General features: G+C 45.5%; 16 protein-coding genes and 4 non-coding genes across 43 annotated transcripts; 8 read left to right on the top strand and 12 right to left on the bottom strand.

Moving 5' to 3' along the window:
* Positions 1–3,655: 3,655 nt before the first annotated feature.
* Positions 3,656–11,671, bottom strand: trim8b (tripartite motif containing 8b). The gene is made up of 5 exons (XM_068305350.1): positions 10,540–11,671; positions 6,175–6,270; positions 5,807–6,072; positions 5,596–5,711; positions 3,656–5,501 (listed from the first exon to the last, which is right to left on the bottom strand). The coding sequence occupies exons 1-5, from the start codon at positions 11,143–11,145 to the stop codon at positions 4,801–4,803; spliced, it is 1,785 nt and encodes a 594-aa protein (XP_068161451.1). The 5' UTR covers positions 11,146–11,671; the 3' UTR covers positions 3,656–4,800.
* Positions 11,672–17,409: 5,738 nt separating this feature from the next.
* Positions 17,410–17,523, bottom strand: LOC137588967 (U5 spliceosomal RNA). Its single transcript, XR_011034117.1, has one exon. It is a non-coding gene; the product is annotated as a U5 spliceosomal RNA (small nuclear RNA).
* Positions 17,524–20,038: 2,515 nt separating this feature from the next.
* Positions 20,039–20,152, bottom strand: LOC137588965 (U5 spliceosomal RNA). The gene has a single exon (XR_011034115.1). It is a non-coding gene; the product is annotated as a U5 spliceosomal RNA (small nuclear RNA).
* A 6,488-nt stretch (positions 20,153–26,640) lies between these two features.
* LOC137588960 (U5 spliceosomal RNA) lies at positions 26,641–26,755 on the bottom strand. Its single transcript, XR_011034112.1, has one exon. It is a non-coding gene; the product is annotated as a U5 spliceosomal RNA (small nuclear RNA).
* Positions 26,756–27,201: 446 nt separating this feature from the next.
* LOC137588966 (U5 spliceosomal RNA) lies at positions 27,202–27,315 on the bottom strand. Its single transcript, XR_011034116.1, has one exon. It is a non-coding gene; the product is annotated as a U5 spliceosomal RNA (small nuclear RNA).
* A 1,181-nt stretch (positions 27,316–28,496) lies between these two features.
* st6galnac1.1 (ST6 (alpha-N-acetyl-neuraminyl-2,3-beta-galactosyl-1,3)-N-acetylgalactosaminide alpha-2,6-sialyltransferase 1, tandem duplicate 1) lies at positions 28,497–30,752 on the bottom strand. Its single transcript, XM_068306279.1, has 9 exons — positions 30,626–30,752; positions 30,328–30,541; positions 30,017–30,179; positions 29,746–29,908; positions 29,495–29,633; positions 29,314–29,417; positions 29,120–29,203; positions 28,938–29,037; positions 28,497–28,862 (listed from the first exon to the last, which is right to left on the bottom strand). Exons 1-9 carry the CDS (start codon positions 30,721–30,723, stop codon positions 28,680–28,682), a joined length of 1,248 nt encoding a protein of 415 aa, XP_068162380.1. The 5' UTR covers positions 30,724–30,752; the 3' UTR covers positions 28,497–28,679.
* A 101-nt stretch (positions 30,753–30,853) lies between these two features.
* Positions 30,854–33,822, bottom strand: mxra7 (matrix-remodelling associated 7). 4 transcript variants are annotated; one of them, XM_068306282.1, is made up of 5 exons: positions 33,250–33,815; positions 32,776–32,853; positions 32,655–32,688; positions 32,460–32,568; positions 30,854–31,258 (listed from the first exon to the last, which is right to left on the bottom strand). In XM_068306282.1, exons 1-5 carry the CDS (start codon positions 33,535–33,537, stop codon positions 31,144–31,146), a joined length of 624 nt encoding a protein of 207 aa, XP_068162383.1. In that variant the 5' UTR covers positions 33,538–33,815; the 3' UTR covers positions 30,854–31,143. The 4 variants fall into 4 exon arrangements, with proteins under 4 accessions (XP_068162383.1, XP_068162384.1, XP_068162381.1 ...); XM_068306283.1 differs by having other exon boundaries at positions 33,283–33,792; XM_068306280.1 differs by having other exon boundaries at positions 32,655–32,853; positions 33,250–33,822.
* Positions 33,823–34,093: 271 nt separating this feature from the next.
* srsf2a (serine and arginine rich splicing factor 2a) lies at positions 34,094–37,120 on the bottom strand. 13 transcript variants are annotated; one of them, XR_011034079.1, is made up of 5 exons: positions 36,565–37,119; positions 35,924–36,258; positions 35,330–35,597; positions 35,038–35,147; positions 34,094–34,552 (listed from the first exon to the last, which is right to left on the bottom strand). XR_011034079.1 is itself a non-coding variant. In XM_068305882.1 (3 exons), the coding sequence occupies exons 1-2, from the start codon at positions 36,924–36,926 to the stop codon at positions 35,946–35,948; spliced, it is 675 nt and encodes a 224-aa protein (XP_068161983.1). In that variant the 5' UTR covers positions 36,927–37,120; the 3' UTR covers positions 34,094–35,147; positions 35,924–35,945. The 13 variants fall into 13 exon arrangements, 3 of the variants coding, with proteins under 3 accessions (XP_068161983.1, XP_068161981.1, XP_068161982.1); XR_011034078.1 differs by having other exon boundaries at positions 35,061–35,147; XR_011034081.1 differs by having other exon boundaries at positions 35,418–35,597.
* A 468-nt stretch (positions 37,121–37,588) lies between these two features.
* Positions 37,589–49,832, top strand: rnf157 (ring finger protein 157). Its single transcript, XM_068305857.1, has 19 exons — positions 37,589–38,167; positions 40,245–40,363; positions 41,510–41,598; positions 42,002–42,160; positions 42,290–42,407; positions 42,504–42,570; positions 42,637–42,680; positions 42,793–42,840; positions 42,974–43,045; positions 43,156–43,315; positions 43,469–43,581; positions 43,672–43,904; positions 43,981–44,083; positions 44,185–44,293; positions 44,573–44,790; positions 44,886–44,939; positions 45,012–45,060; positions 47,068–47,178; positions 48,276–49,832. The coding sequence occupies exons 1-19, from the start codon at positions 38,080–38,082 to the stop codon at positions 48,422–48,424; spliced, it is 2,103 nt and encodes a 700-aa protein (XP_068161958.1). The 5' UTR covers positions 37,589–38,079; the 3' UTR covers positions 48,425–49,832.
* Positions 49,833–51,069: 1,237 nt separating this feature from the next.
* LOC137588875 (5-hydroxytryptamine receptor 3A-like) lies at positions 51,070–54,234 on the top strand. The gene is made up of 9 exons (XM_068306187.1): positions 51,070–51,106; positions 51,547–51,710; positions 51,796–51,840; positions 51,922–52,031; positions 52,828–52,997; positions 53,086–53,246; positions 53,430–53,640; positions 53,711–53,848; positions 53,933–54,234. The coding sequence occupies exons 1-9, from the start codon at positions 51,070–51,072 to the stop codon at positions 54,232–54,234; spliced, it is 1,338 nt and encodes a 445-aa protein (XP_068162288.1).
* Positions 54,235–55,142: 908 nt separating this feature from the next.
* Positions 55,143–58,937, top strand: LOC137588874 (5-hydroxytryptamine receptor 3A-like). The gene is made up of 10 exons (XM_068306186.1): positions 55,143–55,182; positions 55,802–55,962; positions 56,133–56,177; positions 56,597–56,706; positions 56,949–57,118; positions 57,716–57,873; positions 57,963–58,173; positions 58,248–58,412; positions 58,499–58,584; positions 58,680–58,937. Exons 1-10 carry the CDS (start codon positions 55,143–55,145, stop codon positions 58,908–58,910), a joined length of 1,377 nt encoding a protein of 458 aa, XP_068162287.1. The 3' UTR covers positions 58,911–58,937.
* Positions 58,938–60,909: 1,972 nt separating this feature from the next.
* On the top strand, positions 60,910–63,401 carry LOC137588873 (5-hydroxytryptamine receptor 3A-like). Its single transcript, XM_068306185.1, has 9 exons — positions 60,910–61,155; positions 61,229–61,273; positions 61,355–61,464; positions 61,829–61,998; positions 62,084–62,235; positions 62,374–62,584; positions 62,740–62,907; positions 63,012–63,079; positions 63,165–63,401. Exons 1-9 carry the CDS (start codon positions 60,910–60,912, stop codon positions 63,399–63,401), a joined length of 1,407 nt encoding a protein of 468 aa, XP_068162286.1.
* Positions 63,402–64,688: 1,287 nt separating this feature from the next.
* Positions 64,689–68,606, top strand: LOC137588872 (5-hydroxytryptamine receptor 3A-like). Its single transcript, XM_068306184.1, has 11 exons — positions 64,689–64,725; positions 65,336–65,499; positions 65,601–65,645; positions 65,733–65,842; positions 65,911–66,080; positions 66,188–66,348; positions 66,434–66,644; positions 66,736–66,873; positions 67,049–67,086; positions 67,261–67,386; positions 68,559–68,606. Exons 1-11 carry the CDS (start codon positions 64,689–64,691, stop codon positions 68,604–68,606), a joined length of 1,248 nt encoding a protein of 415 aa, XP_068162285.1.
* On the top strand, positions 68,600–71,458 carry lrrc59 (leucine rich repeat containing 59). Of its 3 annotated transcripts, none has more exons than XM_068305456.1 (8): positions 68,600–68,762; positions 68,857–68,966; positions 69,072–69,131; positions 69,330–69,488; positions 69,580–69,684; positions 69,759–69,831; positions 69,970–70,167; positions 70,262–71,458. In XM_068305456.1, exons 2-8 carry the CDS (start codon positions 68,865–68,867, stop codon positions 70,543–70,545), a joined length of 981 nt encoding a protein of 326 aa, XP_068161557.1. In that variant the 5' UTR covers positions 68,600–68,762; positions 68,857–68,864; the 3' UTR covers positions 70,546–71,458. The 3 variants fall into 3 exon arrangements, with proteins under 3 accessions (XP_068161557.1, XP_068161556.1, XP_068161558.1); XM_068305455.1 differs by having other exon boundaries at positions 68,841–68,966; XM_068305457.1 differs by having other exon boundaries at positions 68,600–68,966; positions 70,265–71,458.
* Positions 71,459–71,848: 390 nt separating this feature from the next.
* Positions 71,849–73,878, bottom strand: nat9 (N-acetyltransferase 9). Of its 3 annotated transcripts, XM_068305524.1 has the most exons (6): positions 73,701–73,876; positions 73,149–73,258; positions 72,884–73,024; positions 72,746–72,805; positions 72,431–72,525; positions 71,849–72,352 (listed from the first exon to the last, which is right to left on the bottom strand). In XM_068305524.1, the coding sequence occupies exons 1-6, from the start codon at positions 73,775–73,777 to the stop codon at positions 72,209–72,211; spliced, it is 627 nt and encodes a 208-aa protein (XP_068161625.1). In that variant the 5' UTR covers positions 73,778–73,876; the 3' UTR covers positions 71,849–72,208. The 3 variants fall into 3 exon arrangements, with proteins under 3 accessions (XP_068161625.1, XP_068161624.1, XP_068161626.1); XM_068305523.1 differs by having other exon boundaries at positions 72,746–73,024; positions 73,701–73,878; XM_068305525.1 differs by having other exon boundaries at positions 72,746–73,024; positions 73,149–73,290; positions 73,701–73,842.
* Positions 73,879–74,083: 205 nt separating this feature from the next.
* syt15 (synaptotagmin XV) lies at positions 74,084–76,478 on the bottom strand. The gene is made up of 8 exons (XM_068305521.1): positions 76,157–76,478; positions 75,888–76,077; positions 75,648–75,793; positions 75,005–75,297; positions 74,739–74,906; positions 74,561–74,669; positions 74,305–74,487; positions 74,084–74,223 (listed from the first exon to the last, which is right to left on the bottom strand). The coding sequence occupies exons 1-8, from the start codon at positions 76,362–76,364 to the stop codon at positions 74,084–74,086; spliced, it is 1,437 nt and encodes a 478-aa protein (XP_068161622.1). The 5' UTR covers positions 76,365–76,478.
* A 171-nt stretch (positions 76,479–76,649) lies between these two features.
* On the top strand, positions 76,650–79,771 carry LOC137588732 (nascent polypeptide-associated complex subunit alpha, muscle-specific form). The gene is made up of 3 exons (XM_068305971.1): positions 76,650–76,745; positions 76,831–77,124; positions 77,698–79,771. The coding sequence occupies exon 3, from the start codon at positions 77,712–77,714 to the stop codon at positions 79,623–79,625; it is 1,914 nt and encodes a 637-aa protein (XP_068162072.1). The 5' UTR covers positions 76,650–76,745; positions 76,831–77,124; positions 77,698–77,711; the 3' UTR covers positions 79,626–79,771.
* A 177-nt stretch (positions 79,772–79,948) lies between these two features.
* On the top strand, positions 79,949–82,813 carry zgc:112285 (uncharacterized protein LOC561476 homolog). Its single transcript, XM_068305319.1, has 6 exons — positions 79,949–80,661; positions 80,785–80,894; positions 81,244–81,338; positions 81,429–81,709; positions 82,203–82,366; positions 82,445–82,813. The coding sequence occupies exons 1-6, from the start codon at positions 80,526–80,528 to the stop codon at positions 82,622–82,624; spliced, it is 966 nt and encodes a 321-aa protein (XP_068161420.1). The 5' UTR covers positions 79,949–80,525; the 3' UTR covers positions 82,625–82,813.
* A 61-nt stretch (positions 82,814–82,874) lies between these two features.
* timm23a (translocase of inner mitochondrial membrane 23 homolog a (yeast)) lies at positions 82,875–84,980 on the bottom strand. The gene is made up of 7 exons (XM_068305320.1): positions 84,583–84,980; positions 84,367–84,425; positions 84,203–84,296; positions 84,023–84,107; positions 83,864–83,922; positions 83,641–83,751; positions 82,875–83,562 (listed from the first exon to the last, which is right to left on the bottom strand). The coding sequence occupies exons 1-7, from the start codon at positions 84,686–84,688 to the stop codon at positions 83,444–83,446; spliced, it is 633 nt and encodes a 210-aa protein (XP_068161421.1). The 5' UTR covers positions 84,689–84,980; the 3' UTR covers positions 82,875–83,443.
* A 3,494-nt stretch (positions 84,981–88,474) lies between these two features.
* Positions 88,475–99,701, bottom strand: qki2 (QKI, KH domain containing, RNA binding 2). Of its 5 annotated transcripts, none has more exons than XM_068305219.1 (9): positions 99,114–99,701; positions 97,242–97,390; positions 96,167–96,283; positions 94,771–94,914; positions 93,580–93,667; positions 93,087–93,371; positions 92,650–92,673; positions 91,834–91,911; positions 88,475–89,837 (listed from the first exon to the last, which is right to left on the bottom strand). In XM_068305219.1, the coding sequence occupies exons 1-9, from the start codon at positions 99,253–99,255 to the stop codon at positions 89,815–89,817; spliced, it is 1,050 nt and encodes a 349-aa protein (XP_068161320.1). In that variant the 5' UTR covers positions 99,256–99,701; the 3' UTR covers positions 88,475–89,814. The 5 variants fall into 5 exon arrangements, with proteins under 5 accessions (XP_068161320.1, XP_068161321.1, XP_068161323.1 ...); XM_068305220.1 differs by having other exon boundaries at positions 91,834–91,908; XM_068305222.1 differs by lacking the exon at positions 92,650–92,673 and having other exon boundaries at positions 99,114–99,700.
* Between the last annotated feature and the right edge of the window lie 2,652 nt (positions 99,702–102,353).

The following is a 102,353-nucleotide window of genomic DNA, read 5'->3' as shown; positions in this document are numbered from 1 at the left end:
AGGCACAAAAAAACATCTCGAAAAGAAGTGAGGAGATATTAAATTGAATGTGTTCTAACATGCGGCAGCTTCAGGCAGGTGGTGCTGCATCCACCTGGTTGAGTGAACGCCTCACCGCCCTGCAGCTGAGGAGGAGAAGCTGCACAGTTTGGATCTGATCTCCTACTGGGCTGACTTTCTTAGCTGGAGGGCTGCAGGTACGTGAGCTCACCTGCGTACCTGTGCTGCCGACGTGTGTGAGGGATGAAGCTGAGTTATGTGTTTTAAAGTGTGTGAGCCACCTGTGCTTCTCTAAAATATCCTCATGCTTCCACACATGTCCACATGTTTGTGTTAAGGATGTGCCGGTGATGTGCTGTGGAGTCCTGAGGCTAATTCTGTCGTTATTTGAGCTCCTTCCAGCTCAAACTGGATTTAAATTATTTCATTTTTTGGTATTTTCACACAGGTTTGTGTGTTTGTACACAAACTGCTCCTCATCAGTAGAATGATAACCGTCCTGTCCATTCGGGAGGTGGCCTGGATATATTTATTGCTTATCGGACATGACATCATCATCAGCCCTCGCCTTGTTTTCTGTTGGGAGGTGAAACAGGAAATATTTCTAGATTAACTCTTGTCCATTTTTCTGTTTCCAGAGACTAACAGGAAAAAAATTCCATCAGCCGTGCTCGTTATAAAGTAGGAATATGTTCCCATAATGCAACGGTGCATCACGTTCATGTGACTGTGTCCTTATTTAGCAAAGCCAGCATGGTTTTAAGGCATAATGGAAAACTAAATATAATTTAATCCCTAGAGGATAAAACTTTTCCTTGTCTGTTCGATAGATTGAAATGAAATTTCATCCAATCAATAAAAAAAAAGTCCCTTCCAGTCTCAGTTAAATGATATACGCATGACAAATACATGAAGCACGGTGAAGGAACAGGCTATCAGTTTTTCCCAGAAGGAGACATTTGGAGGTGTTAAGTGTCTTAACAGTGCATTCTGGCTGCAGGAACAGTATGTTGTGTGTTTTACTTGTACAGGATTGATTCAGAGAGCCTCAGAGACTCACTAACAGCCTCCTCTTCTTCGCTCACAATGACTCTCATTGTCCGGCTTCCTCTCCTCGCAGAGACAGAATGTACCGGTCCTCTTTTCTCTAAACACAAATGCTTTCAATGCAGAATATACAGAATTATGACTTATTTCAGGTCCATAATTTCTGATCAGGACACAGTCCAGCGTTCCACATTATAATTAAACCTTCTGCAGAACGCAGCAGCTTTGTTTAGCATAGCATGGCGTAGCATCAAACTGTATATAACAGGAAATCTTCCTTCTAAAGATGATTAATGAGCTGCTTCCAGTGCCTCTAAAGCTCATTAATGGACACGTTGCAGCATTTTAGTTTCAAACTGTGAATTTAAACAACCTTTGCTGTAACTCAGACCTGACAGGCCCCAGCAGGAGGCCCCCCCAGTTTGCTTGACAACTGGTTTAACCATAAAATTAACAATTTAAACAACATCTCCAGTTTTTTTGAGTCTTAGCTATGCTAAGCTAAGCTACCTGGCTGCTATAATCACATTAGCATATTTTCCACACTGTTGTTTGTGTGTGTGTGTGTGTGTGTGTGTGTGTTTGTGTGTGTGTGTGCGTGCGTGCATGCATGTGTGTGTGTGCATGTGTTGAGACATATCAGGGATGCAGGCGACCAAATTAGTGCCTTTCCCCTCGTGGTGGATCAGACAGCTGTGCAGCAGCTGTGTGTGAGTGTGAGAAAATGTATATCAGGAGAGGGTGTGTGTGTGTGTGTGTGTGTGTGTGTGTGTGTGTGTGTGTGTGTGTGTGTGTGTGTGTGTGTGTGTGTGTGTGTGTGTGTGTGTGTGTGTGTGTGTGTGTGTGTTAGGAGTGAAGGCTGGGAAAGCAGCGTTGTGATTTACGCTGCACCTCCGACCTCACAGATCTTGGCTGGATGTGTCTCTGCTGATGTGAGAAAAGAAGCATCAGCCCTCAGCTTCTAGCAGGGAGAAAGGAGAGAGGAGAGGAGAGAGGTGGGAGCATGCAGAAACCAATCTGAAACGCTCGACGCATGAAACACAGACAATGTGCCTTCAGCTCCTCCAACAGCTGCTGCAACGCTTCCCCTTCCATCACATGACCTCCAGCAGATAATTAACAAGAGATGATCGATTTCTCCCGAGCATTTTCAGGATATTGCATTAATTCTGGCACTATAGTTAATTACTGACCCTGGTGAGCTGCCCCGGGTGAACAGAGTGTCCTTCTATCCAGATCTACAGACACAGTAAACAGGGGTATATTCTGGCTTCAGTCCAGCTCTCCATCGTGTCATGGAATCCATTCGGTGGGTTCTGTGCAGACAAACAAACCCTTATAACCTCCCCTCCTACTAAATCCATCCTGTTATCTATTCCTGCTCATCTTCCACTCAGCTTAGCATTAAATATTGAGAGCTAGCCCAGCTGTCTTTATGGTTGTTTCACTCATACCAGGGTTTCAATAATAACTGCACTGGTTTTATGGAAGTGCGTCTTTTGTAAACCTTGATCCAAGTCTGTGCTAAGCTAAGCTAGCTTCCTACAGCTTTAAATTCATCAAAAAGCCACAAGAGTGGAATCAATCATTCTCCTCCGACTCACAGCAACAGAATGATTCCCCGAGAGTCAAACTATTCTTTAAGTTGCTGTTTTGGAGGCTGAATTAAATAACTTCAGCGCGTCAGCAGATTCCATCCTCATCGGTTAACGGTGGAGCTTTCACTCTCCTGAAGTATTTTTTTTATTTCTATTCCCTGTTCTCTCACTCAAACACATGCACACAAGTGCATCATCCCTGCTGGTGGGAGTAGGATTGAGGCTTTTAAAGTGCTGGGTTGGGTGAAGCATTAACACAAATCAGGCCGAGAGGAACGGACACTGACATCTCGTCTCCATCCTGTTTGGTCTCCTCAGACCTTCACCCACGCATGGAGATGTTAAAGGTTCCTCTGGAAGGATCCTTCTTTGTGTTAATGCATCTTTTGAGATGATGCATGAACTGTGAGAGGAGAAGGATGGAAGAGGAATGTAATATCCTAGCTCCAACAAGTCTGGATCGCTTTTTTCTTCCATAATATATCAGTTTAAAATCTGCCTCTGGTTAGCAGGACGCATCCCAACCTGTTGGGATGCACACACACACACACACACACACACACACACACACACACACACACACACACACACACACACACACACACACACACACACATTCCTTGGATAAAGGTTAGAACACAGATGTTTTAGCTGAAGATTATCAAACACAACCACATTTTGTCACCAACTTCATCCCACAAACAAGGAAACAGGATTTTCAGTTAACAGGTTTAAAGACGTTTATTTATTTGGAACCCTTCTCCAAATCACGTGTTATTTTTCCATTTCACAAAATATTTACAAAAAGAAGATACTTTTGTTTTTTTCATCTTTATGACTGATGTAAGAGCTCCGTTTGAGGGTGACTACTGCTTACATCATTGCAGTACAGTTTTGTTCTTTTAGAAAACGTTCATGAAAAAAATGTATCCTACTTTTTTCTTTCGTCCACTCATTTTAAAACTGCATAGCCCCCGCCCTGCCCCGCCCCCCGCCCGCCCACACCCCCTGCCATTGTTCTTCTTTTGAGTGCTTTAAAAAAAACCTCTTCCTTGCATGCTTTCAGCTGCAAACAGGAAGCCAAGAGCTTGTGTGCTTATTGAGAGGAAGTGACATCTTTGCCCTGCAGGAAGTACAATTACAGCATCGTCAGGTCCTCCAGATGCTTGATTGGTTTGGTCTGTCCAGTCTCGCCCGTCCAGTCAAAGAGCGTCTTGGAGACGAGCAGGAAAGGGATGCGTGTACCAGATGACAGAATAAGTACTAAAACAGTCTTTGTCAGAAGGGTTTCTGTCCAATGGGAAGCCTGGTAGCAGGACAGGAGCACCAGGGATTGGGTTCAAGCTCCCGAAACTCCAAAGCCTATCATATGCAGCTCTAGTGTCTGTGGCTCAGCATCTGTAGTCCGGGCATAACAAGGCATCCACAAGTGCATTGTGGGTGTTCCATGGAAGAGCATTTTGTTTTTAAGCCGTACGATCCATCCCTGAACTCGGCAAAGAATGGAAGAGGTGCCATGAAAATAAAAACCAAGAGTCACCGAGGGACTGCGGTCGTCCTTTAAGCGATCTATCGAACAAAGTGAGCTGGGAAGAGAAAACATGATGCTAATAACATAAGGCAATTGACCTCAGTACAACTGGGCGGGTGATTACATCTGAGAAACATGAGGTGCTAGACTGGAAAGGTCAACACTGCTATGCGTGATCACTTTTCCCTTTAGGGTTCACTGAGAATCCGTGAAGAGGCATGAGAGGATTTTCCTGACTGAAGTCTATGGATTCAACTCCTGCCCTATAAATAAAAAAGACGCGTCGTTCGTTTTCCTCTCGTTGTTGTTTTACGTGTAAAACGCTGAGCTAAGTCGTGCCAGAGTGAACGGCTAGACACTACGTGACACGCTGAACACAAACAAAATGAGCAAATAAAAACACGGAGAGATCGACCCTGCCCCCGAATGTGTATACATGTTCTAGATCTGTGTGTGTGTGTCTGCATATACATTAATATTTAAATGTATAGTATAGTATAACTGCAGTGTTTTTATCCAGTTAATAAATCATTAAAGGTGTGCTATTTTGATGCCTGTCTTTATATCCAAGTAAGTCTGCATGTGTGTGTGTGTGTGTGTGTGTGTGTGTGTGTGTGTACTCTGTTAACTGGTAACATAGTGCTTTGTAGAGGGCTGCCCGTACAGCCCATAGAAATCTGCATGTCTGTGTGTCTGTGAGGCGTCAATCCAGTCCCTCACCGCCAAGCCCTGCATGGACGGACCCCCAGAGGCCAGGCCGGGAGGTGGGGGGTAGTCCTGGGCGCTGACCCAGGGGAAGGAGCCAGAGCGCGGGTACGGCGGGTGGCTGCGGTGGCCAGACACCGAGGGCACCCCGGAGCAGTAGCAGTTATCCATGGTGCACACCAGGATCTTGCGGCCGCCGTACTGCGGCAGCACGGCCTGCTGGGAGGAGTGGGAGGAGCCGCTGCTTCCGGGAGGAAAGTGTGACGAGCCGAACACGGAACCTGAATGGTGATTGGTCAGAGAGCCGCTTCCGCTTCCCGTCCCGCCGCTCTCGCTGATGTGAGACGGGCCACAAGGGCCGAGGGGCGGCTGATTGGTGGACTGGCCTTCCCCGGAGGCGGAGCCAGAGCCCAGGTACGGCTGCTTGGCTAAAGACGAAGAGGAAGAGGACGAAGAGGAGGAGGAGTCCTTGAAACCAGGAGCTGTGTTTTTTCCGACGTTCCCGTTTCCCTCTGGGAAGGCAGTGGAATGTTTCCGTTTCTCCGCTCCGGAGGCGGAGCTCTGACCGCTGGGATACGCAGGAGCGGACTGCAGGAAGGTGGAGGGGGGGGTGATGGGAGCTGGGAGGGGGTAAGAAAGAAGAGCAAACGATGGTTACTTCCAGTGACGACATCCCTGGATTCTAAAAAGGAGAAAACGTTGGGGGGGTCCTACCTTCCAGTGTTCTCTTCAAGCTCTTCTCTCTTTTAGATATTTCAGAGAGGAACAGTTTGGAGTTCAGATTCCCCACTTTATAGGGGGGGAGGCTGCTGCCCACGCACGCCTGAGACCTGCAACGGCAGCCGGGATGCAAACACAGTTCAGCATAAAAGCGACACAAACACAATGAGACATTTTAAACATCTCGACACGTGCATCCCCCCACCTGTCTGTGAGGATTTTGACTGGTTTGGTGTTCTTCATGAAGCTCAGCTCCTCCGCCTTGCTGAAGGCGGTGTGCAGGGAGCTCAGGAGCTTCTGGGCATCGTGGCGTTGCTCCCCCAGTGCCAAAACCTGTGCAGCGTTCTCCTGGCAGAAGCGAGCCTGAGCCCGGTCCAGCGCCTCCAAAGTCCGACCCAGATCCTCCTCCAGGAGCTGGTGCATCCGCTGATACTGCAGGCGCACCTCCTCCTTCAGCTCGCAGACCCGGTCCTGGGGGGAGAAACAACCACAAACGCCATCAGACGTCTGCTCAATGTTTATCGGTTTGAAAAAAAAAATGCGCGGCCATGCCTGGCGAGCGTCAAAGCGTACCTCCACCACGCACTTGTCGGAGTCAAGTTTGCAGAGCTGCTCTTCGATCTCCTGCACTCGCTCCTCCACGCGCTCCTGCTGCCTCAATAGGGTTTGCTGCCAAGTGAGGAAAAAAAAAGCCACAGAGAAAGGAGCCATTAATCTTTGAGGAGTTGCAACCTGGGCTAGCAGCTAGCATCCCCCCCCCCACACACACACACACACACACACACCCACCCCCACCTCCATGTCTGAGATATTAGAATTCGTGGGCAGGCTAATTTAGTCTCCATCGAACACACAATCCCTGTGGGGGAGGAGGAGGGGCGCGCTGCCATAGTAACCCACAGCTATTTTGTGTTTGCATTAGTGAGAGAGGACTAGTGCTGGAAAGAAGGGATGCTGGGGAGGGGGCAAGCCGGCACAGATAAATAAATGGGCAAACGGAGACATAGCAGCTCCGGCAGCTTTGTGCCTCCTCTCTGGGCTCCTTCAGGATGAACACGCTTCACACAACGGAGGCCGATCGGACGCCGCTGAGGCTGAAAGCTGGTGTGATTGGTCGGATAGCGTGCGGACAGGATGGACGCTCATCGAAGAATAAACACAGACTGAAGGCTCCATGTTGGAGCAGCGATCCTGTGTGAGGCCGCCTGCGTTAGAGCGCAGCAGGAATGTCAGTGACACAGATTTACAATCCGTCAACTTATTAATATTTAATGTGAGATATGAATTATTCTCAATCAACATATAATGAAGGAGAGGCACAAGGATGAGATGCTGAGTTGATGACAATGTGTTCCAGCAGCTGCTTTCAGTCTAAATTAATTAACGATTAATCTCTCAATTATGAAATTCTTTTAGATTCTAAACCATAAAATAACAACAACATAAAAAAGGATTAATGTTATTTCCCAGATCAAAGATAAACTCTATAAAAAGGCATCTTTTTTTATTGTCGATGATTTGATTCTGTTGTTTTCATTTCATTTTCTCGACCACAATGGTCAAAAAACAGGATTAAATCTGTAATTAATCCCACAACTCAATAATCTGTTGTCTGTCTGTTTACCGGCTACCATCATTGGAACCGGGGGGCTCGTCCAGAACAAACAAGATGGGGGGGGGAATTATTTTTTACATTTGAGTTTTATCCTGATTCTGCTTTCAGCACCATCTTTATCAGCTGTGTGTTGGCAGATCAAGATAATCTGCCCTGGATGGTTGTTGGCGTTCTTCTGCTCTGCGCCAAAGGTGGAAGGTCACTTGTAGCTGAACCTCGATCTAACTACGCAATCCTGTATGTTAGCTTTATGACACATAGACCAAAAACAAGATGGATCCGCAGACACGGGAACAGAAGGACGTGGATCTTTGTCTGACTTTTCATACTGTTTGTCAATAATGGTTATCATGTATGTTTACTGGGATTATTTACGTGTTTTTACATCAAAAGACTTCATATTGTCTCACAGCATCACGCATGAGAGCCCAGAGCCACAATTATCCTGTTAAGATGAAGCCTGGTCATCATCATCATCATCAGCACATCACTCCAACCAAACATCAGCTGATGATCCTCAGTGATCAGCTGATTCTCATCAATGATCAGCTGATTCTCATCAATGAACAACTGCAGAAGAGCTTATAATGAAAACCTGTACAATCCCAGGCCTCTGTGGCACATGGTAGGGAACCATTGCCCTAGATATCTCTCTTTTTCTCTCTGTCACACACACACACACACACACACACACACACACACGCACGCACGCACGCACGCACGCACACACACACAGATCCAGGACTGTGACCTGGTTGTGCTGATTGATTGAGTTAGGCTCAGAGCAGGAGCCAGGGGAAAAACACGATGGAAGGAACCGAATCTTCCCAGAGGGGGATGGCGCCCGAGTGTATGGGATACCTCTGGGGGGGGGGGGCTGTAAAGAGGGGAAGGGGCTTTTTAGCTGTCATTTCACTACAGCGTCTCCTCCATCAGAGGAGAGCCAGAGGGAAGGTCGGATCTCGCCTGGAGAGGGGTGGAGGGTGTGTGCGAGAGGTGGATTTGATGGTGGTGGTGGGGGTGCCGGACGTGAAAGAGCAGGGTGTGTGTGTGTGTGTGTGTGTGTGTGTGTGTGTGTGTGTCTGTCTGCATTCCTTGATTGCATTCAACAGGGAGGATATTTCTGTCGTCTCGATCATGAGGACTAAACATGACTTTTGGGTTCTGTTGGCTCCTCAAACAATTCCTGTTTGCTTTTTTTTACTTTTATCGATTAAATATGTGCAAACATTTTGGTTAATGTGTTTAAACATTTGCGATTTAATTTTTCATTGCCTAGAAACAAAAACAACATCCATCTAAGACACTAACAAATCCTTCTTATGAGCTCTTATGATTAGTTAGTAAATTACTGGACAAAAAACTTAAATATTTTGCTCTTTAATTCAGTTCCTGCACACAAGTCCAGAATCTGTAAAGTTATAAAGAAACAAATATGTTTAAATCAATGAAGAAAATAAAGTTAAACTGCAGGCGTATCCAATTTCAGATGAATTCCCAGCAGCAGTTAGCTAACATTACCAAGCTAACTTCCGACACTATGGGCGTTATAATAAATGTAACACCTGTTAGATATTAGCATGCTAGCTACTCATGGTGAGCATGTGACAGCATGCAGCGCTAGGTGGTTATGATGTTGTTTGTGAGTGAGCTCATCTTTGGCCTCATGCGTTGCATTTCTTTTGCCAAGGAGGAAATATTTTCAACACGTCTGCCTATCTGTTCAGGATCAGGCAAAAAACAATGTGACAGATACTCATGAAACTATGGAAGGGAGGGTTGGCGCGTGGCGGGGGAAAAACCCGTCAAATTGGATGAAGAAAAAGGGGGCAGATCCAGTTTTTCATTTTCCTCATTCTTAAACGTGGAGAGCCATGAAATTTGGAAGGGTTGGGCCTGAAGGAAGACACTGGATTCGGGATTGATCGGTTATCTTCCATTTTCTCCTGCATCTGTCTGTCATTTTGCTCGGCTGAAAGTCCACTACAGATCCAATACGTGCTCCCTATGATCGGATGGATAGCTTTATTGATTAGGTCAATAACTGGAATCTGGATGGAGCTTAATCTTAATAGAAAGAGACAGACACTGTTCTGATCCGCATACATTTATCTGTGATAAGCTAATATCAGATGATGATTGATCATTGTAGTTTGGCAATCAGATTTTTCATCAGCTCTAAAATATCCACATTCACATTTATTTCCTACCTATAAGCGATAAATTTAATTTAAAATATGTTAAAAAAGGGAATATCTATAGATATGCATCACATATTTGAAGATAAACCCTGATTTCTGCGTCTGGGTCGAGCAGACGCTTCACTGAAAGCAGAGTGGGTGATACAGAATGTAGAAAAGCTGAAACTGTTAAGGATTTCGGTTTTAAATTCAGACCAGGTCCCACCCAGCAGTCCTTCCTGTGCCCCAAGAGGCCTATTAACTATACATAAAGCTGACTCACAGCATTACTAACAGGAAATACACCCAAGCATGACACATTTAGTTGGGTCTGGGGTGAACTACATGACTCAGTCAGCAGTAAAGTCTTCACCGTCCTTCCTCCCTCAGCAACGTCACTCCACAGGAAAAAAAGGGGGTGAGGAAAGCCGATCCGACTGCTCCTGGAACCGAAAGCGATGGCCAAACACCCAGGAAGGGAAGAGGTTAATAAAAAGCCAGAGTAGACCGCAGAATCAAGTGACAAATCACTTTAATCCCCCTTCCCCTTGTCTCCACTCCCACCCGCTCTCACAACTGGCGATCCCTGAGCGAGGATGCACCTGTGCTGGGGAGATAAGGTCCTCTGAGGGCCCCCTCATTGTTCCACCCTCCATTGCATTGTTTGTCATTCCAACAGATGACAACGAAGGCTGGAGTGGATCACAACTGAAAAAATGCTCAGGACTCGTTCACAGGAACTAGAATCACTCAGAAAGGCTGGTTTATAAAATAAGAGCTTCTGTTTTTGACTGAAAAACGTTTTTCTGCACAGGGGGACCCAAAAAAAATCCAAATAAGGTTTGCCTGACCAATAGAACATGAAAATATAGGCTGAGATGTTTACTATAAAGTGGATGAACTGTTATATTTTATAGGTACCTCAGTGGTCACACATTCAGACCTCACAGATTACTTTCTTTAGATATTTAACTCATCAGATTAGAACCCACAACCTTGTTTCTTCAACCGACAATTCCATATCTGGAAACTGAGAATTTGTGCTCAAATAAAGACCTGAAGCTGGTTCTGTTGGTGCGATGAGCCAGCAAGGAAGTCAAATGACCGGTGATTAATCATGCATGTGCGTGTAACTGTCCTCACCCTGATGTCGTTGCGGCGCAGCTCCACGTCGGTGACGGCGTGGCCGTGGCTGGGGTGGCAGCGGGCGAAGCAGCAGTACTGACACACGGCCGTCTGCTCGGCCTCGCAGTGGTACAGCCGGTACTCGTCGTGCTGTAGGCAGGTCCAGGCTTTCACCGCCTCGGCCTCCACCAGCAGGTGCCCGAGGGCCGAGCACGGCTGCTGCAGGTGCGTCTGGACGTGGGACTGGCAGCACGGGGCATTGCAACGCAGGCACACCTTAACAGCCGGCAGCGGCGGACCTCGGCGGCACAGGATGCACTGCAGCGCCGGCGTGGTGGCTTTCTCCACGCTCAGGGCGTTGTACTTCTCCACGATGTTGGACAGTTTGTGGTTCTTCTCCAGGCTGGGTTTCTGCGTGTAAGCGTGGTTGCACTCGGGGCAGCGGGCGAGCGAGGACTCCTTGGCCCAGGCCTCGCTGATGCAGCCCCGGCAGAAGTTGTGCTTACAGGGCAGCTGGATGGGGTCCGAGAACACGTGCAGGCAGATGGGGCAGATGAGCTCCTCCTCAAAACAGTTCCTCCACGTCTCAGCCATGTCAGAGGCCATCATGGTGCGGGCCGGCATACAATGATCCACCCCCCCTTTCAACTGAACCCGTGGGCCTCTCTGCCCTCCAGAAGAAACCTGACACTTTCAAAAAAAAAAAAGAGAATCAGACCAAACCGGGGCCCGACCCGGAGGATCCAACCCTTGTGAGCAAATAAAACGGACCTCCCTGACAGACGTATTGCTTATTGCTGCAGCATGACGGCAAAATTCCAGAAAATGACTGGCGAAGGCTTCAGGCGAGGATGACAACACCGAGCTGACGTTACACAGATTACAGTCAACGGTGCTCCTTCCCCTAAATCACACACAGACAGCAGGCCTGCAGGCCTGCTTGTGTTTATAGGCCTACAGGAAGCCGAAGGCCTGCCAGCTACAGGTAAACCACCAAAAAAGGCACGGAACTAAATATCCACACAATTAGACAGATAATCCTGGAGCGGATCAATCGAGAACAGATCTGATCAGGCCCTGACCTGGAGGGCTTCCTTCACTTCAGTCGGATTATGATTGACTGTGGACCGATTCATACCAGCAAAATTAAAAAAAGAAAAAAAAAATTAGAAGCAAGCATGAAAACCACGAGAAGGACGGGTTTAAGTCCCCACCCTGCAAGTGTTCAGCTTTTTTTTTTTTTTTTTTAAAACCCTTGATCTGTTTGATCACAAAACCTCAAGGACGCCCAGAAATCACGCACGGAAAAAAAGAAGAAAAAAAAAAGAAAAAGATAAAATAATTATCATAAATATCCAACAACCTGCAGTTTAATCCACATAAAACGTTCACCAAACGTTCCACATCTCACACGGACACCCCCAACATTTGATGAATTACGCCTGCTGTGTGGCTCATCTGTACACAAGGCCTCGGATTTTCTCTCTTTTTTTTTTTTTAAAATATATTATAATCCAGCTCTCTTTCGATACCAAAAAAAAAAAAAGAAAAAAGAAAAAAAAAGCCTCTTAATCTGAGGGAATAAAAACCCGTACCATCCTCTTTTGGAGCCTGTTTACTGCATAGTTAATAGTTTTCCAGTCCGGCTCCTGCGCACAAAACAAAGGCTTTTAGGATCCGCAGGAATGTTGGCTGCTGTCGAGGAGCCTTTCTGTCCCCCTCCTCCTCCGACACATCGATCAAATCTCTCCTGACATAAAGATCATTCCGATCCGCGGCTAGCTTCTTTTTCCACCTTAGCTTTCCACCTTTTAGCCTTTAGCTAACAACATATTTTTTTTCTACTTCCTTATCTCGGGTTAAATTAGCTCAGACGTCACCTCTCCATTTTCTAGCCCGACACAGGTAACACTATTTTCTGCTAGCTAAACCATCTCAAAAAGCAGCCATTTTTGTTTAATTAGCCCGTAGAAATATAAAAATATACCCCGCTAATCTTAAAGGGGACGTCGCCTTTCTGTCCTTGTTAGGGGGAGCTGTCATCAGCCATCTTGTAAATCCTCATTTTGAAAAAGAAGAAGAAAAAAAAAAAGAAAGAGAAAGAAAGAAATAAAGAAAGAAGGGAGATATCCGCTGCTGTTCGATAGCTGACCTACAGACACATCAACGCCAAGCTCCGTCTTTACAAAAGACAAAACACGCCTTTTGTCGTCATTGTAGGTCCACAAGGAGACGGCTTCTCGACGGGTTCGTCGTTCCTTCCTGTCGCGGAGTGTCCGGTACGAGTCGCGTTTTATTATTTTTTTTTAAAAAAAAGGGAAAAAGAAAAATCCAACACGGTTGTGAATAATAATTGGTGTCTTCCCCCCCCCTTCCTCCTCTTTCTTTCTCTGTCTGTCGGTCAGGCTTTAGAGAGAGGAGGAATGCAGGCGAGCTGGACTGGTCTCAGACCAGCGCCGACAAAAAAAACAGGAGATCCGCACATTTCCGGTGAGGGCTTTCAAAATAAAAGTCGGCTTTTCCGGATTTTGTTTTGCGATCAAATCTCAATCAGATGGGATGAAAAGCCCGGTTTACACTGGTTAAAATCTGATTTGGTCCAGTTTAGTTTTGGCTTTCGAATCCACATTCACATTATTATTGTACATATCTGTTAATTCCGTATTTTAATGTTAGTGTTGACTTTCTGTGTATTAAGTCCTGTTAAAATAAGATAAGATAAGATTAGATAAACCTTTAATAGTCCCACAATGGGGAAATTTGCAAGACTGCGGCAGCAGAGGGGAGGGGGGTTCATACATACATAAATAAATAAATATTAACATATGTAACAAATGAAATATACATATTAACATTTGGTACATGTTTTTACTCTTTACACTCTGATTTTTTTTGCTTTATGTGCCTTCAGTTGCCCCTTGGGAACAAATAATATTTTTTTAATTGAATTAGAATTACACACAAGTCACTTATCATGAATAAAAATCATCAACATGACCAAATCCGGTGAAAGCAAAAAGCCCCACAGCTGAAGCTGGAGATTGGAACACAGCCCAAATTACAAATGTGCTTCCAATAAATGGTCTGACTGTGCAATTCTGATTATTTTTTTATTCAGATTGGATCTGGTTATCTTGTTGGTTCACTATCATAATTACTGGCTCCAATTCAAAATACACATTTGTCTACATTTTTGAGTCAGCTGCATCAATAACAAACAAACAAACAAACATATTTGTATGAATCTGATCTAGAAGCCCATATGTAAATGAGTTAAATCTGTTTTGAGTCTGTCTCTGATTTGTGTCACATTTGTGTTTATATAAAGCAGATGATTTAATCTTAAATGTATTATTGAGCTCATAAGTCACTTTTGACAGTGAGCCATCAGGAAAACCAAATCTAATCTGAGCAAACAAATTGGAATGGGAGTCTTATGTGACTGCTATTTAGTTCAGTGTAACTAGTAGTCTTCAGAGCTAAATGTGGAGCAATCAGTGATCTTCTTTAGCTATGACTCACATTTTATTCACACAATGAGCAAGCAGGATATTTCTGAGGCATTACACACTAACAATGTCATTCTAGCTCTGATTATAGCCTCCAGAAAACACTAAAATGTTTTACCACAGTTCCTAAACATTACATTTCTTTCTCCTGCTGCCAACTTTGTGTGTTTGGTCTGAGTTGGTACCTCTGTCACAGAGGGGCTGTTTTTGTTCCACTGTAAGCAGGACATTTTAGTTACAATTCGACCGTGGAGCAGTTTATTAGACTTTGTGGTGATTTGATCATCATCTGGAGCTCGAGCTTTTAAAATAGTTTCTTTAATGCTATGGGATCATATATTGAAAAGCAGCTTGGATGCTATCAAGTGTGACTATATTCAAGATCTCTTGATCTAGATAACTTAAATCCATAGGGTTCACATAAATTACAGGACTGATCTGAGATGTTTATAGGAGACACTGCTGATGTAGTTTGACTTCAAGATCCTAGAAGAAATATAAATGTAAATGTGTTATTTCTTGTTCTGAAAGTTTAAATGCCTTAAATGTTAATATGTAAAAAAAAATCCTCTTAATTTCTTGGAGCTTTTCAAACATAAAAGGTTCATACTGCCATTGTTACCTTCAGGTGTCTTTTTATTTCTATTTGTTTAACTGCGTGTGCATTTCATGCTTTTATTTTAACAAGTCAAAATGATGTAATATTATCTGTATGAATGATACCAATAGGGTTGCAGTGGTCTATGAAGTCATGGCATCCTTGCTATTGGGTGTAATGGGATGGGGAAATTGAGCCTCCTTGGCGAGGCTCTCTGGTTCTCAGTGGGTGTGTCACCAGTGACCTCACGCATCACTCAGACATCTGATTCAGGTTTATAGTGGGTGATGTGGGAGGAGGATGTAAAACAACCTTATCATTGAGGGATGGGGGTTGGGTGCTTAGGGGAATTATGTTCTAGACCTGAAATGGACACGAGCAGGGAGACGAAAACCTCGTGTATTATTTTGAAGCTGGTCTCTGGGCTTCCTGTATGATTCAGGCCATCTCTGGCTGACCTGATGCAGCTTCTCGGCAATGTACGCCACTCCTCCTCCTCCTCCTCACCCTCCTTCCGGATCAATGCTACAGCGGTCACGTGACATGTCACACAACTGATGGGTGTCACGTTTTAACCAGGAGGAGCTGGGGTGCAAATGTGGAGGAAGGGCAGGGAATCATCCTCTAAGGCTCCCTGGACGGCCCTGCTGCTCCCCATGTGCAGGTCTGCATGTTTGCATGAGATTCATGCAAAGAAATATGAATGCAATATTTCTGATTGTATAGTCTATAAAAGACTAAATTAAAATTAACTGATCAAAGGTTGTTCTAAGTAACAGAATCAGTGAATAAAGCATCGAAATGAAACATTAAATTACTTTTAATGGTTGATGAATCATCAGGTCATTTCTAAAACATCTGAAGAAATCTATCCTTCTATCATCTGCACTGTTTGTTGATTTTGTGTGGCATTTCATTCAAAACCGAATTTCATACGATTGGAAAACAACAAGATGCTTCATAGATAAAAAGATTACTTTATAAATCTAGAATATAAACACAGAAAAACAGTCAGTGAAAATAAACACATGCATTTCCTCTGTGGATATTAGATCCTTTACAATTTTTAAAAATAATTTATTGCAGTTGGTCCAGGTGGCGCTATTGTTAAAACTCTTTATACCTGTTTACAAATAAGCGGGTGAACTATCACTTTTTATGAAATCACCCCGTCAATATGAAGAAGCTATATCTATCAATTTCCCACTGTAATTATGACAAATTCAATAATGTGTATAGAAAATTATCTTAGATGTTGAAACAGGAGTCAGAAGTAATTAAGATATTTAATATAAATTCTGAAGGAATAATGGCTGTATAAAAAAGACAAACAAAAACAGGCACAAACATCCTGATGCTGACGTAATATGGTTTAAATTTAAAAGCACTGTTTCACTTCATGAATAATAAGTTTGAATAATAATATTATTGTTTAACACACTATTTATTGTTACATGTGTGCCATTAGTTGGATGGAACACACTTCCATATTTAATGAGTTCTGACAGATCAATGCCACAAATATGCTAAGCCAAAGACGGTCTGCGTAACAAAACTCACATTGTTTTAAACAACATACACTCACCGGCCACTTTATTAGGTACACCATGCTAGTAACGGGTTGGACTCCCTTTTGCCGTCAGTACTGCCTCAATTCTTCATGGCATAGATTCAACAAGGTGCTGGAAGCATTCCTCAGAGAGTTTGGTCCATATTGACATGATGACATCACACAGTTGGCGCAGATTTGTCGGCTGCACATCCATGATGTGAATCTCCTGTTCCACCACATCCCAAAGATGCTCTATTGGATTGAGATCTGGTGACTGTGGAGGCCATTTGACTATAGTGAACTCACTGGCATGTTCAAGAAACCAGTCTGAGATGATTCCAGCTTTATGACATGGCGCATTATCCTGATGAAAGTAGCCATCAGAAGTTGGGTACATTGTGGTCATAAAGGGATGGACATGGTCAGCAACAATACTCAGGTAGGCTGTGGCGTTGCAACGATGCTCAATTGGTACCAAGGGGCCCAAAGAGTGCCAAGAAAATATTCCCCACACCATTACACCACCACCACCATCCTGAACCGTTGATACAAGGCAGGATGGATCCATGCTTTCATGTTGTTGACGCCAAATTCCGACCCTACCATCCCAATGTCGTAGCACAAATCGAGACCCATCAGACCAGGCAACGTTTTTCCAATCTTCTATTGTCCAATTTCAATGAGCTTTGTGCAGATGGTAGCCTCAGTTTCCTGTCCTTACCTGAAAGGAGTGGCCCCCGGCGTGGTCTTCTGCTGCTGTAGCCCATCTGCCTCAAAGTTCGACATACCGTGCGTTCAGAGACGCTCTTCTGCCTACCTTGGTTGTAACGGGTGGTTATTTGAGTCACTGTTGCCTTCCTATCAGCTCGAACTAGTCTGGCCATTCTCCTCTGACCTCTGACATCAAACAAGGCATTTCCGCCCACAGAACTGCCGCTCACTGGATATTTTTCCTTTTTCGGACCACTCTCTGTAAACCCTAGAGATGGTTGTGCGTGAAGATCCCAGTAGATCAGCAGTTTGTGAAATACTCAGACCAGCCCTTCTGGCACCAACAACCACGCCACGTTCAAAGTCACTCAAATCACCTTTGTTCCTCACACCGATGCTCGGTTTGAACTGCAGGAGATTGTGTTCACCATGTCTACATGCACTGAGTTGCCCACATGGAGTAGTGGCTGCTAAATGCACCATCTTTATGTTGTATTTAATTTTGAACAGGTATAGGAAGCCCCACTTTCGCAGGGCATCAAAAAATTGAGTAAAACTCTTGTTGTTCCACTCCACGGAAATCTTTAGTAAAAGGCGAAAGATTTATACGATCTGAAGTGAAACAAGAGTGATCTGACTCTGACACGTTAGACCGCTGGTATTAAACAGCAGCGATATGATTTTAAGTCCCGGTTTATGTTAAAGCTTTTACACAAATGACTATAACGGAACATTATTATCAAATATACACATAACAAATGTTTAATTTACCGTAAACCAACCTTTTTATGCGTATATAACATTAGTTGGAGCAAAGATTTAGCGCAAAGCACGACGGGATTGCAATTTCACTTCCGGATTTCCGGGCATTCGTAAATCGCTATCCGTGTTAATTCAAGCAATACGAAATGAAAACCGCGATCGAATCTGTATTATGTCTTGATAATGTTTAAATGCATGTGAGATGTGATGTTTCAGACGCTTTCTCCTCGTAACATAACCATTAAGAGGTGCAACACGTCCCCTCCCCCACGGCCACGTTTCATTTGCCCGTTTATTAAAAGGCGCACATTACAATTTTGCGAGTGCCACCAAGCAGGGGCCAGCACACCGTGTGTGTGGATCTGTCGTGGACCATCAAGGTCCAGGTTCATAAAACCACTTCAACTGGGCTTTTCTTAAGGTCGATAGAAGACGTTTCAGCTCAATAAGAGCTGTTACCATTCATAAGAGGGTAGTTATCACAACCATCCTCAGGTGAGCTGTCATGGTGAGCTGTGAATGGTTGTTGGGTTTTCTAGGGATGGTCAACCCTGTATTGTAGGTGGATGATACATGGTGTCTTCATCCTCCCCCTCTATTCAGATGATTTCTACAGTTTTCTCCAAACAAAAATGGCTTCTTGATCTCAAACTGTGTTTTCCCTTATAAAACCTGGACGTGACTGTCCTCAAAGCAGTGGCCTGTGTCTTTCAGATGCAGGTGGACAGGTGAGACCAGTCCTGGGGAGTTGACTCTCCTGTGTTGAACCTTAGACTTGTGTCACTGCATCCCTCGCTGCCCTGGACAGCAGACACCGTTTGTGTTGTGGTGTTTGGTCCTGAGGGTGAGCCAGCTTCTCTCAGAGTGTTATGATGTTTGAAACATATGACAATCTTACTGAAAATAACCTTGACTTTTTCATGCGGCAGGTTTCCATCTATATTTCCTGTCTTTTTCAGTGTTGTGCTTATTGTTGGACTACACGAAGGCCAGTTGGGAAAGCCACAAGTCTTAAGAGCTCTCGAGATGTGTTTCTGGTCCTTGTCTTGTCTTCTTGATTTACCTCGACAGTTCTAAACACAGCATTAGTATATTATAATAAAGCTTGATTAATTTTTTTAAATGAAGTGCATTGTCTTAAGTGTTTTGTTCATAAATTGCATGAATGTAATAAACATATATACATCTTTAATATATTCACTGAGACAATAATATCTCAAAAGCAATGACCAAGACATTCATCAAAAATAAGTAATGAAGATTATAGAACTGTCATGTTTTTATAAATTACTGTAGACTATATAAACTACTGTAGACATAAACTGTGTGCTGGAGATCACAAAGCCTCCATGTCTGTGGCAGCATCTGACCTGTGGGAAAGAAACAGTTAGACAGTCTGTAAATGAATACATCTTCAGGTAAATAGGACTGTCATAATTATCCCAGTTAAAAAGAGTTTGCTTTACAGATGTGGTATAATTTATGTTTTCAGTTATTATTAAGTCTTTAACAGCTTTCAGCAATAATTAGGAAGTAGTTAGATGTGATACTCTGATCATAACCAAACAGTCCAAAAGTACAGTGATAATCTTCATCAAAGATGAAGATATAATTAACACTTTAGTTAATTATATAATTATAAGTTTTAACCTTGATTCCTTTTGACTTGTGTCTCCAATAGTTCTGCTGGCATGATGCAGCCCACATCCCAAGGACAACTGTTTCCGTTTTATTGACCTATGAAGGTTTAAAATGTGACATTGTCCTCCTTCATACCATACTCCACTTCCTTAACTTCTTGTTGCGCCGTTTACGATATCTGAGTGGACAAAAAATACGAAAACCAAAAATAATTATCTTATTTGCGATTATTATTTTGTTAAAGCTGCAAATTTCAGAAAATGCTCTGGTTGCATCACACTATATTTTTATAGAGAATACAGAGAATATTCAAAATCAATATTTATCATATTTTAATCTAACACACTGCTGAGAGCTAAAGAAGTTGTCGGTAAATTAAATTAAAAAATTTAAATAAAATTTAAATTTTAAATGAAAACTTTGTCATTGCTGGTGGTATTTTTTTCGGCCATTGCTCCAAGAGAGAAGCTTCTTCTTCGTCTGTTTTTTTCCGCCCCGTCTTCTTCGCTTCTTATTGGCGGTTGCTCAAACCGTCGAGGCGATACAGCGACCCCAGCTGGACAAGTATGGGACAACTCTCCCTTCTTGCTGTCCAACCTCGCATACAAGCCATCATAAACCACTTGTTCATATTTTAAACGTAATTAAAAATTACAACAAACGTTCTGCTACATTAAATACCGAAAAATGCATTTGAAATGCATTTATGGGACGTCATTATATTGATTTTCAACAGATACAGACAGCCCCGCTTGCGCAGGGCATCAAAAAATTGAGTATAACTCTTGTTGTTCCACTCCACGGAAATCTTTAGTAAAAGGCGAAAGATTTATACGATCTGAAGTGAAACAAGAGTGATCTGAGGTGTCAATGAGACCTCAGACCGTCCGATCAGCGACACCAACAGTCTACCTGATGGTTCATTAACTTGAACTTCGCTCTAACAAACACAATGTCTAGAAACTCCAAATAAATAATCGATTTTATGTGATAAAGCCCGAAAATTTTGTTTAATCGGTAAAAAAAACCGGTACACTACTTCACAAAATGGCGAAGAGCATGCTGGGATTGCTCATTCACTTCCGGATTCCACCGGGTTCCAAATCGCCCATGAGTTTTAGACGAATTCATAATAGTAAAAGACAATACAATAAATCATGCTTTTATCTTAGTGTAAATATTAAAAGTTTTAAAAGTAACACAAAAACTATAATAGAAACAAATTATCTAGTTCACAATCTTTTGAACGTTTCCTTTCATTTCATTGTGCTATTACGATAAAAATCTGAGATTTTGACTGAAATTTTTTATCTCCCTTGCCTGCGTTCTTACCTTTAATTTGGCACGGTTTTAATAGTAGACAGTTAAATTGAATCAAATATTTTACTCTTTTTTGGAAACTAAAATGACTAAAAAGCTGAATTAGAAGTGTAAATACACACATCCATTGTTGTTTTAGTGAGAACATGGATCTTTTTTCAACATAAACGCGTTACTGTCGTAGTTTTAGAGTTTAAATGAACAACAGAAGTAAAACTTTCGATCTGAGACTCAAATGTCATTCACACAAAAAACGGTAGCAATTGGCTCATATAAATAGTATTTATACTTTAGGTATTTATACTTGATTTTAGTTTTGGAATCTGAATGAAGCTGATTTTTTAACTTTAACAACAATCATCTGACACAAATTTTATTGTAGATGTAAGATATAGATGTAGAATTAAATTGACTAACTGAAATAGGTAGAATTGATTGATATAATTTGAGTTCTATCAATTAAAGGCAAAAAACAAGGCATTCAGAGACTGCAACATCCCGTGACCAAGCCTGACCTACTTTCAGTGTAGGTCAGGGTACCCTGAAAGTAGTACCGAATGAACGGATGAACGGAAGGACGAACATATGAACACTGACAGTTACAATACATCACTGCTTTGAAGCGGGATGTAACAATGTTTAAAGAAAATAAAAAATAAAAAATGAATATTTTGGCCATGGAATGCCCAACATCAATGTGTTCTCCACTGTCCTTTGATGTTTTGATGTTGAAAGCTCACAATCTCTGATAAAACGACGTATTCTAAAATATCAAACCACAAATTTATGAAATTCCAGCAAGTCCAATCAAAATCTCCAGTCCAAACAGTCTATGCAAATCTTCCAGTCCGCCTAGTGAAGCTGGTACAGACAAAACAGTATCTGCCACCCTGCAGAATCCCACAACTCTGCTGGAAAAAAGTGTTACGTCCCATTGTCACTGGGAAGATCCGAACCACCTCCACCACACAAAGATCAGCACAAGGAGGCTCACTCAGTGTTGCATCCACCACCAAATCCACCACATTGATCAATGTGCGACTTGTCCACCAACCACCTACTGAGCAGCCTAGGAAACATGACATGAAGATGACGTCAAAATCTTCAGTCCAGGCAAAATATCGATTTCAACCAATGCCGCCAATCCAGGAAGAGCAACCAGTCCATGCAAATCCTCCAGTTCAGCCAATGAAACAGCAGCTGCCATCAAGTAGAATTCCACAACTCTGCATGAAAAAAGTGCTATGTTCCATAGTGATTGGGAAGAGTCTATCTATCTCCACAGAACAAAGATCAACACAAACAGACTCTGTCAGTGTTGTGTCCACCACCAAATACATCTCAACCACCAATGTGCGACCTGTCCACCAACCACCTGCTGAGCAGCCCAAGAAACATATGAAAACGATGGTACCAAAAGAGGTAGAGAAACCCTCACCGGCCAACTCAGTCCAGGAAAAATATCGATGTGAGCCAATGCTGCCAACGCAGGATGAGCAACCAGTCCATGCAAATCTTCCAGTCCAGCCAGTGAAGCTGGTACAGACAAAACAACTGATGCGACCAAGCAGAATCCCACAACTTTGCTGGAAAAAATTGGCACGCGTCATAGTCACTGGGAAGATCCGAACCTCCTTGACAACACAAAGATCAGCACAAAGGGACTCTGTCAGTGTTGCGACCACCACAAAATCCACCACATCTACCAATGCGCAACCTGTCCACCAACCACCTACTGAGCAGCAGCCCAAGAAACATGATATGAAGATGATGGTACCAAAAGAGGTAGAGAAACCTTCACCGGCCAACTACCCGAAGAAGCAGCCACCACCGTCAAAATCTTCAGTCCAGGCAGTCCAGGCAAAATGTCGATTTCAGCCAATGCCGCCAATCCAGGAAGAACAAGCAGTCCATGCAAATCCTCCGGTCCATCCAGTGAAGCCGGTATGGGCAAAACAGCAGCTGCCATCAAGCAGGATCCCACAACTCTGTACGAAAAGAAGTTTCACGTCCCATGGTGACTGGGAAGGGCCTCTCTGTCTCCATGGAACAAAGATCTGCACAAGGGGACTCTGTCAGTGTTGCGTCCACCACCAAATCTATTGCATCCACCAATGTGCGACCTGTCCGCTGACCACCTACTGAGCAGCCCAAGAAACATGATATGAGGACGATGGTAGAGAAGCCGTACATCACACCTGTGACGTTTCACAAGAACATTGCGAAGGAAATCCGAGAACAGGCGTTGGTTGCCCTAAAGAGGATGTATGCAATACGGACAATCACAGGAATAAAAAGGGTTATGGTGAAGTCCCTCAGTACCTCGTGAAGCACAGGGAGAAGCATCCTAAAGAGACGAAGAAGCACAAGGAACTGGAAGGAGCACTTCCTGTCACAAGAAAAAGACTGCAATCTTCAAGAAATTGAAGAGAGAAGAGTTTCGACAGATGAAATTCTCCAGACGGAACGCCAAATAAAATCAGTGAATTTTTGGCATACCCGGAAACTGACAAAAGTATTTCAGACAGGCAAACAACTGAGAATATCACGTCTGTTTGTCACCACTCACTTGCCTTCATTGTAAAGACACCAAAGTAACCGATTCAGCTAAACACATGTACAGTGAATTTAGACATAGCCAAAAGTCTAAAACATATTAATTATAAACTCCTTTCTATGATAATGACAATGATCGTGTGTGTCTGTTTTTCTGTGTTTGTATGTTGTCTTCGTCAAAATGGAATGAATGGTAGTGAGCTGTCTCCAGAGGGTCTAATCAGTCACTCTTGTTTCGCTTCAGATCAAATAAATCTTTTGTCTTTTACAAACAACTTCTGTCAAAGCAGAGCTTCCCTTACCTGTGGAAAGAGGTGTTTGTTGGGAGTATCTTAATGGTTTAGACACAGGAAACAGAGTAGTAGGAGGCCGAGAAGAATTTAGAACCATATTTATTTTTAACTAGCAGGATCCGTGTAAAATGCACGGGTAGATATAAGCCGGACCCTGTATCTTCACATTCTGACACGTGCAGCCTCTCTACTTCTTTCATTTTCCGTGATATATTATCATCCTTTCTTCGGCCCTGTGGGTTGCATGTCTGCCAGACCATATCCCAGCTTGCTAAGTGTGAAATACTAGGTGTACCCAGGTAAGACTCCATTGATGAAATTTTTTCCCCATAAGTATTCAGATACATCCAATTTATAATAAGTTCAGGCCTTTAATTCAGGGCGTTTTAAAACAATGTGTGACCATTTCACACATACACACACACATACACACATGCACACTTAAGCACGCACACACCTATGCTCACACCCATGCAGCAGGTTCACAGTTGCAGATAAACATGACTTACAATATAGTTTAATTATTGAAGCATTTTTAATAGTTTATTATTCGTTAGAACACAGATGATGTCATGCACAGTATCAGTGTTCACTTTTGAAATTCCCATGTAAAACTCATGTGAGACTTGTGATTGCCCCCTGCTGGAGAAGAACAAGAAGAAGAAATACACTTTAATAATCCCCTTGGGGAAATTATCTTTTCACTCTGAACTATATATTCCAAACATACGTACACATGTGTGTGTACAGGCTCCTGAAACAACACACACACACACACCAGGCACTTGTAAGCATGCAATTAAATACAATCGATGGTAGCAGCTTGTAGGGGAGATGGTGCCTTTCGCAAATGATCAGATGTGTGATCAAATGTGTGTTCTGTAATTTACATTAGAGGGGGGGGTTGCTATTTTGGTGTATTGTAGAGTTTGAATAAGTCATGTTAAATCCTAGATCTAACATACGTAAACCTAAGATAAAGGCTGCTGGCAAAGTTGTGATCAATAGGAATCTAGAAGCTCTCAGGACACCTCCAGCGATGTAACGCTGGAAAATACCCGGCTGGTTTCCTGCGGGTGTCTTCAAAGCACTGCAGCTCTCCTCGACCTGTTGCACCTCTTTTCTAATATCTAAAAGTTTATGGATTCTCTTTTCCTCTTGATGTTTTTTCTGAACGAACTGGTTGGCCTCTTTCAGTTGGCGCTGAAGATCTTTCACAGTGATCTTCAAGCTTTTGTTTTCATCACTTTCGTTCTTCTGGGCCTCCTGACGATCACGCATCGCTGCCCCGAGGCTTTCAATCTCTTCCTGTTTTTTCTGGTTGAAACTTTTAAGTTTGTTCACCTCAGCAATGAGTGCACCAATATGGTAATTTTGACTCTTGCCTTGCTCCTCATGCCTCAAGAATTCTGCCCAAAGATCTTGAACCGTTTGGTTTTGCTGTTTGAGGGACTGTAGACGGTTGTCCTTTTCACTGTTCACTTGTTTGGCCTCTAACAGCTGGTACTGAAGATCTTGGATATCTTTCTTCAGATTTTGGTTCACATCAGCTTGTTTCTTTATCATGGCTGCAGATTGGTTCAGTTCATTGTCCATGGTTTTCTTGACTTCCTTCAGCTGTTCCCTGAGATTCTCTTCTGATTTAATTAGTCTGTTCTCATCCCTCAGCTCCTGTATTATAGATCTGTAGTGTTCCAGATCATCAAGCAGTCTGCACTTCTGCGCGGTCAAAGATCTCTCTCTTTCTTGAGTCTTTTCCAATTCTGCCACCAGATCTTCCTTTTCAGATGTTTGTTCCTGAATAATAACTCGAAGCTGGAGATTGTGATTGGTAAGCTTTTTGTGCATCTCTTTCATTCTCTGCATTTCGGTACATAATTGTATTTCATATTGCTCTTTTGTCATTGGTTTCTTGGTTAATTCTGGTACAGTATTGTTGGTGTCTCGAGTAGGGGTAAAATCTAACCTGGACCATTGTCTTTCTGCTACATCCTTGTAACCTGTTTCCTTTGAATCAGCGTTAGGAGCTCGGTTTGCCATATTTGTTTTGCAAAACATATTTTCAATGCCGTCACAAAAAGTAACCTTACCCTTCTTGTATATAACTAGCTCTGACTTTGAACTTGACATCCTAACATGTCAAGATAAAAGCTATTCATGTTATCAAAGGTATTAAACAATCAAAGCTGGATCAGCCAGTTATGAACAGTTAACTTTCTAATATCCTGGTTCTCTCTGCAGAAGGCATGATAGGAAAATCACAGGATTGTTAGAAATTTGACCTTTGATTAGCTACATGAGTCAATTTACAATAGCACGAATAACTCACAAGTGATGTCAACAAAAGCAGCGATAGGTCAGAATACTTAAAATGTTTTACAATTCATAATTGTATAAAAGCTGGATGTAAAGCTCCGTAAATAGACTCATCCTGTATGTGAACTATTTTATTGAGATCAGGGGTTGGTTAAATGGAGGCAATTGATTCACTGTGGCGACCCCTGAAGGGAAAAGCCGAAAGGAAAAAAAGAATGAGTTTATAGCAGTCTGTCCTTATTCAACAAAAAACATTTTCTTGTATTTTTAGAGTTAAAATGAAGTTGACTTTTGAGATTTATCAAAAGAAATCTGACACACTTTTACAATTTTTTTATTTCAATAGAATCAAGAGTTAGCATTCAAATTGACAGTCACTGGGAAAAAAAGTCATGATATGACAGATATAATATATCAAAGATATTTATCATTAGACAATTCAATGTAGTTCTGTTTTCACAAAACATTTGACTGGCTTCATCACTTCAGATAATTTACAATGAACCGAACACCTGATGAGTGATGCAAATAAATCAGATATTTTACTGTAGTTGCTTTAGAAAACAAAACTGTATTAAAGCTGTAAATGTGAGCGTCTGTGACAGAGTTAAAAAGGGAGTCTGGTGTTTTTTGTGATCGTCCCCATAATGAATAACTTTTGCTTAAAACCTGTGATTTGGAGCCCCTGGTGGACATTCTGGGTACTGCAGACTTGCTGCATTTTGTACCTGAACAGCTGAAACTAACACACCTGACTGTAATTAATCAATGAATTTAGTATTTTATCTCAGACTCACCTGCTATGTCCAGAGCTGACCAAATTTTCTCTATTCGACAGTTTATTTTTTCACAGGTAAAAGAAGCCCCACTTTCGCAGGGCATCAAAAAATTGAGTAAAAACTCTTGTTGTTCCACTCCACGGAAATCTTTAGTAAAAGGCGAAAGATTTATACGATCTGAAGTGAAACAAGAGTGATCTGATTACCGAGTGGAAGTCTGACCTATAGGATCACCGACAACAACAATTTCAGTCCCGGTTTATCTTAAAAACATTTTTTTTTAAAAACCCCAACAAATCTCTTTAATTTAGATTGACAGAAAAAATAAGCTGCCGAACTGGAAGAAAAACAAAAATAAGACCAGAGCACTTTCCACTTTTGACGTTAACAAACTCCTAAAATTCGTAGCTTTTGGTGACGTAATGAACATGGTGGCGCAAGGAATGATGGGAGAACGAGTTCTGGATTGTCAGACATGTGATTTAAACTCGAATATGCTCCGTTACTAGTTTGTGACTTCAAAACTATATTTACCATTAGAGTAATTCCGACGATAAATACACATAAGGCAGAAATATATTGCAGTGATACTACTTCATCATGACGTCACGTTTAAATACATTTATTTTTGACATGTAAAGGAAGCCCCACTTTCGCAGGGCATCAAAAAATTGAGTAAAACTCTTGTTGTTCCACTCCACGGAAATCTTTAGTAAAAGGCGAAAGATTTATACGATCTGAAGTGAAACAAGAGTGATCTGACTCACCTCTGACTGCCAGACGGAAGTGATCACCGACAACAAGACTTTAAGTCGCGGTTCAATTTATAAACTCAAAATAATAAACAGATGTTTTTAGATTCAATTGACAGAATAAACTACATTTTCGTGTTGTTTTGATGAAAATAACGCGAAAAGTTGTTGTGTAATTGTTTCGCTTTACAGATTTTGGCGCAATGCATGATGGGAGAGAAACCTCGTTTCTGGGTTCGGGAAGTAAACCTTCACTTCTCCGTAAATGCGTCGGGTTTCATATAATTCACTGACCCCAGCCGTCAAACATGTGCATGTGTGTGTGTGTGTGTATGTGTGTGTATATATATATATATATATATATATATATATATATATATATATATATATATATATATATATATATATATATATATATATATATATATATATATATATATATATATATATATATATATATATATATATATATATACACACATACACACACACACACACACACATATATATATATATATATATATATATATATATATATATATAATTTATTTATATATTTATTTTTTATACTGTTTTATATTTTAATTCAATTTTATACTGTTTAGATTTTATTTTATACTGTTTATATTTTAATACTGTAATATTTTTAAATTTTATCCTGTTTATATTTTAGTTATAGTTTAGTATATAAGTCCTGTTAGTGCTGCATGTGCCTGTCTGTTAGTGTAATGTATGTCTTGTGGTATGTCCTGTGATGTCAGTGTTTCCTTTTCTCCTGGTGTTTATCCAGTATTATTTGTTATGTAATGCCTGAGCAGTGGATATATGCAATTTCCTCTGGGATTAATAAAGTATCTATCTATCTATCTATCTATCTATCTATCTATCTATCTATCTATCTATCTATCTATCTATCTATCTATCTATCTATCTATCTATCTATCTATCTATCTATCTATCTATCTAACATAAAGAAAATAAAAAATTTAAAAAAACATCAGCGGTGTCAAGGCCCGTCGATTTGATTTTTAAAAAATTATTATTTCTTTACTTTTGGAATGGAACCCCCCCATCTCTCTTTCTCTCTCATTTACGTTCGTTTACTTTGGATATCTACAGAAAAACAGGAAAATAACACAACATATGGATATTTGAATTCATGTTTTCATATTTATCATTGTCCTCATTGAAATTACTATTTGAGATATTTTTTGTCATACCAGTGTCACATAAAAATTTAAATAAGATATTTTTTGCTAATTGATGAGTAGGATACTGTCAGTATTAACCTCTGCAGCTGTGGAATACATTCTATAGTTCATCTCCTACGTTCTCTGAGAAAATTCCGCAAATTTCCAGTGGAGCTGATTCACTCCTTTGTCTCTTTTCTTTGATAAAGTCTAATAATGTTGCTGTGGTGCAGTTTTTTCCACATGTTCTTCTCCAGCAGTAAGTCGTGGCTGATGTAGAAAACCACCTCAGTTTTATTCTTCTCAAAATAGTAGTTGGGGTATTTCTTGTAGTCGTCGGTCATGAATCCATACGTGCTCACCTGAGAACAAGGATGAAGAATAAATCACACCAATAAAAAGTTCCTGAAAGGTTCATGACTTCAACGTGAGTTTACCGTATCACACGTGTGCAGAGCGAGGAAGACAGTGAACGCCCCGTTTGTGGGCCTGAAATACGACCAGTACGTCGAGTTAAGTAGAGCGGATGTTAAGAACCTGTAGGCAGGAAATAGCATCACATAAAGCCATGAGGAATAACTGTAATCGGAAATAACCGGGATGCCTTGTGGGAGCTGACCTGTTCCTCACGTATCTGAGGAAGTCCTGGTGCAGGACATAGAAGCGACTCTTTTTGAACTGCCCTCCGTAGTATAACCTGGGCCTGGGGTCAGGGGTCAAACCCAGACATCAGTGGAGATAATGGGAGACGACGAGCTAAACGTTGGCCCGTGTCGTCTTGTCGGTGTGACATCATCATGTGAGTGCATTCACCATTCCTTGTGATGAGGACCAGCAGAAACTTGTTCTCCCTTCAGAAGAGCCTGGATCCAGTTGAAGTCCCTCCTCCCCTCGGGGATCAACACGTACCTGATGCCCTGCCGGAGGGAGGGGGGTAAGGATGACGTCGTGTGAACCGTTATGACGTCACGATTGTGGGGTTCTGTTGGGGTACCTCGTCGTTTGGGACCGTTTTGTGTCCGTACGTCTGGAGCAAACGCTGTGACGTGACGATGGAGTGGGCGGTGTGGACGTACACCGACGTTCTGCTTCCCACATCCTCCTCGTAACCGTTGGTAACCGCTCCGTTCATCCTGCCACAAAAACAGTGGGCAGTTGGGTCAAATCACTTCCACAACTTGCCTGTCAGATTGTTTGGAAAGCTGCTCCCTATACGATAAAAAAAGCTTGTTCTCTTCTTCTTACCGGAAAACGTGATCATGAGCATCGATTTCTTTCCCCATCTTAGACCCGTTGAGAATCCCGGCGGTGCCGACGACGGCACACCGGACGCACTGCTCCCCGCCGGGCTTTGGAGGAAGGAGTGGATCATCGGGCTTTGGAATCAACATCACAGATGCCATCACATCTGAAACAAACAAATAATGAGCAGAACAATATTTTCTAGACATTTTGTGAAATTTGGCCATCCTGGCTTTCCGTGGAGAAAAATGGCCGACTTCCCAGCGACACCTACCGTCGTACCTGTAGCCCATGAATCCAAAAGGATTGTTGAAATGTGACAGTCGGTTCCACTCGCTCATGTTGATGTTGTCCCTGTGCAGGAACAGACGTATGCTGGGGAGGAACGCCTCCCTGAATCCTTCAGCGTCAGACGTCTGCAGGGATTGGATGCATGTCTGCAAACATGAATTAAATTAACACTTCATTTAAAGCAGAGAATCAGTTGATTAAAGGATGATAATCTGAAATAATCCAGCAAACAGAACCCATGTGTGCAGACTGGGTGTGTCTCCATCATGTCTTGTCCTGTCCTAACTTGCTTACAGTGTGTCTGGGTGGGGCATCCAGGTTATAGACGTCCTCAAAATCCCACACAGGAAGCCTGGCGAAGGATTCCGGAGAGAGGACAGGCATGGGAGTCTCATTCTGGTTCGTTTCGGAAGATTCTGTTCTGGATTTCTGAGCAGGTCGTCGAATCCAGGTTCCTTTTTTCTCACTACCTTCAAATTTGTGTCTGATTTTTCCTGAGATAATCCAGCTGGAAATTTAACCAACAAGCAAAACAAGATGAACCAATGCGACACTTGAGAAGCTGTTACTAAAGCTTCGACTCACAGCTCACCTGATGCTTGATAAATATTCCCAACATAACAATAGAGAAACCGTGGAAACGGAGATCACAACCAGAACAGAGAAAATCCTGGAGGTTTTCAGCTGCATCCCTGCGGAACGGAATGAAATAACATACGTGTCGCTTCTACGAGTTTCTAAAAACCCACAGCAGAAATATTTTGGGCAGGGCTTCGCGAATGCAAACACACAACTAATCAGGACACACACACACACCTCGTCTGTGGAACACAATGTGGTTTTTATTGCACAACAGAGAAGTTATGGAAAATAATTCACTGGATTTGTACCTGCTGAAGATTCATTGAAGAGACCATTGAAATTAAAAAAAAAAAAAGTCAGACGATAAAGTCGAAACACATTTCCTTCTTTAATGACAGTAAAAAACTAAAATCTCCTCCCTTTGGCTTCTGATTTGCTAGAAGGGCTGCAGAGTGTCCTCGTGTGGGTTAGCCTCCACTGTGGACCACAATCCTTCAGAACAACACAACAAAGTATGGCTGGTCCGTCTCAGATGGAATAGAGTCTGAGCTGCTCCTCCATGTCTCCCTCCGACAGATCCCCAAACGTCTCCTTGTTGTCCTGCAGCAGCTGGAAGATGGCGGCCAGCTGCTCCCGTTGCACCCTGGGAGGAAACGCACAACATGTGAAGATAGAAAAATTCAAGGAGTTAAAAGTAAAACGTTTACAAGATCTAAAAATTGTGTTTTTATTAAACGATAGCCTGTGATCAATACGAAAACTGGAGGTTTGCGTTGTGCTGATTGGGTCTAAACCTATTACAGAAAAGAAATTATTAATTATTGATTGTGTTAAATGTCCGGCGCTTTCATTTCATTTTTTCAAAATGCCAATCTATAAAGATCATTGTGTGTTCACATAAATAAATATATATATAGTGACAGTGGATAGGTGATCTGACATTCATCTCAATTTCTGAGCTGTTGCTAGGCAACCATGGGAGACACCTGGAAGACGCCGGTCCGAGCCAACAATCAGTCATCGAGTAAAGCCTCGTAAAATACGTTTGCTTCTACAACATGGATGGAACAAACAAAATAAATGGCGTTAATGATTACCAGGCTAGGCTAGCTCTCTCCCCACTTTTCCGAGTTTAATGTTGAGCTAAGCTAACTGGCTTGTTGCTGTTAGCTTCGTATTAAAGTGACAGATCAGGACAAGCAATCAGAAGACGAAAACACACATGGGTCAAAACAGTAAAATAATCCTTTAAAAGCAGACGGACAAACTCAAGGGTTTTCATGTGACGAGGAAATAATGAGACACAAATAAAGTGGAGAAGGTTTTGAGTGTCCCACCAAGGATTAACTAACACCCTTTTAAAGAGGTGATGACAATCAACACCTTCACCTTCGGTCGCCTTAGAATCACACGTCTGATGAGAAACCGCCGGAGGATAAAGCGCTGAGGATGTTAAAAGCTCACCTGTGCTCAAGCACACCTTTACCCCACCCCCCACCCCCACAATCCACTCCCACCTCCCTCCACCCAGAAGGCGACCGACGTTTAAGGTGTTTATGTCTGTCTGGTGTCATTCATCCTTTATCTAACCCCTGGCAGAGCCTCAATCTGGCCCGAACAGGACGGCCGGCGGCGGCTAAATGTGGCCGACGGCGGCGAACAAACACGTGAGGAAGATTAGGAGGAGGAAGAAGAGGAGGGAGCTTCATCTAAGAGTGAATAGAAGAACACATTTTCACCTTTTAAATCCTGTTTTTGTTAATAAGTTTGTTTGATTTTGGGGGTTTTGGGTTGCCAGACTGTAGAAAAACCCTCCTGTGTGGTTTCACTTCGTTTTCACTGACCTCTGCTCTTCCTCCAGCTCCTCTGTGGACATCATCATCTCCAGGTGATGGGATCGCGCCTTTCCGGGGACGTACTTCAAGGAGTTTGTTTCGTTTGATTCCACTTTGTCTGAGGTTACACAAATAAATCTGATCAGAACCAAAACTTAAAAGCAACAAACACTAACGGGGTCTTGGGTGGGTTGAGGGGCTCACCCTGGATCTCTGGGCTCTCTGCTGCTCCTTCAGTCTGGGGGTGACAGAAAGCAAACTTTAGGAGCTCCTTGTCAGAGAGCCCGATGTACGACCTACGACCCCTCGTCGACGACGAGTCTACCTCTAAACTCTTGGAGGCGGAAGAGGAGAGCTCTAACGGGGGGGCCGGTTCTCCTGATGTAGGGTGGGGGTGTTCTTCCTGTCAGAGAGTCAGGTTCAGGTGAGGAGCATCAGTTTGAGCAGATTTAAATCATTAATGTGTGATGATGAAGACGATCCGTCGCTTCTGCTTCTCCAGGACAAACACTGTTTCTGTTCAGAGACGCTTTAATTTAGATTAGAACCAACAACCACCTGCTAGACGAGATTTATTTTATTAATCTTTGTCTTGTCTTCATGTTTGTGCTGTAAATATAAATTCTAAAGCCCATAACCACCTGGAAGTTCCTTAATTTTAATTCTTAATTCCATCACATCCCACTCAGATTTAATCCCACCACCGTACTTCTCGGTTCTGTGTTCTTCCTGCTGCTGTGGACGTGAAGTGTCTCCGTGTAAAACAGATTAAGAGATAATGACGTCACACCAAACTCACAAACACCTCGACCTCCGTGACGGACAATTTTACCGACTGCACGGATTTCACCACATCCCAGTGGTCGTGGGAGCTCCCGCTGATCTCACACCAGTCGTCCTCGGCCTTCTCCTCCTTCTGCTCCGGGAAACATCCGTTCAGCTTCGGCGTGGATTCGTCTCCACCCGGCGTGGACCCGGAATTTGCAGCCCCGTCCTGCGTGGACGAATAGCCGTTGAGCAGCGAGGTGGCGACCACCAGGGCGAGCAGCGTGAAGATGGCGGCGGACAGGACGAACGTGAGATCCATGGCCGACAACCGGGATCGAGTGGCTCCTGTCGGTCCGGCAGTCCGTCCTCACATGCTGGGAGTAATCCGCACCGAACATCAACGCTAACGAGCGCCGGGCAGCGGGATAGCCACGCGTGTGACGTCACATACCGTGGCCCCGCCCCCTCCCGCTGCGCTAGGGAGATGAGGTGAAGCCGTCACGTGACCGACTGTCCCGTTAATCCCCTCAGCGGTGAGATGCCGGTGCAGACCGAGAGGGAGGAGCCTGGCGTTAAGGGGGCGGGGCTAGAACTAGGAGGAACTGGACCCACCTGAAGATGCCCCGCCTCCCTACAGACACGGAAGTGGTCTGTTGAGCTAAAATGCGCCGTTATGAAGGGACTTCATGTATTTTAATCGGTTTTAAAGGCATTTTTACACATTTATAGTTCCACTTTCTGCTGGATCAGAACCAGAAGAGGTCTCACCTGGTTCCTTACCTGCTGCTGGAGCTCATTATATATGTTTAATACCAAATAAAAGATGACAAATGAAGTGATGGTTTCACATCAAGCAGACACACGACGCATTTCTTTTATTTACGACAAAGATCTTTATTGGCATTCACCTGAAGAAATTAAATGACAGCTGAGTTTGACAGAGGAATGGAACACATGTATTCATGGAGCAGCCTGGACTGCCCTTTGAACCCTTCACTAGGGAGTCACACTGGACCCAATTTCAGAAAGCCAGCAGAACTATAATGAACAGTGGATAAGCCACAGAGAAAGGGAAGGAAAGCAGAAGAAGTCAAGAGAATAAAGCAGGGAGAGAATTTTTTTTTATAGCACATGAAAGGAAGGAGGTCACTAGACAGGAGAGGATGGTTGATCTGCCACACCTGTGAGCTTACAAACCGGCAAACGGCAGCGGAGGGTCGAGCCCCGGAACAGCGCCGGGCACTCAGCACCGCAACACGCCACACCATGTCACCACCGCACTGCACCGCACCTTAACAGCTAACCAGCATTACTCAACTGCTACACAACTGCGCCTAGTGCACAAAAGATACACAAGAAAGAGGGTTAGAGTCATGGGAAACAACTCAAAGCTAGACAGGAAACAAAAAAAAAGAAAGAAAAAGATTTGACATACAATGCTACTGCTGGACTAGTAGGTCACAAATTAAGTGGCACAGCGATACTTAAATGTACAGGAAGCCTTTGCTCCAGTAAGAAAGGTATGTCAATTATCAAGTCAACATCACTCAAGACACACTTTTACCAACAACTCTACAAATTAAACTTCCATATCCATCTAGAAATAGTTTTCAAACAAGGGATTTATATGAGAATAAATTTACGTTTGTTCAGAAAAAAGAATTTATAAACAAGGACAGCTTTAATCGAAAGAACAAAAATCATTAAGAAAACAAAAAAGGCCCAAAAACTGTTGAATCCCTTTCAATATGCTCAAACTTTATAAATGATCACGTTACATGAATGATTTAGGCAAATTACGTGAAATAAAACACTTAACATTTTAGACCAAACTCCAATAACCTTTCAGTCTGCATTCAGTGGTAACTGATTTCCAGCCGCTCAGTTTGACTCTTCCTGACGTCCTCAGCAAAGAATCAATCCTCATATCTGCAAAGAAAGACAAGGTCGAGTTACCCAGAGCCAAACAGGAAGCACGGTTAAACTCCTGACACTATTTTAAATGTGATCTGATCTTGGCTGACACTATGTATAATTACAATTCTAACAACCCCCCCTGAAAACATACTAACTAACATTCTCTTACACTCGGGCATATGAGAAAAACAAACCTTGGGGTCCGTTCCCTTTGTGAGAGGCAGGGGACACCACAGGTGGAACAGAGCTCAGCGCATCTGCCCGTGACCCCCGTCAACGTACCTCACCACACCACCTCATACACCAACTGACAGCCCGAACCACCGCCATGACGACCTGCTCCTTAGCAACTGCCATCACTCTCAGCAACAGGCAGGTCACATGGGCGGGTCACACACTAACTGCTATCACACTGCCACACCCCCATCTCCTTCTCCTCCCTTTGCAAACAGGACTCCGCAGCTTGGAGGAAAGAATTCCACATTTAGGTGAACGTTTTTTTTGGTGAAGCATCCCATGTCCCTCCCCATATGATTGATGCCTCCATTTTGGAATATGATACAGGTCCATCAACCCAGGTCTACTGTTGCCTGTTGTGCTTTAGATTAGCTGAAGATACAGCTAAGGCTAAAGCACAGAGGACTAGGGCTGTAGGTTCAGTCCCACTGTTATTTCAATTTCTAACAATATTCCAGATTCTACAAAATTTGTTGCTTCTGTTCAAAATGATTGTAAGTTAACACAACGACAGCAGAATAATTGTGTGATCCACTCCCCCCCTTGAATACCATTATCTCGTGTTGATTTGGGTTAACACTCGGCTCCGTTGTCCTCCGGTGATTTCGGCCTACTCTTGGATTTGGATCTGGACCTGGATTTGGACCCCCTGTGGGATGGAGGGGTACGGCTCCTAGACTTGGACTTGGATCGGGACCGAGACCTGGAGCGAGACTTGGACTTGCTCCGCCTGGGTGTTCTGGACTTGGATTTGGACTTAGACCTCGACCTGGAGTAGGAACGGGACCTGGAACGGCTGTAGCGATGGCGGCTCCTGGATCGGGACCGGCTCCTGCTCCTGGAGCGGCTGCGGCTTCGTCTGCGGCGGCGAGGACTGGCGGATCGGCTGCAATGACGGAAACAGGAAACGCATTGAACCGGAAACTGACAAATGCAACCGATTAAAACAGTTAAGAACTACCATCGAAACCCGCTCATAAATGCCCTGTAATAATAACTGCAACTGGGGTTCAAAATCATAAAATATTAAAATTAGGTTTATTTTCGTGCAGTAACTGATAAAAACAGCCAGGTTCCGGTTAGCCTCGGCTAGCTGGTGTTGCTACATGGTAGCTAACATGCTAATTCCGTAGAGCTAGCTAACACACGTCCAGATATCAAAGCGTCACCCCCCCCCCATCCTGAGTCCTACCTCCTGCTTTTGCGTCCATATCCCCCGTATCTGCGTTGCGGTGCTCCTCCCCTACGGCTGTACATGGAGTCTGGGGGTCGTCCGTAGCGGGCCATCTGCACTCGCAGCTCCCGCCCGTCGAGCAGGGCGCCGTCCATAGCGTCCATGGCGTCCTCCGCGTCGCGCTTGTCGATGAACCGCACGAACGCGAACCCACGGCTCTCTTTTGAGTACCTATCCCGTGGAATATAGACATCACCCACATGACCGTACTTATCGAAGACTCGACGTAAAGTCTCCGGCGAAGTTCGGTAAGTGAGGTTGTCCACTTTCAGGGAGGTCATCCCCTCCACGTCTGGCGGCGGCCTTCCGTAGCAGCTCATTGTCGTCTAGCAACAAAGCCGGACAGTTAAGACGTAAACCAGCAGGTTCTGTCGTGAAATTAAATTATTACCGTTAATTAAAGAGTCTCCAAGTGAAGATTTAATTACTTTTAGTACTTGCTTCCAACAAAAACAGACAAGTTCACTCCGCGCTGCTTCCACGTAAAATGGCGGCAACACCGTTTCCCTTTCGCCTTTAGCTGCGCACCCGCTGGCCTCACAGGATTGGTTGATCCATTAGCCACACCTGATTGGCTACCCTCCTATACCCTCTTTTGATTGGCTGTCTGTCTCTTTCTCTTCCTTGTCAATAATCATACTGCCGCCTGTCGGCGGGGAGTTGTTATAGGCGCAACCCTGAACCGCTATTCGTCTTTTGTTCTTTTAAACATCTTAAAATCAAAGGATTTAAGCATTACATGAAACTCCTCATCTTTTTTTTAAACTGTGAAATTTCTGATCTGCATTGTGAGTCGTTTGTAAAACTCACCATTTATTTCAATAAACCTACTTGTTGCGCAAAAAAGGATTCATCTTATTTTTTTAATAATTATTATACATACTGTATATAGTTTTCCTCATTTTACGCTAAATTCCTGAGCATTTCCTGAGGGTAATGCTGTAAAACCGTACTGTCTGCACTGCAGTCAACGCCACTCGCCCATTTGGCGTAGGAAGGTCACTCTGCTGGAGAGAGGAGGACTGCGCAAAAACCAGCCCGGATTTGTGTCTGAGTGACGTCATGTGGAGCCACAGACCTCTTTGACAGTATCCAGCAACGAACAGCACCGGGATACACGATCAACACCCAGCGGGCCGGGGATGTCGACGTCCTGAGTTCGACACGGAGATTTCGGCTTGGCTCGGTTGCGCGTTTGAGGCGCACCGGGAGAGCGCATATCTGTGATTTGAACGGCTGTTTCTGACTCAAAAACGGGCTGCACTGTTTGACCACGGAGGGATAAGCGGCCAGAAAACAACTACTAATCCACCCCCCCCCCCCACGACGGTGCGTTCACGGTTGGGGATTGGATCCCGACGGGAATGGACAGGCCGGCCGGATTAAATGATATGGAATAAAGGGAGACGCGGCGCATAAAGCGAACCCGGAGTGTTATGTCCGTTTACCCGTGTGGTCTTTATGTGACTGGAAATGGGAGCTTTAACCAGCAGACAAAACATAGGCGTGGAAGAAGTGGACATTCCGTCCAATTCGGTGTATCGTTATCCACCGAAATCTGGTAAGTCTCCACACAGGCTGGGGGTTATCGATACTGATTTCTGATCATCTATAAAGTGATTTATGGTGGAGGAATACAAATTAATGACAACCATCATCATAGTGTGTGTGTGTGTGTGTGTGTGTGTGTGTGTGTGTGTGTGTGTGTGTGTGTGTGTGTGTGTGTGTGTGTGTGTGTGTGTGTGTGTGTGTGTGTGTGTGTGTGTGTGTGTGTGTGTGTGTGTGTGTGTGTGTGTGTGTGTGTGTGTGTGTGTGTGTGACAGGCCCACAGGGGTTCTCGTGGGGATACCTGTGGGGACGGGAGGGAGGACCAATGAACCCTCTCTGTCCACATCACCCCCTTATAATTAAGAGTTAATTTATCATCTCTTGAAACAGCACGTCTGGCACCATCAACAACACATATTTTTCATTTTCTGCTTGCATTTGTCTCTTATTTTGGCGCATATTTTAGCAGATTGGGGGGGGATTTGCGCCACCAGACTGCCTCAATCTGTCTACTAAATAAATAAATCACTATAGATCCCGAGAGGATGGGAATAAAGCCCATTATGACCACGAGCAGCAGAGATCATTCATTTTTTATGTTGTATTCAGCACATAACAGAAGCTGGGTCCTATTAGTGATGATGAAAATGTGCAAAAAAAGCACTGCTTTAATAAAGATTTCATTGAATTTGGAACCAGAACATTTTCATTTACACTTTCTGGAGCATGAGAATCATTTCTGTCCAGTCATTGTTGGTATTATCCATGAATGGAGCCATACACCTACTTTAAACTTTGCTTGGGCCATAAACTACCTCTCCAAGAAATTTCACCACAATCCATCCATAAATTTTTGAATAATCCCACTTGCAGAAATTAAAAACAACAAAAATGTGGCGTTGCCCCTTGGAAGAAATATAGTAAAATAGAAAATATAGGAATATGGCCCTTCTATCTTCTTGAGCGTCCAACCTGACTGTCCTTTGGACTTCACGCTAAACCGGGTTATAGTTTGAACTTTATTATTGTTCCTCAGTGGGACATTTTATGACTGCAGCGCTGCGTTCATCTTCCTGCCAAGGATGAGCTGTAATCCAAACAGCTCCTTCAAAAACACCTCATTGTGCAGAAACAATCATATTGTTTTTAAAAAAAAAAAATTTTATTGCTAGCAAAGACAAAGCAAATTAAAATCCCTCAAATAAAACTGGAGTTCATTAAACCCATATTCATTAAAGCCATATTTTGCTGTATCTACAAAGGAACAGATGAAAGCTGTTGATTTCTGACTCTTCTCGTCATCATTCATTTCAATTAGTTACAGGCTGTCTGTGGATTTATGATTTTAAATCCCCGAGTGACGCCTGGCTCTGGTTTCTGGTGGTGAAGCCGATCTGTTCGCCTCAGATCTGTCATCTGGGCTTTTTAAACTCCTGATTTGTCGTGTGGAATATTTTTCTGAATGGCTCCATCCAGCCTCCTTCCTCTTCTCCAACTTTAATAATCTTGTAAGGAGATGAAGCCGACCAGCCTGTCAATGGCTGGTCTGTCCAACATGTATTTAAGGACTCCAATCCACCATTATGGTCTTATGATATTAGCACAGCCTGTGATTTAGAGGCAGAAAGTCTGATTAGTCTCCATGTCATCCGACCAAAACAAGATTCTGACCAGCAACACAACAACCCGAACGGAATGCTCTCACCGGTCCGGTTCAACAACAACTCGGGTTAATGATTCAGCTTTAATCTATTACTGATAGCAAATAATTAATCATTGAAATAATCATTGGTTTTGTGGATTAGCGGTTGTAGATTATTTGTCTGTTGTAGTGATTCAATTTTATCTTTGGATGAATTTAAGGGAAACGTAGTTGTTTGATGTCATATAGTTAGAAACTAAAAAAAAAATCTCTTTTTGAGCTCAAAATCTCTCAAAACAAAATAAAAACTTCAGTTTCTTTTTATTCAAGCCACTAAAAGAAAAGGTTTGGTGCAGTTATGTGGAATAAAAATGAGTTTTAAGCGAACAGGGAAGTGTCATTCCTTCTCTGATTGGTGCATAAATGTTAAAGCTGAGTGTCTCTGCAGGGAGTTACTTCGCCAGTCACTTCATCATGGGGGGGGAGAAGTTTGACTCCACCCATCCAGAGGGTTACCTGTTCGGGGAGAACACAGACCTCAACTTCCTGGGGACCAGACCTGTGGCGGTGCGTATCCCACACATCACAACCGTTGTTGTTTCTTCCTCTTGTTCTTAATAACACACGAGCAGAGGAGAACTTTGACCTCAGAATGACCTTCAAGGTCATTGCAGAGGAGCTGCAATCTGGAGGTCAAGAGGTCATTAAAGACGGCGATTCCCGGCCGACGTGGAGCTGATGTGACTCTGCGATAATCTACCAAACTGCTGCTTCTGTCTAGACGGAGGCTAAAATTAGGACGGCCGTTTTTCCCTGATTATGTGGGCGTTTATAATCCTGCTGAAAGCTTTTGTTTTACGTGCGACTGAAGCTCCAACATTATTATTAATATTATGATTATGATTATTATTATTATTATATAATATTTGATGGTTTCCATTAGCAACGCTGGCATCTGGCGTGAATATTAAATGGAACCCTTTTGAATACGTGAGCGTTTTTATTTCCTCGGATTCTTCTTGAAAGTGTGATTTAGCAACTCAAACCCACCTGTGTCTGACAGGTAAAGGACGGGTTTCGTCAGTCTAAGTGTGTGTGATTTTTTTTTTTCTGAGTCCAACATGAATGCTTCTTTTCAGCATCTGTGTGTTTGCTTTGCTGTCGTTTACAGGCGTCGTCCCGCTGAGCCCAGATGTGTGTATTACCCTGAATATGATTCTGTTCACCACCACGCAAACACACAGATCGGTGTGTGTGTGTGTGTGTGTATGTATGGGGGGGGGGTATCTGACCACATCCTGCATGTTTCTCCTCCAGTGATCCTCTCTTTACGCCCCGTCAGCAGCATCACGGTTTTACAGCAGGGGCTTAAAGTTGTTTTTATTGCTAAACGGAACAGGAAGTGAATTCTTATCACATGAAAATGAAGCTTTTTTTTACCTGCTGATCCCGAACGCTTTTATTCCCTCCCCAGGAAAGTTTCTACCTTCGTCCCTGGAAACCCAATCCGAGCGGACTTTTATTTTCTCTGGGTCTCAGCAGAGATCTGATTGGTGCTGACCCACCAGAACATAACATCTTCTGTTCAGGGTTACCCAGAATCCTCTGTGGTGTGGGGAGGAATGTCAGGGCGGTTGGAGGGAACACGAACACCGCTACCCCCTTCAGTCTCATAAGATATATTTTACATCTATAAATTCCTTCTGTTTTCAGTTCCCATACGCAGCCCCTCCACCTCAGGAACCAGTAAAGACCTTACGAAGCCTTATAAACATCCGTAAGGACACGCTGCGGCTCGTACGGTATGCACCTTCATCCACCTAAACAAATATGTAACCCCTCATCATCACTGCTGTGTAATTGTGTGTCCAAAGGGGGGGAGTTATTTTTAGGCGAGCGGCCACAACAGATCATTTCAGGGACGCAGTCAAATCAGGCGTGTTCTTTTTTTGTGTTTTTTTTCCGAACGTCGGGCTGCTTCAAACACATGAAAATAACACGATCATGTAGAACAAACGTAGAACAACATGTAATTTAACTGTCAGGAAAATTCAATCACACAATATCCCTGTTTGTTAAAGAGGGAAAGAAACGTTTAAAATATAGAAATCCACTTGGTAATTAAATAAAATCTGATTCTGTGTGATTATTGCTGACCGGAGCTCCTCTCCTTCCTCTCCTCTTCCTCCTCTTCGTCACCCGTAGGTGCAGCGAGGACCTGAAGCTGCCGGGCGACGAGGCGGCGGCGGCGGCGGCGAAGAACAGATCGTGCTACAACATCGAGTTCACCTTCGACGCCGACACGCAGGTGGCTGTAACCATCTACTACCAGGCTGTGGAGGAGTTTCACAATGGAGTTCCGGTGTAAGTTGGCTTCTGGTGCATTATGGGTAATGTAGGCAACAGGATTTGAAGGTGGAAATTAAAGTAAAAAGTTTAGTTTACTCATCAGAAATGAGCTAAAAAAGGAACTCTCCCTCCCACCGTCTGCAGCTACCTCCCCCAGGACAGCTCTCTGCAGTCCGAGACGGTCCACTTCAAGAGGGGGGTGTGCCAGCAGTTCTGTCTGCCCTCCCACACCGTCAACCTCAGCGAGTGGGCCGATGAGGAGGTAAGAAGGACGTCCTTCAGCTGATCTCTGGTGATGCATCTTCATCTCTGATCTTCTTCACCTCCTCATTTCCTCCCCCCCCCCCACCACCACCAGCTGCTGTTCGATATGGACAAAGAGGTTTTCCCCATGGTGGTGCAGGCGGTGGTGGACGAGGGCGAAGGTGAGTTGCGGCAGGGCTTTAATTTTTTTGCACGAGAACGTGTTTGACCGTCCGGTGTCGTTGCAGAACACCTGGGTCATTCTCACATTCTGCTGGCCACGTTTGAAAAGGTAAGAAACACCCCCGACGTGGGATCCGCCTCCACTTCCTCCTCCCCGAACACGGATATTTAAGTTTATTTATTTTCCGTGATGGATGACGAGCCGTGTCTTCCTTTTCCAGCACATGGACGGGAGCTACTGCGTGAAGCCTCTGAAGCAGAAACAAGTGGTGAATACTTGTCTTTACCTCACGCTTTCTAGTGAAACAGATGATTTACGTCCCGTTTGATCGTCACGCCTAACAAACCCCCTCCCCCATGAGACGCACCGCCTTTATCCTCCGCTCTGTTCCTCCTCCCCAGGTGGATGGCGTCAGTTATCTGCTGCAGGAGATCTACGGCATCGAGAACAAATACAACAGTCAAGAATCAAAGGTAAAGATCAGACGTCTGCTCCTCTTTGAGCGCCTCAAACGTCTTTTGATTTTAGAAGTTCTGACTTTAAAGTGTGTGGCTTTTTTTTTTTTTTTTGGTTTCGTCTCCAGGTTGTGGATGACGAGATCAGCGACAACAGCGCCGAGTGTGTGGTGTGTTTGTCGGACGTGCGAGACACGCTCATCCTGCCGTGCAGACACCTGTGTCTGTGCAACGCCTGCGCAGACACGCTGCGTTACCAGGCCAACTGCTGCCCCATCTGCCGACTGCGTGAGTTTCTGCGTGAGCAACATGTTTTAAAAAAAAAAAACATCTTACGTTTAGTCTACAACAAACGGACCCCGTTTTTTCCCGTGTCGTGACCTCTAAACGTGATTTGATTGGTTTACCGGAGCGTTTAAATTCTGCTCACGTCTTCCTCAGCTTTCAGAGCTCTTCTTCAAATCCGAGCCATGAGGAAGAAGCTCAGCCCTCTCTCTCCTAGCAGCTTCAACCCCGTCATCACGTCGCAGACGTCGGACTCGGAGGAGCACTCGGTGAGACCCAAAACCACACAAAGTCCAAACTCCCATCATTCCCAGTCGACTCACCGCCGCTTTCCCCCACCACCCACGTCTCGCTTCCAGGCGTCGGAGCACATCCCCCCGGGCTACGAGGCCGTGTCTCTGCTGGAGGCGCTGAACGGGCCCTTGAACGCCTCCTCCGTGGCCCCTCCTCCGCTCACCTCGGGCCCCAGTCACGTCTCCGGCGCCCTGCCCCCCTACAGCAGCGAGCCTCACCCGGCGCCGGCCCGCTCCCTCTCCCCGCTAGACCACTCCAACTCCAGTCAGGGACTCAAACTGAAGAAGAGCGGCTCGAAGTGAGTTCAGAACGACGGATCCAGGCAGAAACTAAACCATTAAAAAAATGTTTTAATTTTACTTTTTCTATTTCAGGTCACTTTCCCAGAATTCCTCTGTGCTTCCTGAGGAGGAGGACGAGAAGTCCTGCAGCGAGTCGGAGGCGTGTCGCCACAAACTCGCAGCGGGGCAGCAGGAGGTGCGTTTGAATTGGCGTGAGGCGTGTCCCCCCACCACCCCGGGGGGGTGGATCTTGTGATGTCGTGAGCTCGTCTCTCACTGTTTCCGGTGTTTTTCCAGAACGGAGCCACTCCAGACAGCGAGAACCTGACCCTGTCCTCGTCCGGAGCCATCGACCAGTCGTCCTGCACCGGAACCCCGCTCTCTTCCACCATCACCTCCCCCGAAGGTACGCAGACACATCCTCTCAACCTTGGGGGGATAAATGGGAGGTGTCCGATTGAGCGGTGGTGTCGGTTCAGGACCAGTTTGTTTATGTCGGAGGTCACGCGCCTCCCATCCGCGGCGCTCCTTGATGTTTCCTCACGTGGATTCTCACCCCAGGAGCCTGAAAGCGATCGATCCACGGATGTCCTGCTTCCAAAAAAAAAAAATGTCGCCGCGTGTTGTAAAATGTCTTGAAACGGCGAGCAGGAAGCGTGACGTGTGTCTCCCGTCTGTCTGTCAGACCCAGTGAGCAGCAGCCTGGCCCAGTCAGTGATGTCCATGGCCTCGTCCCAATCCCAGCACTCCCACATCAGCACTGACACCATGTCCTCCATGTCAGGGTCCTACCTGGCCGGGGCCGAAGGCGAGCCCGGGGGGGGCGACGACAGGGGAGACGTGGAGCGTGAGGAGAACCGGGACGCCCCCATGGAGAGCAGAGGACCGTCGCAACAGGATGGGGTGAGGAGGGGATGGGAGGAAGGAGGCGCAGCTGGGTTTAAAACATCACGGATATGCCGTCTCCTCATTGGTTCGTCTTCTGTGTCTTCACTCAGGAGTTCTCCCTGGAGCCGAAGGACCAAAACTACATGGAGGAGCAGGACTCAGAGGTGACTCACCTTTTGGGGTTATTATCTAACGTCTAGAAACCTCTACAAAGGTTTTTTTTCTGTTATTTCTAGGGAAATGATGTCACGGAAGAGGACTGCTCCTCGCCATCTAATGGGAAAGGTAACTATGACGATCATCCTTCACCTTTCACCCCTGACCTCTCAGCTTCCTTTACGTTTGTTGCTCTCAGCCATGATATAGACTATTCATATTAAATATATATTATGGACCGTGTGGTTCATCTAATATATTGTCTCTGACCATAAATCCTTTTTAATCATGGCCGGGTAACAACCACATAAAAGAGATGCATGTTGGATATTGTCCTCTAGGTGGCGCTGGTCTTTTCACAATGCACGGCTGAAATTACAAAAATGCAGGTTCTGAACTGGAGAAAATGACATGTCATATGATGTGTGTGTGTGTGTGTGTGTGTAATTTTTTAAAAATTAGTCTTTTTTTGAGGGTTCAAAGGTCATCTGATTGTAGCCCATGTCTGAATACCGATCACACACAATGTGTTAAAGTCTATTTCTAGGCTGGAAGGTTAGATGGCTTCAGCTCACTGGTGGGGAGCTCTCTGACGTCAGCGCTGACTGTTTGTACTGCCATCTAGTGGCCAAAAAGAATTCTGCAAGTTTAACGGATATAGTTTTATTTATATACAGTATTTATTATCTATTATTTTCGTTCAAAAGCGACTTAAAAAAATTATAAAACAGGAGAATGAGATTTAGGTTAATATTCAGACAGAATCATCGATCAAATGTTGAATCGGGCAGTTTGAGCTCCTTGTATTTCAGTATCTCTTGTTTTCACAGTAACTGTTTCATTATTGGTGACTTTTATGGCCACTAGTCAAGAAATTAGCATTTAATATCAGCTGATTCCAACTGATCGGATCATCCTGTCAGTCACAACAGGAATTGTGCGGTTCTGAAACGGCTGCCTGCTTGCATTTGCATGATTTGCACCTCTATGTAAATACGTGTGTGTGAACACTTGCATGCTCGTGTGTGTCAACAGGACCAGGTTTCTCATCTACATTTTCTATGCATGGTGCATTTTATGAATTATTGTATCTGCTGCATCACAAAGTGGTAACTTCTTTATGTTGGTGTTTGTGTGTGAGTGTGTGTGAGACAAGGGCGATGGTGTGTTAAAGAAAGCGTGACGTGTGTCGGTGAACAGAAGGGTTTGAGGCCAAAGGTCGTATCTGCATATGTGTGCCTGTCTGTGTGCTGGGATCTTTCCTGAATGACCTTCCAGTTCTCCAGGAGCCAGGCCGACCCGCCTGACAGGCTGTGAATGTGCACACGCACCGCAAGATGTATGTTTGCACGCACACGTGTGTGCAGCTGCACCACCACATGGCTTCTGAGCGTCCTGTGTGTGTGTGTTTCTCTGTGGCGAGCTTCTGTTATGTCGCCATCTCTGCAGGCTCCTCCCCATCAGCTCACACACACTTTCTGCACGCGTGAAGCACACATTCAACATGTCTGTGGTTTGATCTGGCCATGCTGGAAAAGGCAGGATTGTGATCGGATGACGTTAAATCTCATCGAAGTCTGCAAATAGTTCAATGCACCTGGTGCCAAAGTAGATTAAATGAGACATGCATGATATATTATCTCAATAAATGTTGAAATTAAATGTCAAAATGATGATAAATGATGTTAAAATTACAGAACTATTTGAGATTTTACTTTTAAATTCAGGGTAACTATAAGAACAAATCCAACAGATGCTCATCTACATCTTTTTTTTTTTTTTACTGGAGTGATGATATTTGAGGATGACAATGATGATGAAAATAATAATAATAATAATAATAATAATAATAATAATTATTATTATTATTATTATTATAACAATAAACTAGAACTATGCTGTAAAAACTTAATTTAGATTTTTCCTCAAATTATTTTCAGTCATTGTGTTTTTTCCCATCAGTTTCTTTTTAATTTAAAATGAAAAAAAATAATTTTATTAATTCCTTTCCAGCATGGCTGACCCCCCCCCCCATCCCCCTCCACTCTGCCACCCCCACCCTCACCCCGCCTGTTCCGCTCCCCCCTCCCATGCTGTGCCTGGCTTCTCTTGTTTGACCTTTGCCCTCGCTTGCAGGTGGGCGGAGCAGGTGTCCAGAGTTGGCCAATAACAATCAGGGCGTCGCCCTCTGTGACACGCCCTCATTGGGGCTGGATAATGAGCAAGCTCCCGACAGCCGATTCGCTGGTGAGTGGCACCCTCCGGATCGTGGACCAATGGGAGACGAGTACTGGACGTGAGCTTGAGGGGGGTGGGGGAGTAGGATAGGAGCATTAGCACATTAGCCTGCTATGCTAACATGCAAATGCAAATGCAAAGGAAACAAGAATTAGGTTTAATTAATCCGTCAGGTTAGATTTTTTTTCCAGTAGGTTTGTCGCATCATTTCCCAGCATGCAGCTCTTCTCTTCATTCCCCTGTGGTGTGGTTGTGCTTCATCGCTTCTCTCTTCGCTTTGCTTTCCCTCCTCTTCCTCGTACTGCTGAAGCCCTGGTGTGTGTTTTCGTGTGGGGGGGTGTTCTGCATGCTGTGTCCCCCCCCCCTATCCTCCCCCTAAACCCCCCCCTGTGTCCAAATGCTGGATGGGTCAACTTTGATTTACCTTTAAGTTTTGGATGTTTAATTTAGTCATTTCTTACCCTTTAGCTCTGCATCCTTCCCCCCTCCCATCTTAACCCCCCCCCCGCCCCCATTCCTTCCAGTCACCCCTTTGGTCTAACTGTGGATGGTGTGACACGTTTTCTCTTTCCGTGTCGTAAAAGTGTTCTGTTATCTCTCTGTTTCTCCCCCCCCCCCTCCCACCCCCGTCATTCTTCACACCTGTCTTTTCCTGGACGTTTTTCCTCCCACCTCTCTCCTCCTCTCTCCCCCCTCTCTTCCTTCTCTCGCCTTCTTTGGGATGGACAGATGAGGAGTCGTGCCCAGTGCACATTGAGGACTAGGTATGGAGTAGACGCTTTAGATCCGACGGCCGTTTGCTTTCAGCGCTGCTTTTTTATAAAATCACTTTTAATCACCATCTATCATCAGATCCCGCTTTTCTTTTTTCAGTTCCGGTAAAATATTAAAAATAAAAAAGCATGACTCATAAGAGAACCTCCAGAATCTGATCCATAAACACTGGAAAAAAGGTGGAAATTTAATGCTGGACAGGAAGTCATAACATGGAAATTTCTGTACAAATTGAATATTTTTTCAGATATTCGTGAAATAAATAATGAAATAATTGCATCTTAAGCCCCGGTTCTTCATCACATCCATCCTCCTCTTCTGCTCTCCTTCAGGGCTGATGTACCTGGGGGGCTACAGGTCTGCTTTGGAGCCCCTCCCACACCACACCTCCACCAGCAATATCAACCTGGAGGAGCAAGGGGCGGAGCATAGGGACGGCCAGAGTCCCAAACACCCTCGCCACGGACCGCTCATTGTGTAACACGGCCACGAAGACACACACACACACACACACACACACACACACACACACACACACACACACACACACACACACACATAATCCAGCTTTCACCCTGCCACAGTGCCGCATGGCTGGATCCTCTCCTTACTGACAGGGACCCCCCCCCATCACCACTATCACCATCATCACCACCACAGCCGTTTCTTCTTCTTCTGTTGTTTCACACCTGGCAGGAAAGACCCGCCCACTCCTGCGTCATTATTTATTACCTGTGGGGTCGTGGTGGCGTCTGTAGGAAATGCTGCTGCCCCCCCCCCCCCCCTCCTACCAGCCTAACAGTCAGGGGCTTCTGTGATCGGCAATCGGATTTATTACTGACGTTAAAACTTCTTCTTCTGTTATAAACTTGAGCGGTCGGACACTCTTTCCGGTGCTGACCCCTCCACTCGGATCAGGGAGCTCCCGCATGCAGCTTCTGCTTCCTCCTCTCACCCCCCCCCCCCCATCGGACCAGGTGGCAGCGGGTAACCCCCCCTCCCCAAGGGGAAAAGGATCCGGTCCACAAGAGGAATGTAGGACGACGGGATGTGGATCTCTTCAGAAGGGAATATAAAGTGTCACCTGAACTGGAATTAACCCCCCCACTTCACCCTCTATCCGCCACCACACACAAAGACACCAAGCAATAAAAGATGCTGGAGCTCCTCTGCCCCACCCACCACCACCACCACCACCACCCCCCAGGAGGACGCCACCAGCAGAAACTGTTCGCTGCGTTCAAAACTTCTCAATGTTTGCATTTTTAATTTTCATTTGTTGTAGTTTGTGGTGAGAAAAAAAACAAAAACGTCACAAAGTGAACCTGGGACCCTCGACTGGACATGAAGGCCACCCCCTCCCCATCTCATCTTTAACCCCCCATCCCCATCCCCCTCTCTGTTTGTGAAGCTTTTTAGCCGTTTCTGTTTTGTTTGATTTGAATGTGTAGCTCACCATGTTATCGATGTTCTCCGTTTTGTCGCAAAAAGAACACCGTGTGTTTAACAGAATGTGGATGAAAATATGTGAAACATTTGTAAAGGTTTACACCGGCGCGGGCACACAGGCGCGGGCACACAGGCGCGTCCCCCCCCACCCCCACCCCCCTGCCGGTACATCTTACTGAAAAGGGACACGTGGTGGTGCATGAGGCGATGCTAGCGTTAGCATGTTAGTCTAGGTCAGCCTGCACCCCCCCCCCCTGTGCAACACCTGAGGATGGATCTGAACTCGCCCCACCCAGACATGGGGGGGGTCCGGAACCCTGCACTAGTATATAACCCAGCTGCAAACAGTCACGTGATCAGATCCATGAAGCTGCTTTCAGGCACCAGTTATGGTATAAAATCAGAGGAATGGGCCCCCAACCCCCAACCCCAACCCCCCAACCCCCAGTTTTCTAGAATTATGAGTGAAAATGTTGAAAACATCAAATGAATAATAAAGTTTTGAACTCCGAGTGGACTGCTGTTGATTTTCACACAAACACACACCCACACACCTCTATCACCAGGAGTGATAATTTAAAATTATTTTTAGTCACTATTTTTACGAAAGTAAAAAAATGAGTTGCTCTTAATTTTTATAATTTATATAACAAGGCAACACACCGGAATTCAACATTTTACCCTGACCGACACATTTTTGTGCCTCTGGCTCTTTGTTTTGTGATTATATTTCATCAGGGTTCAGAGATGTGAACCTAAAAAGGTCTACAGCGCGCCCTCATTCTTTGCGGTTAACGCGTTCCAGGAACCACACGCAATTAACGAATTCCGTGAGCGAGCGACAGACTATCTTATTATTTACGTTAATTTAAACGTCTATGACCCTCCCCATACTGATATTAAACCACCTCTTGTGTGTATTACCTTTCCCCACACTCTTATCGACTGTTTTTAAAGCCCTTCTGCGTCTCACGGAAGTCCGAGACTCACGGAACGTAGCGCACTTCCGGATGCTGTCAGCCAATAGAACTGCCTACCAAAAATCTGCAGTGAGTACAAAAGTTGAAATTTAACCTTGACCTAGTTTTCTCAAGGTCATCATCTCATTTTCATCCCCTTTGCTGCCCGAGTAGTGTGCTTTGTGTTTCATCTTTCTATCTGCAATGGTTGTGAAGATATTTGGTGGACGGATGGACAGACGGACACACAAAAACCAACAATTACGATGTAATTGTGCATATATTTAAAAATAACCCGATTTTCTTCAGGTGTTTTTCGCACCTTTCAGCTATTGCAGGTTTTAATTAATTTGTCAACTATGAAAAACTGAAGTAGTTGAATGTTTATTTGTGTGGTGGGGGCACACAGGGTGGGGTGCGTCATTAACCTTCCCGTGCCCCCTCTAATTGTAGTTTGCCTTCTCGCGTCCTGTGATTCACACAAAGCTCTTTTTGTCACCAGTGTCAATAATCAGTCGCGTTGGGCATCGTCTCTTCTTTCAGTCTTCTCCTCCCCTCCCTTTGTCTCACTTCCATTCCTTTCTCATCCATTTATGTCATCCATCCTTTCTCACATTTCTCTTGGCCGTCCACTGCAGTGGTTTCTCCTTTCAGCTGGTGGACAGACGTCATTCGCTCAGCTCACAGCAGGGAGTCGCCTCGCCGATCTGCAGACACGATGCGCGTCGCCTTTCTGCTGGTGGTCGTCTCCACAGGTGAGTTTCCTCCAGAATTATGAGTTTCAACTTCAGTGTAGCCATGGTAACGGATGGGGAATCCTGATTCTCAGAATGAGATCATTTGATTATTTGAGTGACAGATTTTTAAATATACTCTGATGCCGGCAGATTTTAAGTTCTGTTCCCTTATTAAAGGGAAAAAGGAACAAATAGTTTACACAAAACCCCCACTTGAGAGAAATCCCAACGATGGAGCATAAATTCAATTTGTAACCATGGTGACGAAAAACATAAGCAAGCAAAGTCCCCAAATAGCAAACGACATCGAATCAAATGAGTTTGTGGGATGAAGTCTTTAACATCGCTTGTCCTTCCTGGAGGGGAAGTAAAGGAAATCTTTTTATTGCAATTTAAAGCTTAAAATACATTAAATAATTTAATGCAAATAAAAAAACAAACAAACTTTTAATGCACAGTAAGTGGGACGCCTTCGGAAAAAGTGTGCACCTACTGGGACGTTGTGGATTACCTGAACCTGACCACTGACGCCGACTTCTTTAAAGTGACCCGACCCACCCTGGACTACAGGAACCCCACCGTACTGGAACTGGACCTCCTCCTCTTTGCCATCCTTGGTGTGGTAGGTGTTGCGTCGCGGCGTCAACACATGAACGCTGTCCTAAATGCAACCATTCAGTTGATCAGATCTTCTGTTTTGTCCCTAGATTGAGAAAACGCAAACGTTCATCCCCTTCGTATGGACATCAATGGTGAGAACTTTCTTGTTTAAAGCTCTGGTTCATCTCTCAAACTTACCTTCTTGTTCTTCTGGCATCATGTCCTCACTGCAGATCTGGGTGGACGAACGCATCTCCTGGGACCCCAATCAGTTCTGTGGAATCTCTAACATCACCATCCCCAAGGAAATGATATGGAAACCAGACATTTTAATCTATGAGATGTGAGCTGGCGACACACAAAGAGGCTTAATGATGCAGAGACAAGCAACTTAATGGGATGGAAAGAGAGACACGCAACACTGATAGCACTTGCTTGTCTGCATGACTAATCTGAAGCGATATTCAGTGTGTTTGTGTGAAATAAAGGCTAAAGATAGACGAGGGAACCAGAAATAGATAAAGATAGACGGGGATCAACAACACCCAATCAGAAGCACAGGAAGTAATAAGAACATAGCAAAACATCCAGTGATGTGTATGTGTGTGTGAGTGTGTGTGTGTGTGTGTGTGTATGTGTGTGTGTGTGTGTGTGTGTGTGTGTGTGTGTGTGTGTGTGTGTGTGTGTGTGTGTGTGTGTGTGTGTGTGTGTGTGTGTCCATCACTGCTGGTGAACACACAGTTTTAGCTGTTGGATATTCGTGGATGAGCCACATCCTGTGTGTGTTTAGAGGGTGTGTGACTCCACCGTGAACTCATTTCATCATCCATACATTCAACTAATGATTAATGTGTTGAAGTGTGTGTGTGTGTGTGTGTGTGTGTGTGTGTGTGTGTGTGTGTGTGTGTGTGTGTGTGTGTGTGTGTGTTTAGAAGGTATATGACTCTGCATTGTATTCATTTCATAATCCATACATTTAGTTAATGATTAATGTGATGAATTGTGTGGTTTATACGATCTGCAAACACTCCCTGAAAGGATTGTGCGCGCGCGTGTGTGTGTGTGTGTGTGTGTGTGTGTGTGTGTGTGTGTGTGTGTGTGTGTGTGTGTGTGCTTGTGTGTGCTTGTGTGTGTCTCAGGATAAAAAAAGACGACTCCCCTTCCAATCCCTACGTGTTCGTGTCCCACGATGGGCGGGTCACCTTCGATGACGACATTAAGCTGGTCAGCACCTGCAGGCTGGACGTCCACAAGTTCCCCTTCGACACGCAGAGATGCAACATCACCATCGGATCTGCGATACACAGCGGTGAGGCGGGGTGTGTGTGTGTATGTGTGTGTGTGTGTTCGACACGCGACGGTCTGAGCCTCCTTTAACTCTAGTTTCCTCTTCACAGTGGAAGAAATACGGATCCTTCCTCTCTCCAACGCCTCCCGCATCACCCAGTTTTCCCAGGAGCTGATCAGGTCGCAGGGCGAGTGGGAGTTCCTCCATCTGTCCATCGCCAACCTCAACCTCACCATCTACGGCCGGGTGTGGGAACAGCTGGTTTTCACCGTAAGCAAAACAGATGCAGAACCAGTAAAGCACAGGCCCAATCCCAGTCTGGCCTTTCAGCCCCGCCCCTTTCACCTGTGTCTTCTACGGGACGCCCTAACGGAGGGAGCGGTGCTGAATCCGGACTGAAACTGTCACGAGATCAACAATTGAACCGATTGGTAAGCTTTTCCGTATTTCTAGTTTGTCATGAAGAGGAGGCCCCACCTCCACGTCATCAACTTCCTCTTGCCCATCCTGTTCTTCCTGTGTCTGGATCTCGCCTCCTTCTTCATCTCAGACGACCGTGGAGAGAAGCTGGGCTTCAAAGTCACCGTGCTGCTCGCCATCTCCGTGCTGCTGCTCATCCTGAACGACATCCTGCCCGCCATGTCCAACCAGACGCCGCTCATAGGTAAAGAACGTTTAATTCGGACTCAACAGAACCAAGACTATCATTATTAACCACCTGTCCCCCCCCCAAGCGACCTACTGCATTTTGATCTTCGCTCTGATGCTGCTCAGTCTCCTGGTGACCATCTTGGTGACGTATCTCATGGACAGGGACTCTGAGCTGAAGGACGACAAACAGGAAGTAGTTCCGGGTGGTACCTGTAACACAGGTGAGCCTTTACAGAAGCTTCTGGTCCACGCTTCCGTGCAGCAGGTAGACTTTTAGAGATGACGACCATGCTTTCTGCTTTCAGAGGAGAAGATCCACACCATCCGTTCCTGCACCAGTAACGGGTTGGAACCTGTGGCTAAAGAGGTTCAACACAACACGACTCTCCTGAACGCCACCTTCAAGCCGGATGATTCTCACATCTTCCTGCTGATCCTGGAGGAGCTGAAGGAGCTGAGGAAAACTCGGAACGCTGACGCCGGCTGCAAGCAGGAACGAGGGTCGTCCTTCATCTGGGCCACCAGAATCAACAAAGCCTTCTTCATCTTCTACCTCGGCAGCGTGTTGGTGTTCCTACCAGCCATCTTCATCAAATGGACGCATTAGAAACGTTTCTTTGTCGTTTAGAAAAATATGTGAGAGATATCCTCTGAAGTTGTCTTTGATTCTCAATATGAGTTTTTTTTTTTAATCTGGTTGAGGTTTAGGTAAGAATAATAAACAGCTGGTTGATTTTTGCATGTCTTCCCTAATGTAAAGGAAATAAATAAAAATAATTCAAAAAAGACTTCCTGTTTGTTCACGTCCAGGAATACCTGACACTCCCTGTCACCCCCAACACCCCTTAAACCACCCGTGCTACATCTATGTTTGTGCGAAACACGACTACACACAAACATCCGATACCCAACATGACATCATCAGGCAGACCCGTCATGTTCCAGCACCTTCCATCCGTCCTCTGATATCCTGTGTGTCTTGAAGGCATCATGGAGGGTGGGGGGGTTGGATGATGGTTGGGTGTTGGAGAGGAGACAAACTCATCTGTCAGATGAACCTTAAATCTATATATGCTATATATAGATTACTATATATTATATAGTAATCCCATTTGCAGCTGCACTTTGTGCAGAGCTAACCCCCCATATGTTGTATTGAGTTCTCTTTTAATTTATATAATTATTCTAAATTAATCTCCTGTTTTACTAACTGATTTATTTTTCTGCTTGAATCAATGTGTAACCCCCCCCACTCCCATCTCCACCACGGCCTTCCTGCCCTCCTGAGAAGAAAAATCACTGAGATGTGTGGCGTCCTCTGAGGAAGTGAACATTATCTCCGGATGGATATTGAACTAATGAGATTATAAAAACAACAACAACAAAGGCATTAAAGATTGGTCACTCAATTTGCCCGGCCCCCCCTCCAGAAGGAGGCAGCGGTGTCAGAACTGAAGCAGACTGGAGAACGCAGGATCCACGTGAAGAGCGCAGCGCTCCGACTTCAGCGCCGTCATGATTCTGACCGGATTCATCTTTCTGCTCACCCTCACAGGTAAGACGGACCCGGCAGAATCAAACCAACCTCTCCATTTTGTTCAACCTTTAACAGAACCAGGAATTAATGTTTAAATTCAATGCAACAAATAAGGCGATAGAATAATGGGATAAAACCAAATTAGATGTTATTTTAATTCCTATTATGTTAAATGTAATGTTAAAACGTCCATATATGACATAACATGATGTATATGAATGGAAAGCATTTTAAAACAGGAATTTCATTCCAACAAAAAAATTTTTTTTTTTTCATATAATGATGCTTTTAAACCCAGATTTGCACCCAGATTTGCCCTAAAATGTCATTGCCTTGATTTTAACAGTATATTATTCACAGGAAACGGATCTCAGCCTCAAACCCTCTCTGACTAAAATGACTAGAAACAACCAACATTTATAAATCATTAGTGGTTAGATGAGATAAACCCATGTCATCTGCTCACACTCATCCCATAATGGCCTTTTAGTGGTCGCAGCCGGTGGAGATGGGGGCAAATAATTCTCACTATAGAGGATGATGTCAAACAGGAGGTCTGAGGTCCTGATCCAGGACAAACCTTCCTGAGAATCAGGCCATTTCTCTCATGATGGGGGCGGGGGTTCTTCTGCTGCAGATGGGGGCTTCACCGAGAGCAACTGCAATCACCAGGCTGTTTTAAATCACCTGAATCTCACGCTGCACAACGACGTGTACTTCATGACCCGGCCTGTTAGGAACTACCAACGCGCCACACGGGTCTACCTGGAGGTCCTGCTGTACGCCATCCTAGACGTGGTAAGTCGTTATAACGTGATGAAGCCTCGCCAGATGTGGACCAGAAAGGTGGAATCCCCAGAGGATTTGTGTCCGTTGAGATGAAGCTCAAAATGTAACTGTAGTTTTTGATAAATGCTGGATTTGACACACCTGGCTGGAGCAGTGGTCACATGTTTGTCTGGTTTCAGGTGGAGAAAGATCAGAAGTTCATCCCTTATGTCTGGACCGTCGTGGTGAGTTCTGTCGATGACCTTGAAGAAGCCAATAACGTAATAAAAGTGCTGAACTGATTATGCAATAAATTTTGGCTAATAATTAGAGGTTAGAGTAAATAATAAATTATTACGTTATTGGCCAGTTATTGCATTATTTGTCTATTATATTTCAAAAATGGACAATTTATTGGCTGTTATTACATTATTGTCCTTAATAGACAAATCTGTCATCTCCAGGACATTCTTTTTCAATGGACAGGTCGGTAAAATTCTGCATTTTAGGACCTGAAGAGAAGCTTTGTAAACTTTTTGTTGTTGTTTTTTGAGTAAATTGTGCTTCTTCTATCAAAAAACAACCTTAAAAGCCAACCTTTACTCAAGTCTTCTCTCACTTTGCCTTTTTTTTTTCTCTGATCTCTCCTGGTTGTTCTCTCCAGAGGTGGAAGAATGAATACATTTCCTGGGATCCAAAGCAGTTTTGTGGGATTGATAACGTTTCTCTTCCTACTAATGCACTCTGGAAACCAGATCTGACTATTGAAGAAATGTAAGTGTAAATATGTGTGTGTGTTTGTGTTTCAGTGTGTGTGTGTGTTTGTGTTTCAGTGTGTGTGTGTGTGTGTGTGCAGCACATGCACTTTTAGAAATCTGAAATTACGGGGATTTTATCGCCAGTTGTTCTGTGGGTTTAGGAAGTCAGATCAGAACCCTGATTCTGATGGGGTACCATCCACCTGCAGTTTGTGGTTCATTGTACCAGCGATGCTCTTGCTATGTCTTCACTCTCAGGACGGAGAAGGACAAAGCTCCTCAAAGTCCTTACCTCAGCATCAACTCCAGAGGGGACGTTGAGTTCCGCACCAACCAAGTCCTAGTCAGCACCTGCAGGATGCACATCTACAAATTCCCCTTCGACACGCAGCGATGCAACCTCTCCTTTAAGTCTGTCATCCACAGCGGTGAGAGCTCCTCCACTCGTGACTCGTAACTAGTGACCCGTGACTTGTGACCCGTGACGGGTGTCACTGTGGTCTCAGACCTTTGTCAGATGCAAAAGAGATCAGGCTGTGTTAACACCACGATGACAGTTGCTCGTCATTCGTTCACTGAATTCAAGTTTAGAAAACAAAAATGTTGATTTGATATTAATCACATTTGTTAATGAATGGTAATCTAGTGTTTAAATGTCGTTTACTGTTATATGACATTACAAGCTCTGAGTAAACCATCCCAACACTACGGCCATCAGTTAGTCTATGTTAGAGACCAAAGTAGTACTGAACCTTGACATACAAGCGACTTAACATGCAAGTGTTTTGAGATACGAGCCGTCGCTCGGTCATTATTTTTGTTTGACATACGGCACAAATCCGAGAGACAAGCCATATTTTGGAACACCACCGGTAGTTAATGGATAGATACATCAGCTGAGACCAGATCTTGTTCTTTCCGCTTGTTGGTGGATGGATAAAACATGTCCATGCTCCCAGATTCCCTCCACTAATCATTGCATTTGTTGTCTTACCTGAGCAACCTTTATTAACTGCCCACCTCAGCCAAGGACATTCAGCTCATGGCGAGCGACAACTCCTCAGAGGCTACAGAGGAATCTCGGGACATGATGCGAACCCAGTATGAATGGCTCTTCATCAACATGAAAGTCACCACCAGAAACGCCACGGATCCGGAGGACCAAGATACCATCATTTACACTGTATGTATGAAGGGTACCCGTCCGGAGAGCGGCTGCGTCAACAAGAGTCTTTTTCTACTGTGAGTCTTTTCCTGTGCTTCACTCCTCAGATCAACATGAAGCGACGGTCCGTCCTCTACATCGTCAACTTCCTGCTGCCCGTCTTGTTCTTCCTGTGTCTGGATCTGGCTTCTTTCATGATCTCAAACAAGGGTGGAGAGAAGCTCAGCTTCAAGGTGACCGTCCTGCTGGCCGTCACCGTCTTACAACTCATTCTGAATGAGATTCTGCCGTCTTCGTCCAACAAGATCCCGCTGATAGGTAAAGTAGCCCTCGAGTCTTTTTTGTAAGGACAGGGATAGTTGCCTAAAAGCCTCTATGACCCCTTCTCCCAGCGGTCTACTGCATTGGGGTCTTCGGTCTGATGCTGCTGAGCCTCCTGGAAACTATTTTTGTGATGTATCTGATGGAAAAAGACTGTAAAAACCAGCCCACTGGAGACCAGAGCCAAGGGGAAGACTGCATCCGACAGGGCAGAGACAACTTCAGCCACCAGGGAGGTGAGACCAGGACCAAGATGGGTTCGGAATCTCGTCAGAGTCTTTTCATGGTATATCTCTTCCTGTGTTGACGCTATTTCCTCCAGAGGACACCAGATGGACTCGCTGTGCTTGTATCTATGATGCTCCTACAGGAGAAAATCCCTCCCAGCTGCTGTCTGTGTCCAAAGAGGTGACGTTTGGGTCGATTATCACAACAGACGTGAACTGATTGTCCAGCGTAGGAACATCCGTTCACTGTTGGTTTCTTTTGACTCACCTTTGCAGGGCAGCAGCAACAGGCTGACCGAGGAGCAGCACACCATGGAGGGGCTGTCGGAGGAGCTGAAGGAGATTGAGAAGACGCTGTCTGTGGTCATCAAAGAGACGAAGGACGATTATATACCGGGTTACTGGACCCAAGTGGCCGAACGTGTCGACAGAGCTTTCCTTCTTTTATATCTGTCAATAATCATTGTGTTTTTAATTATTATGTTTATCCAGTGGAACGATGCCTAAAAAGGATCTTTGCTGTTTCCTGGGTTACCTGGAGCTGATGGTTTTCATGTTTATCATTAATCATGCCCAGTCAGTATCTGGTCGGTGTTGTTTGCTTTGACTTTGATGCTAATCTCTCAATTTAGAGTTTGTTCCGAGAAAAGACATAGAAACTTAAAGTGTAGCGTAAGAACTGCTGCTAAGCTAAGTTAAATTTGTCCAGGTGTATTTAGTCCTTCTGTGTACTGCAACTACTGACAGTGTTAGCGTGTTGTGTGCTACATTTACATGTGTGTGATGTGATTGTACTGTTGTTTTGCCTTGTACAACTGTTACACGATAGTGTAATGTCTGCAGTAGTGTGTTCGTGTGTGTGTTCATGTGTATGTTTGTGTGTGTGTTCATGTGTGTAATTCTGCACATGCCTGTGAGTCAGTCTGCATCACATTCCAAGAGTTCTACATCCTGCTGCATGAAATACTTGACCTTGAATACATTTATCACATGTTATACATCATAAACAAATAAAGAATATCTGTTGACAACACATGCATACATACTGTCTTGTTTATTCTATCTATCTATCTATCTATCTATCTATCTATCTATCTATCTATCTATCTATCTATCTATCTATCTATCTATCTATCTATCTATCTATCTATCTATCTATCTATCTATCTATCTATCTATCTATCTATCTATCTATCTCGCTCCAGGGAAATTGATGATGCTTTAAGATGTGCAAATAGAATTGGACACGCCCCCACTCCTAACCCCACCTCCCATATAAACGCTTACACAACAATCATCAGTGGACTAATTAGATCAACTGTAATCTGCCAACGCCCATCAGAGACCAGCTGATCTGCGATTGGTGGGCGGGGCTGCAGATGTTTTCACATGTTTTGCGAGCGTCCTGAACGTCTCGTGGTTGTCCTGATCCTTCCACAGCAACACAAACTGTGTTTTTCAAGCAACAGGGTTTCTGTCTTCAAACATCATTTATTCGTATTTGTATTCTGTCTGAGAAAATTCAGACATTCAAGCATTCACATTCAAATTAAAGCTGGGAAATAATCAGAAAACTCACAAAAATACCTCATAAAAGTTTGCTATGTAGATCAAATGTCCGTTTTTTTTCTCACTGGATACCAAAGCCCGCATTAGAACAAATGGGGTCTTAGTTTGCTGATACCAGAACCAGCCCAGACTCAGAGATGATTGGACATCCAGAGTCCTGACCCACTCAGTTCATACTACTGTGGTAGAACTGATGGATGGGGTTTGACATCAGTGTTAATCGGCCCCCCGGTGTGGTCGATATGTGGTAGGCTCCTGGTGCGTCACCAGTTTAAAACACACTGTTGGTCCTGCCCTCTTCCAGTGTGATGATGACAGTTCAATGACGGCGTAGCTTTGGATTCTACACTCGAGATGGTGGTTGGCTTCCTCCTGTTGCTCCTCCTCAAAGGTAAGATTTTATTATCCTCCTGGGGTCCGTGTGAATCGTTTTCCTTTGGACGAAATCTGCTCAAACTGGAGTGAAATCTAGAGTTAGATGGACAAAAAAGAGCAGAATAGGAATATAAATGGAGGATGTATGACTGATTACATGCACAGAAACCTGGAGGAAGATTCAAACTGAGTCTGGTGTGTTTTTGATGTGTTTAGAGCCCAGAAGATGATAATACAGGTTGATTCTGGCATCGTTTCATTTCATTAAGACGAACATGTGAATATAAAACTGCTGCCAAATCCCCGTTTCTAAGAGCTCACCATTATTTAATCAGTCAGCCTCTGATGATGAGATTGCTCTCAATATGAGGTAAAAAAAATCGTTTGGTGGTTCAGTGGATCAGCGACCTCAAACATCCGATGCTCCTGAGATGAACTCTTCTTCAGATTTAGTCCAGTTTTAGTCAGTTTTGCTCAACAGCTCCCAAAGCCCGAGTCAATTTTAGCTAAGTTCAGTCAAAACGCCTCAAAACTAATCCCATTAGGCTGATATCGGCATCGGATGACAGTAGCTATAGCAACCTGCCTGGAGTGCAGTCAGAGTCTCTGCATCCTCATCGTCGGTGTGTCGTTGCTTTCAGCTGAGGGCAGCTGGTCCTCTGAGAAGGTGTGTGCTTATCAGGACGTGTTAGACTACCTGAACCTGACCAAGACCAACGAGCTGTTCTTCATGACTCGACCTGTTAAAGACTACAAACAACCCACACAAGTCTGCCTGGAGGTGCAGCTCTATGCCATTCTAGATGTGGTGAGTTCAATTCCTGCAACGTCAAAGAAATCTGTTGTGCTGGAATCGTTTCATTCATATTTTGTGTTTGTAGAGAGAGATCGACCAGACGTTCATTCCTTACGTTTGGATCGTTGCGGTATGTCCGATCTGAGAGCAGAACTTTCTGGCCGCTCTTCATTCTCCATGTTTCTGATGGTTTCTCCCAATCTCCCTCTAGAGCTGGTACAATCAGCACATTTGGTGGAACCCAGAAGACTTCTGTGGTATTGAGACTGTTTCAATTCCTACTGACGTTTTGTGGAAGCCAGATATTTGTATTGATGAGATGTGAGTGTGAATGACCTCAAACACTTACAACACTTACAATAATTAGTGCAAACCTCTGCCACAGCTCAGTTTCACCATTATGTCACTGCACCCGAATGCAGCACGCCTAAAACAGACATCATAAGACTCCTCTACCATCAAAACCTGCCCTCGGAGTCATTTATATCAATATTATACAGGATAATGTTGTATTACATTAACAAATGTAGCTGTAAAATGTTTTCTTATTGGTTCATAAAGAAAAAAATAAGAAACACAACTTTTTCTGTTGTAATTTCCTGTTATATGTTGTGTCTAATGGGTACAGTCTGTTATAGACATGACTTGTATTTTAGCATCTGCATCTCCATGCGCTGTCATTCAGGACAGAGAAGGACAAAGCCCCCCCAAGTCCTCATCTCACCATCTACAGCAACGGGTTGGTCAACGTCCAGAACGACCAGGTCCTCGTCAGCACCTGCAGGATGCACGTCTACAAGTTCCCCTTCGATATCCAGCGGTGCAACCTGTCCTTCAAATCGGTGGTGCATTCAGGTGAGTCTCCACCTGGTTGTGTCGCTGCTCAGACTTGGTGAGGATTTGATTTGGTGTGACTTGATCGTTTTCTCTCCCATACCAGTGAATGAAATCCAGCTGGTTCACCAACTCAGCAGCACGGAGGACACACATGCAACGATGCGTACGCAGTACGAGTGGCTGTTCATTAGCATGACTGTCACCAACAAAACCGTTGTGATGTTCAACATCGAGCAAGACGTGTTGGTGTACACCGTGAGTACTAAGGGTTTGCTTCCCATTGGCTGTTCCCCTGGTTACCGCCTCACCCCACATGTGACACCCCTCCAGGTAGAACTGAACCACCTGTATAACTGTCTGTCACCTGGGTAACCATCTGATAACTCTCCCTAGATCTCCATGAAGAGGCGATCCGTCCTCTATATCGTGAACTTCCTCCTGCCGCTCCTGATCTTCCTGTGTTTGGACCTCGCCTCCTTCCTCATCTCGGACACCGGAGGCGAGAAGCTCAGCTTCAAGGTCACCGTGACGCTGGCCGTCACCGTGATGCAGCTCATTCTGAATGAGATCCTGCCTGCTTCATCTGACAGGATTCCCCTGATAGGTAGAGAAGAGTCTGCAGTGGCGCAGATGTCAATGCTCACGTCAACCAGCCGACAGGCTAACGATACCAGCTAGAACTGACTCTGATGGAGGTTTCTCTTGTCATGAATGAAACTATAAGGAAAATGAAAATGTCTCTGATCTATTCACCTCCAGTGGTCTACTGCATTGGGATTTTTGGTCTGATGATGTTGAGCCTCCTGGAAACCATCCTGGTGATGTATCTGATAGGGAAAGACTCTGAAGACAAAGAGACGGATGGAGACCGAAGACGAAGAGAAGAGAAGAGAAACGACAGCAGCCATCAGGACGGCCATAATGGAGGTGAGACGGAGGTTTATATATTTCCAGTTCAGGTCTGTTCTTCATGCAGGTGTGTTCAGATGAATGCATTAGCATCTTTAATGAGTGTCACGTCTTACTTCCAGAGGACAAGCGGTGGACGGCGTACCTCTGCGATGTGTCTGCTGACCAAGCGCCATCTGGACCACTGAAGGTTAGGGGTCGCTGCACACAAAACTCTGCATTATTTGATTCATGATCACACTTCCTGAGCTCTGACCTTCAAATTCCATCTGCAGGGCAGCAGCAGCCTGTCAATGGAGGAGCGTTGCGTCTCTGAGAAGCTGTCCGACGAGCTGAGGGAGGTGGTGAAAGCCCTGGCTCTGCTCATCAACAGCAAGAAAGAGGACAGGAGGCCCGGCTACTGGACCAGAAAGTCAAAAACGATCAATAGAGCGTTCTTCATCTTCCATGTCATGTCTACCACCCTGTTCTTAGTCTGCATGTTTACCATTTGGAGCGATCCACAGGAATAAGTACGCTTGGATGGGAATGATTGTTGCTTCGTTTTTCACTGTTACGCCTCACACATAGCCACCATTAGCATATCTCACGTGTCAGGTTCTGCTACTTATACATTTATACCCCTTCAATATGTATATGTTGAATTAATCCATCAGATGACAAAAATAAACAATCATACACGTTCATATTTATTTCGTGTTGGAGTCTCCTTTCTGGAATTTCAATTTCGTCCAGGCATGCATGGTCTGTAAAGTTTGATGGGTTCAGATTATCAGGCTGTTACAGTTTCTAACATACCTGATCTACATCTATGATCTCTGACTGTTCAATAGACTCAATGCACTGAACGTCTCTGAACATTTTGCCTATTGAACGCACCCCCGGCTCCCTTTCCTTCTAGCAAGCTGCTGGAAGTCGCTCTTGTCACAACTTTTACTCTAAAGTCTTTCACCTGTTAAATTTCTTACTTTTGGTTAAGTTTCTTTTCTTTTAAGGAAAACCAACATTTAAAATCTCTTTTGGATTATCTGGAAAGTAATGTCATGATCATTGATCATGTCATGTCACATGATCAAAACTGCTCCAAGCTGTAAAACTATGCAATTGTCTGCAGAGAGATGTGTAAGTGAGCCTCAATTTGTTTGCACATAATCAGATTTATTAATGTGTACAGGAAACTGGAAATGTAATCTCACAGAATCTGTGTTTGTTTAATGAATCTTCCCTCCAAATCAAAACTAAGTTGTAAATGTGAAGATAAATCTGTAAATGCTTGGGGGAGCAGCAGTTTGGTGGCAGGATGATCTTATTGGTCCATGTTTCCTCTCATCCAGAACTACAGTCTGTAAAAAACAAGAAAAAAAAAGAAAGAAAAAGCTTTAGCTCTGGCTTCCGGCAATTACTGTAAAAACTTCATGTTCAGGGTCGTCAGTCAGTCTGAGATGAACAAACATGAACCAGAGATCCGGATAGCAATCATGAGAATGGACAAGAATTAATTGATGTTAGAAGTAAAACGCGATGTAACGACACGTTAACAGCGATTAAACCGAAGTCAAAGGAAGTGATGTACACAAGGTGCAGTTTGAGCTTAAACCACAAATGCCCCTTAAATGTTTAAATATTTACAGGAACTCCATTACTGAAGTAATCCCAGGAGGACAATTTAACGTGGGTTTGGCTATTGGGTGTGCCCAGCCTTCTTCCTCTGTGATGTAAAGACCAAGATATCTTTATGACAGGCACATAGATGCAGACTCATAGTCAGCTTCTGGATTCTCAGCGGTGCTGAAGTCATGATGCTCACCGGCGTGTTCCTTCTCATCCTCCTGGCAGGTAAGCTTCCACATGCTCCTCAGCCTCACCTGAAATCAAAATTTCTTCATGTTTCATGTGTGGCTAATCCAGAGCAGCAAGTATTGAAACAAAAAAACCCTCCTGCTGTGAGCACCTACAAATGTTTTCATGTTGAGCTGATGAGTAAGTTTGTCCCGATGATAATGGGAAATTGAAAGATTGTGGGCACGATTCATCATCTGCATGAATATTGTATCAAAACAATCGTGTGTGGATGAAGCTGATGGTGGAAGTGATTGAGTCAGATCAGTCAGAGGATGCTTTTATTTAACCTCTGCAAAAGTCACATAATTTAGCAAAGAATGGATTTGCTACAAGAGTATCTTCCTTTAAATCCTCAAAATAGGAGCAATTGATTCATTAAATGTTCTCAAATTTTGTTATTTTCAGTCTTGCCAAAAACAGCATGGACAGTCAGCCCTAAAAATCGGATATGAAAGGGAATCTGAGCAGAATCTAATTTGCCTGCAGTCTGAACTCATCCTAAATCTAAATGAATCCACTGCTGGACTGGGTGGGTCTGGTGGCGCCCCCTGGTGGCGATCAGCATCACAGCAGGACTGAAGCCTTTCTCAGAGAATGTATCTAGTTGCAGACGGGCAGTCCTCCAGCGATGGCTGCAGTTTTCGGGACCTTTTAAGCTACTTGAAGCTGAGGGACAACTCGGCCCTCGCCATGAGCCGACCTATCAGGAATTACAACTCATCCATGGAGGTCACGCTGGACATTCTACTCTACGCTATCCTAGATGTGGTACGATATCGACTACTTTTCGGGCTTAGAAAAAGCACTATAATGTCATCTTAAATGTGTGATGTTTAACGACTAACTTCGACACATTCCTTTGCTTATAGAACGAGAAGGCCCAGAAAATGGTTTCTTATGTTTGGGTTGATATGGTGAGTTCCAAAATTCCACCTCATTCTTCTGGGAAACTCAGACTTCTTTCATTTAAATAAATTTTGTCAACCGATTGTCCTCTGCAGATGTGGCAGGACGAGTACATTTCTTGGAACCCTGAGGATTTCTGTTACATGAATGTAATTTCTATTCCCACTAAAGTCTTGTGGAAGCCAGATCTTTCTATTGAGGAGATGTAAGTGTGTTCTCACCGTGTGCTTACAGCTTATTTTGCATGAACTTAAAGTGTCTGTTTGCACACAGGACAGAGAAGGATAAGGCCTCCCAGAGTCCTTATCTAATTGTTAAGAGCGAAGGCAGGGTATCGCTCAGGAACGACATGATGGTGATCAGCACCTGCCGGATTCACGTCTACAAGTTCCCCTTCGACACTCAGAGCTGCGACCTCTCCTTCAAGTCCGTCGTTCACTCCGGTGAGCCCATCGACTTCCTGTCGCTCCTACAGTTCCTTCTGCTTCGTTCGTTGGAATAAATACCGAAAGGTCATTCATTCTTTTCTATTTTTTCTCACCTGCATCAGTCGAGGAACTCTACTTTGTTCCGTTTGGCAACTCTTCAGGCAACACAGAGTGGTCTCGTATGATGATGAGGACTCAGTCTGATTGGGTGTTCATCAACATGGAGATCTCCAATAAAACGGTGGATAACTTTGGCCTCATGCAGAGCATGCTGGTTTGCACTGTAAGTGTTTCTGGATGCAGTTTGCGGCGAAACAGGAAATAAAATAGACCTTTTTACATTAATTGCTCAATAATAATGTTTTCAGATCAACCTGAGGAGGCGGCCCAACCTCTACATCGTCAACTTCATGTTGCCCATCTTGTTTTTCTTGTCTCTGGACTTCGCCTCCTTCCTGATCTCGGACAGCGGAGGCGAGAAGCTCAGCTTCAAGGTCACCTTGATGCTTGCCGTCACCGTGATGCAGCTCATTCTGAATGAGATCTTGCCTTCCTCCTCAGACCGCATCCCACTCATAGGTAAAGCAGCTCATTCCCACTCACTTCATTGGACTGGATTTGTTCGGGACAGCGATGTCTTCACACGACTGATGTTCTTCTCTTTCTTCAGCGGTCTACTGCGTTGGGATTTTCTGTTTGATGCTGCTCAGCGTCGTGGAGACGATAGTGGTGATGCATCTGATCGAAAAAGACTCCAAAGGGGAGGACAAAGACCGAAGCCTGAGTGAGGACTCTGCTGGCCAATGGGGTAAATTCAGCTTCCATAACTGTTTGTTGATCCAAAACAACACAGGATAAATACATTAATATTAGGGTATCTCTATGAGTTATAAAGCAGGACAGAATTGTGTCCTGTTGAAATAGGACTCATTTTGTGTATTTAGTTAAACTTTCCAGATGTTAATCAGTGTGTTTGTCTCCAGCTGAAAGCCAATCTGAGCTGTGTCCAGTCAACAAACAGGTTAGGATGTGTCATTTTTCAGGTTTTTTTCTCCTTTTGAAAATGTTTTCCTGTCCTAAGGGGTCCTACGCCCTGTTACAGCACTATGAGATCATACTTTTTCTAAGTTTTTGGAAAGATTTTGGTATAATTCTGCTCCATTTAAAGGGTGTCTAAATCAAATGGCCTTTTCAGGGAAGCAGCGACGGGCAGACGGAGGAATCCTTTGACCTTGAAAAGCTGTCAGAGTTGAGAGAAACACTCGCTGAACTCCGGAGAAGCAGGAAGGAAGAAGGAGAGAAAGGCTATTGGAGCAGAAAGGCAAAAACAATCAACAAAGTTTACTTCTTTTTCTATGTCTCAGCTGTTGCTGTGTTTTTGGTTTGTTTGTGTTTAAGTTGGTATTAAATAAGAACATAATTGTGTTACGTGATAAAAGGCACAGTACTATTATGTACTGTATAAACGCTGCAGGTGGAACAGCCTCATTTTATTTCATCATCCGCACAATTACATCATGAGGGGATGAAAATAAGGGATGTGCTCATTAGTATTTAGAGTACAGGGGTCACTATCAGGTCGCAACTTCCTGTGCTGTCTGTAATAGCCCACCTTGGACACTCAACAATCTTCCTCCTATCTGTCATTTGCATGTTTCGCCTCAAATAATTTGATTTCTATACTGGCTCTGAAAAGAAGTAGAAAGTGTGTTTGTGTGTGTGTGTGTGTGTGTGTGTGTGTGTGTGTGTGTGTGTGTGTGTGTGTGTGTGTGTGTGTGTGTGTGTGTGTGTGTGTGTGTGTGTGTGTGTGTGTGTGTGTGTGTGTGTGTGTGTGTGTGTGTGTGTGTGTGTGTGCGTGCGCCTGCAGACGATCAGCCATTAAGCTGCTGCCACAGAAAAAGACAATAACACAACACAAAGTAGTAGAAATTATGGCAAATTTCTGTGGCTTCATCACCACTTCCACATAAGTGGTCATGATGAAGCCTGATATAAAATTTGGAATGGATTGATATAATGGGAATGTGTGGAAGAAACACGCAGGGTTCTAACAGTTAAAGCTGCTCAGGACCCACAAGATTTTTGCTTCACAAAAAGATTATTCTAACCAGAATGGCTCCAAAATTCTAGATGAGAAGAAGAAATGCTGCTTTCTGGTTTACTTTCATTAAAATTTGCATGTTTTGGGAGAAAGAACCTGGAGAAAACCCATACAGACATGGGGAAAACATGCAAACTCAGGTTTTTCTTCTTTCTTTTTTCCTCTGTCTTGACACGGCTTATTTGTATGCCGTAATCATCGAAATTTCAAGAAATAAACGCTTGAAATATTTTACTCTACGTGTAATAAATCTATGTATAAGAGTTTCAGTTTCTGAAATGAGTTACAAAAATTAACTTTTTCATCATACTCGAATTTTTTTTTGTACTCGAGTGCATCCACAGCATTTCCTTCCTCCTGGCTGTAGTTGCAGGTGTCCTCCGGTGCTGCAGGTGGCGCTGTTTGCTCTGACGTCACCCGCGCTGTCGTACAACCAGTGACGTGGATTTTCATTGAGAGAGTCAGTGCTGCCAAAAACACGGGCTTAGCAGCGTGTCACGCCACGGATCCACGAACTTTTCCACATATTTTGAAGTTTCACATCTTTTTTTTGTTGTTTTTTGTTTTTGTTTTCTTGAAGGCAGCTTTCAGAAAAGGTGAGCAGGTCGTGAAACGTTCACGTCAGACGGTTTCCTGGTCGCTGCCAGTCCGAGGTTTGATTTGTTTTATTCCAGAGATTTTCTCTCAAAGACTCCAGGATGAGTAAAAACAGCAAAGTGTTGAACCTGAAGGATAAAATCAGCGGGAATGAAGTGGATCTGAGTCTGTGTAACCTCACCGAGGTGCCCGTCAGAGAGCTGGTAGGTAACGAACCGAATCAAGAGGGATTGTTGGTTTAAATCTTTAAATATTTATACACATAAAGCTTGAAATCAACTAATTCCACCTGTAATTTCTCCTCCAAGTCTTTATTCACCAAAGCCACTGTCGTGGATTTGTCCTGCAACAACATTACCTCCCTTCCAGTAAGTACAAACGCTATCATCCGGTACTTGAACGCACCATTTGACCTTATTTTTGACTTCAAATGAGGTCAGGGGTCGTTAAGGGTCATTCCACGTGTTTCACATGGGTGGGGCTGCATTTTTTTTTCTCAAAATTTTCTTTCAATAGAAAACTAAAAACATTTTAGTTTTTTTTTTGGCATGTTTTTGTTCATTTAGCCCGAGTTCTGCAACTTGACCCACCTGGTGAAGGTGGATCTGAGTAAAAACCAGCTGACCTGCCTACCAGATGACCTGGGGAACCTGAGCGGCCTCCAGCATCTGGATCTGTACAACAACAAGCTGACCGTCCTGCCTGTCAGCTTCTCTCAGCTCAGGGTCGGTGCCAGACGTCTTAGTGTGTCCGCTCCAGCTGGGGTTTAATCCCTGCATAGCGGTTTTTGCTGAGTGTGTGTGTCTCTGCTCTCAGAATCTGAAGTGGTTGGACCTGAAGGATAACCCGCTGGAGGCCGAGTTGGCCAAAGCTGCCGGGGACTGTCTGGATGAGAAGCAGTGCAAACAGTGTGCCTCCAGGGTGAGAGAGGCAGCAACGCGATGATGGTGGGACTAAACCAAAACAGAAGAACTGAGAAGGTTGGTTTGTTTCAGGTCCTGCAGCACATGAGGGCGATCCAGGAAGAGGTCGATCGAGCACGAGAGAAACGTCTTCTGAAGGAAAAAGGTGAGAGTCAAAACTTTTTGACTTCTATTATGATTGAGCTGCAACTGGTGGACATCAAACCTGAAGTGTTGACAAAATTGCGTGTTAAGTTTAAGTGTTTCACTAACAGAAAATAATCTGTTTTCATCACTAAACCAGAGCAAGAGAGGAAGAGGGAGGTGAAGCAGAGGGAGCGAGAAGCCAGAGAGAAGGAGGCTCGCAAACGGGAGAAGGCGGAGGAGAAGGAGAAGAGGAGACGAGAATACAACGCTCAGATGGCGGCCGTTGCTGCGCGGGAACAACAACAACAGAAGAAGAAGGGCGGGGAGAAGAAGAAGAAGAACGGGCAGGCAGCAGGTAGGACAGGAAGGCTGGGCGATGCAAGACGTGAAGGGACGGATTTCATTTTCCTGTTCTTGTTTTGACGTTTCATCCTCTCGCTTCATCTCAGCAGATAAAAAGGTCGTCGTCGAGGTCACGGCGAAACCTCAACGCTCTCTCATTGGCTTGATGTTCAAACTCCTCCTCCTGGTGCTGCTGGGATTGGCCGCCGTTGCTGCCACCTGCCGGCTGACCGACTTGAGGAAGGAGGCCGTGTGCATGTCGGTTAACGTCGCCGTGGACGACGGCCTATCCTGGGCCAGAGAGCAGGAGGGCGTCGTCAGACAGCTGATGCAAAATTTTTCGACTGCAGCCAAGGAGTTTCTGGAATCCACGAAAGCGTCTAAGAACTAATCGATCATTTGCCTCCATCGGCTTCCAGACCGTTGGGTTCCTCCACCTCCATCTGATAATAACCGACATCATGAACCTCAGAGGACGAACCCGCGTCGCCTCGTCTGACGTGACGAGTCAGACAGGAAAAATGTGTCGATCATCTTAAATTCCTATGGAATTGTTGACCCTCTTTGTACCACAGCTGGTTTTTAACAAAAACTGCGCACCTCGAATGTCTCCCCGACGGCTAGGTTTCACGCCAGAGCGTGAAAACCAGAGCCAGTAGTGGTGAGAGTCTGTGCAGAAAGGCAGACGTTTATCCCTCAGAGAGCATATATCTGTGACTTTCAGACGTGATTATTAATTATATCAGCTATCGGCTGAAACTGATTTGCCTTAAAAGTCCAGCCTGTTTGGTTCCATTGTGAAAAACAGTTCAAAATCATTCTGCATGCTTCAAGGCTTTTGCTCCCTGTTTATTAATCGACGTTCCAGCGCTCGCTGAGTTCTTTTTATTTAAAGTAGAATCCGAAAAGGAACTAACCATGAAAACCAAAGAGAATAATCATCAGAACAGCAACGTGTTAACGTTAAGTACGTCTTTCCACGTGCACTTCAGCTGTTCTACCGCGATTACACCAGATTCTGCACCGACTGTCAGACGTGTGCGAGCGAAATGGAACGCACCGGCTGGATGTCAAGGACCAGAACAGAAACCGAACGGAACAAATCCAGAATGCATGTCCTGCCGGAGTAACTGGTGCGTTTTAAAGCGAGCCGGTTCAGTCGGCTGAAACATCTCCCTTCTTCTCAAACAGGAATTTATAAACAAAGTATTTCACTTTTGCTGCACTTGAAGCAATAACTTGTTTTTTGCTGCCTTCACTGCTTTGCTTTTTGTGTCAATTATCAGCATCAATAAACGTCTATGCAGAAACTGTCTGGGTCTCAAAATTTTAAATGTCTTATGGAGCATAAAATGATATAAACTGATAAATAGAATCTAAACAAGCTCTGACAGGAAGGATTAGACATTTTGAGGACGTTTTGCTGACTGTTTGGTGTTGTGTGGTGTGATATGACAGATATTCAATAAAGCTCCAGCATTTGGGATTTGAAATGAACCCCCACCCATCCGGCTGTGACAAAAAAACCGAGGCAGGCCGCGGACTAATTCGGCCATTAACAGGAACTGGAGACAAAACATTTTGGGTGTAACGCGAGACATGTTTCACCCGTCTGATGGAGAGGATGCTAACCGGCTCAAGAATGTGCAACTTGTGTAGCTAAAACCACAAACAAAAAAAGACAGACGCGCAAAACTTGTCAGATGTTTTAGTGACTTAAAAGTAGAAAAACATCAACAGGACAAACACGATAAAGTCAAGAGGAATAACCTGCTTTTCAGTGACACTCCATTAAATCTCATTAGCTTGTAAATAAACATGAGGGAGAGGAGGAGGGTTTTTGGTCCACGTGGCGACCCCACCTCAACCGACCTCGTGAACACGCCTCCCACCATCGGGGGAGGTGCTCCAGCAGCAGATCTGGCCCCACCGGCTCTGATTGGCACTGGATGTCCTCATACTTATGGCCACAATGTGTGGGGAGGAACCCCGTCCAGGACGACCCCCCCTTCACGCCGACGCGTCTTTGGGTGTGTGTGAACACGGCGTCGCCGTCACGCTGACCCCTGGCGGCCGCAGCGGGCCTGTCTGTAGTCTATCTCCGTCATGTCAGCGGCGGCGTCCAGAAGCCTCGTCCGGACGGATTCATCCACCGCCATCTCCAAGGTCACCTCTCTGAACACCTGACACACAGACACCTGCGAGAGACACATGCTCAATAAACAATTGTGGGGGGAGGTCGGGCGTTTCACTCTGGCATCATGGGAAATCATTACCTCCTGGAAGTGGAGCTTCTTGAACATGGCGATGCTCACGTGGTTGTCCAGCCCGATTTTAGCTTGAAACTTTTTGATCCCGAGTCTGGAGACACCTGGTGGAAGAATATCTGTACTTTACGAATCCTACGGAAGTCATGTATTTTCCACACTATAAGGTGCACTGGACTGTAAGGCGCACTGTAGGTTCATGAGGAAATTACAGCTTTTTAGGTGCACCTCATAGTGCGGAAAATACTGTATGTTCCACACGCACATAAATATGTCTCAGATATGAGACCCTGACTAGTTTACTTCCTGTTTGTAACATCTCACCGTAGGACATCATCATGCGCGTCACTTCCTTCCCGACGCCTTTGCCTCTGTAACCGGGCTCTGTGAAAAAAACGAGGTGCATCATGAATGTGGTGAGCAATGATCGCCGTGGTGACAGAGAATTCACAAACATGTCACCTGCGACCATGATCTCCAGCTCAGCCACGGACGGGTCGGCTGGATCCGTCAGGAAGATGTTGACGTCTCCCACCATGCATTGCTCCTCGTTTAGACTGGAGTCATCCCAGCGCTGCTTGTCTAAGATGACGAAGGTGCACTCTGGGAATGTAGAGTTGGGAAAATGATGATTATGGCGTGCCCTCAGGAAGGTGTGACCAATTGTCACATCATATCATTGCTCAGAGCGTTTCTAAGGGCTGAACATTAACTGATGACTCCTCACTGTCGTCGTCCTCCCTCCAGCTCCTCTGCATGTCGTACTCCTGCTCCAGGGTCAGCGGCTCCGAGGCCGTCAGCTGCTGCAGCTCAGGAGACTTCATCCACTCGTGATACCTGAGGACCAGACAGGAGGGGTCACGAGTGCTCTGAATGTTAGAGAGAATAACAGAATGTCAGAAAGAATATTAGAATGTCAGAGAATAAAAGAATGTTAGGAATAATTATAGAATGTTATACTAGAATTTTAGAGAATATATTAGAATGCTTGAGAGAATATTAGACACTATTATTATGTCAGAGGTCACAATGTCAACATTAGCCCTCTGATGTTGTTGATTTTTGGAATTATTAGCTTTCAATGATTTTCAGTTCGCTTGTTTCAGTCCATTCACTGATCAATCCATCAATTAATCAATCAACTTTTATTTGTATAGTTATTAATCACATCAGCAGACATTTCAAAGCAAAGACAGAGAGAGAGAGAAACCCAGCAGAACCCTCCAGGAGGTTCTCCTCATTTAAAGCAGCTGTTCAAACCGGAACCGGAAATACTCACCTGGGCACGTGCTCTTCGGTGTACGGAACCAGCACCACTCCGGTTCCCTCCAGCAACGTGTTCGCGTTTGACTTCATGATAACAAAACAGTGAAAACACCGAAATCAGCGGCAGAGACCTCCACACGGCTCCTCGGACGTGACGTCACCCCCTCGGAACTTCCTCGGTGTAAACTGCGGCAGTTCTCACCGGCAGAACAGCGCCGGCTTCCCCCTGCTGGACAGCGTCGGTAATGCAACTTCAAATGCTGAAACCTTTTGTGAACCGGTCCAAGATCAGTTCATACAGACGTCAACCCCTCACTTTAAAATACTGTCAAATAAATGTTTTATTCTTTATTATTCAGATTTTTTTTATTAATATACGTTCTCTCTGTGTGAGCTTCAGGTGGCCCTGCTCAGTCCATGCCACAGTTTGACCGGCTCCTGGGGTGTGTTGACCATATCCATCCAATGCTGGAGCTGCAGGCCCCTGGCGTACATAAAAGGCCCCAGCACCAGCACTCCCAGTAGGACCGGAGGCTCTGGGAGAAAGACGGTGAGTTTAATCCATCCATCATTCACAGTAATATGATTTATGATGGACACGGCGCTGACGCTTTCACCTCCGCGGGCGCCGCTCGGCTGCTGCAGCTCAAATCTCAGGCAGGCCTCATCCAGATGCTGCGAGCGAAGTTTAAACGTCGTCCTGTAGCTGAAATAGGGCTCGACTTCAGCTTTCACAGCACAGCTGCTCCTGATCTTCACCGCCTGAGTGTGTATCTGTAAGCTCACCTGGACGCACACACCTAGGAAACACACGGATGCTGTGTGAGCAGTACCTGGGGGGGGGGGGGTTACTCAGGTGCTGCTCTGGTATACCTGCGTCTGAGGGCAGCTGTAAGCCGCGGGCCCTCAGGACCACCACCGATAGGCGCTGCAGAACTGGACTGTAGCAAAGGGAAATCTGCACGTCTCCCAAATCTGAACACTGACAGGTTTGAGGAGAAACAATGATTACAAGCATTCTTGATCACTACCTGTGTGTCGATTTGCGTACCTGGGTGTCGTCCTCCGTCTCCAGGTCCCTCCAGAGGACCCTGCCCGCCTGGCCCAGCTCCCCCTCCAAGGGGAACAGCACCCTGCCCACGGCGTGGCGTTTACTGTCCTGCTTCACGCTCAACACGCAAACGCTCAGGGTGCTCTGGGACACGCACACACCTGACACCTGAGGGGAAATACTTCCATCGATTAAACTTCCTCTTTCATTTTTAAAGCAGATTTTTTTTTTAACTTGCAACTTTAAATTCCCCCCCCCCCCCTCGCCTGGAAAATGAAGCAGTCGTTGAACTCCGGGTCGGGCCCCGTGCCCCGGGCCTTGGCCTGGCGGGGTCGTCGGTCGTCGGGGAGAAGTCGGAGTTCCACCAGAGTCACGTTGCCGTGGAAACGGGGAGGGAGGTTGCCGAGGCGGAGCAAGGAAACCAGGAGCTGCTCGCTGCTGTGGCGATACTCCACTGAGAAGCAGAGACGGGTGGCCATGCCTGGGGGAGGTGCGACCACCTCGTTCAGGGGGGGGCCGGAGTAGAGACCGGCCAGCAGCGTCCCCACCGGGTACCATCCTGGTGGAAACATGTTGATCAGTAGGTTAGAACACGCCCTAAAGATTGTAATCTTCCATATAAATTCCATAGAAAAATTTATTTCCTGAGATATTTCGTAAAATCTTTTCCACATTTGTTTCCACTCATCTTCACATTTTCTGTTTTTGCATCGACGCTGGGTGAATTACTATTTACATTCTGCTTTCTCATTGTACAAAAATGAACCCCGTGAGAGGAGACGCCCTTTGAACACGGATCACGTCGAGCCAAGAGGTCAAACGTGTTCACCAGATGGTGATCCATGTGCAAGATAGGAAAATGAAGGAATCTTGGATGAGAAGCTCACAGATAAGTCAGAGATGACGTACTGCTTACTGAGAGAGACCCTCGGTGGGCTAATATGTCCCCCTGGGGTTCCATCTTCATCTCCTGCTCTTCTTCCTCCTCCTCTTTCCTCGTGTCACCCTGACTTGTCGTGAAGCGAGGTGGCAAAGCGAACGGGATCTCCTTCAAGCTTTCAGACGGAGAGAAACGTAACATTTTTAGTGTCTTCTTCTTTAACCCAGGGTTAGGATTAGGGTTAGGATTAGGGTTAGGGTGGTACTAACGTGGCCCAGGAGCCCTGAGACACCGGGATGACCGGAGCGGACCAGGCTGGCCCTGAAGGCACCACAGACAGCAGCTCTTCGTAACGACCCGGACCCTTCCTCTTCCTCCACAGATGACAGACCATCAAACCCAGCAGCAGCAGCAACAGGAAACCAGCAGAGAGACCAGCAGCCAGCAGCAACACCCGGTCTGAGCACCAGAACACACAACAAACACACACATGAACACACACCTCAGGCTTAAAACACTCACGCAGTTCACAGCTTACCTGTCATTTTGCAGCAAACACCCCCAGAAGGCGAACCTCCTTTGCTTTCCAGCCGCTGACTGACGCTGACTTCCACCGATCGGAGAGAGAACGACACAGATGGCCGTTTCCCACCGTCCCGTGTTGCTTCCGGGGGCTCCGCTTTAAACCTCTTTAAAGGACCAAACCGCTGTTTCAGGTGCACGACATCATTTACCAACCAAACCATAGAAGAAGAAGTGTTCTGATGATGCTGGGGAGTCCATGACAGGCTGGAACGGCCAAAGGTTGTCCAGGTCAAAGGCCTGTTGCAGACCGGAGGGCATCGACCCCTCTCCTTAGGAGGCTGATAACAGTGTGTGTGTGTGTGTGTGTGTGTGTGTGTGTGTGTGTGTGTGTGTGTGTGTGTGTGCGTGCATGTGTGTGTGCAGCCTCACATTTATTAGGCTTTAACTCTGCAGGACGTCCGTCCATCTGTGGTGTCTGGAGGGGTCCAGTCAAGCTGTGCTGGGGGAGCACTGGGTTGCTCAACATTGTGGAGTATTATTTTATACTTACCCTCTGCTTTAAATACCCCCACTCCACCCCCCCCACAACCATCATTACACATGTGAATATGCACATATATGACCGCCCAGACAGCTGATCTGACCTGGACTCCTCCTGTTTAACCTGTGCACACACACTGTCCACAGATTGGGCGGCGGCTAATGAGATGACAGCTAATCCCAGGAGCTAAAGGCAGAGTAATGGTTGTCTCTTCTACAAGAAGGCACAATATTCAGTCAAGAAAAACCCTCACGTCCCCTCTTGATACCAGGTTGACATGGAGATCATCTAGCAGACAGAGGAGGTGACCAGGAGGAGGAGTTTAACCTGGGAACAAAAACGGTGGTTTTGTTAGGAAGGGAGCGAGGACAACGAGGAGGGAGGGGCGACATTTAGCCTTCTGTGGCGAGCAGAGGTCACACACGGAGAGACGTTTAAAGGTAAGATGGTTTTCTTTGATTTTTCTCTATATTTGTGTTGATTTGCGTGGATTTTCTTCACGAAATCATAAAGGACTCAGGATGTGTGCAGGTAGAAATACAGAAGGGTTGGTTTGAGATGCAGATTGTTTGTTTTAACAATATTGATTATGTATTTGTGATGGTCTGAAGCAGGAATACAGAAGAATAAAGTTAAGCATAATCTGCCCTGGAATGGAAAATACAAAAAAAATCTAGTTTATGCCCATTTTTTATGCTTGTTTGTTTGGTATTTCATTTATCGTCTGTCAGCTGAAAGCCAGGCGGGGGCCAGATGCTCTCTGATCTATCTGTATTGTGTTGTAATAATGAAATAATCTGGATTGTGTAATCCCATTAGGATAATCTGGGAGCTCTTTGTGTGTGTGTTTCAAATTCAGTCCGGTGCAGTCTGCAATTGCACCACCAGACGGCGCTAAATCACAATGGAAATTTAAATACGTATATCGCCATACTGTGTTCAGATGGTGTTTCTGCTGAGGTCAAAGGTCACGTATGGGAGGTTCGACATTTTAGCGTGTGTTTCCTGTGCAGGCGGTGCCGTTGCCATGGCGAGGCGTGGTCGCCCCGCGTCCGAGTCCTACCAGCCGGTCTTTTCCTCCAGCGGTCAGCTGGCGTCCATCTCCAGTGAAGCCGTGGGATTGGAGGATGACGCCGACCGCGCGCCCATTTTCTCTATCTCTAAGAGCTCCATGGATGTCGTCATGGCAACGGGGCCACCTCACGAGCGAGACCCGTCCTGGACGAGGATGGACCTGAGGCGCAGCTACAGCACCAACGCCCGCTCAGAGCCCCACTCGGCGACACACAAGAGGTTGCACCCCCACCTGTGGCAGCACATCGGCGCCGTCAAGTGGCCCCCCCAGGTGCAAAACGTGGAGGTCCACAGCCCCCCCGCACACGGTGAGCGCTGGTTTGCTAACAGGCAGCGCTGGAGCCAAGGTAGCGGCGGCACGCAGAGCCGCAGCAGCACTCCAGAGACCATCGTATGGAGAGACCGGACCTCACGCCCCCCCAGTCTCACCCCGGACTCCCCAACTTCCAAACCTGCCTCCCCCCTGACCAGCACCTCCCCCTTCATCTCCCCAACGTCACCACCGGGAGATCTTCTAACTCCTTCTTCATTCACAAATTTGAACATGCATCCCCGGAAAGACCTGCCCTCACCCGCAACACCTCCCCCGCTGTCGCCCCCCAAGTCTCAAACCTCCTCCCCCATGCCATCGCTCTCTCCCACCACAGAAGAAGAAGTCTTCCTCGAGGACAACTTGCTCTTCTTCACGTTTCCCTCTCATCAACTAACGCCCGTTAGCTTAGCGGGACGAGGCGGGGCTCCAGGTCGTGGTGATGATGTCATAGAAGGGCTTCAGAGTCCTTCATCAGAGGATGGGGGAGGGGGGAGGTTAGGCTACCTGATGCTGAATTCCCCGACAAAGACCGAAGACGCTGGACCTCCGGTTGTTCTGGGGGACGTTTGTCCGGCGGTCCGAGGGTGGGGGTCGCCCCTGGTTTCATCCAGGAGCGACTCTCAGTTGGGGGAGACCTGCAGATGCAGCCTGAAGACCAGAGAAGATCTCACAAAAATCCCAAAGGGGGGGTCGTTTAAGGATGAGGGTACAATGACCTCGCAGCTCGAACTGGCGGACGCAGCGGTTCAGACCGTCTCCCCACCCGGCTCTTCGTGGGGCCTCATGAGGAACCTGTCGACCTCCAACATGGGCTCCCACTCCATCCTGGGGTCTCCACCTGGATCCAGACTCAACCTGAAGTCCTCGGTGGGGTCGCATTCCAATCTGGTGTCGCCATCCTCCAGCATGTTTCCTGTGAGTAGCGGAGAGGAGGAGAAACCAGGAGGTGACCCGACATGGAGCTCCTCGCTTCATCTCTCCTCCTCTCCTCACGGTCTGGAGAGGAGGAGGTCGTGTCTGAAGATCCAGGGGGAGGAGAGCGACGGGATGGGGAGGAGAGGCAGCATGAAGCAGGTGCAGTGGGACGAGAACGGGATGACGTGGGACGTTCACGGAGCGTCCCCGGATCAGGAGGTTCTGACCGCGGCCATACGGAAATACCTGGAGGTCCACAACAGCCCCCCACCCAAAAGACCTTCCTCCAAGAAGAAGAAAGCTCCAAAACCTCCTCTCATATCAAACGTGGTGAAGGCCATGGCGCCGGAACTCCACCCACCCGTGATGATTCCTATGCCGACTTGTATGGTGGAAGGTGGGAAGGGGGACACGCCTGATGGGGCGCCGGAGGATGGGGTGGGAGGGGGCAGGAAGGAGGAGAGAGAAGAATCTGATGGCAGAAGAAGTAATGCAGAGGTAGAGGAGGAGGAGATCAGAGATGAAGGCGATCCTAAGTCACCCTCACGGGGGGGTGGGACAAACCGCAAGAGGAGCGTGATGCGGGCCCTGAGGAGGCCCCGGTGGTGCGGGGGCTCCTCCAGGACGGCAGACGACTGATCCTGGACAAACTGGTGGATTTACTGACAGCCCCCCAGGAGAGATGTTTACTCCCTGTTGTTGTTGTTTACGAACAAACAACTTGTTTTCTGGAGTGTAAACCTGGTGACCCCCCCCCCTCCCCCCCACCTCAGGTGAGGGTTCACCATTGAGGCGCTGCCGTTCAGATGAGCGAGCACATTCCCTCCTTTCATCAAAAGCTCACCAGCGTTTTCCACTGCCGGCATTGTTGTCATAGTAACACAAACACTGTTTGTTTCTGCTCTTTGGGGGGGGGGGTGTTTCTTCTTCACTTTCAATCAGGAACTCATTTTTTATGAATTTTTATTATTCCTGATCAAGGTAATGTACGAAAAGCAGGAAGCTAATTAGCATGTTGCTATGCTAATTTCTTCACATCGCGGTGACTCAAGATGAATTCAACCTCTGGGGACCGTGAAATAAACAAACTTTAAAACTTTAAAAATCCATCTTCTTTAAAACTTTTAAAAAACTTTAAAACTCCTTTAAAACTTTAAAATCCATAATTCATTAAAAACTTGTAGCTTAAACCGTGTTAGCTTAGCATGAATATTAGCAGTATCTTCCTCATGTCATGTGTGGCGTTAAACTGAAATCATCCTGATGAACATTTCCACTCAGGTTCCTGTTTTCGCGGCGGATCCGTCCAATCAGAGACCAAGGTGACGCCCGGGTCACTGTGTCACCGTGTGGCGTGATGTTGTTGGTTTGTGTGCGGCGCTCTGCTGCTTTTGTCTGGCTCCATGTACTGTATGTGAAACTGCTGATGGGACCTGAGCGGGAGAACAATCCAGCGCCTCTGTTCTGACCCCCGTGCACGCACAGCTGCTCGGTATAAATACCCCGGGCCGCGAGCGGCCGGCGATTCCGCGACAGACGATGGCTGTTCCTGCACCTCCTCTGCTCCTCCTCACGTCTCTGCTGCTCCCGCTGCTCTTGAGCAAGGCACCTCAGCCTGCAGCCGCGTTCACGCTCAACCCGGGACGTCAGCCGCAACACAAGCTGCTGCATCTGGGTGAGGGTCGACACACGCAGACACACACACGCACACACACACATGCACACGCACGTACACACACACACACACACACACATGCACACACACACGTACACGGCCTGAAAGTGTCGTTCTCCACAGACTGGCCGAAGGATTGTGGGACGGCGCACTTCAAACCCAATATGGCTGAGAGGATTGTGTCGGGGAACGAAGCCAGGCCTCACTCCTGGCCCTGGCAGGTCTCTCTGCAGGTCAGTCATTATGACATGATGAGGTGGGGTCAAAGGTCACCAAATGCATCTTCAACTTCAGTGTTCCAGGTTTCTACTGAAGATCTCACAAAGACGTTAGTTACCTTTTTAAAGATGGGGATTTTCACGCTTAGCTATCAGAGGTAGCGCTAACACCATCGGGTGTGGCACGGGTATGGGATCTAGAACTTCACTGTATCCTTCAGTATCCATGACAACATGAGGCTGGAACACTGGATCAGACAGAAACGACTCGCGTCTGAAACATCCGCGATGTTCTCCATCTTTTATTTTCATGAACGTAAAAATAACAGTGAATAATTAAAGAGGATGTCTGACTCTCCTTCAGGTTCGGCCCAGAGGAAGCAAACATTACATTCACGTGTGTGGAGGAACCCTGATCCACAAGAACTGGGTCCTCACGGCTGCTCACTGTTTCCAGAAGTAAGGAACGCACACACACACACACAGTCGCTAAAACCGACACACACCCATCAAAGCAAAGGCCTTAACGTGAACTTCCTGTCCATCAAGGGGTAAAGCAGAGGATGCTGGGAGCTGGAGGATCGTCCTGGGGAAGCACCAGCTGAAGCGCTCGGAGATGCCAGAGAGGATTTTCCCGGTGAAGAGGATCTACCGGCACGAGAACTTCCGCTACCCGGCTCACAGCGAGCTGGACTACGACATCGCCCTGGTGAAGGCGGCCACCGACATCAACCCCTCCAACTTCATCCGATACGCCTGCCTGCCGCGCAAGCAGACCAGCCTCAACCCGGGACACCACTGCTGGGTCACCGGCTGGGGGGACACCCGGGGTGAGTGAGGCAGGGGGGGTGCTGGAAGCTAGATGCTAACATTAGGAGAGTAAAGTAAGACCTCAGTAATCTGAATATCAGCAGCCGTGACTGAATATACTTTTTTTTTTCTTTTGTCCTGAATATTACACTTGACAAGAAGATTTAGCATCAAACTGTGAAAATTTATAAGTTTTATTCACAAATTCTTTTAAAATTTTCTGACGAATTAGTTCAGAATGTTCCAAAGAAATTGGAGAAATTCAAGATTTATAAGTCTTGATATCAGATCTTTTAAATCATTGCATCTTGTTAAACAGACATTAAAACCACATAAATCCAGATAGTAATTTGAATATTTGAATTCAGTTCAGTTTCTCATTCTATGTTAAATTTGACCTTTGTTTCCATATTAGCTTAACAAACTCACACGGTTCTTCAGGTATAATGTGTTTTTACCATGTCTATCAACTGTTATTCAAAGCTCAATCAAACAACTTAAATGATTTTTCAGGTGGGAAGGAGAATGTGTCTCTGGCAGAAGCTTTGAATCAGGCTCGCCTTCCCATCATCGACTTCAAAACCTGCCGGCAGAAGAAATTCTGGGGCGATCGAGTCCGGGACTCCATGATCTGCGCCGGCTTCAGGGACAAGGAGGACCCGCCGGCCGCGTGCCAGGTTCAGAATCGATGCTCACAAAACCGAAAGCAGGAGCGAGAATCCATTTCTTAGAATGTGATTGTGTTTCTGCTTCAGGGCGACTCTGGCGGACCCCTGCTGTGCCAGCTGGGACGCGACCGCTGGGAGGTGCACGGCGTGGTGAGTTTCGGCCCCATCGGCTGCACCGTGGAGAACAAGCCCAGCGTTTTCACTCGCACCGCCGCTTACATCCCCTGGATGGAGGCCACGCGCATCAGGGACTTCTTCCTGCACTGAGAAGCAGCTCCGCTCCGTTTCACGTCTGACGTCCACTCACAAACTGTTTTTTTTCTAGAAGCAACACATGTTCACTGTTTCTGGAACTTCCATCCTTCTAAAGATGCAAACACACTTTCTGAATGTCGATCGCTGTTTTCCAACACTCCACAGGACATGATTACAATCTATATTTGCACAATAAAACTGGTGAAAAGCAAAATCTTGGAGAAACATTTTCCCTTTTTTTTTTTAAATTTGGCTTTAATCGACCAGGTTTCTGGAGACAGAACAGAAATCACTGCAGACACAATAAATACCACAGAACTGATTGTGAGTCTTAGTTCTGACATCGCTTCCCTCTTTCATGATGGAAAAATCTGTCAGTCGTGATGAATGCGCCCGTGGTGACACACACACACACCTCATATCACACATCGCCTCTCACACCGGCTCCATCGAGCCACATTCACTGGGTTCATTCAATAAGAGAAGACACCCCCCCCCCCCCACATAAACAGATTTAACAGTTCACATTGGTTACATCCTCAGGAGGTTCTTGATCCTCACAGGCTCAGGACAACCGAGGTGAATGGCGGTCTAGATGATCTGGATTTCCAGCAGAATAGAGTCCATATATTTAAATCCCAGGTTGTTCCTGGATGGCGAGGTGTCCATGGGAGGGGGAGGGAGAAAAAAGGGGGTGGTGAACCAGTGCACTGGGACCAACTCCAATCCCCTTGAGCAGCACACTGCATTTAACCTCGTAGTGTTGTGGTTAAATGCTGTATCCTGGACAGATATTTGGCCCCAATGTGGATGCATATGTGCAGGAAGCGTTTAGTACAGCCTGGAAGACGTGGAGGAGCCGGTGATGTGGTCCCAGTTGTTGTAGAGCGCGTAGGCACCGGACAAGGCCAAACCCACCAGACCTCCTCGGGCGGCCCCCTTTAACCCACCTGAACACAGAAACAGCAGCAGCGTGAGCGTCAGAGTCTCCACTTGAGACGGATAGAAAAGCAGAAAAAGACACTCACTTCCTGACTTAAAGAGCATCCCCGTTAGCGTCCCAGCAGCCACTGTGTTGATGTCATCCTCTGCCCCTCGGGCCTTCTCTATGGCCACGCCGAACACGCTGTATAGCAAGGCTGCAGTAAAGACAACACAGGTGTGTTTACAGGAAGACGTCTGCATAGAAACAACTTTCCTCCATAAGATACGTTGCTATCACTGATCGCATTAATATTTCTGCAGTCTTACCAACAGAGCCCAGAGAGTTGGCCCAGGAAGCCCCCTGTCTGGTCACCATGTTGATAATCCTGGGGAGGAAAAAAAGCAAGGGGACAATTTATCAGCTAATCCATGTGTCATATTAAGGTCAACGTGTGCAGAAAACCGAACGTGTGTCTCTGTACTTACTGTACATTACGAGGTTTGGACCACGCAAGGTCTCGAGTCTCCTTCAGGCCCATCCTGAGCCCATTCAGAGCTCCCAGCGTCGCTCCTTCAGTCAGAACAAAGACACACAAACACTGAATTAGTGATCAGGTCCACTAAAAATACTCAGAAATTCAAGCGAAGGTGATTTCTACCACGTACCAGTCATGCAGGATCCTCCAATGGTGAAGAAAGCCAGCTCAAACCTCCCTCTCGTCTTACTGGCGCCTGTGGGGAGGATGAACTCATCTGTGTCCTGAAACACAACATCATCAGAAACTGGACACCAAAATGTTCTGTAACCCGACCGTGTGGCTGAAGCTCACCTGAACCAGGTAGCGAGGGTCGACATTGAGGTAAGGAGAAAGAGAACTGGCTCCGGTCACTGAAATGACATTGATGATAAAAAAGGGTTGATCATCTGATTAACACAACATAATTGATATGAAAATGAATTAATTAGCTGTTGAAGTAACAGCTGTGACGCCGACAGACGTCATAGCTAGCCAAAGCTAGCTAACGTAACGTTACACCATACTTACAAGGAACACTGGCGAGCTCTGATTTGGAGTATTCGGGGGCACCTCCTCCAAAAATATTCCCAAACCCGCCTCTGATTCCTCCTGATCCTTGTGATTTGTTGTCCATGGTGGTAAAAGGTCCGGCGGGTCACCCGGTGAAACCTGCAGCCAGGGGTTAGCTGCTAGCGCAGGTAGCTAGCCGACAAGGCTAACGTGATAATAATCTATCGTAAACTTCAAAATACAAAGCTAGCTTTTATCCCCGGCGAGCTGCTACTCGACGATGTCCAGGTGATGTCTGTGTTCAATGTTTGATGGATTCTATCGATCAGAACATCGGGTTTACATGTAGGAGTACCGAGCTCAAGTTGTCACGGCCCTGACCTCCAGTAACATGCTCTGCCGTAAAGCAGCTGCCTGCCGAGTGCCGACCCTCGACTGTCGTAACTCACATCCAACCGTGTAAGGTAAGAAAAACTAAAAATACATAATAAATGTCAGTTTTATTGAATTATTAAGATGGTTACACAAAATAAAAGTGAAGAAAAGGCGAAAAAAAAACCCGCTTTGAAAACGTTATCGAGCCTCCAAACGTCACGACACTACAACAGATCCTGGATCTGTTTACTCAACCAGAGGTCGAGCGCTGGGAGGCAGCCTCACGCTTTAAAACTGATCCCAGGCAAAAATCAGACTACGGAAACGGCCAAGGGTCAAATAAACTAGAACGCCTCAGGAATTTAGAATTCTAAAGGAGTTCTAAAAACAACATTCTGCCTTTTATCTCAGAATTATGTCATTATTCTTGGAATTTTAGTTAGTAGATATTAATTCAAATCAATCACGCGCTCGATAATATCATAAATATTATATTTAATTTTCTTTAAAAAAAATTTAAATAGATGTCGTACTTAGTACATTGGTTTCAGAGTTTACCGATATTAGAAATAGTGGTTCATGTTTATTCTAGCATTATACAACTGCTATTCTTTGGAATTATTTCATTCACCCTAAACAGAACTATATTATTTCCCCTACCGTTTTTTCTTTTTTAGTAATGTGGTTTATTTGTTTGTTTGTTGTTTTAAGGGTTGTAGTTGACCGCACAGTTGGAAAGAGCGCGTAGTTCTCCACATGTGACACAGGGGGGCAGCAGAGAGCTGGTGTCAAACCCACAAAAGACCAGCTGTTGGGTTACCGGACCGGTTCTGCCTTCCCTGGAGCAAATTGGCAGGTTTAGTGAAATTTGCTCCAAGAACTCCACCAGATGAACGTTCATCTTGCTGTTTGCGTTGGTCGAAGTAGATAAGTAGAGAATACATGAAGAATATTCACCACATCTATCCTGCCATTTAATGCACGATTTTAAACTTAACTTGAAACTTACCCATGATGCCACAGGGACCACACAAATGCACATTTATGCAACAGGCCCCTGGCATTTGCTGCCAGTCAGAGGGACAGCGGGACTGAAGGAATTCAGTGTGTTGAATTTCACGAATAACAGAGCATCTTATTTGGATTCTGTCTTTGTATGTGTGTATTCAGAAGGGGCCAAGTGGAGCGATGAAGTTTGCCATTGTCGCCCAGTGTGGGTGTTTTCAGACTCTCTGGCATGATCTGTGAGTTAGTGTTCTCTGTATTGCTGCCCAGTGTGCCCACTGTCTTTCCCACAATGCCCCATTCAGCCCCGGGCCTCTCTCTCTCTCTCTCTCTCTCTCTCTCTCTCTCTCTCTCTCTCTCTCTCTCTCTCTCTCTCTCTCTCTCCGTTAACACTCTCAGAATGAGTTACCACCCATTTTGTCCCTCTGGCTAATCATCATCATCATCATCATCATTGGACTACAAAACCAAATTTTCTGAAATAGCCGTGATGTCATCTTTATTATCCCTTTCTGCCACTCTTATTTCCAGCTTCTCCTTCGTTTCCTCTCCTCCCCATCGCTCCCTCTCTCACTTTCTTTCTGTCTCTCTGAGCTCCCAAACACAAAAGACAGAGAGGCCACGACAGGACCCCAGTGTATGCTGGTTGTCAAGGAGACAAGGAGACAGTGTTGGGTCTTTAAACTGCCTCAGAGGGGTGTGTGGAGTTAGGGGGAGTTGGCCTTATTTACATGGGAAGAGGACAAGGGAGAGAGCGGTTTGAAATACAACTTTTGAGCGGCTTATAAGACTCCGCTGTTATTCTAAAATCATTCCTGCACTCCGCCTTCAAATATTTACCAAGAAGAGGAAAATCTGGAGCGCTTCATTATGTGGAGAATGCTGTGCATACATAGTAATGTAAATCAACCTGTCCTTTCCTCCCTCCTTCCCCAACACACACACACACACACACACACACACACACACACACACATTCACACACACAGCCGTGCTTTTGATTGTAAGCGCTGGGCCCCAGTGTTGGCTGCTCTTAGGGTCGACTACAGAATACATTACCAGATGCTTGACGAGTGTTTCTCACCAGACAAGAAAAACGAGAAAAAGATGCAACAATTTTGAGTGGAAACAGGAAAAACAGACACGAGCGTTCACACCCATCCATGCACATATTGCACCCCCACCCATTTATGTCACACACACACACACACACACATAGAAACACACACACACACAGTCCCTCCTTTATTTTCTCTCTCTTTTTTGCTATCTTCCACTCGGCTTCTTCCTGTCCAGAGGATTGTCTGCCGTGGTCACAGTATGTCCTGTCCCTCTCTCTGCGATCCGGGGGCTTTTGGGGGTGGGGGGGGGGGTTGAGGCACAGGCTCAGCTCCAAAGCTTGAAGTTCACTATCAACCCCCTCCAAAAAAACTCCACAATGAAAGCAGGAAGGGCAGGGAGAGGACGAGCGAGCCACCCACTGCTGCATTCAGCGCAGAAAAGCCCCCATGTGAACCTGGCCTGTGTGCAAAACCTTAAATATATGGTTGGAAAAACAAGTTTTCATCCTCAATCCAGGAGCAATCGACCTGAGAATCTGTGCGTTTTTAATTCCTGACGCGTCCACATTAGATATAAAACGTCGATTTTGAATGAAACACATGTTGGTTATGAGCAACAGGTTTCACAGACTTCAGGAACAAATCTCGATCCTGAGTAATATTTACTCTGCAGATGTTTGAGGGAACGCTTGCACAATCAATTTCCCCTCAATTCCCCAACCGCCCAGTTCCTCCCAACCTTAAACCCCCTCTTCCCCCCCCCACCACACCCCACCCCAAACCATTTTCTTTCTGTTATCCATGTGCATGCCTCTCAGGAACCATGGTGAGCTGGGTGTGTTTTGTTCTCTCTTATTACACATGGATGTGTGTGATGTCCACTCAGGAATAACACGCCAAGGGAGAAGTTTAGGGGGGGAAAACCCCCCCCCCCAAAAAAACATGGCGTTTATGGCCTTTCCCCTTCATTTTGTGTTCAGGACCCCCGCCCCGGCCATCTGAGGAGTGTTTGGTGATTAGTATGCAGAAAGGAAGCTGATTTGCATCATTAAGAGCTAACAGAGAAAAAGCGACGAAGTTTTGTTAGTTTGAACAACTATGAGTTTAATCGTGTACAAAGAGTTATTCCTGCTTCAGTTAAGAAGTTCATCGTTCAACACACACATTTTGTTTCTCAACGGTTTTAGACACACATTTTTTTTTTTTGTTGCTTTGTTTGTTTTTTAAAGGAATCCAAAGACAGAAACCATTTAAGTAGTTAATAATCAAAGTGGTAACAGTTAGTAACCTACACTTGGCACTGAAGAGTAGATTAATGTTGTACTACACTGTTAATCTTCACACTCATAGTATACAAAGGCACAGAAGGCAAGCAATGATCTGAAAGGCTCCAGTTAATACAGAGAACATCAGGATTACCGACGACACAGGAGGGATCCTTACATCCACCAAAGTAAGGCGTAACGTTCTTACTGAAAAGGTCATTTAATGTTATTTTCACGTACAAAATAGAATATAAAAATACATTATAAACTTGTTACAGGTGTTACGACTCTTTATGTCAAGGCATCTGCTGGTTGTTGTTGTTTTTTTTTCTTTCTTTTGTGCTTCTGATGAAGAGGATATACATGCAAAAAAAACAACAACAAAAAAACAAAGAAGGAAAATTTGTACTTCAATAAAACCATCAAACGAACACAAGAGATCAGATGTAACACTGTTTCCTGGAAGCGTACGAATGAATGAATGAATGAATGAATGAATGAATGTCTGAGCTGCTGATTCAATACTGCATCCCTGCATCTCCAATTCAAATAAACCACTTTGTTTTTTTTTTGCCGTTTGACATTAAAATGGGATGAGTCGGCCGACTTTAGCCTGAGGAGAATCTGCATAAACCCGCCGTGTAGCAGCGGATCCAGGGAGTAAACGTCGTCCCAATCGCTCTCAATAAATAAAGGCACTGAAGCTGGTGCAATACTGTAGTGTAGTGAGACGGGGAGGGGAGGGGGCATCGATGTGCAACAGGTTTGGACCTTCGTCCCGACTCTGGTGGGACGCTAAAGACACACTTTGGCATTGTGGATTCAGTGAGCACCTGTTGTTTTATGGTTACACACAATCACACCAGGTGTTACGTTTAAAAAAAAAAAAAAAAAAAAGGAAGGTGAGTTAAATATAATCTTTCCACCAGCAGTTATTTCATTTTATAGCGAGTTACAAAAAGAGGTAATTATTTTTCAGGGATGCCCAATGAGGGGGGGGGGGGGAGAGAAATGCTAGAACACGTCAACTTTAACCTTTAGTTTCGTCTTTGTGCTGGATGAGTGTAGTTACTGTTATTACCAGTTTAGTGACACGTTATTTATAAGGTCATTATTATTGCATCATGTGGGCTGAGGGCGGGGCAGCTCAGAGAGACTGTTTGGCACGTCCAGACACTGATTTAGTGGCCCTTTCATCACCACCCCCCCGGGGGGGGGGGGGGGGGGCGCATTCCCAGTAAAGTGTGCTGGTTTCAACCGTTACAGATTAGGATTTCAACTGGTTTGACATTCTGACACTGCAGCAGAAGAAGGCACGTTTTGGTAAAAGTTTAGATTAGGACTCGGTGGTGGGCGGGGTCCTGAGGTTTATTCCCATGATCGCTGTCGTCTGGTTGGTTAGACAAGAAGCAGCCGGGGTTGTTCCCAATGTGCTGGTCTGGTTGGCTGAGCAGAGGGAGTGGCGGGGCCGTGGGCCAATGAGCGCGCCAGCAGGCTGAGATGGGTGGGTCATCAGTGGGCGGAAAGGTCAGAAGGTCAAGGGGTCATGGGTTAGTTGCCGTGGCAGCTAGAGTTAGACAGACAGACGGACAGACGTGGAAAGGAAACAAAAAGGGCACATAAAAGGGGGGGACATAAAAAGAAAAAAAGGTAGAAGAGAGATTAGTTTCAGCTAGTGGCGTCAGGATGACAACAAGGCAGATCTACGGCAGTCACGCAGCATGAGGGGCGTAAGAGCTGCGCGGCGCCTTCATGAGCCCTGCATAACCATTCATAGTGACTTACATCAACCACCGGGTGGTGACATAAAGAATGGCTGGTTAGCGATGCTCATGAGTCCTCATGAAAGTGTCTGCAGCCCCAACCCCACCACCACACCCACCACCACCACCACTCCCTCCTGCGGCGTGACTGCTGCTATAGTGATACCACTCATGCTAGCTGGGCTACGCTAGCTCAAGACAGGACAGAGAGGGAGACAGCATGGCTTCATGTGGGTGAGAGAGTGACCTTTGTGTCCAAGGAGGAGACGTCTGGGCCTCACAAATAACGTCCAGCAGACATTCAATCTGAATGATTAACAAGTTATTATTAACGGATTATTGATTATGGTTTTGATTGGCTTTCGGCTATGACGTATTAGAAGAGCTCCTGATGGCTACGGTAAGCAAGAGACGCCATAAAGGAGAGTGATGAGAGGTTAAAAAGATGGTGATTTTTTTTAGAGGGACTTAAGAAACAATTTAATCATAGACAGACTAACTACAAGAATTTAGAGGCTTTGGTTTTCTTTCGAGATTTTTTTTTTTCAATAGTCATCTTTATTGCCTTTTAGTGTTTTTTTGTCCATCGTGTACAACAAGGAGCGCCACCGCTCACATTCACACATATATTGTAGCCAGCTAGTCCATTTTCTATTGCATAAACAGTCACGAGGCCTGCGAATCGAGAAGGTCACCTCATCTTAAATAGACAGAGCAGAACACTGCCTTCATTGCCACCTGGGTGGTGACTAAACAGTAGTAGCTACACACCTTGAATAAAAGTTTTACATGGAGACATTTCATCTATAAAAAGCATAATTGTAAAAACCAAAATAAAAATTTACAAACTAAAAACACTAAAAAAAAAAAAAAAAAGAAGAAAAAAAAAAAGAAAAAGAAGAAACTACAAGTATTTCCAAGCAATCTTGTTCCATAAGCTTCAAATATAAGCACTTAAATCCTTATAATCCCTATATACAAATTTATTTTGCAGCTAAATACATGGTAACAGCACCACTCTGGCTAGGAAATATATGAAAGATGTAAACAGCCCCAATGATAAAGTCCAGTGGGCGACTGATAAGACCACAAACAACAGTATTTCATACAAAAGAGCTTGTAACACAGACCTCAGTAGTCATCACACGCTGTGTTTTAGTAGTAAAGACCAAAGATCATGTTGAAGGGAGTGACCTTCTGAGGGAGATGTTACTTTAAAATGTCATGTAGTCATGGGGCTTCACACAGGTTTTTGAATCAGGACAGTAAAAAAAAAAAAAAAAAAAGGAAAGAAAGAAAAATGTTTGTGGAAATCTACTGGAATGAAGTTGGGCGTGAAGAAAAAACTTCCCACAGATATTTGTAAGGTCAAAAAATGTATCAACGAGGAGAAAAACGATGACAAGAACCGTTTTTTGTTGGTTTTTTTTTTTTTTTTTTTTTGATAGAGAGAGAGGACTCCCAATCTGGACTCACGCTGATCCGAGTCACATGAACGGAACGATCCATTCTAATGGAGAAGGGTTCGCGGCCCGGCGAGCCGTCCAGGTTATCTAACAGCCCCGCCCGTCATTTTCTGCTCTGATTCGACCCCCACCGCGACAAATACTGTTTCACATTCGACGCTGAGGCCGTCCACTTGACATCCTCATCCGTCTTTTTTAGGCATGCCGTATTACAGAGAACACGTAAACTGAAATTGGTCCATTGGTCGGCATGCATGCACACACACACAAACACACACACACACACACACACACACTTATACACACACATAAAGTGGCTGGTGAGCTAACTAACCTCTGTCTGGGGTCACTACCCTTTGGTAAGGATGGATTCTCTTGTCGTGGCGTCGTACCTTAGTGGTCATGGCACCTGCTAACAGCCATTGACATCGCCAAAACAGAACACAGGTTACTCATCAGAAAGACATCAAACAGTCCACCAATGGCACCAACATCAGTGAAACCAGGAATTTACAAAAAAAAAAGAAAAGAAAAAGAAAAGAGAGTGTTCAAGTCTGAGGGTCAAAATAAGTAAAAAAAAGTAAAGAAAAACAACACCTCTAAGAGACAGAATTGGTGTTGTTTTGTGGTCTTCTGTTCTCTAAAGAAAAGATTAAATCCCAACCGCTAAACTTCTCACAAAACCTCTTCTAGTAGATTCAACAATCAGCTGTAAGCAAAAGTCACTCTAGAGCTCTGTGATTAAAAAATAAGCTTTTACATATATTAAATCACAAAACAGCGGCGCTAAATCGGGTCTATGGGATCACTAAAAAAAAAAAACGTGTTAAAAGTTACGAAGCAGAAGCTGAACTATTTATATATATGTATAAAAAAAAAAAAAACGTTAAATAGGGTGTCACACCACAACGCTAGTCCGCTAATACGAGAAGGAAATGAAGAGGAATGGAACGCTCGACGACAGGAGTGACTGTTGAGGAATCTGTCATCCTAAAGTATGAGCAAACTGAAGTGTTTGCCCTGAGGGGGTGAGGGTCGAGGGTGGGGAGGGGAGGGGGGTTCTTTCTCTGCAAGCCAGTCCGTGTGTGTGCGTGAGAGGGGTGGGGTGGGGGGTTTGCTATTGCTTAGCCTTTGGTTGGGAAAGCCATACCTGTAAAAACACAGGGAGAAGGGACTGTTAGCCCAGCAATGAGCTTCAGCACGCGGCTCTGGATGCTGTGGATGTATCACAAGAGCTGGATACCTCTACCCCCCCCCCCCAACCCCCTGTGAATTTCGTGGCTCGTTTTCTGGTTTAAAACCAAACAGAACGCTCGTCAGACCCGGTTGACGCGTTAGCTTCCAGCTAAACGTTTGTAGTTTGAGTCGTCGCGGCGACCTGTTAGGAGTCGGCGATGACAGACTGCCCAAACAGGAAAGCCGTGTAATCGTGTCAAGTTTTTTGTTTTTTTCATCGATTTTGTTTGTGTTTGTTTACGGTAGAAGTGGGCGGGGCCAGATTTCAGGTGTACGGGGGTCCGGTATCCAGTTCTCGTAATACATCCATTGACTCTGTATGAAGGTGAGGAACTTCAGAAATTTAAATACCTAAAACTCCGGTCGAGTCGATCGGGTATTCCAATATGGAGGGTGTGAGTGTGTACGGGTACTCGTATGGCGTGTAGATGATTCCGGACTCGGGCCCTTGCTGCACCAGCGCCGGGTGCGGGTTGGCCCCGGGGACGAGGGCTGAGCTCTGGATCTGACGGATCAGGGGCATGATGGTCGGCGTGGTGACCGGGGCCGGGTTGCGCAAGGAGGGAGGCAGGACGGGAGTGGGGCCCGTGATGATCCGAGGGGCCTGAGGGGTCGCTAAAGGGAAGGCGGCGGTGGCTGCAGCGACACACAAAACGCACAATTATGGAAGTATGCGCACACACCCACACATCGAGGAAAACAAAAGACAGGGGAGAGGAGAGGACAAACACACTATTTACCACGGAAACAGAGACATTGTTCAAACACAGTGGACTCCTGTACCAAGACTCCGCCCCCTCCCTCGCCCACCACCCCGCCTCCACACCAGTGATGTCATCCTTACGCGTCTTAACATTGGCGTCTCTGTAGGTCCCGTTGAGAATGGCCAGCTCCATCAGCTGCATCTTCTTCAGGTTGTCCTCCCCTTCGGCCTACACACACACACGACACACACACACACACACACACACACACACACACACACACACACACGCACATCAGCTGACAGCGTGAAGGAGTGAAAGTGAAAACCGAAGTAACCACATCTGAACCTGATCTTAAAGGAGGACGAGTCAAACGTGGCGTTGAGCGGCGGCGGCGGCCGTGGTGCGTATCGAGTGTCTCACACACGCGACACATTCCCGGCTCCGGTGACAGCGTTGGCGAGAGGTCGGGACTGATTTACTGCCGGGACGCGAATCCAACCGGGTTAAACCAACACAGGTGTTCGGCCGCCGCGTTCAGGCACGCGTTTCCGGACGCCGCTCGCCTTGTGAGGCGACGCCTGCGCCGTGATTAGAGCGGAAGTGACGGCTGATTGCCACAGTAGATTAACCCCCCCAACCACCATCACGCCCCCACCACCCCCCCCAACCATCCCTGCTGGTCTTTTCAGTCTGTCGCCATTGTTGGAAAGAATACGGAGGAAGCTTTGTGATTTCAAAAAAATGTGCTTTTTGTGATTGCGTCCGCGTCACGTCCTCGTGTGTCGCACACTTATGCGACACACGAGGACTGTAGGGTGTGTGTGTGTGTGTGTGTGTGTGTGTGTGTGTGTGTGTGGGAGGGGTAAAGGTGGGCTGGAGAATGTGAGAAATGTCGAGGAGCGCAATCAAAAATTTTCCCCTTGTGTGGAAAAAACAACAACAAGAAAGAGACGGGAGAATACTGTAGCCGGTCGTTTGGGAATGAAGTGAGTTGTGAACGAGTGAAAGGAGTGATGGAGTGGGGAGAACAAGTGAACAGACTCTCCATTCATTCCCTCAGCCTTTCAAACAACCCGGGGTTACCATGGAAACCCCTTTATGCGTGTTCCCTAATTACCCTAACCCCTTACACATACTCTCTCATACACACAGAGACACACACACACACACAAAAAAAAAGACACACACTTTCTGGACGGACAATCCCCTTCCCCCTTTCCATGCATACCAACACACTGAACCCTCATCCTGTCACACACACACACACACACACACACACACACTCTTGCCATCGGTCCGGTGCGTGATGTTCGGGGTCGGGTACTCACGGCGGGCACCAGCAGCTTTTTGACCTCGTTGATGGCGCGCTGGAGCTTGATCTTGGCGCGGTTGTGCGTGTCCTCCACCGTGATCAGGACGTGGAGGTCCTCGCTCAGGTGCTCCCAGTTGGGCTTCCCTCGGTTCATCTCCTCCTGGAACGCACGGAAGCAAAAACGTGTCAGAAGCGACGCAACAAACCAGGCCCGTCTGGGTCGTTTCTGCATCGGCCTACGAAGAAAACACGCACCGGCTCAAGGTCGCGGGAACGCTATCAGGTTTTTGTTGCTCTGCAGTTGTTACACCAGACCGGTGTTGGATTTTACCGAAGTCACTCGAAGACTGAGAGCAACAGTGAACTTTCCCAGAAGTGGCCAGCCTTCCAAAAGCGTTCCATGTGTGTGTGTGTGTGTGTGTGTGTGTGTGTGTGTATGTGTCTAGGCATGTCCAGTAAACACCAGCGTGAAGCAGAGGTGAGGTGAACAGCATCCGAAAGCATCACTACGTCCCTTAAAGGACTCAAACCTTTAGATCAGGGGTGTCAAACTCGTTTCCACCGAGGGCCACATCAGCATAACGACTGTAATAAGGCGTTGTCATGTGGGGACGCCTTGCTTACTCATTGACCAAAACAACGGTGCCTTCTAACAGGAAGTTCTGGTCCGGCCATCACCCTGTGAGTCCAAGCTGGTACCTTCAGGTAGAACTTCCTGGACTTAGGAACTGAAGTGAGGATCTAAACCCACGTCGGTACGTGTGAATGGTTTGGATCCTCCTGGCTGGGAAGCAGATACGCTCTTAGCAGCTTCACACCGCTGGTGAACGGCGCTCAGGAGGATTTACACGTCAAGTTCCGAGCTGTGAGTTCACCAGAACGTCTGAGACGAGTGAATAATGACAGGAGAAGCCCGACGCAGACCCGACCCCAAAGGGAAACTACGGCGTTGGGTCTGTGTTTGAGGCAGAAGTCTGTCCTCTGGATGGACGGTCAAGAGAGACGTCTCATTTTGAAAAACATGAAAAGTCAACATCTCTGCCTCCTCTCCTCCTGCTGCCTCCCACTGGGGCTCTGTTTTCCTTCCTCTCTGTCTCTGTGTGTGTCTCTCTCTCTGAGGGGCGTGCGGGGTAGGGAATGTTCTGGAGAGAGAGAGAGAGAGAGAGAGAGAGACAGAGGGTGGGAAGGAATGCTGGACTTGCTCCACCTGCCGTTTGGAAAGCTGGAGCCGAGTCCGTCCAACAGAACTCACCGGGGGAGAGGAAGAACAGATGGAGGGAACGCCAGGAGGAGAGAGACGGGGGAGAGAGAGACAGGCAGATAGATGGACAGACAGACAGATGGATAGATAGATGTGTGTTCTGGGTTGTGTGTGTTTTGTATGTGTGTGTGTGTGTGGTGGTGAGCGGTACCTTCTTCTTGTCCCTCATGGAACCCTTTCCTCGCACCATGATCTTGCAGCCGGTCTCGGCCTCCAGCTGTTTGGCGGTCAGTCCACGGGGGCCCAGGATCCTCCCCACGAAGTTAAACTACAGTGGAGAGCAGAACACACACGGTCACACACACACACACACACCAGCTTTATTTAACAACGAGAGTGTGTGTGTGTGTGTGTGTGTGAAGCCGGTGCATCTGCGATGTGTTTGTGTTCTAAGAGACAAAAATAGCCCGTTCTGTTGGTGCTGGCGGCCGGCGGCGCGACCGGGCAGCGCCGTTCTCTTAACCTTATCTGTCACTGCGACTGAGTGATTAACCAGACAGCTGCGCCGTGTGTGTGTGTGTGTGTGTGTGTGTATGTATGTTCATGTGTGTGCGTGTGTGTGTGTGATTCGTTCAATCTCTCTTCCTACATTTTTCTACATTTCCAAAAGTCGCTTCAGTAACACTTGCGACACATTCCCCCTCCCTCCCTCTTTCGCCTCCTCGTCGCTTGAACCCAGATAGAGGAACCGTTCTCTAAATTTAACCTTGATCTCGTCCAGAACGCTCCTGTGTGTGTGTGTGTGTGTGTGTGTGTGTGTGGGTGTGTGTAGTCATGTGAGCGAGGACAGCCTGTCATTGTACTCTCTGATTGGCGAGCTGATGCATGGAGAGAATCATGTGAGCCATTTCGGCGAGGATCAACTCATACTGAAGTACTTAACTGTCCTCGACGCGGCGAACGGAGGACGGATCCTCGATTCCCCCCCCCCCGAGTTTTGTTACTTACGGGGCTTCATCCACCTTTTTTAAGCTGTTGAAACATTTATGTTCTCAACGGTTTCCAAACTATCGATTTTTTTTTACTGTTAATCATTTATTAAAGTTGCGGAATCAGATATTAGATCAACATTAAGCGAAAGCCGCCTGCGATCCGAAGCCTCTGGCAGCCTGAGGAGAGATAAAGTGACAACAGCTAAAAGTAAACACAAATACAGAAAGGTCAGAGGTCACGGGGCGTGTGTGTGTGTGTGTGTGTGTGTGTGTGTGTAAGGAGGGGGCACTCACGTCGGGGTACTCCTTGACGGGGACGTAGAGCTTCTCCTGCAGCTGGGCCACGGGGCCGACGGCTTCGGGCAGCTCCTCCAGGTCGCGTCCGTTGAACATGCCGCCGTTGACCGTGTCGTTGTACATGTCCTTACGCACCCGGCCGATTTCTGTCACACGGGAGGAAAGAGACGAGTAAAATTAACCCACCCGACATCTAGAAAGAGTGTCAACCAGTGTTGGGTTTCTTCACACGTCCGCTTCTCAGGACGGTGAGTCACCATCACCAGAATTACTGACAGACTGACAATCAGACCGACAGGCAGCGAGACGCTTTCTGCACCGCGACGTAGAATCTGTAACCACCTGATGCTCGGCCGTCAGGCCTCCTCTGTTAACGGCCAGATGTGTGACACACACACACACACACACACACACACACACACACACACACGCTAATTAACTCAGTATGTATGATTCATTTCAACGCTGAATCCGTTTTCTTCGCGCGTCGATAAAAACCAAACTACTCTTAAAAACGGTGCGTTTTATCCCTTGAATGGTTCAAATCTCACAAATATATTAAACTTTAAGATAAAAAATTTGATTTTTTTGATATTTCTGTTTCAAACCACCCCCCTACCCCCCCCAAAAAAAAAACCAAAAACCCATCATTCTTTTGGTCAGTGATTGAGGTTCAGTTTGTTTAGTGTTGTCTCAATGACAAATGCTCACGTCTGATGCCTCTGTAATGACACGCTAGCGCAATAATAACCCACTGCTGCGAACACACACACACACACACACACACACACACACACAGAATAACTTCCTTGAGGCACAAATATCATCTGACCTCAGCAGCCTGACAGGCAGCGCTGCGTCCGACCATAATAACTACAGGCGGACGTATAATTACAGCCGCAGCTACAGCGACAATGATGATCCTCTAACAACCGACGCTGACCCGTGACACACACATCACACACACACACACACACACACACACTCACACCCAAAACTGCTCAGGCAAGCAGAGTTTGTGTTTCACTTCAGCTGGAAGAAGGAGGAAAGAAAGAAGAAGTGAGAGAGGAAGAAGAGGAGAGGAAGATAAAAGTGGGGGGATGATTGGGGGGGGGGGTTGTTACAGGCCTTATCTCAACACTCCAACCTGTCACTGCTTTATATTTAGACACACACACACACACACACACTGACAATTGGACGACTAAAGATGGGTCAGATCCGAGAACAGGTCCGGTGTCAGAACCAAAAAGTTGCAGCGGCTCTCAGAGACTGACGGGGTGGGGTGGTGGTGGTGGTGTTTGGGGGTCGACGTTTTGTCCCTTTTTAAAATGAGATGTGATCAACAACAACAAGTGAAGGAGATTGGAACAAACAACAACATGGAGGCAAACGCTGGAGTCCGGGCCGCTCTGCTGGGCTGGGATGGGCTGCCTTCACATAAGCCTGCGCATTAGGTCACTGGGAGAGACTAACAACTGTCTGTTTGTTCCCATCACCAGTGTGTGTGTGTGTGTGTGTGTGTGTGTGTGTGTGTGTGTGTGTGTGTGTGTGTGTGTGTGAGTGTGAGGAAGCTCATCTCCTCTCCACAAATCCAAAATGTGCCCCATCCTCTCACCTTAACCCCCAACAAACTGTTTCAAGGGTCAATCTGAGCCCAACACCAATTGATCCATCAGCGGATCGATCACTTTATAAGGTGTTCCTGCAGCTGATGGGTGATCGATAAGCTGATCAATACTAGTTAAACACCGGGAGAGGAGATGGGTTCATTTCCCACCCCCCCCCCACCCCCCAATAGGAGCAACAAGTGTTCCAGAGGGTGGGGAGAGGGGGGGGGGTGTTCTGGTGGAGGGGTAGCCGAGTTACCTTCATCCAGAAGCCGCTCCAGATGCGTGAAGATGCCGCTGAAGTTGGGCAGGGAACTCATGACCTTCCGGTCGTTCATCAGCTGCATCAGGTAGTCCGGGTTGGACTTGGGTCTCTCCTTCACCTCTGTCTCCCCCACCATGACTGCGGCTTCAGCTCTAAAGTGACCGAGCGAGTCGAAAAACTTCGGGGGGAAATTTCTACAGACACGCCCCGACGAACGATGCGAGGACCCCAGGGGATTCGACCCGCTGACCGCCTCCCGATGCGACTCCGACGCGAATCTCCTTCCCGGGTTGAAGCGACTCCTCCTCGGTGACCGTCTCCTCTTCCGAGCGAGCCCCCCCCCCCTTTTCCCGGTGTCAAGACTCCCTCCGGAGTTTAAAAAAAAAAAAAAAAAAAAAAGTTCCTTAACGAGGCGGGAGCGGCGCGGTTTGACAACTCCGGGACGGGATTCTTCTTGAGACGCTAACGGCAAGCTGTGCCCTCCGTCCCCGGCTTTCAGGCTCCGGTCCGCGGCGTGTCAGGATTCTGCAGCGGGGATCGACTCGCTATCATATGATTACAGTATAGCGGCCGGGCGAGTGGGGGCTGGCGCGAGCGCGCGGCGCGCGGCCGCTGCCAGAGGGGAGGAGGCTCGTGCTCGCCCCCCTCGGCCGGGCCCCGTCGGTCTCTCACGCGCGCACGTGCACAGGCGAGCACGCGCACACCCCACGCCTGCAGAATAACAATATAACAGCCCTACATAGGTATGCACACCTGTTCCGCAACAGCTGCTGTCCGTCACGCGCCTCGTTCAGCGCGTGCCGGAGTAGAACTATGTTGTGGTACCTGTACTGTTTAAATGACGCGAGTGTTAAGACTTTTAAAGAGAAATATGACGCCTTCTTTCTTAATGATACTTATTTGGATGCGCATTTTAAGTGACGTCACAACTGGACAGAAGTCTCTGCATATCTCTTAGTTACTACTAATAAGAAATAGGTTTAATCCATTGATTTATAAATTTGTGAGTTAATATGCATTGATTTATTGAGTGTAATGTGCTATTATTTTGAAATAAGGCATAGTTTTAGTTATTGCTGCCAAACTGGAGGACGAAATGGGTCCAGAATATATATATATATATATATATATATATATATATATATATATATATATATATATATTAGTATTTATTAGATTGCCACGTGTTAATGGATAATAAGCAATCAGAAGAGTTTCCCTTGAGTGAAGGGACTATTAATGACAATAATTATTTTCATTATGCATCAACATGAATTTTTTTAAAAGTAGAGGAAATTGTGTAAATCCACTGCTCAGACATAAATGCACATAATAAATTCTGGGCAAATAAACACCCAATAGAAAAAAAATAAATAACAGGACACACCCTACACTAGAAGTACAAAGAGTATAAGAACAGATAGCAGGAGGCCCACTTGGTGGGTAAGGTACGTCCCTCTTCTCACGAGGATGCAGTTAGTTCAATATCTTCTACTTAAAATGAAGAGGAGGGAAGTAGAAAAAAAGTAGATTTTGTGTTTTTTTTTACTGAATCAATAAGCAGTTAAATTGATTCCATTGATTAAATGAGGTGACAGCATGAACTCCTTTCATGACAGTTCTTTAAAGACGTTCACTTTTCACAAGTTTTACTTTCTCAAACAGAGAACTTTAAGCACTCATCAAAACCTTTTTTAAGAGTGTGTGCAGTAAAAATAACACAACATGAAACCCTCATGTTTATTTGCCCCCCCCCCTTCTGTGGAGGATACTGAATAATGAAAGGTTGATGGATGAGAGTGTTGGTTCTCTCTGGGTGGCTGCTGTTATTGCTGAAGGAACAGCTAGGTGCGAGGATCTAAACTTAACTTGTTGTAAATCACACACACATGCACACACAGACACACACACACACACACACACACACGCGCACACACACAATGATGTGTGCCCATGCATGCCGTGATTTAAGCCTTTTGTCGGGCGCTGCTGGCCTCCCACCTGGTTTCTCTCCTTCGTCTACTGTTGTACGTTGAGTGTTTGTCGCCGTGTGAGACTAAACTTATCATTGTGTGTGTGTGTGTGTGTGTGTGTGTGTGTGTGTGTGTGTATGTGCGTGCGTGCGTGTGTGTGTTAGAGTGTCAGAGCAGCAGGAATTGTAATGGTGCAGCAGTGTTGGTAATGGCTGGTCAGCTGGTATGGCGAGTATTCAGGGCGGGGGCAGTGCATTGTCCTCTCATGGCTCCAACAATGCCCCTCTGAGCAGGACACACATCTACCAGTCACGGGCCTCTCTCTGCCTCCGTCTCTGCTTTTCTTTCTGTCTGCCATATTTATTCAGCCCACAGTGAAGTGCAGAGGAGACGTGATACGTCGTCCTGTCCCTGACCTTTGGCTGAAATATAAAGGTCAACAGGAACCACGGTTAATATTAGAACTCATGACACCTGTCATGTCATTGTTATGACATCAGACTCACATTCTGGATTATTAATACTTTAAATCATGCGTAATTCATGCATATATTCGCCACCGCAGCTCCTTAATGGATAAATAATACTTCATGTCGGTTAAGCTGTCAGATTCTGTTGAGTTATTGATCGCACTCCTTCATTTATGGATCTGTGCCCTTCTAGTGCACCATAGATCTGAAACAACTACATTAATTAATTTATGATAGATTTATTGCTTTCCTCTTAGTATAATATAACATTTTGGTTGTTGCCCAGCTGTAGCCATTATCATGATTATTTTTTAAGAATCAATCATTCAAATAATTTGACAAGGAGTTAACAAAATCTGTATTCGCTTCAAATGTGAGGATTTGTTGTTTTAAATCTTAATTTGAAGGATAAAACGAATCATTTAAATGTGTCAGTTTAACTGATAAATCGTTCAGTGCTCTGTGATGACTAGTCTCTGGGATTTCATGCAAATAAATAATCAAATATAATTTGTAGATGAATTGATAATGAAAGCAATTACTCAGTTTCAACTCTGGTCATTTTATTTCATTGTTCTGCCTTAAAGAATAAAGATTAATAAACAGCTGAGTCTTGTATACGGAAATGATAATTAGAATAAACTTTTCCTATCCGATAATTCACACAAAATGATGTAATTCAATGTTGTGCATCATTATGAAGCCATTGGTTTGTTTTCTTGTCTTTCTGCAGTCAAAACGTCAGTTTTTTGTTATTTTCTCAAACTTATCACACTGAAAACTAACTAGTG

This window comes from Antennarius striatus, chromosome 21 (genome assembly GCF_040054535.1).
Source record: "Antennarius striatus isolate MH-2024 chromosome 21, ASM4005453v1, whole genome shotgun sequence".
Lineage (NCBI taxonomy): Eukaryota > Metazoa > Chordata > Actinopteri > Lophiiformes > Antennariidae > Antennarius > Antennarius striatus.
Note: the sequence above shows the minus strand (reverse complement) of the source record. Positions and strands in the feature narration are given on the sequence as shown.

Coding starts and splice junctions, on each gene's coding strand:
- LOC137588732 (XM_068305971.1), top strand. CDS start 77,712: ATGGCGAGGCGTGGTCGCCCCGCGTCCGAGTCCTACCAGCCGGTCTTT.
- zgc:112285 (XM_068305319.1), top strand. CDS start 80,526: ATGGCTGTTCCTGCACCTCCTCTGCTCCTCCTCACGTCTCTGCTGCTC. Junction 80,662..80,784: donor ACACAAGCTGCTGCATCTGG/GTGAGGGTCGAC, acceptor CGTTCTCCACAG/ACTGGCCGAAGGATTGTGGG. Junction 81,710..82,202: donor CGGCTGGGGGGACACCCGGG/GTGAGTGAGGCA, acceptor ATGATTTTTCAG/GTGGGAAGGAGAATGTGTCT.
- mxra7 (XM_068306280.1), bottom strand. CDS start 33,537: ATGGATCTCACGTTCGTCCTGTCCGCCGCCATCTTCACGCTGCTCGCC. Junction 32,854..33,249: donor TCACGGAGGTCGAGGTGTTT/GTGAGTTTGGTG, acceptor ACTCTCTGACAG/GAAGAACACCCCCACCCTAC. Junction 31,259..32,459: donor GAGCTGGAGGAAGAGCAGAG/GTCAGTGAAAAC, acceptor GTTTCCTCCCAG/GGTGCAACGGGAGCAGCTGG.
- syt15 (XM_068305521.1), bottom strand. CDS start 76,364: ATGGTTTGGTTGGTAAATGATGTCGTGCACCTGAAACAGCGGTTTGGT. Junction 74,907..75,004: donor ACGACTGCTTCATTTTCCAG/GCGAGGGGGGGG, acceptor ATTTCCCCTCAG/GTGTCAGGTGTGTGCGTGTC. Junction 74,670..74,738: donor AGACGGAGGACGACACCCAG/GTACGCAAATCG, acceptor CAAACCTGTCAG/TGTTCAGATTTGGGAGACGT.
- nat9 (XM_068305523.1), bottom strand. CDS start 73,777: ATGAAGTCAAACGCGAACACGTTGCTGGAGGGAACCGGAGTGGTGCTG. Junction 73,025..73,148: donor CTGGAGGGAGGACGACGACA/GTGAGGAGTCAT, acceptor CTACATTCCCAG/AGTGCACCTTCGTCATCTTA. Junction 72,353..72,430: donor AGAAGCTCCACTTCCAGGAG/GTAATGATTTCC, acceptor TGTCTCTCGCAG/GTGTCTGTGTGTCAGGTGTT.
- rnf157 (XM_068305857.1), top strand. CDS start 38,080: ATGGGAGCTTTAACCAGCAGACAAAACATAGGCGTGGAAGAAGTGGAC. Junction 42,408..42,503: donor GCGAGTGGGCCGATGAGGAG/GTAAGAAGGACG, acceptor CACCACCACCAG/CTGCTGTTCGATATGGACAA. Junction 43,582..43,671: donor CGGACTCGGAGGAGCACTCG/GTGAGACCCAAA, acceptor TCTCGCTTCCAG/GCGTCGGAGCACATCCCCCC.
- srsf2a (XM_068305881.1), bottom strand. CDS start 36,926: ATGAGCTGCTACGGAAGGCCGCCGCCAGACGTGGAGGGGATGACCTCC. Junction 36,259..36,564: donor TATGGACGCAAAAGCAGGAG/GTAGGACTCAGG, acceptor CCGTCATTGCAG/CCGATCCGCCAGTCCTCGCC.
- LOC137588872 (XM_068306184.1), top strand. CDS start 64,689: ATGCTCACCGGCGTGTTCCTTCTCATCCTCCTGGCAG. Junction 65,843..65,910: donor GATCTTTCTATTGAGGAGAT/GTAAGTGTGTTC, acceptor GTTTGCACACAG/GACAGAGAAGGATAAGGCCT. Junction 66,645..66,735: donor AGACCGCATCCCACTCATAG/GTAAAGCAGCTC, acceptor CTCTTTCTTCAG/CGGTCTACTGCGTTGGGATT.
- LOC137588873 (XM_068306185.1), top strand. CDS start 60,910: ATGACAGTAGCTATAGCAACCTGCCTGGAGTGCAGTCAGAGTCTCTGC. Junction 62,236..62,373: donor AAGACGTGTTGGTGTACACC/GTGAGTACTAAG, acceptor AACTCTCCCTAG/ATCTCCATGAAGAGGCGATC. Junction 63,080..63,164: donor CGCCATCTGGACCACTGAAG/GTTAGGGGTCGC, acceptor TTCCATCTGCAG/GGCAGCAGCAGCCTGTCAAT.
- timm23a (XM_068305320.1), bottom strand. CDS start 84,688: ATGGACAACAAATCACAAGGATCAGGAGGAATCAGAGGCGGGTTTGGG. Junction 84,297..84,366: donor ACCCTCGCTACCTGGTTCAG/GTGAGCTTCAGC, acceptor GTTGTGTTTCAG/GACACAGATGAGTTCATCCT. Junction 83,752..83,863: donor CAACTCTCTGGGCTCTGTTG/GTAAGACTGCAG, acceptor TCTTTACTGCAG/CCTTGCTATACAGCGTGTTC.
- LOC137588874 (XM_068306186.1), top strand. CDS start 55,143: ATGATTCTGACCGGATTCATCTTTCTGCTCACCCTCACAG. Junction 57,119..57,715: donor TAAGTCTGTCATCCACAGCG/GTGAGAGCTCCT, acceptor TGCCCACCTCAG/CCAAGGACATTCAGCTCATG. Junction 58,174..58,247: donor CAACAAGATCCCGCTGATAG/GTAAAGTAGCCC, acceptor CCCTTCTCCCAG/CGGTCTACTGCATTGGGGTC.
- qki2 (XM_068305219.1), bottom strand. CDS start 99,255: ATGGTGGGGGAGACAGAGGTGAAGGAGAGACCCAAGTCCAACCCGGAC. Junction 94,915..96,166: donor CCATGAGGGACAAGAAGAAG/GTACCGCTCACC, acceptor CGTGCGTTCCAG/GAGGAGATGAACCGAGGGAA. Junction 93,668..94,770: donor AAAAGCTGCTGGTGCCCGCC/GTGAGTACCCGA, acceptor GTGTGTGTGTAG/GCCGAAGGGGAGGACAACCT.
- trim8b (XM_068305350.1), bottom strand. CDS start 11,145: ATGCCGGCCCGCACCATGATGGCCTCTGACATGGCTGAGACGTGGAGG. Junction 6,271..10,539: donor TGCGCCGCAACGACATCAGG/GTGAGGACAGTT, acceptor CTCACTTGGCAG/CAAACCCTATTGAGGCAGCA. Junction 5,712..5,806: donor GTCAAAATCCTCACAGACAG/GTGGGGGGATGC, acceptor CTGCCGTTGCAG/GTCTCAGGCGTGCGTGGGCA.
- st6galnac1.1 (XM_068306279.1), bottom strand. CDS start 30,723: ATGCAGCTGAAAACCTCCAGGATTTTCTCTGTTCTGGTTGTGATCTCC. Junction 29,418..29,494: donor AAACGGTCCCAAACGACGAG/GTACCCCAACAG, acceptor TCCCTCCGGCAG/GGCATCAGGTACGTGTTGAT. Junction 28,863..28,937: donor CTCTGCACACGTGTGATACG/GTAAACTCACGT, acceptor CCTTGTTCTCAG/GTGAGCACGTATGGATTCAT.
- LOC137588875 (XM_068306187.1), top strand. CDS start 51,070: ATGCGCGTCGCCTTTCTGCTGGTGGTCGTCTCCACAG. Junction 51,711..51,795: donor TCTTTGCCATCCTTGGTGTG/GTAGGTGTTGCG, acceptor TTTTGTCCCTAG/ATTGAGAAAACGCAAACGTT. Junction 52,998..53,085: donor CGGATCTGCGATACACAGCG/GTGAGGCGGGGT, acceptor TCCTCTTCACAG/TGGAAGAAATACGGATCCTT.
- lrrc59 (XM_068305456.1), top strand. CDS start 68,865: ATGAGTAAAAACAGCAAAGTGTTGAACCTGAAGGATAAAATCAGCGGG. Junction 68,967..69,071: donor AGGTGCCCGTCAGAGAGCTG/GTAGGTAACGAA, acceptor TTCTCCTCCAAG/TCTTTATTCACCAAAGCCAC. Junction 70,168..70,261: donor GAAGAACGGGCAGGCAGCAG/GTAGGACAGGAA, acceptor GCTTCATCTCAG/CAGATAAAAAGGTCGTCGTC.